Consider the following 144,179-nt stretch of genomic DNA (forward strand, 5'->3'; position numbering starts at 1 on the left):
GGGGTGCCCCCCTTGGGACCCAGGGGAGGGGTCCTAATGGGGCCTAAATTGTACATTTTCATCTTCTTCATGAGAACCCCTTGACCCATTTTCACCAAACTTGGCAGGTAGCATCCCTAGGGGGTTAGGATCTCAATTTGTTAAAATTGGCACCATGCCCCACCCAGGGGGCCCTCAGATCCAGGGGTGCCCCTCTTGGGGGCGGGGGGGGGGGGGGGGGGGGGGGAAGGTCCAAATGGGGGCCTGAATTGTACGTTTTCATCTTCTTCCTGAAAACCTCATGATGGATTTTCGTCAAACTTGGCAGGTAGCATCCCTAGGGGGTCAGGATCTCAATTTATCAAAATGGGCACCATGCCACACCTAGAGGGCCCCAGGGGGCCCCAATCCTCCCAAATTAAGGAATCTTAAAAAATTTGGGCCCTTATTGTACATTTGCATCTTCTACTTGAGAATGCCTGGTCAAATTTTAGTAGAGCTGTGAATAATTTAGATTAGTGATTGCGTGAAAGGTGAACTTGCAATACTCAGGTGAGCGCTAGACCCGCGGGTCTCTTGTTTATGATTACAAATAGATTGCTACATTCCGTGGAAATTTGACAATTGCACATTTTGCAGCTTACAACTCATCCATGATTGCAGAGATGTCACTTTTGGCTCACTTCTTTGAAATTTTACCCCATATGAATTTGGATACCAGGTAATTGAGAATAACTGTCAAATTTTAAAGGAAAAAATGCCCAACATAGATATCAGGGCATATGTAAACATGTTTAGCTGGTAGTTTACAAAGACAGTTATAATGTTCGTTTGTAGGTAAATTCAGCGAGACAACCCTTTGTTTCTTTAACACTTTGGTCAAAATCTCACAAAGTATCTGAACAATTTTAACATCGGTAAATTATTTCATTTAGCATCATATAGGAAGGACTCCATTGCTGCTTTGATAAGGTTTGCCATCTCTGTGTTATTACATGATCTTGGGGGGGGGGAGGGGGTAGTTCTGTCACACTTATGCAAGAACGATTAGAGCAGTCTACTCAAAAAAGTAGATGACAGGAAATGGTAATGTAAAACAGACTATTTGGGCGACTCCAAGCTGCATGTGAAAGTGTCCCATACTACAAAGTGTTTATTTTGAATCTTGTGTATGTTTGATTGTGGACAATTTTAGTTATGCAGTTACAATTTTTTAAGCCAAACACATTATTTTTTATCTTTGCCTTTATGTGCAAAACAAAGCATTCTTGTGCAAACATGAGCCAGTAAAAAGTAAGTCACAAATTCACATTTGCCACATGAATTTGAGTTTTTAATCTATATTTCACCAGAAGGATCCCTGTAACATTTAATAAGATAAAAGGAAGTTAAATGTTTTCATTTCTAAATCACAGTAATCTTCCAGTGGCTGATATAAACTGAGAAATTGTCACCTGATAGTGCAGTACCAAAGCTTTATTTCAACAAAGCATATTTGTAGACACTGTAAATGTCATTGTAAGGAGGCTACATCCATGAGCATGCAAGTGTGCAAGTGCCGTTTCTTATTTTTACATAGTACATTATTTATTGCCAGTTTCTTTTCTTAGTGTTCTTCTGTGTCGGATCTTTGTAGAAGTAGAAATAGTAAACCTTTAATTTGTCCAATGCTCCGTAACAAATGACGTGGAAACTCCAGGGTACACAGTAGTTAAATGACCGACTCAAGAGTTTGCCTATTACCAGATGTTTATTTTTCCTACCAAGCAAAGTACAATTGGCCAGTCTGAGTCATTAGAAACTTAAATTTCTCTGTTCAGCAGACATGCAAATATGACACAGAAATGCTCTTGATGAATTATACAGTCAAGAATAAAGGGCAATTAACCACAATCTATTCAGTCACTGAAGGGAGCTGAAGTTGCTATACTTCAGCGAAAGTGAATAAGATCGGGGAAGAAGGAATCATCATCCTCCAAAGAAAATTTCTGTCTAAGAAAAGAGAGAAGAAAACATTAGCTGTAGAAATTTGTGGTTTGTAACACCTTCACCATGTGTGCATGAGGTGTATTGTTGAAATGTTGCTTTGGATATCTCAAGTTATATGTGAGCTTGGTGTTTTATGCAATGATGTTTTACCATGATGTGTATAGACAGACATATTAAAAGACCTCTCCCAGATATTTGTTGCGAATGAGGGAAATGTATGACTCTGGTAATACATGCATCAGACTACATGTCCTTACATCATTTCTCACAAACCAGAAACAATTACACACACTTTCAGAGCATGATATACCAGACACAGAAGTAAGATACAGAAATGTAGGAATATGGCATTTCAGGCTCATTAGACGGCAAGTTGAAGTTGTGTGGAAAAATCCAGCTACTCTGAGGATGGGGATGGGGAATGCAACATAATACATATACAGTAAACCTCGCATGAGTCGAAGCTCTCGGGACTGACAAAAATGCGTCGACTTAAGTGAACTTCGACTCTCGCGAGAGTCAATTTTTTTTTCGACTCACAGTTATGTACATGTATTATAGTACATTTGCATGCATGTGTGTGTGTGCGTGCGTGTGTGTGTTTGCATTCAAATTTGTCTGTTCTTGAAGATAATGTTCTTATTTTGTTCTTAATTGAACATGGAATTTGTATCAATACTAGTAGTTAAACGTAGTTTTGAGAATGTCTGCGCTAATGTGGCAATGTGCATGTGTTATGTCTATGGTGCAATATAGGTAGCCATCTCTGTCAACCCACCCTTGAGACAAACACTCTCCCAGGCCCATCCCACCTCCATTGAACAAAACTATACAGCCAGCCGGGCAGCCGGGCACGCACAAACAAGCTCCGCCCACTTGGCCTGTCACTAAAATATTAAAGCAGCGATTGGTTGACCAAGGAGTTCTGGCTTGACATGGATAAAGTATGGATGTGCTTTGTGTATGGATAAATGGATCGATGTGCTGTGTGTATACTATACATGTGCATGTATTCGACATGCGTGCGGCGGAGCGGTACGGTGAGTGTGCATGCTTACCTGCAGCAGGTCAGGGACGGGGTTCTGCGACATGCCGATTTTTTTGTTCTCTGAATGTCATGAGAATGCCAGACAAATCTTCTTCGGTTCAAGTGATGTATACTACGTGTATTTTGTACAAAAGGGACTGAATGTTTTACTTCGACACAGCCGAAATTCGACTCTCGTACTTCGGCTTATCCAAATATTTCTTAGGGAAAATACATAGGGGAAAATCGGGACTTTTTATTTTGCTTCGAGTTAAGTGATTTTCGACTCACTCGACGTCGACTTATCCGAGGTTTACTGTATATATGAACATTCCAGAATCTATACAATATGTATTATTATTGCTCAACAATGGAAAGAAAATGATCAAGAATCACAAGTTTCCAAACTACCAGCTGCAAACTTTTAGTAGTGCTCAGTACATTTCTTCTCAATGGGAAAGAATCTAGTCATGACACCACCGCAGTGAATATAATGCAACATAGTTGTATGTTTGATAAGTTTCTGGAAGCATGGTATTTATTGCTTTGTGCAACAGCAGCAGCATGTACCATATGTTGTATTTATTATTCACATAGTGTCACTCTCACAGATACAAGGTACAGTATGAGAATAACATCAATTTGTACAGTGTCTTTGGTCATGTACAACAGTATATACATCATATGTACACCTGTACCTCCTCCATCAAATTTTCCAGTCATACAAGTTACAGGATTCGTTCAGAGGAAATCAATTATGTGTACCACATTCAAAGGAATAAAACTAAACATGGTCAAGTGAAAGAAAATAGACTTACTTCATTCAATGTCCTATTGCTACATGCAGAATGCCGCGCATTCATTACTTTGTACAAACTATCAGCTAGTTTATTTTGTATTCCTCTAGAAATGGCATCTTTTTTTTAATCATTTTTTTTCATTGAAAGAAAAAAAAACCCAACACAAATATTGCAAATAAGAATACATCACTGATGAAAAATACAAATGCAAATTCTATAATGAACTTTCTTTCCTTATATAAATGTTCTCATATATAAAGATTTCTTTCTGTATTCATTTCCAATGATGCATGAATTGTACCAAATCACACTTTTGATAACCTTTGGGATTGAGTTACAATAACTTGTGTCTCATATCATATGTAATCAACATATACCCGTAGATACTGAAGCAAAGACTTGAAAGCAATGAATTTCACTTGCCATAATACAATGTACTTGCTGAGAATGTAAAAGAAGTCCCTCAAAGATTTGAGTTTGTTTTCATAACTGAACACCATAAGGCATACCTGTGATTGCACAAATCTTATCAATATGGCAACATAAGTTCATTTTATATACAAATATTCCTCTGGAATGTCAAATGTGCTGATGGTTGCTCTTCCAGTCAACTGAATGAGCAAATTAACACAAATTGCATATTGTAGTGGAGTATTGATATGGAGTGCAAACATTTTCCTCATATCACATATTCAAAATCTCATATTTTGTATGCAGTGAATGAAAATATATCTGACAGACCCTGCCACTACATGAATATTTAATAAAACTTATTATTATTATCAAATATAACAACTTAAAGAAATTACAGTATATCATATGTACTATGCGTAAGATAATCTCTACATGTCATATGAACAGTATTTACATAAATAACTCCTGAACCCACTTTTACTCATTTTGTTCAGAGACAGTGAGACACAGTCTCAGGGTTGCCGTTTGGAGAATTATAGAGACCTAACACTTAGTTTTAGACAAGTAGGCTACAGATTGCAAGGAGTGAACTCATAGGTCAACAGAAGACCAAGTCAAACACAGTGTACCCTGTGATCACATTGTTCAATGGTGCTCATAACGTATAGTGACATCATGCGACAGACAAACAGAATCACTATAATATATCTCAGCCTAGGTTACTTTCATTTTTATGAAATCGCTTGTGAGGGTATTTGTGTGAGAGCATGAGGTGGGGTGGGGTAGGTTTGTTTGTTTGTTTTTAATTGCAAAGTGTACCACAAAAGGTAAATGAATAGTCTAGTAGGCCCTTATGCATGTTACATGAAATAAGATCATTCATGTCCTTAGGCTCCAACACACCTTGTCCACATTGTGATGCATTTACATCTAGAGGGATCTCAGTTGACAGTGAGCAGAGTGCAAAAGAAACTGATGAGTTTGCTCATTACTTGGGTTAGAGATTTGAAGAGTACCGCTGGGCAAGGACTTTTTGTTTGCTACATGCGGGATATTCGACTCATAAACATACATTACATTGTATCACCATTCTTATCTCAAAACTTCCTACCGACTCCACAGAAAGAAGACATTAATGTAAACTTTGCTGGGTCGATACTCTGTACAATAGATCATTTGATGCAATGGATGTGATACATAAAAGAGATATACACGCGTATTCCTGGATGGCCCTTGCATGCACCCAGTTGCAATGTTTGATAACATTGCTAGTCTATACCTACTGTATACAGTGGACCCAATGATTTGGAAGCAGTATAAGCACTGAATGCATGTGTATCATAACTGCATAGACAAACAGTGGTCATTCATGGACGTTATATACTTAATAAAACCGTAAATGCCATGAATTATTTCTTTGGTTCTTCTTTTCGGAGAAATCATAGCCACGCTATAGATATTATACTGGCACATGCTGACAAAGCAAATATATATATAATTAAGTCTTCATTAGCAAGGTGGTTCCCTTTACACTGTGTTAGCAGGAATCTAGCTTGGACAGCCAACAGAGGACGAAGGAGGCACAAAGACTGTCTCAGGAATAGTCTCCAGCACATCTATAGAATGTATAAACATAGAACAGAAAGACAATGTAGATGTCTGTTGTGAGCATAACACATAAAGATATAGAAAACTCATCACAAATAATCATTATCTTAATTCATAAGGGCAAAGACAGAAGTGAATTGCAAGGAACTGATTACTAAAAATTTGAACTGAATCAGACAAACTGTTTTAAGGTTAATTTGACTGGATTGAAATGCTAGCTATCAAGTAATCCATCAAGTTGGCAGTTAGAAAGAGACAATGACAGCAAAGTTTGTAGTGACTGTCATTTATCTTCCACAATCCACCAAAACATATTTCTTGGATTTCATATTATATGCATAGATGGTCACTTGACCAAAGCAGCCATGTTGAGATGGCAGTAGGGAGCTGTATTGATTGACTGACATTTAAACATCCTAGCCCATCTTATCTATGCTCATATTTTCTGTGATTATCTGATTTATTTTTGTTTTGTTTTGTTTTGTGATTATGTGTTGCATTGCTTTCACACACATACACAAAACTGCCCCATGTAAGAAGAAGATAACTCTCTCTGTTGTTTTAATCCATTTACTGAAAATCAGTTGATTCTCATGAAATGAGGCTGGCACATAAAGTCATTCAGATCACAGAGTATAATTGTATGTAACAAATCTTTGCCTTGTGGGTAGCTCTCCAGCATGGCAGTATCCAAAGGTTCACCTGTCTTGGCAGCTGCCACTGCTATTGGCTGACTGTGTCTGGCAGTAGACTGCTTGTATCCACTGAATGGCAGCATGGTAATGACACACTCTGGGATGGGATTTCTTGGCAGGACTTGTTTGTACTGCAGACGCTTCCTGCTGTGTTCGTGTGTGCTCACCTTGGCATCCTGGTTCTAACATACAAGGAAGTGAACAAGGACATCGTTGACAGCAGGATTTGTATGAGGCCACACACTCACTACATCAAAACAAAGGACATTTTCCTTATATCGTTCTACGTCTGTGACATCACAAATTGTAGTAGTCTTTTCATCCCGTGATAGAGGCACTGAAACTTCAAAAATTCATAACTTTTAAACAAATTGTTCGATTTTCCTCAAACTGTCACTGATGTGTTCTACTAATATTGCTGCATTCTCTCAATCCACATGTATATTAAGGTCATCTTGTCCTTTAATGGCCAAAATTTACTTCATTTCCCACATGGATTGGGAAGATGCACAAGCAAATCAAGCAGTCAGCAGTGTCTTCTGTTGCCCTTAGAAATGATGAGATCTATTCTCTGAACAAGCTTACATATACCCTGGCCCCTTTCTGTTGGGTTAAATACCAGTATCAGTGATGTGGCATCTGTGGCATATGTATGTATGTATGTCCCAATTTATCAGACGAACTTTGACTGAATTCCCTTAACAGCTGTCACGATTTCTGAATACCCATATGACTTGGGATAGGAAAGGGAAGGGAAGGAATAGATGATGCTATCTCAAACATGTGACGTGTCTTTACTTACAATGATTCTTGATTTCTTTTGACGTCGTTTGGATGGTGTCTCTGCGTCAGGGCTGCTCCTCTTGACCTGTGAGGTAGGGGTCATCTCACCTCGCTTGAGGCCAGAGTTATCACCCTTACCTGGGCTTTGTTCTGTCAGTGTGCCAATGTGTGTGGATGCTTCAAGACATAGGGGCTAGAAGGAAAGCACAGTGTTCCTGAAAATCACCATGTCATTTACTCACTGGCATATACATGTATGTCAACATATACATGCAATTACAATGTACATGCCAGTTATGTTACATTATGGTCATGACTGGTCTGAACATGTGACCGATATCAGGAAAAGCAATACTTAATATACAGTCAAACCTGTCTATAGCGGCCACCCAAGGGAAACGGAAAAAGTGGCCGTTATAAACAGGTGACCGCTATAGACGGGTAATCCAGCTTTGTGTGCATTGCTTACATGTAAATGTATCATCGTTGTATCCTTACATGAACATGTATGTGTGTACGTATTCACACACTGTGTGTTTCATGCATTTAACCATACCGGTGTATATGAAATTGTTGCACTGTAGTATGTGCATTGTCGTGAAGAAAGCTTAACTCTAGTGTATTATTATGACTTAATGAGGGATGAATGCAGCGTTGGCGATCACTGAACGTTGTCCGCACGGCTACAAAGCAGAAAAACACGCTGAATTATCGGCTCGGCTACGGCTCCATTGGGTTTTTGGCCGCTACAGACAGGTTAAAATCTACCGCGAGAAACAAAATTTGTGGCCGCTGGCCGCGTTAGACAGGTGGCCGCTATACACAGGGTCTTTAACAGGGCTTTTCTCTTGGGGGGATTTTTCAGTGGCCGTTATAGGCAGGTGGCCGCTAAGGCAGGTTTGACTGTACTTAGGTTGTGTAATGACACTCTTAGAAAGTTGAGTTTCTCAAACAATTCTGTAATACCACATGTCCAACCAACAGGAACATTACTTTAATTCAAGATGTTGCTGTCTTCCACAAAGCATTTGAAGTTAATGGTCAGCTGTACATATGATAAAGAAGTCATTTGACAAAGTAAAAATCTACAATACCTTAAATCCAAAAGTCTTTGTGCACACCTTGGAGAAAGCAAAGGGTAATGCTCAGTGAAGATGCATAGCATGTAGAGTACTACTAGCTCTAAAAACCTGGTAAAGTAATGCTTCCTATGTATCATGGGTATGCAACACTTTTCAGCTGTACTGACTCAGTGATATTTAAAGTCATGCAACACATTCACTCCAGGAAAATGATCAACATGAACAGTTTAGCAATGATGCAATGAAAACAGGAGGAAATATAACCTACCTCAAAATCCAACAACTGTTCAGTTGTTTCACCAATATCAATACCACTTCCCTGAACTGGCACTTGTACTTTGGTACTGTTTTCCTTGTTCTCAAAGCTTGGAGGAATGACAAGATCGCTGTCGGATGGCAAGGACACAGCTGAGATGTCAAACTGGATCAAAACAGTGAATTACAAATATTAGTTAGAATAATATTTCATACTTCTTTAAGACTGTAAAACTGTCTGCATCCAATGAACCTATCAACTGGATATGATGTTGCATTAGAATACCTCACTTGCCAAAAACAGAATTATGCACATCATCTATAGGTCATACAGTAGTTACACTGTACTGTAGAATCTTTGGTTGTAGGCTTGTAATAACAATGTTCAATTGATTATTACAGTTATAGCTCTATTCCCTGGTGACTATTGCTGCACTGCATTTTATGGCACAAAATATTCTCACAGCCGAAATTTTTTGTATTTTAGCTTACAAAACATGGAATTTTTGTCATTTTGTGCTTGTTAAATCTTACAATTCTAATCAAGATACAGTGACGACCTTAAAGATAACGATTTATACCAACAAACTGAGTACTTGAAAAAATACTCTAAATTAGTACGAGCGAGTGAGCCGAAATTTGTATATTTCCGCGTCATCATTACGTTTTGTTCTTATCTTTTTTTATTTTTTATTGCCCCCCCCCCCCCCGTATGTTCGAAACTGTTGGCGTCCTCTTTTGATCCAATTGGCGATCGCTTCAGAACGAATGAAATTGCAGTCACTGCTCCGTGTAACATTTTTCCTGCTAAACATAAAATGACATGTGTGAACACAATAGACATTGTCATTTTGTCCGCGTCATCATCACGTTTTGTTTTTACTTTCTTTTTTTATATAAATTTTGGCGAGCGAGCCGAAAATGTTTGTATTTCAGCTTACAGAACATGGAATTCTTGTGTAAACACAATAAACATTGTCATTTTGTCCGCGTCATCATCATGTTTTGTTTTTATCTTGTTTGATTTGGTTTTCTGCCCTCCCCCCACCATTCTCCCTCCCTTCCCCCCCCCCCCCCCCTTCCGGGCGAGTTTTCTTCTTCTTCTTCGTTTTTTTTCTTCTTTTTTTTCTTCTCCCTCTTTTTTTTTCTTCGTTTTTTTGCGCCCCCAAGGAGTGGCGCCCGGGGCACGTGCCCCCCTTGCCCCCCCCCCCCTAGATACGCCACTGCTTTCACCAAAACCCTTGCTAATTGCCAGTGAGAGAAATACAGGAAAACTTTATCAGAGAGGCTCGAAATGTTAAATTAACACTTCAGTACATAACACTAATTAACTGACTATGAATGGACTCTGCTTCATGGTTGATATTGACAGCAACTCACAGAAAGGTCCATAATATGGCAGCCACGCATTCTTCTAGAATGTCTTGAAGGCTTTTGAGGTGTGCTAGTTGCTCTTGAAGTTTTCTCGTCCTGTCCAAGATGCTTGTCTTCTCGTTGGCTCTGAATAGATTTAAAGGAAACCAAACCTCAAATATAAAAGTGGATTGAGTAAAAGCAGCAATATTAGTAGAGCTCATCAGTGAAAGTTCTAAGAAAACCGGACAATCAATTCAAAAGTTATGAACTTGTAAAGTTTTGGTGCTGTCATTGCAGGATAAGGAGACTACTGATGTCATTCTGGACAATAAGTATAAAGAAAATATGAAGAAAATTCAACATATTTTCACTTTTCTAGCATACTGGAAAATCACTTTAATTACCTCTTTTAGAGAGCAGGGGGAATAATACTACCCTTAACACATGTAACCATTCAATGGAATGTGTAGTTTATATGAAAAATTGATTTTCATTGATTCCTCATGGAATTTACACCTCTGACATCTACTGAACTTTTGCTATAATCCTTACCTTTCTGAGAATACTTGCTGAAGGTGAGAGATGAGGTAAATAGTTGTGAGATGGGATGTCTGTAGCAGGGTTTGTTGGATCAATCACATCTGGTTTTGGTCCCAGTAAGAAGGATACTTGTTTCTTGGCATTCTTGTCACAGCAACACAAACACAAACAGAAATTGCACTTTTACTAAATGCCAAAATCCATGACCAAGACCAAGACCATGTATGTTACTTCATGTCAAAGGAAAATCTCACACAGATAGCCACAGCCTTTTCAGTTATTAATTTTGTTATCTGTTCATGTTACCTAAAAGGGTAATCCTAGTCAGAGACATAGGCCAACAGACCTGCTGTTCAAGGCAGCTCTGCTGTAGATAAATAGTTACAAACACAGTGCAAACTAGGTTTCATTACTTGAAGTAGATATGACAACAAAATGTTGATTGACTTTCTGCAGTCAGTAATCAAAGTTTAAATGTAGGGGACATTGAATGGATTTCATGCATTAATATATTTTGTTTTCAGGACAGTGGCGGATCCAGCAAGGGGCAAACTGGGCACGCGCCCTCTCTTTATTTTTTTTTGTTCAAACAGAAGAAATAAAAAGAAAAAAATGGGGGGGGGGGGTGTGTGCCCCTCCTTAAATTTTTGTAAAGACGCCTCTCCTTAACGGAATTCCTGGATCTGCCCCTGCAGGACATTGTGAAAGAAATTACCGGTAGTATAGCCATACCTTTACAGATAAATTTTTCACACCAGACTGTTGCAACTGTGATTTCCTTGAATTCCTTGGTTGCATCGATGCCTTTTGACCAATTATGCTCAGTGTTTGCTCTGACCCAGAAAGGAAACAGAGTAAAATAAAACACAAAACATGACCGAACATTGGAAATAACACTTTTTTTTTTTCTGCCCACATATAATGCATATGTGCAGTTTGTATTTATACTATCAAATTAAATCACTCTGCTAACAATAGCAAATACAATAATAGTGGCTACGGGAAACAGATAATAATCATGACAAATAATAAAAATCAACTTTTTTTCTACCAAGAATATGATTTCTGCAAAGAAGTTTCATAGGGAATAATTTTTCGATTCATATTTGATTAGCAATTTCAGCTGATGAACACTATTTCAAATGGTATCTTGTATACTTCTATGGAATAAAACTGCTACACAAAAGTTAGTTTGTGTACATGTAGCCTTGAAGTAAAAATGCATAGCAAACTGCGATGCAATACCAGGAAAATTATTCCCCATTTCAGTATGCATGTTGTCTGCAGAAATAAGATAGATAATGGATAAATAGATTGGCAAACATTTACAGCCATAGTATGAGAAATCATATCTGGTGTTGTAGATGTCCATGTAATTGTTGTTGCCATAGAGACAACTGAACTGCATTTTAAAACCAATTGTCTTCATTTGGGGTATTCTTAGTTTAAAGGAAATTTCCGTACCTGGTGCCTTGGAAGCTTTGCTCTCTAAACATGTGTCACTGTCACTGCTACAAAGGCTATAAACAGACCGTGTGGGGATAGTCTGTTCTTTGGACTTGTTCACGGGCTGCTTGCCTTTCCTTGGCTTTTTCACTAGAAGCAATATAAAAGAATGTCAGTTGTTAGGCATGACTTAGGCCCAAGTGTTCATTGAATATGCTCTCTTCTTGCACATGAAAATCAAGCAAATAAAAGTATGCATTGCACTGCTAGAATTATTATTCCTTATATATGCAATAATTGTGGATATTTACACTGCTCTACACTAATGTTAAGAAAGCAAGAAAACAAAAAGCCCGTTTTGCTCTGTCTTGAACATTTACCTATTTGTCATCAGTTGCTTTCAGTGAATTCCTTGAAAGAGAATTATGGTAACATGAGACATGGCACATGTGCTGGTATCTTCAAAAGATGCTTATATAACTCAACAAAACTTAAATGTTTAAGCAATTACCTGATACAAGTCTGGATGAATTTCCAGGTTTTCTCTGGTCATCACTGCACGGCAAGTCATCCAGAAGCATTGAAGAGGAAGATCCACTGACTTGAATTTCAGCACCATTGCCTGATGATACAAGTTGAAGTTCATCAAAGTTCTGACGACTGATTCACATGCTAAGTTAGAATCAGTTACTTAATACTACAACATCAAAGCCCCTGAAACATAGCCTGTGTGTCTATATCAAAGGGAATATAAGCACTACTAAGTTTATGAACATTGCACATGGGACATCATCTAACATATACCGCCATCAGTTTCAAATCTGCAACTTTCCTGCTACAGCATAAAAGCTCAGTTGTTTGAACTCAAATCATTCGTCAAGGTCGGTTGGCACATTGTCAGATTGTATTCTTGATAGAAGACAAAAATCACATAAAAAGGCTTGTCATCATCTATTTACCTGGTATTTCTGAGATTTCATACTGGTCTAAGTCAAGGGCAGATAACTTTCCCTCCAAGAGAGTTGAGTGTGGAGGTTTCCGTGATGTTCTTTTCCCTTTGAAAAGTAAAAAAAGAAAAGAATACATTAAGAAGCAGAAGACGAGATAAAAAGAGAAACTAATGTCGGTGAGGCAGAAAACAAATAGACAAGTGCTTCTACCAGTCATATTCTTGTGATTGAATATGTCATGGTGTGGGTCTGATCTACTCACAGATTCCTGTGTTTACTCTCCCCATATGACCTATAACACTACTGATGACACAATCTGCCATCAAGCATGTGCTTCATCCCAACCTTGCATGTCAGCCTTAGTTTGCTTATCACCTACCTTATCTGTGTACAAAGACTGATTAAAAATTATGGCATATTTTTCTACTGTAGTTTCTGCAAAGCTGACCTTGACTTTGACCTTGATTTATCCACTTCAAAGTTCAGGAGATCTACACAACTTCACAAATCCATCCTGAGACTAAAATGAATTTTAACTGCATTGCGTGAATTTGGAATGAAAAGTTGGGTTAATTCATGCTTCTGAACATATACTGTAGTTTTTTATGTGCCAGTTTTGCAATTTTGTAAGAGATGCTATCTTCTTCTGATATGAAAATGTTATGGCGTGACATAGATTCTGACATTTCATGTTACAAACATCTGAGATAAGAGCCTGCCTTCTGTCATTCCATTCCTCTACTTTTCTTAGTAGGACACTCTTCTGCATTTGCTGTGCATGTTACAAGATGGCAGTCAGAGGGTGCTGAGCTCATGAAATGCTGATAGTATCAGTGCCTTTCTGTTTCTTGACTTCTGAAATTGGGTACATGTCTTGATAACACAACAAATATAACTTGAAAAAATTAACTACTTTCTAGTTACACAGATACCAGGAATCTGTTTGGACAGTAATATGCTGTAATGTCTTCACACTGAATGTCATATATACTGAATCACAGACAACAATCTGTAAATCAATCAGCTTATTATGACACATTTAGACAAAGTGAGAGCTACATTGCTGTTTTGCAATGCTCTTATTAATAGATTTGCTCTCACTTATAAGTTATCACACACAGTGTGTGATAACTCCCTGCTCTCACTTTGAATGTGTTCCTAGCTAGTGTACTGGCATGGATCATCCTCCAATATGAAAAATCTCCAAGCCATTCCGCAGCCAGGCTTAACAATGAAGATGTTCACCTTTTTCTCCCTTGGGTTTTTGAGCAGCTTTTACATTTGAGACCTGCGACAACTTCAAAATCCTGTTTGAAGAGGTTCTGGAATTCCCCTTTTCAACTAGATGAATGAAAGAAAGAAAGAATAATTACACTTAAATATATTTCATCACAGTGGTTAAGTCTGACATTTAATTGACAAATACCTTCACAAACAAAGTTTATGTGAGAATGGTAGTCTACCTGAATAGTCAATTGTGCCAGGTAAAAAGGTATGAAACATAAACTTTACATCAACAACATTTGATGAAAGTAACAGAACTTGTTCATATGAATCAAACCTGTGAATGGATACAAATTAAAGAAAAAAGAGAGCTTTCAAGCAAAAACCATGTGCAAATTCAAATCATCAAACTTTACGTGTACAGTAGTATGAAGAGATTTTTACCAGGAAGGTCTCTTGGAACCTCTATATCCGAATAGTCATCACAGGAGTCATTGCAAGTTTCTGTCTGTGTAATCACTGGATCATCACTGCAAAGAGTTGAGCCCTCTTCAGAGTAGTCTGAAAGACAATATCATCAAAAGCTGAATCCATAAATAAACATGGCAAAAACGGGGGATCATATTTAAGCTTCACAGGGCACTTCTGTGCCACTTAATTCTTTCATCTTTACTCAGTATAGATATCTGCTAAGAAAAACAATTATTGAGTGCAACTATGATTGGACATTGATATATTTCTCGACCTATTCACAGTTCTTATATGATCAAAGTAGACAGCAATATGGGTCTACAAGAGACAGGATTGTTTTGAACAGTGTTTTGTAGACATTATCTTATGTAACAGGAGTTGCAGTTTTTACCTGACATAAGGATGACAGAATCATCTTCCATTTCTGAAGATTGCAATGAAGCGACAATGGGTGAGAACTTGGCTTTCTCTGTCCCTTGGCTTTTCAATGGAAATTGAAATGGAGCCTATAAAAAAAAAAAGAAGCAAAACAGGGTTTCATTATTTCACTCACATTTCAACAAACACTGCAATGATTGCCAAGTAAATAGACAACATGTCTTCACTTTCAGAAGAGCAAAATGAGAACTTAAAACTATCTTGAAAAAAAAAAAAAAGAGGAGAGATGGAACTGGATTCAAAGAAACTGATTTGTCTAAAGCATTATTAGAACAGAGCCGACCGTGCAAGGAAACTGGTTGATATTAGCTGAATTTCTCTGCAGTATCTTGCAAATGAAGGTATACTGTATATTATGCCAAATCTTGTACACATTCAATTCATATACTTCAGAGCACTCACCCAGCTTGGTGCTTTATTCTTCAGGGATTTAGGTCTGGCTACTGCAGGCTTCCTTCTGACTCTGTTGGACCTATTCAAATAAACCATATCAAATATGTGAGCACATAAGGCAGCAGACGTGACACCTTCATCATGGGCACAATTTCGTAGTCGGGTATACAGTGCTTTCCAAATAATCAAATCTGTATAGAACTGTTCAAATAAAGTCTAATATCACTTGAAATACTTGGTTTTACAAGAGTAGACTTCCATACGACTTTGAATACCAGATGACTCAAAATATTTTGGCCATACCTGGAGAATGGTTTTGTAGATGGAACGCCTACATCAGCCCCAGCTGAGCTGTCAGCTTCTGTGATTGTGTCAAGAGCTGGTTTGACAAAACAAAGCATAAAAAGCAGAATAATTGAGTGAAGAAACGCTTGGTACAAAAATAGCTGTTGTTTGTGAAGTAATGCACTGCTTGACCAACCTGCTCATTTGTTGTTCTCTATCCCCTCCCCCCCCCCCCCCCCCACTCTCTCTCTCTCTCTTTGTAAATGAAAATCAGTACCATGGGAAAAACAAGCAAGGCTCAGAAATACATTTTTCTACAACATATCTCTACATGCATCACATACATCGTATGGTATAGATAAGATAAACTCAAGAGATGCCTAAGAGATATTACACATAAATGTTAAATGATATACAATGTACTGTATATCAAGAATGCTGAAATTTTCCCTGTGGTTTTATTCTCACAAATAGGCTCTCAATTGCAAGAATAACTTGTGAAAATATTAACAAAAATATAAAGAAAAATCTGCCTCGCAAATGAGTAACACTGGCCATGGCAAGTCTAACCTGGACTATGGCAAGTCAAGCCTGGCGTTGGCACATACACATATGTGCATGTTGAAGCTGAATGCCACTTGCTGGGCCCCTGCTCAAATCCTTAGAATACTGTTTTCCAGGAGATACATATCATGCAATGTGTTAAAAAAACTGTTCGAGAAGTCACACTTTCTTCTGAACGTTTGTGTTATTCATTTATTTAGTTTTTTGTTGTTGCAATTATCAAGAGGCAAGAAAACTAACAACTTAAGAGAATGCATGATTAACTGCAAGTTTCAAATATAGATGTACGCAAAGATATCAGCGCGTACAGTAGATGATTGAACACATACCATTTGCCTGCCTGGTGTCAATTTGGTGCAGCTCATCAAATATATCATTCTCCCTCATCCTAAACGTAGGTCTTGATTTCGAGTATGTATTGATGACTCGGGGCATTTTTAGTTTGGTTTCCTTCCTTGGAACATCCCTGAGGGAAAGAAAAAAAGAATCTTGAGGAAACTGACACAATCAAAGCTGACCCAGGTCTTGACAGCAACTGAACTGCAACATCAGTACCAGTATTGGTTTCTTAAATATCTGCAGGAAGTTTTCATTACAGCACTGCATGATCCATCCTATGTGAAAAATTCGCATCAGAAACATGACACATTTTAAAGCATAGAATCTTTTGCCATCCAGATGGTTCTACAATACATACTTGCATTCGTACAAACAGACTGACAACTACCTGATGGATAAGCATACTTAAAAAAAAAATGCTTTAAAACAATTGTCAGATTAATAAGGATAATCCAGGCCTACCTACTGGTAATTTCAGAAAAATTTGTGACACCATCATTATACCTCGGTTTGAAAAAATGCTGGAAGTAGGATACATCGCAGAACCAGAAACATTCATGGCACGAAACTTTCACAAATTGCAGCCGACAACCTTTCTCGCAGCATAAAACTTTTGTGAATTGCCACTGGAATTCAACCCATTGTGTAAATGAAACCTTTGGCATCCAACATATGTGAATCTTGGCTCCTTGCAAGAAATCAAGAATAAAAGCACACAAAAATTTCTTGTTTTATAGTAGAAGGTCTAACGTTAGTACTATGATACTCAACTGCTTCTTTGGTTTAGATGCCAGTTTTCAAATTCTGCTTCCTTCAGGAAGGTCTGTACTCACTATCACTTGTGAACGGTAGTATTACTAGTAACCTGCAGAGTTTTATGCTGTGACTAGAAACCATAATATGAATATAATTTAGGACCATATCTAGCGAGATTCGTTAAGTTAGGGTTTATAGATCTAACAGTTAGAAGTTCTACAGTGTACTTTACGTTCAATTTTTTCTACAGTTATAAATGTTAGAACAAATAGAAGTCAAAAGTCAAAATCTATTAACGTTAGATGTCCTGGTCTTGTTAGATACTTAACGTTTGATTCTCTAACGTTAGATGTCTGTATGTGGCCCTGCGATAAATTTATTGTAGGGCACCTACTACTAGATTCTCTAACGTTAGAGCACTGGTCCGAACATCGATGCCCATGGTATCTGTCTCTTCACGGTGGGCTTCATATGACGTTGGGACATTCTAGTATAGTAGTAAGCCCGCGCATGTCCCAATGTCTGATAAGAAGCCCACCGTGTGTTACTGAAGAGAGAGTATTCCATCGGTCTAACATTTTTGTTACTGCCCAGACAAGTTGACAAAACAGCGCTCACTAATGTGGTAAGCTCTAGTAACAAGGTTAATGCCTTACCATATTTTTTTCTGACATATTCATACATAGGTAGGTTGTCTTACCATTCGGCTAACATAACCCAATCAGTCCCAGGTCAGAGCCAGGTAATCAGCTGGACTACAGCTACACTGTCCTTTCTGACCATAGGTCTAACGTTACGTTAGTCTTTTTGCTCTAACGTTTATAGTCAGAAGTCTCAACTACTAGACATAGTAGACACTCGTCTAGAGTATCTAACAGTGTTAGATCTTAGAAGTTTGACTAAATTTAAATTGATGACTGTGATGTTTTACTTGCAAACGTTAAGTTCTAACATGTTAGAGTCTACATGGAAGCACTTACCTTGACTACGTACGTATGAGTATTACTGATGCAGAAAATATACGACGATATCGATGTCGATAAAACGATGAAAATACAAACATTCTAACGTTAGGTTCCAGAAATTACGATCAGCTAGCTGCTAACCTAAGCGCACAGACGATCAGCGTCTCCTCAGTCTCGTTACGGACACACACAGCTAGCCTAGCGCCACTAGCTGCTGCAACAACACGCACCGCGGTGGCGCCCACTTACGCCCAATAGATCACTGCATATTTTCACTGCATTATTTTGCATCCACATGCTGGCTGTGCTCGCGATCCGTGGCGTGCGCGGCGTCAGCCAACGAGCTAAGCCGTGTCATACTAGTAGGTGTTACAAAAAACATTTCCCACTTTTGATGATGCTTAATAGCTCAAAAACTATATATCAAATAAAAATGTCATTGATATGAGTAATAGCTGAATAGTGTAAAATTTAGTTGGAGGTGATTTGAATATGAAAACAATTACCAGTTTCATGAAATCCATGATCAATTTCAGCAGGAACTATAATGATGTGTATGTGAGTGTGTACTTACAATGACCCTGAACAATGGACCTGGATACCACCTGTTCAGAGCTCTGCTCCAAGGCACATGAATGCTTATTGATTATTCATGATGGACTGCCCTGGGCACTGCTAGTATGAATTCCTAATAAAGGGTGAAATGCATGCACATGAAAAAAGTAAGTACATGTTTTCGTGTGCTTGCATACATCACATTTCAGAATGAATAAAGACTAAGCTGTGATAGTGGCCGAATTCCTCATGAATAAATAATGGAGCATTCAAATCCTGGTCATTGTCCAGGACCATTTTCTGGTGTCAACTAACCTTTTTTTCTCATTTCTTTTGCCTCCAGAGATAGCTCAAAATACAACCTACTGAATTAAACAGAATCCGAGACTCGAATTCCATAAACATTAAATCACTCCTTGCCTTGAGCTATTTAGATACCTTACTCTAGTTGTGACGACGGAAATGGCTGGGACAATCTTGTATGCTATAGGAAAACCTCCAGTTACCCTGATGTGCAGGGTTCGTTTCTCCCTCTCTCTTTTTAATTGTTTTAATGTAGTAATTTTGATTTATTCACAAAATGCATGATACACATACATTATAGGTACCTACACACTACATAAAGGGTGTGCATGTGGAAAAGTCATTTCAAATGTCATGTACATTTACGAGAGGATGAATTGTCATGACAAAACTATTTTAAAAACTTATCTTAACATCTCTTACTCTAAGCGAAATACACTCACAAAGTACTAGAATACTGTTGTAGGTATAGGAAAGTTATTTAAGATAATGTATCCATATAGGAATCATTACAGCTTGACTAATCATTCAACCATCTTGCATTATCGAATATCTACGTACAGTGTACTCTCTAAAAAAAATCGAGTGAAAATTTTCACTCTAAAAAGAGTGAATACAAAAAAGAGCGAATTTCGAGTGAAATTGGAGTGAATTTTGAGTGAAAATGTTCATTTTCACTCATTTTGGAGTGACGTCAGGGATCACTCCAAAATCTTCGAGTGATCCCTGACGTCACTCCAAAATGAGTGAAAATGAGCATTTTCACTCAAAATTCACTCCAATTTCACTCGAAATTCACTCTTTTTTGTATTCACTCTTTTTAGAGTGAAAATTTTCACTCGATTTTTTTTAGAGAGTAGTATGGTTGGACCTATACTATTCACGACCACTTTTTGAATAAAAAAAAATAATCATACTTTGCATCTTAGAAAATATCCGTCAGTTTCACCTTAATTTCATTTCACTCAAGGCAGAAAATACCGCAGATTCCTATATAATATTATCCCGGCTCGGGTTGCTGACGCGGAATTCTCGGCGACAAACGCAATTTTTTAGTGCACCGGTGCATGCTCATCATTTTCATCGACCGCCTGTTCTGTATTGATAAAGCACGTAGATCTAGAAAAGCCCTATAGTATAAAGACCTTTTAACATATCTATATACTTTTTTCTATTCCTTTTCCTCCTCAGGTTATTTACCTGTTCCCTCCTCATTTCTCTTAATTTGTATGAGGGTTCGAATATTCTATACCGTACATTACTGCGCCCCGTTCTACTTTTAATTTTACACGCGAGAAAGTCATTGCGCGAAGGTGGTCGATCTATAGGTGGTAGATGAGTAGTAGACTTATATACTCGGAGCAAATATCCTACCTGGTGTATGATCTTTGCTCGTATGATAGCTGATGATGATGATCGTCGCGAGTACTTACGCGATACCAACGCATGGCGTTTCTATCTAGATACAACAGAGCGTATCAAGAGAGAGAGAGAGAGAGAGAGAGAGAGAGAGAGAGAGAGAGAGAGAGAGAGAGGGGTAATTCAACTTTGGAGGGGCTACTATTCTCAATATTGTCACCAATGGAGAGCGCAGTGGTGGTTGTAAAGAAAGGGGAATCCTTCTTCTTTCTATTGGTACCTAATTATGTTGACAAATGTCATGCATGACTGAGCACATGAACTTTAAAGACAACAATGACAAATTGCACTTTTTCCAAGTGTCACGAGTGTCAAGAGTCAATAGTGTCACACTTACAAGGAACAACGAATGTCTCTCTGAAAGGATGAAATCTGTCAATGAAAGTGACCAATGCTTGCACGCACTGTATGTTTAGGGTTTGCGTTTGGGTTTCTTCTAACATTTTATGGTCCATATAACCTTTAACATGTTCATTGTACCTGTCTGATGACGTGGTCACTCCCACAAAGGGCAACCCACAAAGTCCATTTTTATTTGTTGATATTGAACATATAGCTTGCAGCGACAAACCATGTCCAGAATATATTTTATATACTTCCGATCCTAGGAGCGCGCGTAGACAGAATAGTACTGGTACCAATCGCGTATTCTACTAGGAGCGAGAGCGAGAGCTGTCCTATGATCCTACAGAATACCTCGGGATCAAAATGGTTAGGATCGAGTGCATGCAAAGAATAGATCCTTGGTGCATGCTCCAGCGATGCAGCGCGCGCAGCAGTTTGCATAGTGCTAGTCAAAGGTGCTAGTACTCGGGACTGTATGTAGTAAAGATCCTGGTGATCCTCACCTACACTACGTACACATATAACGTGTTATTTATAGGATCTTTGATTCTTCTTCCGATCTTTGACAGCGTTTCAACATGAAGTTGAGTTCGACGCTGGTGTGAATCAAGAGCTCGCTGAAGGTGATTCTGACTCAGTCTGAATGCTGTTCCAGGGCTTGCAGGGCAGGGTAACAAAGCGTGAAAGAATCGTTTTCCCATTCTAAACTGCATTGCTTACTAAATTAAAAAAAAAGTAGATTTCTAACGTTAGAGTCTAACTAACCAAGTTTTAACGTAGAACGCACGGAGGTCTCACGTTAACTTATTGAGCTCTAACGACGGTAACAACTGTCATAGATGGAGAGGGCACAAGAAATAAGATTGAATAACACCTGTAACACCAAAAATCATGCATTTACGCACAACTTAAAGTCCTGTAAAGCACTAAGTCATGCGTAACTCCCACTAAAGTAGAATCTACTACAAGGTTCTAGACCTTTATCCACAGGCCGAGCCTATAATTAGCCTAGTTGAGATGGTTTCGTGATGATCGTGGACCATGTTTTGTGTGTGTGTGTGTGTGTGTGTGTGTGTGTGTTCACCATAACTAACGTTAACCCTGCCACTGCACTGTACACACAGTTAAGTGTTGCCACCGTGCTTCGCACAGCGTCTGCTGGTCGGGTTTACTACTAGCTAGTGTCTTAAGTACAAATACGTACGGTTCATCCAAGTCAAGAAGGTGTATTAACCTTAGGATTTTAAGTTGAATGTGATTGTAGTATAGACTCTATACCTACGTTATTAATTATGGGTCTATTTTTGAAGCGCCATGAGCACTGAGTGTAAAGGTGGACATGTGCGCTATGAAATAGATCTACATAGGCCTACAAGTAGAATCTAGACATAAAAACGTTAGAAACTCTAACTTAAAACAACAAGTCACTATTTATTATTATTACCATTATTATTATTATTACAGTAACGTTAGACCCTACTCACAGTAGTCGTGGACGTAGAGAGCCTACATAGAGTTCACGCTCCCCCATTCATGATATTTGTACAATCTTTAAATTCCACTAGATAGACCATATCTAATATAGATTAGACTCTATCAATGTTAAAATGTAGATCAGTAGCTGGTGGTAGCGCGGAGCCTCTGGCTCTAGACAGCGCCTACCTGGTTTTCGAAGTACGAATAAACTGCAAGAAACTCTCCGGGGGGAGCTCTCTACAGTCTAACACTAAGCCAACGTTTGCCCTCTATTAACACGTACAGATTCAGAACTCCATGTCGGTTCCTATGAACCCTGCCTAAAACCTAGAACTTCTAGATCTAACCGGTTGCGATGTCTACGTTTTAAAACGAATTAACGTTACACCTTGGGTTGACACCACAACAAAGATCATTTTAGTTGGAAATCTACCCAAATAATGTAAAAAGTAGACTTTAAATCATCAGGGTTCACGTTGCCTAGCTGCTAGCTATGCTTCTGCGAGTGTTACTGTCAGATCCAGGTTGCTAGAGGTCACTCGGTGAGCTCTTTTGATTTCATAGATTATTATGTAAAATAGGCCTACTGTGAATTCTGATCTGGTGATCAATCTAAACCCAGGCGTGTTCGACCCCGAGACTTCAAAATCCCTGTAGAGCTCTAAAGATTCCAATAAACTAATAAACATATCATTATTTGGTATTATGTTGAAAGCATGTCCATTTTACAAATTCATACATAGCCCCGACAGTGTTCTATGTGTAATGGTATTCATTTTTGTTTCTTGCTTTATTGGTTTTGGTTTAATATCGCCATTATTTCTCAAAATCCAAAGTATTTCACCCAACTGTGTGGATATCTGACAGTTAACTTGTAGATGTATTTGCCGGAGGTGATTTATTCGAGGACACTTCGAGTTGAGTGATATACTAGTACCTGATTCCCTAACCTGAAAACGTATGACTGCAAAGGACAAACACTGAAAAGCATTATTGATATTATTGCCACGTTCAGTGACGCTTTCAGTTTCTGTACGACAGTTTCCACCTTATTCCATTCCAGCACATTATACAATTGTTGATCAACTAGAACTCATGAACGTTGTTGTTGTTGTTGTTGTTGTCTTGCAGCTTCTAAGATGACGGAAGTGTCACAGTCTCCCTCGCAACTTGTGCCATGTTCCCCTTTCATTATTAAGGATTTTCACGTGAACTCACCCGTCCCATCACTTCCGAATTGCAGTGAAGTTGACAGTCCATATCCAAATGGCTCGGGCAAGTTTGCGCTGAAATAGACCTTTATTGCCGCTGATTTTCATACATTTCACATTAATCATTAATGCTTACTTCTGTCTGTTTGCTGGCGAGTAATTCAAATTCATTAGGTCGAAATATACCGAAGACATGTTAAATGTTAGGTGTACTTTAGGAAAATATGACGAAATGGAAGATCAATAGTATCAACGACTTTGAAAATGCACCCGTATAGTTTATGGAAGCATTTTGACGAATGTTTGTAGAATTTCGCTTGTGTCAATTATCTGTACTAGTAGAAAAAATGCACATCACCTGAAAACTGAATCAAATTATATTAAGAAAAAAAGTATTGAAATGAGTCGGGCGTCTAAAGCGATAAAAAAAAAAAAGAATTCTATTAAATTTATTGCAAGTTTGTTTCGCTCTTTACTCGATCATGGATAACAGTGCACCAAACAAACTTACATTCTGCTGACATTCCTTACAATACTATGTAATCCTGATACTGGGTTTCTGTTGGAAAGGTCGAAAGTATATATATGCTTGTTTTGAGTGTTGTTGTTTCTGTTTTAAAGATTCGCCAGTATTTTCCAACTGTTGCTTCTGTAAGACAGTCCCTTAAGTAGCAGAGCTCAAAATGAACTATGAGCTGCCCAGAAAGCTACATACATGTAATACCTTACAAGGTCAGATATGTGCTACTGTTACGAGTGGCAATACGACACGATAAGCCTGTGACCACGGGGACTGTCCATGTACATGTATGAGGGTTCGTGACCAAGGTTGAAATAGAACTGTGATACCACTGGGCATCTATGAACTCCATATTCGCTCTCATGGAGAATTTACGTATTAATAATCTTAACGTGTGTTAGTTTTCGCGGTATATCTTCGGCTAATATTTAATCCACGTATTATATTTCTGTTGTGTTGTTTCATCGTTTTATTTTTGATTAATTATCTACATACTGGTCCATCTTTAATTCACGTAGTCCGTGGCGTACCCTGCACCCCAGTTACCGGACGAGCCCCAGTAGCTATTAATCCTGAAGCATCGGTTGCACTACCAGGTAATTTCTGCGTTCTTTTCTTCTGATCGTGACCTCAATTCGTGTAAACTTGTATAAAATGTGCTCATTTACGGTAAGAAGAAGAGATGGCGAGTATAAAGCGTTGAAGAAAAGAATAATGAGGTGGCACCCAGAGGTGACATCGGTGATATGTACAGGCAATCGAATTTAAAGTAAAGGTAATTTAATTTGCTCAGTGAAGGAATTTGTTTACACCTTTATCTTTCTCACCTGTATGGTAAGATGTGTTGTACGGGAGCTTGAAATTGACACTTGCTTGTCCCACAGCTGTGCCTCGAACCTATGTTCTTTTCATTCTCTTTGGAAGGATCAGGCGAACAAATTGTTCCTGCATTCAACAAGCCGGTGACAAACTGGAACAAACAAACGATCGCTCAGACACCAACCAGACACTCCTGCCAACAGAGGCGCATCTCTAATTTGAATAGCGGGCCTTCCAAACCCTCGTCTAGAGAAATTGATCTGTTTCACGGCGACGACATATTTGATTAGGTATGGAAGATAACGCAATAATTTGTACTAACTGCATTTGTTAAACACTCTTTTCAAAGTGAGAATTAGGTAAAATCTATATATCGGATACATCATAATGCTTATATTTGACAAGTTTTGCCTATTACTTCATAATTAATGCTTATTTTGCAATAACCAGATTTATTAGAGGCGTAAATAGCCTTGCTCTAAAATGCATACAGATCAAACCATGGTAATCTCGTGTCACATCGTATAATTCTAGGTTCTCCACACCTGTAATTCATGCTGAAACTCGTATATCAATCTGCTCCATGCTTTTAAAACTGATGTTCGGTATGAAATGTATATGTCTAAGGCGTAAACATTGTTTATCAAACATATGTTGTGTGATTGGGTGAGAGAGAGAGAGAGAGATAATCAGTATTTCACTTCGAATTCGGGAGGGACGCCATGTTATGAAGTATGTCTCTGCTTTGGTATAGACTAAGGAAACTCTACGATTTGAGGGAATAATAATTTCCCTTGTCCGGTGTATCGGGACACCAGCATGAAACAGGAAAAAAAAAAAAAAAAAAAAAAAAAAAAAAAAAAGGTGTTTTGTGCCTTACGAATGACAGAACAGAGTTAAGTGAACCATCTAAGAAATAATTATTTCTAAAGCCGAAATTCACGACACACCAATGTGCACGAATCGAAACCAAGACTGTATTTCACTTTTTAGCATGACGGGATTGTGTATGTGTGTGTGTGTTGTTGTTGTTGATGTTGTTGTTTAATCCCTAATTGAAAACATAGGCTACATGATGCACCTCTCTTTGCCGGTCTTGGTATGTGACAAGTGAGTGATCATGTTCTTGATAGTTGGTCTTTGTTAATACCTTTTATTTTTGTCTCTTGACAACTACATGTATGTAGACGTAAAAGTCAAATAGCTATAGTACATATGCAGCCAGTGGTATTATGAGTGATAGAGGTTTAGTCTGCAAGTTCGTCTGACCCGGTGATATCAACCCGAATTTAGTCTGGGGTTCTAGACCATTCTCCTAATCTTTTGTTACGTCTAATTGCTGTAAGCCGGTTACTTAGTAGGTCACCCTTTGTACTTGACTCTCACGGAGAGCACTGTTTCTCGGAGGTGTGAAATTCGTCAATCACGGTTTAATCACGTCTGCTTACATGGTTTCTCTGTAAGAGTACGACACGTGGGTTGCTCCACTTACCATCTCTGCTGATGGTTTATGTGCAGGTGCAAGATCGCGTATGATTGAAAGTTGTTTGTAAGTTCACGGTATATAGTGAAAATATCTTATCCTTAAATTTTTCGAGACATAAACTATAAGATATTTGCCATTCAGAAAATATCACTTGTTGTGATTCTTCTTGTCTAATTAAAACAAAGGTAATCTGTGAAATCGCAAGGCATCACACACTCTTTTGTAAACTTTGTCATAAAGAGCCATACTCTGTGCTTATAATTCTTGCATATCTTTGTGGAACGTCGTGACATATTTCGTCACGGTTGCTTTACTACCGCTCAAAACATGTACATTTTAGTGGATATCATGCTAACGAACCAATCGTTTGTGGACCGCTTTGCCGTAAGATCCTGTCTTAAAGGGAAATTCCAGACGATTTACATAATTTCACATCATGTAGTGCATAAATCGACAACTCCAGGTATAGATTTGTGGAATTTATTGTGGTTCTTGATCAGAGAAACAATACTTTGAAAAACCTTTAACAAATTACACTGAACAAGGATGATGACATAGGAGGTTCACGTATTTCAGAAATGTAGCAGTGTAATTCCATTACAATACCGCTCGCTTGCGAGTTCACCTGTGTATAATCTATGCATGCCTTACTTCTTTTATTCTGTTTCCATGAGCCCCAACTCATGCATTCCTATGGTGACTCTGCTATGTCATCATCCATGTTCACTGCAATTTGTTCTAAATTTTGAAAATATTCTTATTCTTCATCCCACTTATCATAAATTCTGAAACTCTGTCCTCAGTATAACTAATTTATAGTTGTTCAAATGTAAAAATTTGAAAATCATCCGGAGGTCTCCTTTAAGCGAAAGTGGGTAGAATGATAATAAAGCGCTGTTTTCCACATCTTACAGAGTCGTAATACTTAATGATTTTGCAGGCAATATCAGAGCTCATTTAAATGTACCATTTTTCAGAGCAGATTTTGTAGAGATATCACGTACCTTCCATCTTGATAGGAATGTATCATCTTCGAAATTCTAAGAGCCTTTTTTTTTTTTTTTTGAAATGACGCACTCGTCTTCTACCACTGTGACCATACAAAACTACATAATTTGGTTAACTCGTATATCTTTACTTACGACCATGACAACTACACAATCCCGACGCCTTGCTGTGTGTACGAAGGTGCTTGAATTCTTGCGCCGTGGACAGTGATTAGTATGTCGCAGATTCTGACCAAAACCGAATCTGAGACGTACCCATATCCTTTTTGTTGCCAGCTGTGGTCCTGACAAAAGCGTGTTTGTAAGCGTCATTTGAGGGCTTTCCCGAAACCCGAGCGCTTGACAGGAGGTTTCTTCCATCATATTCACTGAGTGTCATGAGCAGTCAATGCGAGTAAATGCGCTATTTACATTCCCATTGTGCTTTCGAGACAGCTTAATTACGTGCATTAGCCGCACCGAATACCACCTAGCGGATACTTTCTTTTTCAGACAACCGCTATACTCGTAATCTATTCAAGGCTAATTATAATCGTCTCGGCTCGCTTTCTGAGACGGGTAGGTTTAAAGAGCCAGCATCTGCCCCTTTCCCCTCACTTTCACAGCAAAGCTCGTCCAAGAAACATCGTCTGATAGCTACACCTGAATATATCACATCATCCTGACACATTGCCCCGTTATCGTATAACTAGAACCTCACCAATATGGAATTATCACAGAAAAGTGTTCCAGTGATCACGTCTGCGATTATAGTACTCATTGGGTTGGCGTCAAGCCTTCCCATCCAGGAGGAATATTACTTGCAAATGGACATTCTTGATAAGATTGGTGTCGTGGATCCCTGGTCTTTCCCGTCTGTGGACAAGGAGACGATATCTGTTCCTGAACATTTGCGCCAGCGATACGAGTCACTACATCGCCAGCACAGGGTTCGACGCGCGTATATCACCAAGGGAATCCATAAGAACGGAGGTAAGAAAATACCAAAAAGTGCTAGATTATTTCAAGAAATTGTGAACGTGCAGCCATTTATCAGGTAGACATTGTTATGTTGTAATGCTAGCAAAATTAAAGGGGAACCCCCTTCCATTGGACGGGGGGGGGGGGATATCAATACGTTAATGGGGAGTCGTGTGACTTCTTAAAACGCAAGAATCAGAAATCGGAAGGTTAGAGAGTTAGAATTTACTGTGCATAATTAAAAAAAAATGCTAGCCATGATTAGCAGAGGAACTAAACAAACATTCCCCTCTTTATTTTTTCGTTCAACAGAGATTCATGGTCAGGTGTCGTACACTGACCGCACCCGCCAGTTATTTACATTCGACGTCTCGCATATTCCTGAGGGCAGTGAGGTCATCATGGCTGAGCTAAAGGTCTACAAGGAGAGACCAAACCACTCCATCTTCAAACCCGGGCCAGATGATCACGACGTCGATGCCGATGTGGAGGAGATTTTAGCGGATGAACACAACCACGAACACAACGCCTTCGTCTCCGTCCAGCAAGTTATGAGCGACGACCCGCGACTGGGCGACAGTGTGAACACCATTGTCGATCAGAGGTGAGCACGCATTTCACACATTTACAAGTCTGTGAGAGATGTCTGTCTCTAATGAATGCAATGGGACACTTCAACTGCTAGGATTATGTGTTACCTCTTTAGACCACTGGTTTTACTTGGATTGTAACTAGCAAACGACCTGAACAGATATTTGGGTCTACAAATCATTTGATCAGAATGTTATCAATAATGAATGCTCGCTTGTATCTGTGAATTTCCGACTGCACAAATCGTACTGAGGGGAATGCAATCTCTTCGTTAGGCTAGGGTAAGAGAAATGATATTCGATGCTTAAAGTGCAGGAAATAATATTCTTCTACACACATAATGTTACAAGTCAGCCAAGAACGTATAGAGACAATGAGTTGATCATGTGGTATAAACCGTTTCCACTTTTATTGTCGTTTGTCTACAGGGAGATTGCTATGAATAGTTCTGGCTGGAAGATCTTCGATGTCACCAACACCATCCAGACCTGGGTAGCTGACCCCGAAGCCAACCACGGCATCGAACTGCACATCGACCCACTGGAGGGCGCACATCATGCGGAACACGTTGCTGACAGCGTAGTCTTTGCCACCCAGTTTCACCCGAGCTCACCCAACAGCAGTCCAGTCCTTGTGATATACACAACAAAGTTTGCACCAAGGTAAGCATCTCTAAAACGTGCTTTTCAGTATAAACTTTTCAGTATAAACATCCTCTCTGAGCAACATAATGGTCATATCTAATAATGCTCTAACTGCAGTTTGTTTTGGGTTACATGCCTAGGGATACAAAGTCATTTATGCGGTGTAGTCAACTACTTCGGTTATAGCCACGGTTGTAAACGTTGCTATCCATTCACAATTTAGAATAAGCTTATTGAAGATATGAAATATATTACATTGTATCAGGCATATCGCAAGGTCAGCATGCATTTTGTTGGTTTTCGCAACTTCTGCAATAACGTTTAATAGCTAAGGTAATAACTGATACATCACATCGCTGACCGCTTCCACGTAATTGAGTATGGACCATATATCCCAAAGTGTTTAGGTTTGACGAAGTATAAAAACTTTTATCCAAGTTTCAAAGTTTACTTTGTTTTGTGATATTCCATGCAGTGTACTTATAATCCCTTTCTTGTCAATCATTTCCATTATAGAGAGGAGCCAAATAACTGTCAATACGAAGGAGAGGAAGCAGAGAGATGCTGTCGCCGTCGAAAGTACGTAGACTTCCGCGACTTGACTTGGACCAGCCGCTGGATCATTGAACCCGCCGGTTTTGAAGCCTTCGAGTGTATGGGACACTGCCCTAATTCGCATCATCGTTTCATTCGAGACATCTTTCGGTTACCTAGCTTCGGCAACTATCCGTCTTCTTCATCGACTGCCGGAACAGCGGGCAGGCCCGGGAGCCGCCATCGCACCTGTGGTGTGTCTAGGTCATCTTCGCTGCCAATGATGTACCTCGCGGAGACCGAGAGTGGTACTGTGGAGCTTAAAGTTGAAGAGATACCAAACATGATCGTTGAGGACTGCCGATGCACATTGTGAATTTCTTTTCTCCACAATCAAGCATGAAATCGTATTATGCTGTTCTCTGATACAATGGTGTATTGAGAACCTGAATAAGACTTCAAATCAAATTGCTTGAATGTAGGTCAGCTTTGCTGAAATAGTCTGTAAGACATAGATATTTGTGCGTATTTATAAGCTTCTGTGTGCAGCTTAACTGTAACCATTTGAATGTAAGATTCAAACGAAACTGCCATCGTAGAGAGTACTGTCATAGATTATCTATATTTTCTATATTAGCAATCAAGACTTATTGCTCATGTATTCATTAATAAATTGCAATATCAATGAGTCCTATGTTTATCCGATTCGACTTGTTTTCGTTGTGTAAATTCAGTCTGCAACACCAGTAGCCTACTATGCATGTCTGTAATTAAGAGTTTGCGCATGGACACTGATTTGATGAGGTGGTAGGTAGGCTGGTCTCTTTTTTTCTTTGAATGATTTTGTTTGTCTGTCTCTGTGTGAGTATGAATGTATGAATTGATTTGTTTGTTGATTTCAAAGAACCGTGTGACATCATCGTTTTGCTTTAATGTGGAAAAGTGAAGTGTACCCATATAACCATGTACCGATAATCATGTGAGTACGGTTGTGTGTGTGGGGGGGGGGGTGGATATACCGCAAAATGGCAACAAAGTGAAGACATTGCTTGACACATAAAGTGTCATTACTGCTAAGGACTGTGATACACTTAGTTTGATTATTTTCCTTAAAAGTAGTAATGTACATATTTTTACTATTGGATGTATCAAACTATCACTGTTTCGAATTAATCATCAAAATAGTCACTTGTTACTTGTTACTTGCAAGCAAGCATGAAATGCTCTGTATCACGACTGCATTAAAAAATTTTGAAATGCATAATTCTTCAGATTAGTAGCAACTTTCCCCCCTTAACTCGCAAGGCGAATTTCTCAACAGCAATGTCAGGCCTGCTGAGTTATCGCCGCAACTTCTATCTATCACCGTAAACCTAGAAACGAGTGGGAGTTCCCATTGTAGGGTAATTAGTGAGGCTAGCCTAGTATTCTTCAGTCTTATCCCGTCCCACACACATAGCACCTGGTTGAGAAAGGGGCTTAGCGATGCGAGCCGCGTCGTCAATTGCGGCTGTCGCGGACAATGACGGAACGGACTTGAAAAGAGGAGACCATTTTTCAAAGATAATAGCCATGCGCCTTTCGCGCCCCAGACATAGCTCCTGATCTCAAGAAAGAATGCGATGGACCGAGGTTAATTAGAATGGCTGCCTGTTGAACAGGAAAACAAGACTCGTACTGTCGTCATAGTAAACAGTAATTAGAAACGTTAGAGATGTATATGTAGTGTATTAATACACATATTTGACAACTTGAAATCTGCAGTAACTGTTTACAAATACGCTACGATAATATTACTGAGTATCAAGATCCATAACTGAGAAAATGATGTTGGTGTCTGATGGGTGGTAGAAGGCGTAATGGTGCACCACGGATTCTTTCTTGGGTATGTATGATGTGTGAGTTTCAGTTATGTTGGTGCACGAATATCATCCATAGCTGTATTTCCTTTCACTAACTTATTGAACCACGGAAAATATACAGTTGAAGTTGCATATATATATATATATATATATATATATATAATTATACATACATACATATACATTCCACTTCTAATGAAGATATAGAATTCATGTCAGATTTCAAAGTAACATGAACAACACAATACAATTGGCGATAATAGTGTTTATTCATAAACATTTAAAACGTATTATGATCATGACCCAGAATGAGTGTAGAAGGGAATAGCAATATGCCAATGACTAGTCCTTTCGATGCTGAACCCCTTGTAAAAAAATAAAATATTATATATTATATTTTTTATAAAATATAATGCTGTTATTAGTTAAAGGAATTACAGTATAATCAATAAGAACAATGTACATTAAAAGTACATCTGCTTACACGGGATAAAACAAAAACGAACAATCTAAGAGAATAATTTGTGTGTGCGTGTGTGTGTGTCATATTTCAAACTGTTTGAAACTTATAAAAAAAAATCAGGGAATCCCCAACTGGCGCGTTCTTTAAATCAAGGCTCAAAACACCTTTATTTTTTTTTTTCATCTAATAATAGATAGCCTAGATATTTGGGACCTCTTCCAGGGCAGAAGAATACATTGGTTCTGGGCTATGCATATCGACTTTTTTATATATTGATATTTATTTATTTATATATTAATACATTTATACATATATATATATATATATATATATATATATATATATATATATATATATGTAATTAAAGATTTACATATTCATATATGAATATATTTATATGTTGTTGTTGTTTTATAGAAAGAAAGAAGAGAGAGAAAAATGGGGCCCTATACAAATAATTTGCCCCAGACAGCACTTAACATAAAACAGACATTATAAATCTTAGAAAAAATATAAACAAGATTATTAAATATATATGTACCAAGTCTCCACGAGGGAGCTCATATTGTCTCCACAAAGGAGCTCATTAAGTCTCCACGGGGGAGCTCATATTGTCCCCACAAAGGAGCTAATTAGGTCTCCACGAGGGAGCTCATATGATATTTATAAAGATCTCAAATTCTTTAGTTAAGCAAACTCAAATTACTAATACACGCGCGCGTGTACCGCACATTAACTCACCCTTGTCACATACACTTACACACATACATCTCAAACCACGCACACACTTACTAATATCAGAGGTCAACCCAAAATAATATACAGTATTTAGATAAAACGCACACACAATAATATGAATTACAGAATAGGGAACATTTTAAATACAATGAAAGATTAGGGAACATATACTATGCCTTTACAGCGAGCTGATTTTCAGAGGGGCAGTGATGCAGCGCGTCTTGCTAAAGAATCAAAGATAATCACTAATTTTCTGAAAATCATTGAAATATTCAAAACTTTCATAACATGTTCGATCTTGGGATTACATTGATAAAAACGATATGTGAATGTATGTATGTGTGTGTGTATTACTGTTATGTGTAACGCCTATGGGCGCACATGAGTCTGTGCTGCTATGGTGCTTGTATGTTAATTATGAATCTGCTGACAAGTATAGAATAAAATGTTTGTTCATCCCGGAGACCAAAGTTTTGACACAAACATTCAATAACGAATAAAAACCAATATGAATTCAGACAATGTGAAAACATCATCTCCCCGCACAATCGTTATCCATAACAGAGAAACCACAATAAGGTATTATAATGGGCAAAGAGAAAGGAGACAGATCCAGTTCAAGAAAATTATAGAGGGCAGTAGACTTGTTATCACATCGAGTGCCATCGACTTTCGGGTCCCTGTCAGTTTACCGTATTCAGAGATCAAATTGAGTGTTTGTGTGTGTGTGTATGTGGGGGGGGGGGGGGTCCCTTTGTTTTGGTATAGAACTTGCAAAAGCAATTCAATGACATATTTTAAGTGATTAAAAAATAACAACACTTAGTCTGCCTGCCGGGAAGTTTGAGTGGATTTATGGAAATATAAACCTTTGATACCTGCAGGATAAATGAAAAGAAGTAGATGTACGCAAATTAAAAGAGGGAGAAACGAACTTCCTCTATTCATGTTTAATTAAGCTGACTTGCATCGACACACAAGTTCTGATTAGGGTCTTAGATAAGTATATTCCTCGTTTAGGCTTATAAGGCCCCGTAACTCCCAAATGTAAATATATATATATATATATATATATATATATATATATATATATATATATATATATATATATATATACATATATACATATGTGTATATATATATCCCTAGTTGGCACCTTAGGGAGACATATTGGGGGGAAGTGTCTTCATTAGGGAGACAACTGGTCATTAAGGAGACAATTTTCGTGTCTCCATTGCGTAAACTGCCATTGAACATGTATATAATAAATTTGCATATAAAACAAATGGAAATGTCTTCCAAATGACCCATCTAGGAGTATATATATATATATATATATATATATACATATATATATATATATATATATATATATAATTATATATACATATATATACACACACACATATATTACTTTCGTGTCCCCGCCCGCATTTTTCGCCGCATCAATTTCTTCTTTTTTTTTTAACGATAAATAGACGAAACTTGATTGATTTTTGCTGTTTTCAGCTGTTGAACCTTGCACATGCAAGACCTACACACGGCTCTGCCGTATTTCTGCTTTTATGAAAATATGGCGGGGCACATAGATCATGGAAGTCTCGTCGTATATCTTTGTTATCTTTAGGGAAAACTTGTTTTGGAGAATACACACACACAAACACACACACACACACACACACACACACACAATGTCCTCATCCTTTTCCTTTTTTCAAACAGTTAGGATGACAAACTAATAATATCTTTTTACTTGGTCTAAGTTTTTACGTGATATACGTCTGTATGCTGAGAGGAGACTACCTCCCTAATGTATTTAATCTTCTGCACATCCTACTTCTGTCAGGAAGGTCATTCGTGATACTAAGCAGGTATAGTAAGCACCTTGTCTGAAGCCCGTCTTCCCTATTGTGCTCGATCACCACAGTATTGTTCACATAGTTGTACCATACAGGAAATAGGTGAAGTATCGGGACAACATATAGGTCCAGGGGCAGATCCAGGAATTCCGTAAAGGGGGCGCAAGCAATATTTCTGGGGCTACTTCCGGGTTTCATCTCATTTTGTTCTTTTCATTTCTTTTGTTTTAACAACTTAATGAAGAGGGGGCGCGCGCCTGGTGCCCCACTCTGGATCCGCTACTGAGGTCTCCGATGGACTCGAATCATGCGGATGAATATATAGCTGTTGATAAATACAAGACTCTGATGTAATTTGTCTTATGTGTATCGAACTACTGACAAAACTCGAAGTCACTTTCAAAGCATTTGCCTGTCATCATGAGTACGCCGATATATGCCTTTACCATAAAGAAGGAATGCTTTTAGCTTTTTTATAAATATATTTTTTTTTTGGGGGGGGGGGGAGGGGGCAACCTGATAAAACTCTTGAACAATATTTTACTGCAAATATTCCCAAAGAATTAATTTTCCGTTATGTGCAGCCTTTGTTCAATACATGAAGGATAGATTATATCGAAGAAAGCGTCATAAGGACCAAAATCTAATCAGTAAAAGGGTAAATCATTTGGTTGTGTTTATTCATTTAAAATCATAAACAGAGAAGCCACACGAACTGGACTACAATTATGTTTTCCCACATAGGCCTATATATACTATTGCATGCAGACAAGACACAGTTTTGCAGGGTGATCAACGATTTGCCCGTCACTTTCATATTGCAGGTCCATCCACTCGAAGAGAGAGGGAAATACATCAACTACTATATAGTATTCAAAATGCATGTTGGACATTGTATTTTTGCTCTCCCTCTCTTGCACTCCCTCGACCCCCTTCTCGAAATAACATGAAAATGATGCTGTTATGATACTAAAATGCTCTAAGTCTAGTGACCATGTATCACGATAGGTCTGATATCATAGTAACTGGGGAATTTTCTCATGGGATTGCATCAAACTTAATCACTGATTGCATCATGCAGTGGTTGTGTGTAGTACATTAATCTTATACGATGAAGGAATTATGATTTTTCATCTGGATTGTAGGACTGGATCACACTCTATACGGGTATATGCACCCGAACTCGCAGTTTTAGTTGTTAATTCGAAAATGGAATGCAGTGTGTTGATAATCATCACTCTTTATAGCCGTTGCACAATTCAATTCAATTCAATTCAATTCAATTCAATTCAATTCAATTCAATTCAATTCAATTCAATTCAATTCAATTCAATTCAATTCAATTCAATTCAATTCAAAATAATGTGTGTAAAAATAATTAATGTACGTTTGAAATGGAATTCGAGAGGTTAGCTTATCACTTTGTGCCCCAGCCAAAAACACTTATTCACAAAGCGAGCTGACCAGGAAAAGAAAATTGCAGAAAATGGATGGGGAAAAACACTCCCCGTACATTACACAGTCGTGTGCGTGTGTGTACTCAGTATACATGACTATAATTGTAATCGTGTGTTTCGACACAATGTATACTGTTAGCTGTCTTATGGAATGCCTCCCCTTCCAGTAGTGAAACTGAACTTGCAGTCGATAAGATACAACTGATGGTACAGGCGTTTTGTGATTGTTGCCTTGAGATTTACATGTCATCCAGAAGTTGTATACGTGCTTTTAATTAATTGCCCCATCAATAGCAGGTGAGCAGGTGCCCTGGTACTCGGGATTAGACCATGGTGGTCAGACATATTACCCAACATAACTGAGAGAATAATAAACTTTCGGTGTATAGTATAATTACAAAGCTCTATAATTATTATGTACTATAATGTCCTCTCACGCAGGCCGGCATGCACACACACACACACACACACACACACACACACACACACACACACACATAGAACGGGATTTTAATTGCACGTATATCATATAATTATATAATATGTAATGTACACTCGGATCCTACATACAACCATGTTGACCAATGAAGCATCTATCCCAATTTCTGCAATATCGGATTTCATTTCATGTTGGTCATCTCATGTTTTTTCCCCTTTGGACTTAATGATAAGTTGGTCATTTGTCCTGATGTGTCACTCCAAAAGTTGCTCATCCTGAACCATTCAGGTCATTATGATCGATTCGCCATTTAAGGGCATTTTCATTCAAACTAAATGCTATGTTGTACTCTTGATGTGAGATAAGGTGGCTATAGCTACAGAAAAGCACACCAACGACAATACATGCGAAAACTTGAGTAACACCTTCATGGCCTCGACAGCGTTCTCTGTAGGTTTCTTCCTTTCGACTTCCACCCCAAAACCACTCTAGCTGCGGTTTAATTTATGCGGGAACACCAGACATGTTTCGCACATATGCCACACTTGGCAAGCTTCAAGCCCGAAGCCACTCCCTCAATGACCTCTTGAAACGTCTGCTCCAGCTCTTTGCGCCGCAAACTCCTAGCCGTCCGTTGAGATATACCCAGTGCGCCTCTGTATGCAGTGAGTGACTGAACACACAAACACACAGACCTCCTCGAAACCCTATCTTGTACGCGCAGCGAGAGAGTGTACCATGGCAGTAGTTCAACAGCAATGTGTGCGCGACTGTGGATCCTCATGCAGAAGCGACACACATGTCTAATCTATCAAGCGTTCACTCCGTGAGCGACTCAAGAGCTCCGGAAAATGATTAGAATTTCCCACTGCACGGCTGGGTACTAGGGTACGACAAAGGTCATTCTTATCCACTCGCGCGAGGGCTCTCAGCTTGTGGGCAGGACTTAACGTGGATCCTTGCTGATTGTAAGGAGTGAGTGACGTAGTTTGGTTAAGGGGGCTGTAAGGGAAGCTGGCTTCGCGTGCTCTCCTAGAGACTTGCTTGTCCTGCGTAAAGGGGAGGTGCGTCTGTGAAGCAGTGCGTATTAATATCACCACGGTTTTCCTGTCACATTGAGCAGTCTGTGAACATTTTGTACCAGTTCCTGTAACAGTGTCTATTGATTTGTGTGTTCTAGCAGGGAATGATGATCCTACTCGAGTAGTTCTGCATGTCAGTGCTGCGTTTGTTTTGAACAGGTACTTATTAGAATTGGTATTCAAAAATAATTTTAGGAGTATACTATTATCATCCTTGTTTCACATCATCAGCTGATGTAACAATGCCCCCATTTTCTGAGTGTCTCGACCCCTTACCCTAGATGGTGGTATCGTTATGCCGTATTGCCGCAAAACAATCAGCCGTTTTCATGTCTATGTATCTTATTTTGCAGAATATCATATGGACTGGTTGTCAAGGGGAGTCCAAGTACAACGAGGAGCTCATTCCACGATTATACCAACTGCAGCTTTCGGCTCATACAACTCAACACGTACGTGACTGCGGTAATCACCTGCACAACAGCAGTGGTGGCCTTCCCCCCTCAACTCCAATGCTGATGAGCACAAGACTCTCGCACCGCTGGATAGATGCATTCGGCTGTAGTTGCCCTTCAGCTGCTTTCCTTATTGTCCGCGCCAGACAATGTGTGTATGCACGAACTGCGTGTGTGTCATCGTGTACATTGGCATGACTCCTCGCTACGAGACGATCAACCTTTGATCGCGTGCCCTGGCTCAAAAGCGCTCCGTGTACACTGACTTCCTTCAGCGTGTCCAAACCAGAAAGTCGTATTAAAGGTTGGCTGTCACAAACCGCGACTCGCATTTAACTTGCGCGCTTATTGCAGGTACCCGCGTAAATGGTTGCTCCATCAAGGACAAATTTTCGCAGAAAGTTTTAATCAAGCTTCTTTTTTTTTTTCTTTCTCGTGAATGTGCCACCAAAGTGGGCAAAGACAACTTTTACCCCATGGACCTGTACAAAGAAGCACCGACAATGATTAAAATGACACAGAGGTACACTCTTAAACCTCAGCCCCGTCAAAAGAGGCTTCCGCGGTATAAATTTGAAGCAAGTGATCGAACTCTCTTGCAAAATCTTGTCAACAAATATATTGGAATCGTGGAACAGAAGGCCGTCAATCAAAATATGTTGGATGAAAAGAATCGAGCTTGGCGGATAATAACACAAAAATTCAATGCTCAGTCGGTTGACAAAAGAATAAGGAATGCAAAACAACTACGAAAATGCTGGGAAAACATGAAATGGCGAGCGCGTCGCGAAGCAAAGGAGGCTGGGTTCGACGTCGACGTTCCCCGACCAGTTACGGTGGGGAATACCCGTCGCTCGTTGCTCGTTGGGAGTGGCGATTTCGTGGATGAGCATGACGAGGGTGATGACATTTATAACGAAGAGGTGGAGGATGACGATGAGGAAGAAGAGGTTGTCGCTCCCATGGGAACGGAGCCAATCGTTATTGATGACGCTGCGAGTTCTTCATCAAGGGCGAGTGGATCTTTCAGGAGACCCCCTCGGGAGCCCCACCCTTCCGACGGCTATCACGTAAACCACCCGCCTGATGATGAGCTCATAGGAAGTTTCGTCGCCGATGCCTGGATGGCGGAAGATCCTCCGGGAGAAAATGGTAAGGCTAGCTTGCGTGCTTTGGTTTTGTGACTTCTGCGTAAAATTGCTTCCTAGTTAGGCATCAAATCAAAACAAGCAAAGTATAGTCTTTTTTTTTTAATTAATTCTGATTTGTACTGCTCCATCACAGAGCAGAGAAGAAGTAAAAAAAAAAAGAAAAAAAGAAGGGGGGGTTGTATATCGTTATGTGAAATGTGATTCCGCACACCCATCCTATTTTTATTCAATGACACCGCATCCGATAGCCGGAGTCTCGGATGAGATCGCAACATAAACATGGAGTTCCGGTATTATATCTCACTTAAAGTTTTAAAGAAGTATCACACAAAAGCGCTGTTACGGTTGGTTGAGAGGATATTTGCTGTTCACCAAAATTTCGATGATATGGTACATAATCAGTCTCTTGACACGAATGCGATGCATCAATGGAGAGATGACTCTCAGCGACTGTGAACGTATACATATGTACGATAAATGCATGCCTTAGATCTGAAGCGATGCTATGAGTTTGATGAGAAGGCAGGTCCAGTGTATATCTTGCCTGCGATATCTTTCAGATTTGATGTTGTTATGTGTCATGATGTGATAATTATATATAAGTATGATAATGTCTAAACATTCGCCCTTAAAGTATTACATGGAGGGAACCTATCGTTTAGGTCTATATTTTGTCCATATGCGAAGACGGGACTTCCCCAACCTATGTCGATATCGCGTGGATAGTGGCAATCGCCCCCAGCGAGCTTGTCTTCCAAGAGCTCTTTCCATACGCGAGCGATGTATTAATATTGAAGCGTGGGTTGTCGTTGCCATAGGAGCCATTGACGTCGGGTGCGTGGCTTATTACAGTAGTACATGTATGTGAATGTCCCGCCTTGTGTTTCACTCGCTTGCCTTCCAATGATTTGAGAGCATTGATGGACTCCTTACGAAATATACTTGTCAACTCTCCTGGCGTTTGGACAAGGCTTCCAGTTTCCAGTTGAGTCGATTGTGTTTGCTGTAATAATCATGAATAAGTCAATATGGCCTATGGAAGACATCTATCTCACCGACGCATAGTAAACGGTACTGCATCCTTCGATCTATAGATGATTCTCTTGTGATATTGGAGTTTCATTGTCTATACATGTATTTCTCTTCAAAACAATTGTGTCATCGACTTAAAAAGGAAATAAAGACACAAATAGAACTCTCGAAGAATCACTTACGATGAAATCCGTATTTTCACTTCATGACTTGGGTGTTTTGTTTTGTTTTGTTTTTTATTTTGAGAAGGGAGTATTTTAGATAACGTGCCAATTAACTGCGAGTTATCTGTGCGCTCGGCAAAGAACAGTATCGTTAATGATTGTTCTTGTTCGTATTTGTACATGTGTTCTTCGATTTGTTCATACGTTCTTTTTTAATTGATTGATTTATAAACTGATATTCTAGTGGGTGATACCGATACATTAAGAAACGTCTTTGTTAAAGATTTTAAACCACGCAGTTTTCATATTCCCGTTTCTTGTGTTCCTTTTCTGTATTTCGTACTACGACCTATACCTTGTGATTTTGATCTCAGTTGTCATCATTCTGTACCCTTTAGAAACGTCCGCTTCGTTTACTGAATCGACGCCTTATATTGGTTGTCTAGTTTTATTGTTAAAGATTCGACACAATGAGCAGTTTGAGTCACACCGCTGCAAGCATGCGTGGAGTTTAAACATCTCGTGAGCAACGTACATATACTGAAGTGAAGAATCCAAATACATTCACCACCTTCTGGCACAAATTGTTTTCACATGGTCCTTTTTTTTTCCCTTGACATTTTTGTACAGGGATGCATCGTCCAGTTCATTTCACACATCTTAGAATGCGGCATTAGGTCGTCGTGTAACATTTAGTTTGTGAACAATAAGCCAGTTCGGACATAGCTCATATGCACATGGGTACAAATTAAGGACCTTTCATTTTTCTCTGTTGGTTATAGCGATATAGGCACTTCACTCGATTCAAAGCGACATAATGCGTCGGCTTGCCCAACATAGCGTTTTATGGAATTCGTATTCAAACAAAGAATGAACCTGCGTTGATCAATAGTGACCAGAATGGTTCGGGAAGCATTCATTTCATTTAGCTGTATTGAATGCATTAACAAACTTTTTTTTTCTCTCTCTCTCTCTTAACTCTGCCAAATACCAGGCTTGCTGTCAGGTGGATGTACTGGCGGGCACTATTGATAAGGATTACATGAATAATCATTGCATCACAGATGCTTATCTCAGTGAATTAAAAAAAAAAAACAACCTGTCTCTCAGTACTAATAACTTTTTTTTTTTCTGCTCATGCGCAAGCTGGAACCCCGAACTGGCTTATTGCATTAGATATGTGAATTTGCGTAGAAGACGGTGTCGCAAGTCAAGTAAATTAATAATAGGACCTGCATGTACCATTGGAACTCAAAGTAAAGAGGAATATTGCACCAGAAAATGTCTTTATTACTAATTTTAGTGTTTGTTGTGTCAGTAGCCAAACGCAATAATAATGACAATGACAGTTAAAAAAAAAAATAGGAATTGGATCCACAGGAACCAAATATCGGGTAATCTGTATATCAGAGCTCTTTGCACGAAAATTCCATAGTTTATATTTGACCATGCTGCATGTATTCATCCATATATACATCATAATTCTTATAATTATGTGAACTCTAAAACTTGAATATGAAGCTTCAGGTGATAATTCTGCCGTTTAGACATATTTATTCTTTATTGATGTCATAGAGAAATGCAGCAAGTTAGTTGAAAACATGAGAGCTTGCCCAAGGAGAAGATTATCAAGAATACATTGTAGAAGCAGTGATATATAAAAAAAGGGACTACTGGTGAAAATTGAGAAATACACTTTCAATGGAAAGAAATATCTAAGGCATTCATGAGTATTTACTTTGTCAAAATGTTGTGGTCAGGTTTTGTGGCAGAGGCCATGAAAGTTGCGAAAAGTGTTCTCTCTTATGATAACTTTTTGGCTCATCAAGGTAGTAATTCCAATTGAAGTGGCGAAGCAGGGTAAAATTGAGCAAAGACTCGAGCAAAATCGGACGTAAAAATGAGAATGTAGAGTCCAACTGAGTGTATGCAGTTGTATACATAGAGTCATTCAAAGTCGCTTCGAAATAGCCCTCTCGGACAGTCAAGATACGCCAACATCGCTTATACAGAGGATACACATTTTAGTTTTACATCCATAATGGATATGACATAAAGGACAGAGCACAAGGGTCATTCTTTTTCCAGCCTCAATTCAGTGCGCGTCAGTAGTTCACAAGCAAGCATAAACCATGTGGGCAATTTGTTGAATATGACATGGTCAATATCGCATTATTTGTCAACCGATCATGTAAATGTACAAGTGCCTGAAAGTGATAACGAAATATGCACATAACAATAGACGAACTCGAAATTAGGGCCTGTCTCCTTTGTCGATCTTCTCAATACTGACGCGAACTAGTGTAATGACAATGTCGGAGATACATGGCACATTTCGCTATAATGTGGTTAATTTTAGCTTCCTTCAGTTTCAGTTTATTTCAAACTGTTTATTTTCGATGTCTCTGATACCGGTGCAGAAATGGAAGCACAAAAAGTTAACCTTTTCAGATCGAATGCAAAACTTCATTTCACATGTGATATAGAAGATAGAATATAATTACTACAAACTTCATGTCGTGTGAAAAACCATAGCAACCAAAACGAATGAAAATATATATGTAAAAGGAATAATCTTGCCACATTTGGGTTGAAGGCGCTGATCTCTTTCTAGTTAAAGGGGAAACGTTTACCTTTTCAGATCAAACGCAAAACTTCATTTCACACGATATATGGTATAGATGATGGAATATATACAAACGTCATATCGTGTGAGAAACCATTTACAACCAAAACGAATGAAAATATTGTATGTGTATAAGGAATAATTTCGTCACATTTGGGTTGAAGACTCTGACCTCTTTCTAGTTAAAGGGGAAAGGTTAACCTTTTGAGATCGAACGCAAAACTTAATTTTATAAGATATATGATGTCGAAGATATAATATAACTTACTACAAACTTCATTTTTCTCGTGTAAAGAACCATAGCAATCAAAACGAATGAAAATATTGTGTGTAAAAGGAATAATTTAGCCATATTTGGGTTGAAGACTCTAATCTCTTTCTAGATAAAGGAGCATTCCAGGCGATTTTCATAATTTCACATCATGCAGTACATAAATCGACAGCTCCAAGTTTAGATTTGTGGAATTACTAGTAATTATGGTCCTTGAGCACAGAAACCAATACTCTGAAAAACTCAAAACAAACGACACTGAACAAGGATGATAACATAGCAGCTTCACCATACGAATGCATGACTGGGGGCTCACCATAAGAATACACGAATCGGAGGCTCACATATATTTCAGAAAGGTAACGACGTCATTCAATTACAATACCGCTTAGCTAACAAGGTCACCTGTGTAGAATTTTGCATGCTTTCCCCTTTCATTCTGGTTCCTTGAGCCCCACTCATCAGATCATGCATTCTTGAGGTAAAGCTGCTAAGTCACCATCCTTGTTCATTGTGAGTTGTTACAAATTTTAAAAACATACTTAGTCCTTTTTTCACTCACTAAATTCTGAAACTCTGAACCCACAGTATAACCAGTTTATAGTTGTTCAGATCAAGGAGGTTTGTAAGAGTTGGAGTTCAAACTGGCTGTAGTTATTCAAACAGTTGTCAGATTTCTATTGATGTACAAAAGAATTCCACAGGTGCACTTGTGCCTTTGATGATCAATGTTCCAAGCCGCCGTCTTGCTGAGCAATCTGAAGATTCATTTTGAACGTTATCATAATGCTGGCCGTATTTTGCTTATCTATTTATTAAATGAAATGAAATTTCACTTAATAATAAAGCATGTAAAACAAAAGCCAATTCCGTGCAGAAATTTGTGCAAAAGTGTAAATCAGAGCTGTATCATGTGAAAATGTTTAAAACTTGCCATCCTGGAAAGCGGGTTTTATCACTTTTCCGCTTAATTCCGACAAATAAAACTAACATGGACTAATCTTCAAGTATAATTCTTTATTGATAGATATATCAGATTAATGCCCGAGTATGCCCAGTCGAGTAATTTTCATTTTCATTTCAGCATTTTTTGCGCAATTTCTGTTCGCACATCCTCGTGTCTGTACCACCTACCTTTTATATGAAGGGATAGCGAAAAGTAATTACCATCACAAAGACATATCTTCCTTAGAAAGTGGCTGGTGATTATGCAACGAGACACGAGTCAATTGTCTTCCTATCTGCGTGGCAGATCCTGTTTGGCACATGCTTCAAATATTTTTTAGCGGCGGCATCGAACATCTAGCAAAGGAAATAAGACAGTTGTGACTCCATTCTCTTGAACCTCCTTGTTCAGATATAAAAGTCTGAAAATCAAAGGAGTTCTTCTTTAATGTGATTTTGTCCATTATATACCCTAGGCAGAGTTTTACCACAAAAAAAAAAAAAAAAAGATGAAGTCAGCAGGGCGCCATGTTAGCTGTCGAAGAAATTTCCCTAATGATATTGAGATTGTTTGTAAGTAATCATTATGTTGTGTGACCATTGAAAACACATTTAACATTCTAGTGTTTGAAAAATTGTGCACATGACTTGGCAACATGTTGATATTTATGTTTGTAGGACCTGTGAATACGAATATCATGTAATATGGGGTTTTTGCAAAGATCAAATATAAAAAAGATATGTACATTATATAATATGATATACGTTATAAAATGCACAATCATGACTATTATCCGATAGACGCTGATAAAGACTTTCAAGCATCCGATTTTAACAACCATATAATGTCTCCACATGATGCAATGAGTTGTCAGTTATACTTAAAATGTTTACGAGATTTCTACTAAAATAGCGATATACTAGTAATGTGAATACTTATTATTCTCTTCATTCTGCATTTCATATATAGACGACCGTGAAGGGCTTCATATGAAGGCAGATATGCTCGAAGCGGTGCGGCCCGTTGAGCAAGACAGTCACATGACCCTGTGGAATGGCGCCTCAATCTCTTCGCCCGCTCGTTCTCCTGGTGGGACGTCATCACTACACACTACTCGCACGCCGCCGCCTGCAAGTGACGTCACTCTAAGTGCCACGCAACGTGCTCCTTCGGTATCATCTTCCGTTGGTGATGCCGCCGAGTCCATATCGTCTCGTCTGTCGGCTTCTTCTGCGTTCCGGAAAAGCAACAAACCCCGCGAGGGAGTCAATCAGAACCGTGCTCGGCAGCGCGCGAGTCCTGTTGCTCCCTTGACTGCTGTAGATGTGGACGCAATATCTATAAGGAGTCAAATTGAGGAAGCGCGGCAGCTGCGAGATGAAGAGGAGCACACCAAACGCATGGAGCTCCTCCAAGCACAACTGGACTACGAGAAGAGCAAAGTCGCAAGGATGCAGCGACTGATGGAAATGAGTGAACTTGAGCACCGCGCTAGGATGCGAATGTTGGCAAGGTACCAGCAGGTCGCCGAGAAACAGAAAGATTATTGGTCACGGCATGCTGATGGAGGCGACATATTCATAAATGGCGCCCCTCCTAATGATCAGGTCTTGTTGTGACCACCTTGGGGCAGGGAAATCTCCATTCAAACAAACATGACAAACGGTTGCATAGCAACTCATACTACGAAGCCTCTTCACAAGATTGCAGGCGTAACAAGAACAAAATGACAGACGCATAGAATTGAGGGACATATTAAATGTTTGACATGGATTTGATGACAAATAAGAATCAAACGGAAATACCTTGTAACCTTGTAACTTTTGTTTTGTCGTATGAGGCCTTGCCATCTGACATGTAAGGAAAGTACAAAGCAGAGTTGAGATAAGGGAGCTGGGATAAAGACTACTTTGCAAAGAATTACGGAATGGTGTGGAAGTCAACAGCACGTTACATGATTACTGACGCAAATGTATATTTAATCTGTAAGATGATACGCATTCATATTGATTCATATCTACAGTAAGTGTACCGTAAATTTGCAGCAGGATATAAGGCAATTCTTTTTCGTTCTGTTTTTAGTTGAGTATTGGTTGTGTTGAGTTTTAACATTTGTTATAACGGTTGAAAATCTCAGCCATGCAGCATACATCCCCGTATTCATTTGCCCAAATTGTTGCTATTGTTTCACAGTTGTCTCCAAAGAGACTGACAAAACGTTTTGTTTTACTTCAAGCCAGATGAAGGATCTGAGGAATCAAAACAAGGAATATAAACAAAGCCAAGCAAGCAAAAAGTCTGCAAACAAGATTTAAGCACAGATTTTGTCTCAAAACTAAAATTTCCAAGAACAAATCTTACATACTTTTTAATTTAAATCAGTGACTATCACACTGGTCCTACAAAACCGTAATAAGATCTATGTTGGATTGTTGGAGAATACAACATTATCTTTGATAGAACTTGTTCATTTGTTGTCTCGTTGCTAGTGGGTTTCAAGAATACGTGGAAAATCTTGCATGATACAAGAGCCATGTGACTGAATTCAACCAAATTCACGTGAAACAAAATGTTCAGGGCTTTGTGATATATTGCATATACAGTGATGTGGCTTTTTCACTGTTCAAATACCCTCCTCGATATCCAATTTTAGACACGATATACCATTTCGGGGGGAAAAAAAAATGTGTTGTGTGTTTTTTCCGTTCTGGGAGGCGAAAAGACGACTTGAACACATGGCATGAAGCATGTCGGCCCAATTTTTATCCCGTGAACTGAAGCGTCCTTATCAGAGCCAAGTATCTAGTTAATTTATGTGAATCGGATGCGTATAATTTACACGGCATATCTTGACGACAAGGAAGGTGTCGATTCCCTTCATTTGCAGAGCTGTAAGCCTATTATGTCTTGTTCGAAAGGTGTTCCGTGTAATAATACATTGTATGATGACAGACCCGACATTAGCTTGACAGCACCCCTCCTTGCCAGACGACGGATGGTTGAGCTATTCTTATCAGGTGAAATTGGGGGAATGACAGTATTAACACTTCTCGAAACTGGAAAGGGTAGTTTTGGAAAAAAAAGTGAAGTATACATTGAGATTAAAGTCAAGGTATGATTATGAAGTTGTCACAAGTGATATCTGGTATTTCGGCAAACGGAAGCATCAGCATACGCGAGCTCCTATAAATGCCATGCACATGATTGCTGAATTGTTAAGAGTTAGTAAGTTTCAGCTCATAATCGTTACGTTCCAGTGTTCTTGTGGTTGTTACACGTTTCAGTTAATTTCAAGTACTGTCTTGCGTTGAAACAATGTATGTAAGGGTAAGAGATCGTGATGCAACTGTCGGATTGTTTTCTTTTTTTCAGTTTGTGATAAGTGGACCATCATAGGTGAAGAGAGATGATATACTGTGTCAGCTCGTAAAAATTGACCAAAGTCGATATTCACCATAAATTTGCATGCAAAGTACACAAATATTACTGCTTGTACGAGTTTGTCTGAAATACTGCTTATTCTGTGTACAAGGCTGTTGGGCTCATGATTGCCGTATATTTTGATATTCTATAGTATGCATGGTGTATGCAGCCATACTCAAGATACTCGTCTCTTTCTTTTCATTTCTTTTTTTTTTTTTTAATGTCTGTGAAAGTTTAATCACATGCTGAACTGAACACTTGTTACTGAAGTACAGGCTGTATAGACTTGCGGTCCGTTTCAAAAATTTGCTCAGTCCTAAGACCAACTCAAAGCCGGGCGGTAGTTGGAATATGGCACAAATACTTTTTCTTTTTCTTTATTCGAGTTTGGAGTTACTTTCTGTGGCAAATGTTAGGTAGAATTCTTTTGGGTGGCAGATATAGTTATAATTTCACTTCAAAAAGTTCGTTTTGATTCAAATTGTGATTAGACTGTAATGATATTGTGAGCAGTACTTTAAAAAGAAATGGTACAATTAGTGATCTAGACATGCACGAATGACAATGATACGGTGTTTTCATATGTGATACATGTATTTACTTTTCTCGTTTCTCAAAGAAAAAAAGAAGAAAATACTATCAGATGTTCCTTCCAACAGCCTTTCATTCTTTCATTCGATTAAAAATAGGACTGTGACACAATTAATTTCTTCAGCGTATTGGTGTGTGTGTTTTATATTCATATGTTCGAAATGCAAAAATTTAAATGACATCAGCTTAATCATGAGGTCAGGTACACACTTAGTCCAGCCTCTCTAATGGTGGACCTGCATGTACAATGTATTAAAATCAGCAAACAAAAAAACAAGTGCACACACACACACACATACACACACACACACACACACAAATTCTCTTCTTCAGTAAACAGTAGTTTGAGTAAGCAAAATAAGTTTTTGACTTTTAGAATGTCCCGGTGGACAAGGATTTAAGAAAGGTGGGTAGTAATTTCAAATATGTTGAAATGTCAAAAACTTAATCTCTTTGACAATGCTTTCTATGGTGAAGCAGAAAGTATAAGGGACTTCGTTCAACATACAATACATTAAAAATGTTTGACACTGCATAGCACATATTCCATCGAGACTTTATTGTCATGTAGACAGTAACAATCACAATGACAGTAACAAACACATTTAGTTCCTTAGAATGGCAACCAGTAACCTGCACCTGATTTTAAAGTGTCATTCTTTCAACACATCTTTCCTTCTTGGAAAATCGCATCATTACTTCTAGTAATGTAAATGATAATGAAGTGTAATTCATTATTGCAAGCACACGTTTACATCTTGTGAGAAGTGGTAAAAATCAATACACATACAGCATGGTAGGAAATACCTTGCTTGAACTTTGTCAACTTCAACTTCAGTGGCATTAAATCAAATCAAAGATTCAAAGTAAAATTAAGCAGCCTTTCACCTGTTGGTTAGCCCTGTCTTACATGGTATTTTTTATCATGTACAAAGTTGAATAAATTCAAGCAGATATGCCTTTTTACAGGGAAGGAAATAGACATAATCCCATTCCTAAAATACACAACCTATGGCACCCTGTAATGTCAAGGCATAAAGAAGCTAAAAACAATACACGCACTTCAAATTACGAACATAAATCAGCATACATGTATGTAATTAGTCCAAAATTACAATGGTAGTGACATTTCTTACCAAACTAGGCTATCTAAATGTCTAACATAATGTATGGGCTTTGCCAAAACCTTGGCTTTAGGGTACATGAAAGGACACAAGCAAAGGGGGTTTGATGATCACAACAAACCATTAAAAATTGACGCTAACTGCATTTGAAAATTTTGCTGCAGACAAAGTAGTACACTGTAATCCCTAAATTCCTAATGCCATTACAGGAAGAGTAAACAATGTACACATAGTACTGTACTGGGCCCTCATCACTGAATTTGGTGTCGGCCAAAAGCAAAAACGATGACAAAAATTTAAAGGTCTTTTACATGTTATGAATTCAGTGTAATCACATTTTGCAATAAATACTTGGATAAAAAGATAAAGACTGTAAATACAATATATGTCTTCATAAGACAAAATTTTTAAATGAAGCATAAATTCAGCATACTATAACTAGCTTAAAGTGCAATGAGATAGGTAGATGATGAATACAGAATGCGTCTCCATAGGGACTTGGAGACTTGCACAAAGTATAGTGCATCAATAACAGCAGGTCATTATACAGGTTAAAATGGGCAAATCGCCCTCCCTCCCCCCCCCCCCCCCTTCCCAGAATGCATTGCAAAGATTGTGAATCTTAGCAGAATCCAAAGATGTGGCACTACACTGAAAGGAACATATACTCTGACATAAGTTTGTAAATGGAAATCCAAAAAAAGGTCTGTGAGGGGAGAGTGCTTGCAGGGAGTGCTCTGAGATATTTCAGCTTGGCCTATTTTCTATACTCCTATTGACCTTTGCTTTCTTTCTCTCTCTTAAAAAAACCAAAAACAAAACGAACAAAACGATATATATACGTATATACATTGTATATGTTTCTCTATGTTGTAATGACCTCGAAGGTGTGCTCTTCTTTTAATACATGTCAATTTTTGCTGGATGCCTGTACCAAGATTAGACTGTAACACTATATGCGGCCATCAGCATGGACAAAAACAAAACATACTGTAATGATTTGACTTTGTGCAAGTCACCAACACAGAATTGAAAAGTACAGTAAACCTCAAAATACCACAAAACTAGATATTATGTCAGACCTTGAACTACAATTTGTTGTTAAACTGACATATGACAACAATAAATGCAATGTAACATTCTTGATTGCCTCCTGGTTTCAATTTGACTTCGCATTGGGCAATGAAATATGTTGAAGAAATCTATATAATATCTACATGTAATTTTAAAAGCTGCTCCTGCAAGCCAGTTCATTCAACAACTTTGATCCTAGCCACTCTCATTAAACTTGAGTGGAAACAAAGGGTACATAAAAGGACAAGTTCACCTTCATAAACATAAGGATTGAGAGAATACAACAATATTAGTAGAATACATCAGTGAAAGTTTGAGGAAAATTGGACAATCGATGCAAAAGTTATGAATTTAAAAAATTTCATATTTTCACTTTTTTCGCATATAAAAGAGCACATGACTTGCCTCTTTCTAAAGGCAATGGGAATAATATTACCCATAACATATGTCAGTAACGAGTCAAGGGAATATGTACTTTTTTCAAAAGATGAAATTTTGTGAAATTCTCTTTATATTTTCTTTATATTGTTGTACGCATGTGACATCATGCACTGCAGTGGTCTTCTCATCCAGCGGTGACTGCACAAAAACTTCAAAAATTCATAACTTTAGAACGGATTGTCCGATTTTCCTCAAACTTTCAATGATGTGTTCTACTAATATTGCTACATTCTCTCAATCCTTATGTTAATGAAGGTGAACTTGTCCTTTAATGTTATGTTACATTACAAGCACACAAATTACTTTTCTTTTTCTTTTTTTTTCTGATCTGACAAACAAATCAAGCTTGTAGTTGATTCCTTGTTCTGATTAGGTACTCTGTAGTATGATTTCACCGAGTCAACTTGATTATAATACAACATACACTTGGGAATTTACTAAATGCATGTAAGCTTATGGCTAAAATTGTTTTTCAGTATGAAAATGACATAACAGATTAAGTTCCAGTGATTACATTACACATTTCTACCATGATTACGCCACTTTCAATGAAATAGTAAAACCACACTTTATATCATAACCTTGAGGAAGTATCTACACACAGAATTTCATCATGTATCACAACAAAAATGTAAACATGGTAAAGTGAAGGCAGCATCACAGTGTCTACACAGTATGCAAATCTTCACTAGATTTCTCTGTTTGATATGAAATTAATGAAGAATAAGATGTATCCTTAGCATCATGCTATTGTGGTCTTGTAATAAAGAAGCAACCATGACTTCTAGGGGAAGAGGTTGTAGTTGTAATTCTTTGTCCAATTTTACTCTTTTTATCTAGGAAAACTTGAACAAAGTGTGACTGAAATGGGAACAACATTGTTTGCATAATTGGTACAATTGGGACTTCATGCATGAAACACACACACTGATGGGCTAAACAAGGTTTTGTTGACATATCTGATGGACTTAAATTTTAATATCTCCTAGAGCTGAAGTTAAAAAAAAAAATGTATCTCAGCAACCTCAGAACAAATTCATAACTAATCACATAACGAGGACAAGCAAGGTGACAAAGAAGAATGAAAGGGCCGCTGGATGGTATGAGAGAGAATCATGAGATCAAGTCAGCAAATAAAAATGAACTCATTTAACAGAGTTTGCGCTGGCGTGTTGATTATTCCTCAATCCAAACCGTACCTTTCAAACCATACAGAATGTGTTAACATCATTACAACAGAAATCAATAACCTCATCAGTTGCCATGTGTAGGTAGGTATGCATGCCTCGTGCTCTTGCTGTTGTGAAAAGTCATAACATTATTTGCCATCTAAATAGTACATGTCCACCTAACACAAACAAATAATTGCTCCAAAATTACCTTGATTCTGGAAGAACTGTATGCAGCAAAAGTCAGTTCAGCAGCATCTGTCAGTTTCAGTATACGGTGGAAAACTCAATACTAAAAGGTTCTCGAGACTGGTAACTTCTGTTCATTATATCAGCTACTTTGTCATATCATCTGCTATGAAAATCAATTAAAATAATGGAAATATGTTTCATCTGGACTGAAGAAGACTTTGTTTTGTCAAAAATTTGTAATCTTTCTTCACAGTGAGTTTTCGCTGTATCAAAAAAAAAAAAAAAAAAAAGGTGGAAACAAAGAGATCACTTGCAGATGTTGCTTCTACAGGTATTTCAGTCATATGTTCCTGATTTACACACCATTCAGCATCATTATGGAACTGGTCAGTACGACAACAGGTGTCATCTTCCTAGATAAGGCAGGAATCCTGTATGATATTGTCACACTGCACTGTGCTGTCTACTGTCTCAAATCTTCGGGGCAGTCAGGCTGGACATGTGGATGGCTGACCTTGAAGGCTTCCAGGGTGCTCAAGGCATCGTTGACTCTTGAAATGGTGGGGAACTCTTTCATGTCGACGTTAAACCTGCTATGCAAAAAGAAGGCAACCACCATGTCAGTGCAGGGCAATATTGTTTGGGTAATAATTGCTTTAATGTTATCTGCATAGGCAGCATCCCAAATATACAAAAACTTATCTCTATACAAGTGTATTAAGAAATAAAAAATTCAATATCACCAACAACCTTAAATCAATTGCAAAAGCATAATAAATACTGATAGTCTTATGACATGGAGAATGAGTGGCTTTTGTATCCCACTAGAGTAATTATGACTTGACAGTAATTACTTTCAGATTTACATAAAAGTGATGGTACAGTCAACCTAGCCTTTGTCAAATCCACAAGAATTGAAGAAAATCCTTCCACTTAAGTGAATTCTACCTTACATAATAGAATAATAATGTTTACATTTCTATCCGGTTTAGAATTCTTCTTTGACTAAGCCAATTTGATGAATTATGCGAGGTGCACTTAGGCAAGGTCGACTGCTATATATTGTTGTAATCACAGTCATAATTATTATCATCATCACCATCATTACTATATCGATCTGAAGCCGACACCCACCTGTTGGCATTGTAGACTTGAGGGACAAGGAAGAGGTCTGCCAGCGTCACCTCATCTCCCACACAGTACTTGCCAGACGTCGTCACCAGGATCTTCTCCAGGGCTTTGAAGCCGTTGGTGATGACTGTGTTGCCCAACTCCATCTTTCTCTCTGGCCCAACAAACTTGAGCATGCTGAGATTCTGCCAGGATGACAAAGAGACAGACTATTTTCGTCTCCTGTAACAGATCTCTCAAAATGCACCCCGCATCTCTAAGAATAGTTACCAGTACTGGCTCTCCCATTAGACATTAAAGGAGAAGTTCACCTTCATTAACATAAGGATTGAGAGAATGTAGCAATATTAGTAGAACACATCATTGAAAGTTTGAGGAAAATCGGACAATCCGTTCAAAAGTTATGAATTTGTGAAATTTTTGTGCAGTTACAGCTGGATGAGAAGACTACTGCAGTGTATGATGTCACATGCATACAACAATAGAAGGAAAATATAAAGGGAATTTCACAAAATTTCATCTTTTGAAAAAAGTACACATTCCCTTGACTCGTTACTGACATATGTTATGGGTAATATCATTCCCATTGCCTTTAGAAAGAGGCAAGTCAAGTGCTCTTTTATTATGCGAAAAAAGTGAAAATATGAAATTTTTTAAATTCATAACTTTTGCATCGAATGTCCAATTTTGAAAATATGTTGAATTTTCTTTACATTTTCTTTATACTGTTGTACTCATATGACATCACGAGCCTTAGTAGTCTCTTCATCCAGCGGTTCCAACACAAAAATTTTAAAAATTCCTAACTTTTGCATCGACTGTCCAATTTTCCTCAAACTTTCACTGATGTGTTCTACTAATATTGCTGCATTCTCTCAATCCTTATGTTTATGAAGGTGAACTTGTCCTTTAATAAGGTCTGTAAGTTTAAATAAGTGATCACTTGTTTGAGATGAGTTAAAATTGTCCAAGGGGGAGATGGTCAGGATGAGGGATGGGTAATGCTTCAAAATTATTTCCTTGAAGGTACTCTTCTGTACCTTCTACTTTGACTAGACTTGAAGTGTTTCCTAAAAGAAAACAGTGGCAGTGTCTTGATGACTATAGGCACACATTATTTTGTACATTGTATGTTAGAAAAATAAATTGTATGTTTGCAGTGTAGTTGTAAAAAATAAAGACATTTCTCTGTTGACAAATTATCATACATAAGGCGTTGTTTTCCTCTTCTGAAAAAAATCCTGAATATCAGTTTCATGCAGGCAACTTTTCCATTTTGACCTATCACAAACTGAGCGACAGATAGACTAGAAATGAGCCATAGCACATAAAAAACAACAACTACAAAACCCATAAAATGAAAGTGAAGAGATATAGTGAATTTGATTACAAATCCTGACAACGTCTTGCCTAGCAAATGGCAAAAGTTTGAGATAGCATGCACTAAACAAGCAAATAGGCAGCTTTTGACATGAAAATGTGCCTAAGTGAAATTCATCACCGATTACTAAATCAAACAAATCATTAATGTTTACTCAACAGTTGATAAGCGTCACAAGTAATGGTAGAAAGGTCTTGAACCCGATATTGTTGGCATGCATATGCATCCATGAATGCTGATCGCACTGTGATTAGCAAAGTGGTGCACCGAAGCTTATTGTGTTCGAATTCGAGAAACCTACACTGCGCACCTGAAGGGGCTGGATTCCGGCATTTATGATTTCAGCCAACCTGCGAGTCTGCAATATGAAACAAATAAGACAAAAATGAAAAAACATGCCCAAACTATCAAATGTCAACATAAACATAATTTGGTTCTTTAAGCAAAGTCCTGCATATCTTTGAATATGACTAAGTATCACACTATAAATTCATCCTAGTGTTCACCTTTTTATGTTCAATTCATCATAAAAAAAAAAAAAAAAATCCTAAATGCTCAGCATTATTGATGAGGTTTTTGTGCATGAACTGCACTTAGTTTACACTGTAAAACACATAAACACACACATTTTAAACCCCTATCAACTTTAAGTGAACAATCTCCCACTTCATCACCTCTAACATCTGGTCACAACCTTAGTTTCACAATGAAAAAAAAGAAGAAGAAGATATTAAATCTCATGTAATGAAGTACTGCGCCGAGTCCATGGTGGACTTATTCCAGAGCATAAGGTGTCGTGTATTTACTATGGGATTATTTTTTTTTCTCTTTGTCTACACTGCAAGCACTCTCAGAAATCAACCATGTTTGTACCAGTTCATTTACTGTTGTATGCTTGTTCATCAGAAGGAATATATATGTTGAAGACAGCACATACACCAAATGCCCACAACAGATCTCATGAAAATGACTCCCATGAATGGAAGAAACATAGAGACAACAAATTGGAGAAATTGGAGAAATTAAGGAAGAAAGTCAACATACCGAATACCTCTGAAGGGGATCTTTTGGTAGTATACTGACGCCATCTCGAGTTTCATCAAGGTATTCAATGATTGGCAGCTGAAAGAGGTATTTCATTCATAAAATAATGGCAATAATAACAGGCATATAATTTTAATTAAACCAGAATCAAAATCATAAGTAATAATGGCTATGGTATTTTAATAATGACTCTAGCATTGGTTCGGTTTCAATTCAAGCAAATCAGATCTGTGGAGATAGTAGTTTTCACAAAAGGGAGAAAATCATGTGGACCAGGCTTGAAAAATGAGTCATGTGTTTTTGACGCAGTTGCTCAAAACAATTGGCCATTTAGAAGAAATACGATGATCACTCACCAAAGAAACAACAACAAACAAACAAAAAGCAAAAAACAAAGTGTTTATACGCTAGCTGGGATAATACCAAAGGAGACCCCAAGCACTACTTTGATGCTCCATTAGTTTCAGATGTAACAAATTATTAATGATGATTTTGGTGTTTGTTTGTTCTTTGTTGTTGTTGTTGTTGGGTTTCCTCTTTTTTTTTTTTTTTGGGGGGGGGGGGGTTGATGCATAAAAAGAAAAAAACCTAACATCCACAATGTCATTTTTTTTTCTGTGGGTAACAGCGTAGTGCCATGACACTGTGACTCAATATGCAATGAATTCTCTGAATTTAAAAAACAAAAACAAAAACAAAAACTGGAAATCTGACTACATCCTAACATACCAACCCTCAAGAAGCGACATACTTACAAAATCACAAAGCTGTCACTTGCGTCACAATTTGAGTCACTATGAACTACAGGAAGTATACAGTGTAAAAAAAATTTGCTTACATGTCACAAGTCATAATATCCCCAACAAAAGAAAGAAAGGAAAAAAAAGAGAGTTGAATATAAAAGGGAATAATGATTTGAGCATAAATCTTGCTATTTTCATTTACAAACTCACTCTAGATTTGATACTCTGCAACTGATGAAAACGTGGGTATTGTAAAAATTTTACTATTTCATTCTTTGCAACTGATTGACAAATTGCCCTACATCGACGTAGATAAGCACTGAATTGATCAGTGTTTTAGTAGTAGCCATGATAAAAAATCATGGGCGTACATACTCGAGCAGGATTCGAACCCACGACCTCCTGATCACCGGACAGGCGTCATCTCCACTAGACCACCGAGCTTTCGCCCGACAGCAAGTGTTGGTTCTAATCCTTATAGCATGCAGCGGGTACTGCTTTGTTATTCAAATTTAAGAAATTCTTCCGTCGAGATGTTTTCATTGCAACTGATTGACAAATTGCCCTACATCGACGTAAATAAGCACTGAATTGATCAGTGTTTTAGTAGTAGCCATGATAAAAAATCATGGGCGTACATACTCGAGCAGGATTCGAACCCACGACCTCCTGATCACCGGACAGGCGTCATCTCCACTAGACCACCGAGCTTTCGCCCGACAGCAAGTGTTGGTTCTAATCCTTATAGCATGCAGCGGGTACTGCTTTGTTATTCAAATTTAAGAAATTCTTCCGTCGAGATGTTTTCATTGCAACTGATTGACAAATTGCCCTACATCGACGTAGATAAGCACTGAATTGATCAGTGTTTTAGTAGTAGCCATGATAAAAAATCATGGGCGTACATACTCGAGCAGGATTCGAACCCACGACCTCCTGATCACCGGACAGGCGTCATCTCCACTAGACAACCGAGCTTTCGCCCGACAGCAAGTGTTGGTTCTAATCCTTATAGCATGCAGCGGGTACTGCTTTGTTATTCAAATTTAAGAAATTCCGACTAGTCATCTAGTCATCTCCACTAGACCACCGGCTCGGTGGTCTAGTGGAGATGACGCCTGTCCGGTGATCAGGAGGTCGTGGGTTCGAATCCTGCTCGAGTATGTACGCCCATGATTTTTTATCATGGCTACTACTAAAACACTGATCAATTCAGTGCTTATCTACGTCGATGTAGGGCAGTTTGTCAATCAGTTGCAATGAAAACATCTCGACGGAAGAATTTCTTAAATTTGAATAACAAAGCAGTACCCGCTGCATGCTATAAGGATTAGAACCAACACTTGCTGTCGGCGAAAGCTCGGTGGTCTAGTGGAGATGACGCCTGTCCGGTGATCAGGAGGTCGTGGGTTCGAATCCTGCTCGAGTATGTACGCCCATGATTTTTTATCATGGCTACTACTAAAACACTGATCAATTCAGTGCTTATCTATGTCGATGTAGGGCAATTTGTCAATCAGTTGCAATGAAAACATCTCGACGGAAGAATTTCTTAAATTTGAATAACAAAGCAGTACCCGCTGCATGCTATAAGGATTAGAACCAACACTTGCTGTCGGGCGAAAGCTCGGTGGTCTAGTGGAGATGACGCCTGTCCGGTGATCAGGAGGTCGTGGGTTCGAATCCTGCTCGAGTATGTACGCCCATGATTTTTTATCATGGCTACTACTAAAACACTGATCAATTCAGTGCTTATCTACGTCGATGTAGGGCAATTTGTCAATCAGTTGCAATGAAAACATCTCGACGGAAGAATTTCTTAAATTTGAATATTTCATTCTTCAAATTCATTAAATTTCATTCTTGTTTTTCTAGAAATTAAACGGAATGGTAGCGTGGCATTATTTGAGTAAATAAGATATACTTACTGATTGGGTCATCAACACGCCATCTATCTGTAGAGATGGAACTTGTCCTTGTGGATTTATGGCTGTGTAAGCATCCGACAGCTATTTGGAATGAAACATAGTAATGAAATATTACTGAAAGGAGAAGATGATATCCCATTACATGTACCTAAAAACAGAAAAATACACCCCCCATAATGAAATTTTGTTACAACAATGTAAACATTCAGGTCCCCAAATTATCTACAGTACATGGTACATATCTTTATGTTGTTGTTTTTTTTTTAATTATACAGCATCAAGATTTTGATATGAGAAAAGAAAACTACTGATCCCTAAGATTTTGTTATACAAGGAGTTACCTGTATATCTTACATAAGCTAATCATCTTATAGTTGTTTTTTTCACTTGAAATTACAGGCAAACAGTCTGGGAATGATATTTCCATATTATGTGGTATAGTCAGCAATAAACAATGGACCAGCCTATAACCATGCAGGTGTAGACTTACCTTAATCATGACTTGCTGCATAATACACCTATGCAGCTCCTATGGTTGTACAACTACAAGCTTGGTAATACAGTGCACTTCCATTATAACAATGTCCTAAGGACTGGCAGTTTTCTTTAAATTGTTAACCCATGAAGGACAAATCCTGAGTATACTCAGGCCGAGTATACTCGGGCAAGTGTCTATGGGAAATGCGTGTTGGAGCAAAATCAGCTCATCTTCAACAGGTTAAAGGAAAGTTTGTTACAACCTAAGAGTAAAGTACACCAATGTATATACATGACAATCTTTAGACCCTAATTTCTACGTCATTGTAACCAGCATTTCATTTTAACCATGATCACTACAATACACAGGAGTGCACTGTAGAGTATGTAGCATTTTCCAATAAAGACGCAGAGTCCTCACAAAGTCTGTGAATGATTTGCATAGCTATGCTTTACAATAAGGGAATGGTTAGAATAATTCCACTGATTGGCCTGCCAGGCAAAATCTAAAGCAAAATGCATGACCCCATTATCGGAGCTAGATTTTAGCTTTCTCTGACATCCTACACGTGACCTTTGGGTCCACTTACAAACCTGATCAGTCTTCAGCAAGTTGACGGCTCGATATTCGTAGTCAATGCCTTTCAAAGCAAGAGCTGGAGATGGGGAAAGAGAGGCATCATTTTGATGAATTACTTGATTAAATCAAATTATGAAGATGCACTATTCTCACTGTTCACTTTGAAATATAGATAAATTAAATTTGCCTCCACAGATAAAATGTAATCATACTATTTTGAGGCTAGATAAAAGTACGCTTAACTTAAGTGTGTGACAGTGTGTGTGTGTGTGTGAGAGACTGTGTGTGTGTGTGTGTGTGTGTGTGAAGGAAAGCGAGAAAGAGAGGCAATAATGGACAGGGCACAGTCTGATGATTACTGTATATTATGCCATTTTTTTTTTAGTGAATTTCACAAGTTGGGTTCTATTAATATATTTTTTTTTAATTCTAATGACACAAACAAACACACACAAAAAAACATAGTCAATACGCGCAACATATTTCCATATAACTCATATACATACAAACATGCAATTGAAGGGCTTATTCAAACTCATTTACCAACACAATGGATACAAGTTTACATGATACATTGTGTCATGAATTCTCTTGTAGACATCCCATCCAACAGCCTACCTCCAAATTCCAGAATTCACAGAGGCTACTCCGAGATGATCCACACACATGTATGCACCCTCTTCTATTTTATCAGAGAAGATTTATACTGGATACTACAAGACTATGGAACAGCCTACCTGATCAGACCATCAAGTGCACCTCTGGCTCTACTCTAATGTGCAACATCTCCAGCTCAGTTAGAGGGCAGGAATGTGTGTTTTTTTTTCCTGCTCATGTTTTAATTAGCACTTTACATTCTTATGCCCTTACAGCTGTTTAAAGTACTGTGATAGGCCACATATTTAGGGAGCCTAATTTTTCGCGAATGGGGACTTCCCCCCAATTTTGTGAGCGGTCAAATTCGCGACTGTGGAGGACAGTACGTACTGAACAGAGAAGCGTATGCATATACATCACATTCACATCAGAATCAGAGTTAATATTTTCATCACATGTCTATTTAAATTTGCAAATAGCATCTGATTCTTGAAAATAAAAACCTCGCATTATTATTCGGCATATACAGTATACTAGCTGTACATGCCTGCACCTCACACCGCTGCACCATTACCAGCTGCTGCACAACCCATGACGGGCTGTACTTTACCAAAAGAAGAGGACACAGACATGACACACTGACAACTTCATCACCCATTGCTTCACCTCACCTGCACGAACTCTCCATGAGCACGAACTCCTGAAGTACGAGTGAAGGATGGGCTGCAGATATTAATGAGTGAAGACAAAGAGTTGAGTCAGACACTCCTGATCCTAGGGATAGGCTATGTCAAGGAAGTAAAACTAAAAGCACATCACTCACTTAGTCAATCACAGTAATCTCGACCTTTTTTTTTTCCTACACAGAATCGTATTGTATATTTTAAAGGCCTAGTATTAACAGAATGTACTGTACTGTAGTTCTAGGACCTACATTTGACTATTAATTGTTTTGTGAAGTGATATGATACAAGACAGTGAGAGGGCAAATACTATGTAAATTTAAACCTCTACCGGTATTCTAATTGTTGTTGGTTCAGCCAACTTCAGTTCAGCCTCAGGTGGGTTACCGAGCCCCGAGCCGAGGCCACATCGAGGGCGGGGGTCCTACTCCTAGTATTCCTATGGTAGTAGGTGGAAATATGGCTAACAATAACAAATAAGAATAACAACCCCTTGGCCTTGGTAAAAATCCAGACAAGAATAGTAGAAACCTGAGGCTAAGGTACATCAGACAAGACATGAACTTTAGAGCTTGTTCGCTCGGCACGATCAGTGAACATGGTGAATGCACATTTGTACAGTCGGTAGAGTCTAAAAAAGTAGGCCTAGGCTACTGGGAGTAATGTACAGTTTTATGTAGACGTCGAGACAGTCGGGGGTCATAGTCATAGACTCATACGTAGAATAGCCCGACCAGACGCTAACTACATGTATGTACAGCGCAGCGGCGACTGGGCTGTGTATAGTTAATTCATACACTACCGAAGAAGAGGTAGCATAGAACGGTATACATTCTTACGTGTGTTTTTAAGGATCGAAGATTTACTAACCTTTGACGAAGCCATGACTGGTGACGTTGATATCCTCTTGATTTTCTGTTACTGTGGGCAGGTAAGAAATATTTGTTTCTAGCGTACAGTAACGGCTGTTGCCCGGCTTTTTGTACAGTTGCTGTGTCGATCGTCGGGCTACTACTGCTGCATGCTCAACAACAAGATTTAGCTGGCCCCTGTGCAATAGTGGTGATGCCTGGGAACGTCCACTTCCACACACGTCTAGTACTTATGCACGTGTGTGATTCATCCAAAGAGATTTTCCCCATTCATCTCTGCACTGTGGTTTTGTGAAAGAGTGCCCTCTTTCGACTGTTTGCTGTAGTCCTCCTTCGACTGCTAACGGGTGTTCTTCCTCGCGTGCGATTAGCAGGTTTCGTTTTTACTATACGCTGTCGATCGGGTCTAGATTTATTCCAGTCTGATCTGTCAAACTATAGGAAAACATTTACACAAATTAGGTCCTATGTGATGATTTACAAACAGTGATCTGATTAAGAACGTATCCGAGGAAATTGTGTTGAACTTGTGTAGGGATGCCCTTACATAAGAAAGTAAGTTTGAATATATCAGCCCTCACCAGAAAATGCAAAAAGAAAGAAGAAGAGGAAGAAGAAGAAGAAGAAGAAGAAGAAGAAGAAAAAGAAAAAGAAAAGTGAGATACATGTTCACAAACTTCCCAGAAATAATGTAAATAATGTGCGTTTACACCTTGACTTGTACCATACATGACTATAATTGATACAGCAGATTATATTTGGCATATCGTTATGCAAAATCAACACAATATTCATGCACCTATTTGGTTCAGAGTCTCAATTTTTATTCTTCAGACCAAAGTCTGTTCATTAGATCAATGATTTTCTTTCATCATTAACTCATTTAAAGTCACATGCCTCCGATAATATTTTCCCTGGGATTATTTGGGACTGGTATACCATTGGTGATTGTTACTCAATATTCTCAAAGATTCGAAAAAAAAAAGTTAATGAAAAATACGAAATATTTTCCTGATTGGAGGCCTATATTTCAATAATGTAATAATATAGGCCTAGCAATTTGATTTATGTTAAAAACTATATGCCTACTCCTAGTTTATAATTATGACTCGGATGTATTGTGAAATATTAGGTAAACTGTTTATGCTATATTAATGGTGACAAGTGCTGTCGTACGCTGCCTTGGTATATTTTTCAGATTTGTGTATTTTCATATTAAACTCCTTATTTTGTCAATGACATTTGCACCATTGACACAAATTAAAGGTACAGTTAACCATTCTTTAGGCATGTTAGGAGCAGTGATTAAAAATGTTTGAGACATAACACTTTTGATGCATTTGTAGGTCAGTTAAATCACAAAACATCCTAGGCATGTTAAAAAATTGCAATAAGGCCTAAAACATAGGGAGATATCACTATCCTTCTCAATAAATCATAACTGTATATGGATTAGTCAAGAAACTATATTACCAATTCAAGATATAATCTGCTTCCAAACAGGAATTTTTATGCAACAGTATTTATTTGGTGCATTACCAGCCCCCTTACAACTATGTTTTCATCTCAACAGCAGTATTCATTCTTATAATACAAGAAACCAACAAAATTTTCATCCTCCCCTCTACCGAACCGAATTAGCCAAGTCAACAATTTTTTACCAAGGTCCCATTTTGTGGAATATTTTACCAAAGGAACTGAAAAACTGCAAATCATTACAGCAGTTCAGAAACAATTTTAGACGCACTTTCTGTATGTAATAGCAACATGGTTTTGTATATTCTGCCAGTATTTTACTCTTTTCTTTTTTTCCTTCTTCATCCTGCTTTGATTGTGAACCATTTGTGTCCATAATATTTTGTACCTATATATTGTAAGTTGAGAAAGTCTTGTATTTACTTTGGGGCCTATTCCCAACAAGCCTGAAAGGCTTTACTTGGTCTCCCACAATGAATATGTTTATACTATGACTTGAAATGTAATGATTGTTGTTTTTAATGTGGAATAAATGAAATGAAATGAAATGAAACATTTCTATTACAGCTATTGTTCACATTTTGTATATTAAACAACACTTAACATTAATTGTACTGATTGAAATTTTTACATTTGTTGTTTCTATCCCTAACTCATACTTTAAAACTATTTTAAAGCACTAAAGCTGGGTTTTTGTTTCTTCTGTAAATGGTAAATTATGCCTTAAGTAAACCTAAACAATCACAACAGATTTTCTGGGTATTCGAGGAATAGCTTTATAGTTCAAAAGATAACTGAAAACTCTTGTTCTCTCATATCAACACTTGAGAAAGAGCGAATCGTTCGAAAATTAGTATGCCGAAATAAACTGTTGGTGAATACAGCATGAACTTGGTTTCAGTTTTATGATGATAATTATCACACTATAAACACGTAGACAACTTTATATTCAAATCCAACTTTTACTCTAAGTCCCATGGAATTGAAGTAATATGTCATAACAAATTGACATGAATCTCTACTGAAAAGGGGTTGTTCGTGCGTTTGTCATTTCTACCAAATGGCGCCTCAAACGAGGGAGAAGCCGCCATCAACCATCAACGAAGTCTTTGGTCGACCTGATGGCTACGGGAGTGAGCACAAACACTGTGTTCCTTCAATTGCGTCCTTTCAGGATGTCAGTGAAAGAAGCTGCAGGGAGTGAACTTGACGTATTGTATGAGACATTGACCGTGCATCACAAAACCCACAAAAAGTCGCAAGCACTGATTTTGTGTTAGGACTGAAAATAAGTCATTGTGTCAGCCCAGCCAATTTTGAGTTTTTCATATTTTCTGAAAAAGCAGGTCTTCTTCTACATTATACTGAAGTTTGGGGTCATAAAACAAACAGGAAATTGTGTTTTTTAGCAGTTTTTCTTGAACACTTCGTGGTTGAATAGTGTGATTAAGTGTGTCTTATAGCGTCCTCTTTTCATTTCTTAAAAACCCTGCCCACACTCTTCACTTTCAACTCTAAAAACTTTAGAAAGAATGTTGCTACTGTTTTGTATATAGTGGGCATTTATCATCTACAGAATGTGTTAATTAAGCACTTTAATTTCAGCTTAATCCCATCATTGTTGTTGCTCCTATGGTTTACATCCTGTCTTTAGTTCCATTCATCGCACAGCTAGCACAGCTTGGTAAAAGCGTTTGAATAGACCCTGTACTTTAAAGCTTCTTTTCTCAGTTTACACTTTCCAGAGTGTGCTTCCAGAGTGTGCTATAATATTAAGATAGGTTAGGAGAGTCCATTTGAATTGAATTATACATCATTAAATTTACAGCTTAAAGTCTGCTCTTTTAGAAACTGCATGTCTGGCAACTTTTTGTTGGTTTTGTGGTCGAAGGACAAGAGAGCTGCGTGATAGATTTAGAAAAAAACACCTTGAAAAGATCATCGAATGGGATTGCTGTCTTGTCCACAAAGCTGGAGAGGTCATGCACCTATACAACAGGCATCTTATTACCTTGGACAATATTCACAACGAAACTGCATACGCTTCTTCGGCCCACCAAAGACAATGGGGAAGAAAACACATCAGAGATTTGTCAAAAGTCGCGAAAGAGAAAGTTGCAGATCTACAGAGATCATAGACAGATCGAGGTTATCGAGTCGGAACGAAGGACAGGAGGAATAAAAGAACAAACGGAGACACATCAGAATACTAATAAGAGAAAGGGGAGATATAGCGAGAGCAAAAAAATAGACAAAAGTCATAATAGTGACGATAGTATCCTATAACAAACAAAGAAAACAATATCGTTGAGAGACGCAAATTGGGAGGGGGGGGGGAAATGAGAATCGCGACCTATGAAAATCTAAGATTGAAAAACAAGCAATAACTTATCGATATCCCTGGAACCATGATAATGTCCTGACTACGTGGACCTCCTATAGATGTTGCGCTCATTTTGTGCCTTAGTCAGATTAAAGACGCTATCACAATGGAACCGTAGTCACAATGATTTACATACACTCTCATGTACAGACGCTCTCATCAAGTTTTTTCTCCTTTCTTTCTTTTTTGCATATCTTACACTATCATCTCTATCCCTTCTCTATCTTTGTATAATAATCAATGTAGATGAACACTAACACTTGCCGCGTTGTAGACCAGTGTTGCGTTGTTCTGTTAATGTCATGCAGATTGTGTTACGTTTGTTCTATCGTGTTGCACGTATACATTAGTATTTATATCGTCGTTGCATTGCATGATTGTTTTGCGTTTGTGTTTGCTATTAACGTTTCTTCAGTACGTCTTCAGTTACAGAGTTTGGGTTACTTTTTTTTGCTAAAATTCCGTTGCATTTGTATTGATTTTTGGTTAATTTGAATTACGTACTACAACAAAGCCAGATGATAAAGACACTTTTTTGTAAGGGAAATATAGAAAACCATCTTTTAATATTCCTTCTTTTTTCCGAGTCTTCACTAAAGCAAAATCAGGTGATCAATATTGTCTAGTTAATTTTAAGTTATTGTTATATGTATATAAATATCTGAGACATACATTCTGCTCTTCACTCTCGGCAAGAGGTGGGAGGCCTTCCTGTGCTAGGGGTAGTGTGAACATTGCGATGGGCTTGAATGAACACCACATGGATTACTGTCTTTTGAAGCGAATGAAGCGGGCCTTAAAAGAACGCTGGTTTATCACACAGGGCACGCTGTATAAGGACGAAGTGATTTACCGCAAGAAAATTACCTTCGAAAATTTTCCATGGCTGTCTGTACTCCTGTATATTTCAGCAACCAATCTGGACCCTGATGCAGTAGTCATGTAAAGTTGCAGTCACATGAAAACTTTTTATAAGGTCAAAGGTTGAACCATGCAAGTGTCACTGATACGTACGTCAGAATTTCGTTTTGCTGCAGCTCATTTCATCATGTATAATGACTACAGCAAAGCATAAATTCTGCTACAGCAGTGCCGTATTCTCTGAAGCAAGCTTCAGCTCAACACTGATACACATCGGCACTGGTATTAGGGAGACGTCGCTGACGAAAAAGAAAAGAAAGAAAATTCTTTTAAAGCAATATCACAACGGAAAAATATAGAAATATAAATCAGTGTGCAATGCATTAAACAAACATTTGTTTCTGTAATCCTTGTCGCAACTGGCAGCCTTTATTTATGTACATCCTCACCGGAAACTCAAAATAGATGTAGGAAAGGGTGAGTTTACAATGATTATAATAGGAAATGCCCCAAAACACATTTCATATACAATGTGGATTTAGCTAAAAAAGTTAGTAAAACAGTTAGTGAATGTCTTAAGTAGAGCAGATGACCAAAAGTTCATTTTTCAAGGCAATCGAAAGAGCACCCGACCTACCCCCCTGTTGGAGGTTTGGAGTGTACTGCATGACGTCATAACCTATCTAACCTACCTATAATCAACAATGTGCGGTCATAAAGTAATGTATTCTTGGACCATGTCCTTGTCCTTGTCTGCGTCTGCGTCTGCGTCTACGTCTCGTACCTGAAAGCCCTATTATACATCCTATATGCATTGCTTCTTTTCTTTTACAGGGGATGAATCATGTGACGCGAAGTTTTTTTTTCTTCCGAATCTATTGGAAGAGAGTGGTGCAGTTTGTACTGAACACAATGAAATATCAAATATAAGGACTGTAGATAGATAATTGAAAAACTGAATATTCAAAATGACAAATCCTCAAACAGCAAAGTAAATGAATAAATGCTGAATAAAGTATTAAATGTATGGATGAATGAGTAAATGAGTAAACATAATCTTAAGTAGCTTTCGTACTTTGGAGGTAATTGGTAATTTTATTGGCAATTTTCTCAAATTCTTCTTGGCATGCAACGTCTTCTGAAAGGGCTTGAAAATAACAGTCTATATTGAATGAAATAAAAAAGGTACACCCACTAAAGAACCTTTGGAATTACTAACTTCGTTCCGTATTAATGAAACTTCGGAATCATGAACCTTTTTTTTTTTTTAATTTTCAGATTAACGAATCTTCTGAGGACCGAACCTTATTTCAGATTCGGATTAACAAACTTTGGTATGAACGAATTGTAACAGTTTTCCCCTGAAAATTCATCAAAAACACCCATATTATATAAATGTACAACCTTCACTGCAATCTACTCAGGGCTATGCTCGTACTCTCTGTTTATAATGCTCTTTATATACCACAAACATGCATTTCAATTTTCGCAGGAGGCATGATTTTGGAGCAATATCTATCTGGTGAACATGTATGGCGACAGACTTTGCCACGCCTGACGCATGAGATTTTCGGACAGATCAAAATATACGGCATATAATTTCCATTTGTCTTTGGCGGCATTGCAGAAGTTTTTGGCTGCGTGAAAACACACAAAGTAGTCATCTCTCGTGATCTTAATACCCATCTTCTTAAAGCACAGACCAACGAAGACATCTTCCCACGGAAAGAGCCGGGTGGTCAAAGCGGTCCTGTAGGTTGCCTCTACGAGGTCTGTAGACATGATATAAGCCTGCCCTGTCAGATATGGTGGGTAGATCGATTCCGGATAGAACTCTTCTGAAATGTAAAATTTGCTGTTCTTGTTTCGAATGGCGGGAGACGTGAAGAGAGCGTTTCCAGCGGTATAGTTGTGTAATGGAGCTTTAGAGAGCATGTCGATAATCCGGGGTACATTCAATATTACATCGTCATCAATTCTAATTGAGAATTTGGCTTGTCGACAATGGTTCGTCACCCACTTCAAACCCATGATCGTCTTTCGTGTTAGGTTCTGGTAGCTATCGATCATGTCCTCCTGCACAATATCCCTGTGCAGCTCATATTCCTGGTCAACTTTTGACTGCACAGCATCGTCAGATGTAATACCCAACATGAACACTGTTCGTACTACAGTCTTGTTAAATGACAACCATTGTTTTTCATGTCCAAAAGTAGTTCGTATGATATATCGGCGATTAAAATTGCCAGGAGCAGATGACACGAAAATGACAATGTCCACCCCTTGATGGTCTTCACGATGATCACTTGTGCTACACAGATTTCTTGGATTGTGTAAGTATGGGAAATCGTGACTGTCGATCGGCTCTAGCATATACTTGGGTAATGGCTTCGAAACGTTCTTATCCGTTTGCTCTCTCGTGGCTGATGAGATATTAGACCAACCTCCAATGGCCACCGTCCACGATTTGAGATGAAGAGGACTGCTTAAGGAGGAAGTATACCTCTGTGTTCGTTTCTGGTCTTTCATTAGAAAGGAAACGGCGCTTATTCCAACAATGATCAAGAAGACCAGACGGCAACATCTCGCCTTGCGTGCATGCATGTTCAAACGAGTATAATATTGGTAGATTTGTTGTCCAGGATTATGGTGTTGGCTGTAGTTGCACAATTGAGTTAATGAGATGAATACCTGAAACTAAATAACGTAACTATAACGCAACGTAATCCTCACCAGTGCGGAAAAGTTGTTTTACACACACATTAACTCACGTCGATACACCGCAACCAATCAAAACCTTCCGTCATCAAACAAAAACATTCTTATATTTTCGGTTATAGAAACGCAAATATTACGTATTTTTCTTTCAGGGACAAACCTATCTGCTCTATTGTAACTGCAGCATTATATTTCCCACCAAATAATGCATTAAAGCATGTGATTTTGTGGTTGGAATGTTTGCTGTTCGTCCTCCTACTTTCTCTCCCGCTGCATTGTATAACAGTAACAAAAAACCCCAAAACAAAACAAAACAAACCAAACAAACAAACACCCCAAAAAAACTTACAGTGCATCAAGGCCGATTAACTGAGTTCCTTCCTCAACTGAGCTGTTCTAAACTAGGGCCTATATCATTCATGCATTTCTGCTGGTCATATCATTGTGGATATTCAATCAATTCTCTCGCATCTCTCGAAATACAAAAGAAGTTTGAGGTGAAGGAGACCTTGGTTTTCTGCTGTACAGCAAGTTTTAACTAGAATGAGATTACCTTCTGGGGTAGCATCGGATGGACAGTCTAACTCTATGTATAGGCTTCGAAATCTTTACCCATATCCTACACATCCTATAGCAGAAAAGATCAGGAGCAAAAATGATTACAAAGTCATCACATGATATAGGACTTTGATAAGAAGGACCAGAAATTTACATGTTTCATTTAGATTATCATGTATTAAATTGAAGAGTTATCTCTCCCGCTTTGTTCTTTGCGTGCTTTTCGTGCTGTCTAACATGCCATCCTTACACCGCTAGTCCATCGTCTCGGTGTAGGCCTAAACAGGGAATTGCAAAAAGAGGAAGAAGTAGGGCCACTTTCATTAGTGTACTGAAGAAGGACGCAGACCTTGATAGTATTAATGAGCTAAGGACAGTCATGTTAGATAGAAAGGTTTGGAGGTGCAACTTTGTTTATGGAACCCATAGTTGGCATGTGCTAATACATGCCCTCGAATTAGTAGTAGTAGTAGTAGTAGCAGTAGTAGGGCCTAATAGTAGTAGGCCTATGTACATTGAGTGTTCAACTCATTGAATTTCGAGATAATCCTACTTACACTGACTTATAGCTCGCAGATCGTCTCTGGCCATCCATGTCCCCACTACCTTATAATTATATGGAACTGCTTCTGCATCCCATCCTGTTCCTCCATGCTTTTTCGTTATAATCATAATAGTGGTGCTCTCCCTGTGCGTGTATATAGCCACATTGGTTTCAATCTTGTCTTTCATTATAGTAGGCCTAGTAAGCTTCATAACTGGTTCAGACAGACAAATAGCAATTCAGTGGACAGTGAAAGATAGAAATCTATACAAGATTGGTTAGGTGTATACTATGGATGTCCAGGATTCTTTATCCGGAAATGTAGCGAAGCATTCAAGCACGTCAGTTGTACTATTCCACTGATTTGAGTTAGTCTTGCGTCGTATTTCATTATTAGTTTAAAAACCCTCCTTTATTTTGTGGAAAATGGGGAAGAGGAAATATGTTATATGACGATCTGATGCAATATTTCGATTTTCTTGAACTCTTTGACGTAGAATAGTCTGACAGAGCACGATGCAAATTTTCTGAAATAGATAAATGAACAAAATGAAAAAAAAATGAATGGATAGATGACTAGATGAACACACCAATGAATAAAAATCATCTGTACGAGAATTTTCATTCCAAGGTAGTTGGTCATTGGTCATGAAGCAAGGTCTGCCCCCCCCCCCCGCTTCCTGCAATACACTTGGCGCCTGCTTTAAGTCCCCTGACCCTTGAGTAGCTGGTTGTACCCGCTAAGACCATCGCCCAGCTCAGCTGCTCAGCTCCTTGTAGCGTTTCCATCGTGACCGCGTCACCTGACTAGGCCCACCTTCCACGCGACCATACTATAGCGCCAGCTTTAGCCCTCGTCGGTAGCTAGCGTGGTTGACCTCCTTCTACAGCTGGCTGATAACCCGACGACCAGTCCAAGCTCCCTGCATGGCAACTCTCTAGTAGCGAGTCCACGCTGACAGCATGATCCGTCCCGCCCTGTTCAATTCTTACTTTTCCTCTATGTATGAGACTTCCCCCAAACTCTACTACAAAGTATTGCTTTGCAATCTAATGAATAATTATGATAATGAACAATTATAACCACTTGGAAACCAAACAAATACCAGTGGCATGCCTTGACCACTGGTCTTAAAGGGTGTGTACAGTTCTGGTTGAAGTGAGGATTTAGCTTTTAAAACGTTTTGCGAGATATTCAGAAGCCATTCTATGAGATGTCAAAGAGCATGCAATTCAAAGGGGTATCAAAAGTTTATTTGATGAAAATTGGTTTGGAAATGGCTGAGATATCTAAAAACAAGGTGAAATAAAGAGATCCTAATAAAATGTGTTGCATGTCGCCTTTTATTATTATCATATTTTTGGATATCTCAGCCATTTGAAAACCAAATTTCATCCAATAAACGTTAAATCCTTCTTAAAATTACATGCTCTTTCATATTTCATAAGAGGTTTTTCCTTATCCCACTTAGGAATGTTATAAACCTGAATCCCCACCTCAACCAGTAGGTGCCTACTGTACAGTCCCTTTAACCACAACTGCCCCTACTGGTCTATCAAAATAACTAAGCTGTCGTGCAGGCACAAGGATTAAACAACTTTGGCTTAATAACCTCTGCAATAATCAGGACTAGAGGGACATTCGTATACTGCGCACATCACATAATATTTTGCGACCCGTGTAAAACGAATTTTGAGAGTGGTTAAATAAAATATTTATTATCCTTTGTTCAAGAGAAAAGTTAGTGGTTTCCTCAGTTGAAGACAATGAATAATTTCACTTCTGCTATATCGTCGGCAACATTTTCGCCAGCGGCCAATCTCGTGAATATAAAGTTAACACGCAGGATTCGCAAAAACAAAAACAATCATCCAATTCATCGGTTACGCCATGTTGTAGCAGCGACCTCTACGTCCATTGCAGAAGAGTTAACTTACACTTACAGTACTGTATGACCTCTCCATCTCATTGCAAGGCAACTCAGAGATTCCACGGGCAGAGACTTCGAGGCACCTTAGCGCCGCTGCTGCCCGAGGGATCGACGTGGAGAGAGGGTGTGGAGAAGGGGGTACTCCCCCCCTCCTATTATATGATAAGGAGCTTTAGCATTTTCAAGCTGCAAAGGGATCTAGTAAAGAAGTAATTGTCTCAAAATGTGACTGTTTTGGTGGTTTGAAATCCGGGATTTTGTTTTGTTTTGTTTGTAAGCACAGATTTCATTTTGTCATTTTTTTCTTTGCCAACTGAACAAGAAATAAAGCTTCGTGGAAGGCTTGCCCTACTCAGCAACAGATTGTACGAAAGTCAAATTGCTCTCATGTTCAACAGGCACGTGATATAAGTATTGATTTTAATAATTTTGCATGTAATCAAGAAAAATATTGATTTGAAGATTGAAAGAAAAGCATGAATCGGCATTCTGTAAATCTTATAACAAATTCAAATCCAGGCCAGGATTCACCTGTTGTCATGAATATTTGACTTTTCATTAGCAGCTCATTTTGTATTCATTTAATCTGTAGATAAGGGAACCTATTTTTAAAACTTTTGATTGGGCGGAGTGGATCTGAAAAATATTTTGTTGTGTGCTGCTTGGAATGATAATGCATACAGTAGTAACACGTGCATGGTGCCAATCCACCCATAGTAAAACTGTAACATTTTATTGTGATGTGGGTCATATTTTGTATGCTCGACTCATTCAAAGAAATTGGACAGACACATTTGTATGAATACCGATACATGTACTTGTATAACTTCAGAGCCGAATCCAATGAGAATGTATCATGAACTGGAATTTTATAAATTCTTTATCGATGGCAAATGATCTTTAATTTAATGATTGCAATGAAAATGACTTGAAAGATAGGCTAGAAAAATCCGGCCTAGATGATGATTCCACTTTACTGTATATTGTGTCAGCAAACTGTCAAGTTGAACAAGCCTATACATTTTCCGGACTCCACTACTGCGGGACTGCGGGACTCTGGGACTCCGGAACTCCGGGACTCCGGGACACCATGATATCTACGTGAGCTCGTTCCTATTCTCCTCGTCAAAAGATACAATACAAAGGACTGTACTGCCATTTAAGCCCGCTTCTAATCATGGAGATCTCTTTACACGGACATTGGATATAACTATAGTGGTTTCAGAATTTGCTTTCAAAATACTGCACCCTGATCATTAAATACATTTTGTACACTGAAATATCTATTTTCATTTTTCATTTTCTTTCAAAGTGCTGATCACGACTGAGCTACGGCGTTTTTTTAAAGTAATCTTACATTTTGTTGGTGAAAAATCTACGTAAGAGTCTGTAGCCATAATCAACACAGATCCCACAGGTTCATTTTCTGTGACGAACAGGGTTATTCCCCCGACCCACCATCACCACCCTTAATGTCTTCACTGGAGTCTAATTATTTGCTTGATCACGTTGATTATAGAATCTACGATGCAATTCGATTTCTAATTTTAATGCCAATATGTTATTTTCGTGTGAAAGCTTATGGTAATATTCTGTGGTAACATTGTACAGCTGACTCACTAGGTAAATAAATTGTTTAATATTTCAAAAGCATATTAGTGCTTAGATAGCCGCTGATACGACATTATGCTTCGTTGACAAGATGCTCCGTCAACTGTCGGCGGAGCAATAGGGTATTGTCGATGGAGCATTTATCGCAATTTTCGGAGTAATAGATTGTCGGCGGAGCATTATTTTGTCGGCGGAGCAGATGTCATGGAACCGCACTATGTAGCCAGGGAAATAAGCATCGTATTAGCCGACAAGTGCTCTGAGATTACATCATCAACGCATTATGTGTCTGCGGTATGAAAGCTGCCGACATTCATCAGTAATGGGCAGTTTGGAGAAATGTACTTTATGAACTCTATTTTCGAGATCGAAATCGGACAAGTGTAAAAGGACCACTTAGATCAAGACCGTTAATCAGATAACATGATTCACAATCATGATATCAAAATTCCTCACTCAATAGTGTAACGCGGTTTCCATGAGCGTACGGGCGAAGCTTGTAATGTATACCCTGGAATAATCCAGCAATGATAATTCGAGACCACAAGCTCAAGTTCAGTGTCACGAGCTGTGGTTGACTCGCCGTCACGTCGGCATGAGCAAGAGATCCTCCCCGCCACATCCGCCGTCTGATGACAGTCTTGGTTAGAGGCGGCAGTCAGCTATCCCTCTGAAGTCTGCAGAGAAGCGTCAGAATATCTTATCCACTCTTACTACCATTGACAGACACTGCTTCTTTTGTGATTCCTTGCGGTCTCTAACACTTCTTTGGTTCACTCTTTACCCTTATGCCCCCTATAATATGTATGTGTGCCTTGTTATTTCATAATTTACGATGAATCAGTACAGCGAAGTGAATAGAACCCTACATCATTTATTTATTTGCACATGAAGTGAAAATTGTATGAATGCTTAGATACTACAGTTGTATCGTAACTTGCATTAATGTCATTGTATTGATCATGGTATGCTATAGGGCCTAGAAACGGTAAACTGTAGTTTTATTTTTATCATTTGTATTCATGACTTTGTGCTGATTTCTAAAACAATGGCAAGTGAATAATGATAGTATCAAGGAGAATAGGCTACAATGAATACCTAAATGTCAAAATCTACCATGACCGATTGCAGTTTGCAAACGTTGGCTGTGGTTAGTTATAGGCCTCCACTTGCCAGGTATCTTGAAAGGTTCCCACTTGATAAAAGTTTACAATATTTGATTCATGGACATCATGGTAAGACTAAATTGAGCACAATAATATGTCTGAAAACTGGTGATATTTTTGAAATATCTGGTTTGTATAACAAAAAAAAATCGAAAGTCATTTCTTTTCTTCTTCTTTTTTTGTGTGTGCTATTTTCAAGCCCTGTGTGTCTGTTTTAATTTGGACAGAGTTTCAAACACCTCATTCGGATCCTAAATACTAGTACTATGTTCCTAAACATAAGGGTTTTTTTTGCAAACTGCTGGTGCGAACAGTCAGAGAAAATTGGCTATCGCGTGCGTACTTCCTCGGTTGCTATGGGAACACTCTCAGAAACTTGAGACACATCCCTGCTTCACGGCGAGCTACAAGTCCCTCTCGGATTCAGAACTGTATCAATTGATCAAAATGTTGCAGTGTTTCCGGTGCAAGGGGTTAAAATAAAAGTCCTTGCACTCGCATTTATCCCTTTTCCTGTCTACTTGTTCCGTGATGCTATCTTTGCTAATGATAAATGTGCAGACCCAAGGGAATCTAGATGTCATAATGTATTATAGCGTTTTCAAGAAAGATGCCGATACGCATTCTGAGAACGTTGTAGTTATTGAGGCCGCACTGTGCAAGCTTATTTGTGCATGCTACTTGCAATAGTGAAAATAAGGGGAAATGAATGGGCGTACTTATACTCTGTGTATCAGCAATCAACGACGAAGAGTTACCCAAACTTCTTAATGTTGTACTACGATGTGATTCTTCCCTTGGGACATTCATAACGTTTACATGGCTTTGATATGAACACCAAATTAATCTTTCTCATGACGTCAAGATCGTCAGTTGGTCGTAGTTGCACATTTGAAGTGCCATTGTGTTTTCGTCATTGCCATTTTTATCATCCCATCCCTGTAGATGAGGGTAACATGAGAAGACCTGCGTTTCGAAATATGAATTAAGAGAAACATATTCAAAAATTGCTAATTTACACGACCCCCCAAAAAAACAACAACAACAACAACAGAACAAAAAAAAAAACAAACAAAAACAAAACAAACCCCAAAACCACCACACAATGCCCTGCGTGTGTTCGTTAATCTGTTTTGTTGTATTGTTGGCATTGTTGGCAAAAATGTTTATCCATATTCTGATAATGCTAACCAGAAATACTCAGTGTGATCATACAGTGTAGATGTATAGATGATCTAGTAAAATGAAAACTCAAAATTTGCAGGGTCATCCGTATGACTTGTAACATTTAAGTAATATAATTATGTCCCCAATGGTGTTCACTGAAATGATTTGCATGGAAAAAAGGAGTTCTCTTGCATTTTATTCACGTGTACAGATGTGAATGATTTATGTGCCGGTATTTTGCTTACCTGCTAACTATTGTATTGATATTAGTATCAATAAACAAATTGCTTTAAAATGAAATATTCCCTATTTATTTGAATCTCAAATTACTTTTGTAAACAAACAATCAAAACAATGAAAGTCAAGACCAAAGGTGAATTTTTGGAGGCAGATTAGTGGCAAAGTTAAGTTGTATAAGCCATTTGTTACCCGTTTCATTTGAAATTGTCCCCCATACTTCGTTTCAAGATTCTCTGAAGAGATTGTTTTTTTTTTTTTTTTTTTTTTTTTTTTTTTTTTTTTAAACCTGCAATCATTTTGACGATGAAGCTTGCAGCACGACTTTGGTGGGCTGCGGAAAGAAACATCTGGCCTTGCCGGTTGTTACGTATTCTCGGACTAACATTGACAATGACATAGAAGATTTTCTCTTCATTGTATAGGAGCCCTTCCACGAGTTAACGAGTAATCTGCAACATTAAACAACATTGTACCAATGATACCCAAAGGGATATGATCTGACTGATACAATAAAACACTCAAAACAAAAGCAATACAATTTGAAAAGTGATATAATGAAAAGTGAGATAAAAAGGTAAAGATCAAAGGAAAACCAGGTTAGATGACAGAAACATTTTGCTATAAAACTGCAATCAGTTTATTACAAATTATCGCATTTGTTGCGTGGAAAATACCACAAACTTTACATGATACATGTAGACTATTCCAAAATATATACTTTAACATGGCGTATTTCAGTAGTTGAAGGAAAATTGCAGCAAGTTGTATGGTACTCATTCGTACACAGTAATGTATAATTCTACGCGAAGTTCGAACTGAAAGAGAAAAGACAAATAGCTATTACGAGGCAACAATGAAAATTGGTCTATACCCCGTAGAAGCTAGACTTGGGGCGGTTTAACGCTTATAACTTAAATGATTCTAATAGGTTCAATTTTGCACATTCACGTGTGACACAATAATTGTAGCACCTTTACGGGTAAAACTTATCACCTTTCAGACCATTCAGGACCTTTAAAGGTGCAACTTTGCACCTTTCTGGTCTAAATAGTGTAACATCGAACCTTTCTGGTTTGAAAGATGCAAAATTGTACCCGTAGAGCTGCTTAATTGTGCTGCACGTGAAGGTGCAAAATTGAACCCTTTTTCTTTGTTCTTAGAGTGTATGATTGACCGAAATCACACAAAAATCAGGATTTTCCGTCGCCTTGGATTTATCCCCGACGATTTCCTAGTCACCAGTTTGACAGTACACGTCATGCTCCCAACTCGCCATTTATAGACGCCGTGGGAATTTGCTTCATGATTAGTCATCTACGTCTCCTAAATCGGGAACAAGACGACTAACTTTATGCTTCCCTGTCACATTTTACCGACTTTCCCACCCATCACCGTGCCAAAAAGAAGGAATAATTCATTAAGGCTCATTTGCGGAATCTGATCATTGCCCTTCCCAGGCAGTGAACTGGTACTTGCCGATTCATTCACTCTACAAAAACAAAACAAAACAAGTCACACAAGCGAGCAATGAACTTGAGGTGCATTAAGTTTGTCAATGCAGATATGTAGGGTCATAGACATGACTAGATATTCAAAGACGCTTTTCACCGTTCACTGGCTAATAGATGTTTTCTAAGTCAGGCAGTGAAGCTAATAGTTTATCTGCGTAGAGACTGCTCTCCACCCAAACTCGCATCATGTGATCTGTGTCTAGGTCCATAAACACTGCGTATCTGATCCACTGGTTGTCGGAGCAACTGGCAGGCCTTGGCCCCAAGAGCGAACACAGGAAGTGTTCATCATGCACTAGTCTGGTTCCCATCTTTTGAAGACACATGCCGACAAACACGTCCTCCCACGGGAAGAGCGGGGTGACGAGCGCCGTGCGGTAGATAGCTTCCGCCAAATCAGTGGACATCATGTATGCGTTGCCCGAGATGTAGGGCGGATAGCTTTCTTCAGGGTAAAAATCCTCAGACAAGTAGTACTTTGCAAACTCGCCGCTCTTCTCTCTCATTACGGGCATGTTTATGTTGACGTTCCCGACCATGAAGTCGGTTGAAGGAGCGTTGACAATAAAATCTAAGATGCGAGCTTTGTTGATCATGGAATCGTCATCAATTTTGATGGTGAAACGAGCATGTCGACAATTTGTGCTCACCCATTTTAAACCCATCACAGTTTTCCGCGTAAGATTTAGGTAAGAATCAACAAAACTCTCTTGAACGATGTCTTTGTACATGCGGGCCTCGTCATCAATCTTTGCTTGTAGCAGTGGGTCCGACGTGGCTCCAAGCATGAACACCGTCCTTGCTATACTACGGTTGCCAAATTCCCACGTCTCGGCATTTCCATATGTCACACGAATGTAATCTCGCCGTTTCAAGTGATCTGGGGCTGATATCACAAAAATCAGTAATTGCACATGGATTGCATTCCCTAACTCATCACTACATACATTTGACGGACTATTCAGATATCTATATTCATGTGGGTCTATCTGTTCTGAAAGATATTTGCCTTTACGCTTTTGAGAACCATTGCCCTTTACTGACTTAACTAATTTTGTGTATTTCAGAAAGAAGTTGTCTGTGCGGTCCTTTCTTTCGTGCACACGACCATTGAACGAATTCCTGTGGAGTTCGCTTTGTGTTCCTTGTGAATCTGAAGACAGTATGAGGTAGCGGCTTACCCGCCGGCTGAGCGGGTCGGATTGGGTCCGCCTTGATTGCGCTACTTCTCGCACTCTCGTCGACCCATAGAATACAACGAAAGTGAAGAGGGAGATAAAGGCGACTTGCGATGTTTTGGGTTTCCATTTTCTCAGCCTTAGTCGTAGTCTCATCGCTACTCAGTTGGTTCCGCCGTTGCACGATGAAAAGAACAAGCTATCATGTTACTCTGTCGGTTTTGAATTTCCAGGGAACAATGAATCATTCAATGACTTTCAAAGCATAGTGATGTGCAATTTGACTGCATATCAAAAGCGCCATGGTGATAACACTCAAGCCGATGCTTGCAGGGGCTCCAAATGTACAAAGATTTTGTAAAGCGTCAACCGCGGCAGAATCCTGACGTCTTACTTTGAGAATTGTCTCGCACTTATTAAGGGTGTTAATTTGCAGTCAATAAAGAAGGAGAGAATATGACGGAAGTCGAGTAAATTTCATTTGTTTTTGTAATCCCTGAATCCTTCAGTTTGGTGATGCCTTTTCTGAGATCTTTAGAGTAGTAATCCGAAACAGTCTGCGCCAACGCTGGCTACCTACTCCGATTGTATGGATGGAACCAATCCTCCATAAAAGATGGCGAGCCGACGATCTGAAATGGAAATTGAAAAGGATTATAACACACAGTCTATCTCCATATCTTAACCCATTTTGCAACAAATACGATTAGTAATTTTGTCGAAGAAACTACTACAAACTTTTCTTCTTTTGGAAGCCTGTGACGACCTGAGCCAAGAGAGTAGACAGGAGTCGTTAGCAGAAATGAATTCATGAACATTGTCGACATATTCCTACAATGAAACATATATTGCGTATCAAAGTGATTCTTTTGTTTTTCCCTCTGTAGCCTCCTATCCATTTGCATAACTGTCCGGTTCATTGTTGCATAGGCACCTCGCCGGGTTAGAATTGGGACGCTCATAATCATCACGTACTGATTGTTCATTTCCGAGGAAAATATCTGGTTGGATAATGTAGGCAGGAGATGAGCTAGGTTGAACATAACATGATGTCATGAGCGTGTTGGTGACTATGAAGAACACTAAGCCAAGGCTTTACAGTCCTTCTATTACATTTATTGGTGACTACGCGTCCACTGCCGAGTGACTAATAAAGCAGGTCGGTTTATGTAGAAAGCTATCTTAACTTGTACGACGGAAGTGATGTTTTCAATGCAACTTTATCAGCAAGATGACGAATGAAAATGTTGCCGTATTAGTCGTAGTAAGAAGGCGCATTTCAAATTTCACATTTTTACCAAGAATGGGTGCTTGGAAGGACGTTTTGTTATGAACACACATTCTCGTGCATGTAATGATAATAATAATGATATAGTAATAATGATAACAATAACGATGATGTATGATGATGATGATGATAATGATAATGATAATAATGCTTATGATACATGTAGTTAGATTCGATTAAAACAATATTCTACGCTCCTCCTTTCAAAATGATAATAAAATATCTTGTCATTAAGCAACTGTTAAGTATGAAATTATCAATATGAAAGGCTGCTTCAAATCAGATGTTATTAGATAACCTCTTCATTCTGAAATTTTGTCGAAGAAAAAATATTATGAAAAAAAAAACATGCACCACGTGGGACTACTAAAATTGAAAAAAAAAAATAATCGCCATTTACACGCATCTCCTTTGTATTATTGTATGCATGCACTACGAATGTGATGAATCCTTTCTCAATGAGATGATTTTCTGGATTGTGTCCAGGGTATGGTTGAGCTACACGTGTGACATAATCAAGGCTGACTTTTCGTGGAAATAGTGCCAGATAAACATCATTGTTTATGCTTGACTTGACATCGACGATTTCTGGCTCAAGTACTGGTGAATTCAATAAATTAGGCTTTAAAATCCGTCGTTTTGACACCAAATATAATTATCTCTCTCTAGGGAGTGATCCAACAAGTTTTTACAAATCCTTTGGTTATGAATCGTGATATAAAAACCGTGACAAATATAAGCATCCGATTATTTAACGCTTGAAAGACGCGAATGAATTGGAAAACATGACAAGGTAAAAGGAAATAACAAAGCCCAGGTGAGACTTATTTGCATCTATGGGTACGTTATTGAAGAGCAGAAATAGACGGCCATGAGAGAAAAATCACGTCTTTATAGTAAAAGTTAATCTTTTTTCAACTGATAAGGAAACTCACAACTGTGTGATAATACTGTATGTTAAATATCAAACACTGGCACACCAAAAATTTGTTCTTCATTTGTTAAATGCCGAGTCGATTCCACGACAAGTGCTTGATTATCTTATTGAAAATCAGGCATTGGAAACAAATATTTAAATGTTGTATTAGAGAAATATCTTGCTTCTCCGATATTACTTTTACAATATTACTTTGTCTGAATTTCTTTTACAATGGGGTAAGCGGCTTTTACGTGTAAAACCCCTAACGCATCACACAACAGCGTACTGTTATGAAGGAGCACTTCTATCAATTATAAATCAAAATCACATTAATTAAGTTCTTTAAGAGTTCTGATATTATCATTTAAGTACACTACACGTTCATAGGAAGTCAAAACCCAATATAGAAGTGCATTGACTGAAAGCAGCAATATTAGTGTAACACATCAGTGGAAGTTTGAAGAAAATCGGACAATCGATAAAAAGTCGCTTGATCATAAGACGACTGCAGTTCATGACATCATATGGACAAACAATCATCAAGAAAATATAAGGAGAATTCCACAAAATTTAGGTTTTTTAAGTACACATTCTATCGACTTATTACTGTATTTAGGGAAGCATTATTCCACCTGCTTTCTGAAAGAGGTAAGTGAAGTGCTCTTTTATTTTGCTAGAAAAGTAAAAAAATATTTTGAGTTTTATCTGTATTTGCTTTATACGGCGACGTCATGAATATCACAGCACCGAAACTTTTGAATAGGTTGTTCGATTTTTCTCAAACTTTCACTTATGTTTTCTATTTTTATTGTTGCTTTCACTCAATCCACATTTATATTTGGGATTTGATTTCGTTTAAGTCCGCATTACGCTCATTAAACAATAACAATGAAAATGAATATTGATACGTAGCTTAAGTTTTCGTGCATATAAACAAATCAGTTTCCATACTAATTAATTTGTATGAATTATTTGCCTATACGATCGAATGGAATATTGTCGCTTACCTTTAGAGGTATACCTGAGTGCCGACGTTTTATATGGTGAGTTCCATAGTCGTGCACATGAAACAGTGCTTTCACTATTTTGTGTGCAGAGCCTCACAATTACATTGCACAGAATAAGAGCAAGTGTCTTGAACGAACGTTGGCAGCAGTGCGCCAGGCGCTGCTACTATATCACCCTCGTAGCATATTGAGTAACATTTGCTGCATGGATTCAGGTGCTGCTGCTGCTAATTCTCAGCTGTCAATAGTTCACAGGGCCCACCGATCTCCTGGCGATGTGAAAAATGTCTTCGTTTTGCGAGCTATACCGCCCTCTATAAAGGCGCGCATGCGAACCCTTGAGCACTCTGTGAACGTCTGCCTGCCCGCACGCTGTGATGGCATGGGAGGATGTCCGTGGTTGATGGTTTAACCTGGTTCCTATAAATAGGAGCAGCCGAGAATCACGAGTATCGGGGTGTGATCCCGAAGACTGTATCAAGACAGAGCCTTCTCCAAGGGCACAACCAGCAAACATGTTACGATGGGTTATTACACGTACGCTATGCATTCGGTTTTTAGCTTGTTTGTTGAACAGGGTCATGACCAAGCGAAGTGTGAATGACTGATAACAGGGTTTCCTTATACTAAATGAGGCACCTCGGAGGACTTCCACAGGATGCTGCCTTCGCGCCTCTCGTATTCGTTTCCGTACGAAAATAACTGCTATGCATCATAAATAGCTCTATATAGTAGTGGCATAGAGAGGCGTGAACCCAATGTCTGCTTACGCAACTAATTATACAGCATGCAGCATGACAGAAGACAGGTGCACGCAAGGAATATGGTGTCGCAGTAGGTATAAAAACTAAATATTAGTCATGGCCAACCTCTTGAAAAATTATTTTCGTAACAGCATAATATGCAATTTCTAGACTAAATGATGAACGCGCGTAACATGGACGGACCAAAATGTGACAAGCTGGTCTGAAAATGGTACACTCTTAAAATAGTTGGGCAAAAAAATGCATAACTTTTAACCAACACTGGGCAACATACTGTCCACACAACTATTGGTTAAAATCTGCCCAACTGATGTTGGGTAATTAGTTTGCTATGTGGTTGGGCAAATTAAATTGCCCATCAGCTGTTGACCAATCAGACTTTACCCAACTTTGCAATTTCCCAACCGTTGGCTATAATTCTTAATTTTGAATTGGATAATCATTTGCCCAACCAATTTTACCCAATTAGATATTGTTGACAAAATTAATCTTGTGCTGAATTATTTGATGTATGGGTGTTTACCAGTGCATGTGAATGTCAAGATATTGTTCATATTTAACCTATCGTAATCCTACAAAGCCTATATCTACAAGTACGTATAGGCTTAGCCTACATCCTAGACCTAGATAGTACCAGGGATATTTCATTCACATATATAGGGCCATTTAGTTTTAATGCTTTAAGACATGGTTACCATGTAGATTACACTTTTATTATAAAAATATGAAAATACCTCATCAAAGGCACAAGTTGGATTGTGAATATCACGGCAATAATACTCACTAAATTTCTAATACATTTCAGAGTTTATTGAAATCATAAAAAATATTAGATTTAACAATATTTTATCTTTTTCACGAAGAGAATTTGAATAGATTATGAATATTCATGAGCAAAAAAAAAAATCAACTGGTATCAAAATTTCAATGTTTTAGTTACTGGGATTTGATCTGGAATGAAGTGGTAAGCAAGTCCAGTAAGGTATATGTGTCATCTAACTATTTGCACACAAACCGACACACACACGCACGTACACACAAACACACAAACACACACACACACACAAGCACACACACACACACACAAAGCACAAACTAGCAATATTGTAGGAGTATCCTGATCCTGTTGTTTGCTCCCACAGACAGATTCTCCCACAATGTTGATTTTTTAACCCCTCCGGTGTTGACGGAATAAAGGGAAACGAAAGAAAATTATGTCAAAATACGTCCACAATGTAGCTCTTGCTTATATATATTAATTATAATATATATATATATTCTATATATATATATATATGTATATATATATACATATATACATATATATATATATATATATATATATATATATATATATATGTAGGTATATATGTATATATATATATATATATACATATATATATATATATATATATATATGTATATATGTATATATAGACAATACCGTGTCTATGTGTGTGTGTGTGTGTGTGTTGTCCCCCCCCCCCCCATTCCTAAAACGGAGAACACCCTATAGTAATTCTTGGTACCCCCTACAAAATCGTGAGGTTCGGCCATCCTTCCATACGTAGGCCTATACCACACACACACACACACACACCGTCACATACATACACACATACACGCGTACACGCACAGACTTTTTTTTTTTTTTTACTATTGTCCATGAAAATTTACCAACTTAGAAAGGGACGTAACAAAATTACCCAAGTAAGAAATAAGAAATACCCACGCTTAATGTGCGAAATAATGTTGGTAAATCATATAAGGCAAATTAGATACCCAAGTATCAGTTGCCAAACAAAAATTAACCAGCACGCAAAGGGAATGCGTCACTTGCACAACAGCGGGGTAAAAAGTACCCAACTCTTCATTACCAATTCTGTTGGTAAATATTCGACCAATATTTAAGTAAGAATAATTGCCCAATGTTGGTTTAATCACCTAAAAGTTCAATTGGGCGATAATTGCACAGAATGATTTTTTTTTTTTTTTTTTTTTTACCAACCAACAATTACCCAACTAAATTTACCTAATATTTCAAGAGTGTATAAAAACACGATGTTCAATAGACTTTACAGCTGTAAATATCATCTCCCATCAAAATTTAGCCATTCAATTGCTAAACAACAATGTTTCAATGAGCATTCATAATTTGACCTTTATTATATTTACTATGTAGGCGCCTAGATTTCTGTCCATCGTTACACGCGTTCACCCAAAATTTTTCATTTTGGCATGAATTTTAATAGATTGTTTGTCTGAAGCAATTTTGGGGCAAAGTTATCTCTCATTAAGTTGTTCTAGATGATCAGATTGTACTGAGAGGGGGTAGTGCACATTGGAAACAGAAAATAAAAAAACGTCCCCGAAAAGTACCCTTACTGTTGAAGTGCTCACATGGAAATTAATCGGGGAGGGGGTGATGATTCACTGTCGTAACAAGTCTCCCATGGACCGGTTATTTCTAATAGATACCAAAGACCTTATTTAATAATTTTTTTTTTTCTCATGTCAGAATAAGCCAAGATGATACTGGGGGACAGAAAAGGAAAAAGATTGTACGTTTGGTTGAATCCCTGGTCAAGAAAGTGTATTTTAACCCTTTTTTTTTGTGCCAATGAGTGAAAAGTGAACGAATCTCACACACAAATCCATGGACAGGTGATGAAAATGTGGGTTAACTAATAATTATTTCTAAACCCTCCAGCGAAAGCGCTGTGATGTGTTCCCGTCATCACCTCCTCTCCAATTTGTCCAGTTTTGTGCGTTTTGTAAAGTGTTGTCTTCTCTCGTAACATTTCTCATGATTTATTATTCATTGTGACATATTTGTCTTTAGATTGATATTTTCATTCCCATTTTGTTTAATTCCCTCCTATTGCTGCCCATATATCCTCATATTCATGGCCGGCGGAACGGGGGGGGGGGGGGGGGGGGGGGCTCGGGCCCCCCTCACTTTTTGTGCACCATACAAAGGAATACATAAGGTGTCATCACTTTATCACTTTGAGCCCCCTCTTTTTTAACCCGGAAGTACGTAAGTGGCATTAAAAAGAAATACTTAGTAGATGGAGATCTTGAAGTGTGAGCGCGGTGTTTTTGCTTGTCAGCTGCAGAAACCAGGAAGTGAAGGGGAGAGATGAGGTGAGGACCATGTTTTCTTTTCTTTTTTTTTTTCTTGTTAGCTCATGAAACCCGGCAGTGGGCCCCCACTTTTAAAAATGCTCCGCCGGCCCTGATATTGACTGTAATGTCAAGTGATTCTTTATGCTGATTTTCGTGTTGGATATTCGGTACCCTTTGATTGATGACAGCTCTACTGTGCATGCGTAATGCATACATACATAAACACAGACACAGACACACACATACATTCATAAAAATAAGTTTCTACCACGACGTAGCTTCTTCTTCCTATCTTTTTTATTCGAGCTTTCGGGCTTACATAAGGCCTTCATCACGATTGATGAAACACAGAACAAGTGCCCTGGTGACAATAATATCGTCTGTACAGTGCACTCCCGTTACAACAAAGCAATAGTTATCCTAAATTACGATCAAAAATCTTCGTACACTTTTACTGTTCGGCTTTCACGAAATTTCGATATACCGAAAGAAACCCGCCAGTCCCGAGAACCTCGATATAAATGGAGTGCACTATAATAATACAGCAAATTAATGTATAAAGGGTATCAGCAATACCTCCATGGCATATTCATGTGATACAGAATATGAAAACATCACGCAGAGCTGTTAGAAACGTGATATAATCAGATGATCGGATACAGTTCACTTTCTCTTTCAGTTTGTTTTTATTTCTCCACTTGCGTGAAAGAAATAAGTATGGCAAAATAAAAGAATTTCTCATGAAAATATAAACAAGAGGGCACTCATAACAAATATATATATTATGATTATATATGTTCTGGTACGTATGTTATGATTATGTAATAGTTATAACTTTGTACGTACATAAGTATTCATGGAAGAGACGGTTTTCAACAAGTAATTCGCTTGAATAATGGATAACGACCTCTGGACATTATGGCTTGTTCTAGTTCTCTCTTATTTCTAAATGGACTGACAATTTAAAATCGCCTAGGCTTTATAATAATACAACAAGTTATGCATACTGTCATGTTGATGATGAGTAAGGTTATGAGTGGTTATTACGCCCTACATGGCGTATCGTATATCTATACGGTGGCGTGTGGTTGGTTTGACCGAGTACTAATAATAAATGTGGTTGGGTGTCGTGTGTGGATAGAGGGCGTGTGTTAATAGAGATTATGCTGATTACATACATACATTACACCCTTTGAATACAGTATACATACATGCGTACATATAGAATAAGAGCGTACAGGTATAAACGCAGTTGTATACGTGTACACGTGAAAATGAATACAATAAATCCGTGATCGAGGGAGGCTTTCTTTTTTCAATTAATAAATTCCGTACTTAGTCATTGATCCCATGACCTTTCCCTTCCGTTCTACATGCCCAGCCAGGAAAAAAAATTACTGCAGGCAGGCGCTTCCATTCCTCATAATTCTTGTGTCTTCATTAAAGGTAGAGGCGAAAATAACGGCAATCCCATGTGATGACATTGAATTGAAAGAGAAACTTATGACTACATCTTTTGTTGCCAATCAGATAATTATTGTATTTGAAGGGGACATAGATGTGTAGAAGCAGACTATTGGTTAATCCGTGTGAAGCAGAACACATATCATTATTAAAGTATTTGAAGATTGGAAATGCAAATTTGATGTCTTTAGAGAAAACACATAGATTGGCTATTACAATAGAGTATGCAACATGTCAAAATTGCTGTAGACCTACATTAACTTGCAATGTCAGAAATGAATATCGCAGTCCGCATCATTTGAAATGTTACCACAACCTGAAATGCTCCCATGTAGTGTTTATCTTACAAACAAGTCTTAATATACTCGAACGAATACATACCAAATCATTCTTCTTTTGCATGACTGTTGGATCAGGATGGTTGGATAATCTTACATTTCCTTGCCGGGATAGGCCTATATCTAAAAATTAAACGAAAGGACGTGACATGAACTTGCTATTTACGTAACAATTTATTAACAGAATGATTGCCAACACTTTTGATACTCCCTTTATATGCTTGATCACTAATTTCAGTAAGTTTGGAGGTTATAATCATCAAGGTAGATGAGAATGGAATGTTACCATAATTGCCAGACATTCGTCTACGCAACACACACGCGAATTTGCATGGCGAACTTTGATTATTTTGACCTACCAGTTCACACAAAAGTGCTTGAGGCAGCGTGGTTATCCATGGAGCTACGTAGCTCCATGGTTATTCGGGACTCATGACTCATCGCGTCCGGGGAAATCCCTAAATTAGGATTCACCCCTGTGCAACTGTATTAAACACAGACCACACGTTTATCATATGTTCTTCAGATAAATCATAGAATACTCCGTAAGATTTCCAGTTTTCTCTTTTATCATTGCACACGTTGTTCTTTCCATGTAGACACACAAAATACGCGTCTCTACTTAGTTTCACCCCAAGCTTCTGTAGGCAAATACCAACGAAGACATCTTCCCAAGGAAAGAGCGGAGTGGTCAAAGCTGTCCTGTAGGTTGCCTCTACCAGGTCTTTAGACATGATGTATGCCTGACCAGTAAGGTAAGGTGGGTAGATTGATTCCGGATAGAACTCTGTTGGAAGGTAAAACTTCCCGAACTCACTCTTTTTGTCCCGAACCACTGGGGAGGCAAAGAGGGCTTGTCCGGCAGTAAAATTCTGCCTAGGCGCTTTCCATAACATGTTGAGAATTCGTTCAACGTTAACAACTACGTCGTCGTCCAACTTCATGGTGAATTTTGCTTGTGGACAGTAATTCGTCACCCACTTCAAACCCATTATCGTTTTCCGCGTAAGGTTCTGGTAATGGTCGATCATATCTTCTTGGACGATATCCTGGTGTAAAACAGATTCGCGATCAATCATGGATTGCACAGAAGCGTTGGCAGTCGATCCCAACATGAAAACTGTTTTCACTTCCGTTTCCTTGGACGCTACTGACCTCCACACATTCACATTTCCGTAAGAATTGCGAATAAGTTCCCGACGCTTTAAGTTATGCGGAGAAGATATGACGAACATAACCATGAAAACGTCACTCTTGTTATCTCGTCGATTGTTGCATGCATCTACTGGGTTGTGAATGTAAGCCAACTCATGGATATCAACGGGCTCCAGAAGATACCCTGGAACGTTTTTGGTTGTTGAAACGTTTCTTCGTATAATCTCATCTTGCATTGGTCGAGGCCTCACTCTCTGGGTCACTGGTTGCTTTAATGTGATTTCCGCTGAACGAAACTTTCCAGTCGCAGAAAAACGACCCTTCCCCATTATTCTCCAAGTGATCAGGCAGTAGACTGCACATAGTCCCAGAATCAAGAAACAGAGAGTCCGCCGAAAGCATACCATGCTATGCATGATTTGACCGGAGCTACTGTATGTCCTGGTCTCGAGAGAGGACCTTCGAGGCGACATTCAACGAGGAAAGAAGATGAGGGCAGTCAACCAGCCGTGTCTGTAGATCCCAGCGTGGAGCTCTCAGATATACACATCTCGTTGAACAACAGCGGTCGAGGAGTGAGTTGAAAAGTACTGTCCTGAGCCAATACAAACATGACTATGAGGCGTCGTTGTCTCTCTCAGTCATCGCCGTTGCTTCCTGGGTATGAAATTGACAGAATGACTCATGCTTATTATATTGCAAACGCAGAGGGAGTTGCTCGCATCTGTCAAGATTCACTTGTGAATAATGTCATGGATAGCTGGATGTTCAAGGTCGTCATTTATTAATCGGAAGATGTTTAGTGATACTGTTCCTGAAATCTCCCGTTCATAGATATCCAACTCAAGCATCCCTTGTCAAGTGAACTGTTGAGGAGACAATCATGAGCAGTTGTAGATACTTGTGTCACCGCAAACCTTTCTCCCTCACTGATGTTAAAGTAATGTAATTACTTGTGCCCACTGTCATCACTGTGGCCTAACACCGCGTAGCATTCGAAATTCAGTTACACACACACACACACACACACACACATTATATATCAGGCTCTACACTAAATTGGGCTACTTAAATATTCAAATTTGAAGTTTTGATGGCCCGAAATAAACAGAAACACTAAAATACATTTTCGGAAATTTGGGGGCCTGACATCAAATTTTAGTGGCTTTGGGCCACAGTTGTACATAGTGTTTGTGTTTGTTTGTTTGTTTGTTTGTTTGTATACCGTATATTATGTCTGTGTATGCTTAAACATAATATCTACATGTATCTGATATAACAATGTCATGTGCGTTGGCGTTCATCCAAGCAATGCTGCAAAACAAATATTTGGCCGTCGTATACTATTTTGTGAGTTCTAAAGCATTTTATTTTGTTTAAAGGTACGGATATACAGTACTTTGCTTGGATAAGAGCCACAGTCACAGGTGTTACCTGTGGTTCAATCTTTGATTTTCTATTGAATTATTGTGATCCACAACTTCATGGAACCTTGTGTTTCTTTCCGAACTAATTTTCTTGACAGTGTAATGACTGACCAAAATAATGGATAATGTTTGGCAGTTATGATGATGATGATGAACAACAGTAGCTGCTACCTGTGTTTCAATCTATCTATTGAATCATTGTGATCCACAACTTCATGGAGCCCAAGGATTCTTTTCGAACTAATTTTGTTGCCAGTGTTATGACTGACCAAAATAATGGATAATGTTATGGCGATGATGATGATGAACAGCAGATACATAGCTTCATTTATCTTAGTGTCAAAACATTAAAAGGCGCCCCTATCCCGTAATATTATGTCACACATTATTCACAGAATTGCTGGATAAGATAGGTTTTTAGATGAAATGCTAAGGCATCAAGGTTGTTACAACTTTGAGGCTAAATTGGTAGATAGCTGAAAAGACTTCGAGCAGCCGAAAATAGGGATACGTATCGTTTCACTTCTGAAATAATCATGCATTAAGTGTTAATTACATCTTAGATTCAATAAGAAGTCGCGATCATATCTAAATTCATTTCATAAGAAACATATCTTTACTGAAATAACTGCCTTCGCTTGTTCATAGTGCTCTCCTTGCAATCCCAACACGTGTCAGTATGAAATTTATATGATATGCATATTGTTGTATAGACACATTTCGTATCATCAGTTTTGACAAGTGGCGAAGGGGACAAAAATATTGCTCATATTTTGCAATAACGTTTTCTTCATTCTGTGTTGTCATTACAATGTATCATTATGGATTATTCGTGACTTTTTCATCAGAAACGATTGGATAATGCAAACTGTTGTGTTCATGGCAAATCAAAATTGGGTAATCATCACAAATTCACACCTTTGCAGAAATATAACTCGATGACATCGAAGATGTCAAGGAGTTGAATCGGAGACGTCACAATGTAACCACTAATTACCCCTTTATATAAGTCTTTTCTAACCTTTTCCCCATCCATAAATCTCCAAAAATTGGCCCTCTCCATAGAAATTTAGTAAATATCTTAATGGAAAAATTACAACCCTAAAAACACAACTAAAGATCATAAGCAAACATTATTGGTTATGTCACCTACATTAAGTTTAGATACAGTCGTAAAGTTTCCCTACACCATAACTGCACACTTTCGTCTCAAACGAGGCATACATGTCTCACACAAAAAAGTGAACTCACATTCAAGAGAAGCACTAGAACGAATTTGAGTTAAAAAGCTGGGCTCTGCACATACCCTCTTCAATTTCCGTGTTAATTGGATTACTTCCGATTCATACTGGACGAGGCTGCAGGAATAATTCCTACTTCTTGTTTTGTTTTGGTTTTGTTGTTGTTGTTTTTAACTCGTGTTGATAATTCCACGCTACATTGCTCAGGCAGTTGACTTCGTTTTCTTCAGTATCTACGATCACGACGGTGACCAACATTGTGCTCTATCTTCTGATGAAATTCGAGATGAAATGAGACATGGCATTGGCGTTTCCCAAGATTTATACTTCAAGCGTAACACATTCAGTTGGCTTTTTGTGTTGAGATTTTTTTTTTTTGCATTCTTCGCAGTCTTGTTTTCATCTAGTCATAAATCTTGAGAGAATAAACAGGATTTTTTTTCCATAAACGTTAAATATTTTGATTATAAAATACACCGTTACCGTATAAAACCTGTTTCTATTAAGACATGCATGGTGTGACAATATAGGTAATCCCAGAGCATGTTTCGCCTTCCTCTGATGTCGAGCGGATAAATAAAAGATAATCCAACTTTGGAGGGCTACTATTTCATATTGTCAGCTATGGAGAGCACAATGTTGGTTGTGAGGAAAGGGAAACTTTCTTTTTCCATTGATACCTCATTACGTTGAAAGATGTCATGCATGACTGAGCAAATGAACTTTAATGACAAGAATGACAAATTGCACTTTTTCCAAGTTTGAGTGTTATCGTGAAGGAACAATGAATGCCTCACTGAGAGGATGAGCTCTGTCAGTGAAAATGGTCGAATTAAGAAACCAGCCTGCACGACTGCAGGTTTGTGTTTAAGTTTTTTTTCCTAACCTTTATGGTCCATAACCTTCAACATGACTAAGTTGTCCATAACTTGGCCACTTCCACAAAGGCTAACCCATCATCCGTTTTCTCTTTTCATATTCAAGACATGGTTTGTCACTGGGAGCTATGTGCTGAATATGAACAGAAAAATTGACTATGTGGGTTGGCCTTTGTGGGAGAGACCAAGTTATTGGACAGGCGACCATTTTAAATATAATAATGATAATCATTTGAATGTAACACTATCAATGTATTCTAAAACATAAATGAGATATTGGATGGCATAAAAGACTTTCAATTTATGGATAATACCAGCGTTCCTAAATAATAACTTGTGTGTGTGTTCCAGGACAAATTCTTATCAATGATTATTTCACGAAATTTGGTAGAATCAACCATGGTTAGTAAGTCCAGTCCCATGCTTCCAGGAGAGGGTAGATTGATGCTGCATTTACTGAAAGACATATTATAATCACACTTGGCAAAATTTAGTGACATTTTGTTTACTTTCACCCATAGAGAACATTATTTTTTTTTGTCAAATCAGAGTTCAAAGTATTCAAAAGTACAGTACAGATCTGGTGTGTCATCAGCAAAAAGAATGAAGGAAAGTAAATTACTCGATCTTGGAAAATCATTTACAAACAGCAAGCACAACTCACAGTGAACCAAGGAGTGACCCTTCAGGTACACCACACATTATAAACTTTAGGTAAGATTTGTGGCCGTTAACAACGATAAAATATCTCCTGTTATGCAAATAATTACTGAACCGATATAATGACTTGCCTCTTATTCCGCATCGAGATAACTTATATACTTAGATATCACGATTGACAGTATCAAAGGTTTTTGAGAAAAAAAAATCTTAAAAAAAAAAATAACCCAACTGTTTGATGAAATTTATCTATGGATTGAGCTATCGTGTTCAGCGACATTAAAATTACATTGGAAGTGGTATGTTTCTTTCGAACACCAAACTGAGATTCACATAATGGTATTATTTTTTTTTTCTTGTAATTAAAAAAAAAATCAACACGAGAATAAACCACTTTTTCCATTTTTTGAGAATATAGGGAGAAGAGAGACTGGTCTGTAATTTGTTAATTCTCCAGGGTGTCTCTTTTGAAATCGGGGTATAACTTGCAATTTTCATCTTGTCAGGAACAATACCAGAGCTTAGTGACAGATTAAATACGAGGGCAAGAGGCTCAGCTGTAGAAAATTTATAACTCCATACACAACCAAAATTTCATTTTTGCACGAGGTGAACCTCACTGCACCGGTATAGATATGTGTGTTGTAGTATAGGGAGATTGTGTCTGTTCTTAGGGGATGGAGATTATGCAAATTTCCCTTTACAGTGGTGACAAAATGACGCCTTTGATGATTTTAAATGATAACAATGAATAATGACAAACACATTTAAACAGCACTTCATACAGTGATTCAAAGCGAAATGAAATGAAAATCATTTGATACAAGTGAAGACACGTTGCGATTCTTATTCAAAGAATAATGTCGGTGCTGTGGACGACAACAAAACGTGAAAAGCTGCAGAGACAAGCTGTATAACATGAGCAGCGATCGACTGCCCGGTTCTGGCAAATTTTCATTCGTAGGTTCTTTTATTAACTGTGCCATCATATATACTCACAGTCGTATCATGATACCGTCTGCATGATTCATTCCGAATTTATTGACCAGGATCTCGTGGCATAAGGTATAACTAATCCGTGTGGACTTGAGTCAAACATATTAAAGTCTAAGTGACTTTTCAATTCAATTCAATTCAATTCAATTCAATTCAATTCAATTCAATTCAATTATTTTCATTCTTCTTTTTCCAGCAAAACATTACACAGAATAAATCATATATCATAAGCATAATACATTCGACTTTGCAAAGGATAAATGATACAGATAAACCTAAGAACGCATGCTGGCAAAAATACGAAGTTATGCTTCAGTTGAGAAAAAAAAAAATGGGAGGTCCACAAAAAAGCGAGCTTGTATGTTGTGATCCACTTTGGCTCCATGCGTCTTAAAAATAGCTACTCGTCTGGTGACATTCATTTTTTTTTTTTCAAAGGAGGAAAATACGTAACGCGTACTCCAGCCTGCGCCTTTGTATTTTCAGCTCATGTTGGTGTATGTTTATCATATATATATATATATATATATATATATATATATATCATATATCTCGTCTATGTTACATACGTCAGTTCTACCTGTGAAATCCTTAGTAGTGAAGATAAAAAAAAGAAAATCAAGTTGATGGTTCAGCTATAGAACAGCAAACATTCAAATTAACTGGATTCATTGCTTTAACCTGCCACCATACGTGAGTAGGTTAACTACCTCGCATATCATTATTCAAAGCTTCTGCCGTTTTGAATGTAACCTCCCTGATTTTTTTTTCTCTCTCCACATATTAGAATAGAGCGAGTTAATACATTTGACAGCCGTCACTTCTTTTTCATCCATTCGAATAAAATTATTTTACACAAATACACACACAAACGCTCTCTCGCGCACGCTGTACTTTTAGTAAGTACGTATTTTTGTGTATTTAAAGATACGCAGCATTTTATTTTACCCTCTTACCATTTATCCCTTACTTGCATAAAAGAACTATTCACCCAGGTTTGTTTGTTGATGCCGTATGGATGGGAAATATCTCTTATTCAACGTGGACAAATCTCTCACCTAAAGTGGGAATAGAGGAATCTATCACTGAATGGAATATTCTTCAACCATTCAGGCCCAGGGAGTTGAAATTATCAGAAAAATGCAATATATACATTTTCGTGTGCAAAATAGATCGATACCATGATCTTTTTTTAATCATATTTTTTCTTTATTGAAGGACGTTCTTTCAAAGATAAATGATAGAAAAGATTGAATCGTGACTCGCTGACTATTGATTTACACTCAGTAATCCTTATGCAACCATATCCTTTCTGATTCGGAGGTTTCCTGAATAAGAGCACTCAAGAGCGGGCAAAGAATTCTTTTCAGGATTGAACACTATACGTAAGTTATTTTGTTCAAAAAGAAAATTTTGCTTGATATTTGATAGCCAATCAGGTTCCTGCATTTCTGACCACTTACACACACACACACACACACACACACACACACACACAAACCAAAAAAGAAAATCCGATTGATTCCTGTTCTATTGTGCTAAGATTCGTGTTGATTCTTTAGACTATGAACTTAGTCCATTGATGAATTAGTTCAGGCAAATAACATAAAGTGGCACTTGTATTGATCAATTCCTCTCTTCCTCAAATCACTAAAAAGAGTTTGTTTCTGAAAACTCTTTTCCAGCAAACAATTTGAAAAATAAAGAGAAAGGAAAGACAACATTCATACTCTTAACAATGTTAACCATAAACGATAGAGGACAGATTCTTAGGTATAAAGATTCTCAGTACGAAGTATTATATCATACAATTCTTATACGCTTGACAGTGCTTGACTACCTGAGCATACGAAAAATCATAGTCAGCGAGTCACGGAAAAATCATTTTTTTAAAAACCTGTATACTGATATATATATATATATATATATATATATATATATATAGACCACTTGCTCAGATATATCGAAAACCTCACGTCAAGGAGCACGATTAAGAAATATCCCACCTAACGAGACAACTGAACTATAAAAAATATTTCATTAATGACAACGATAGCATAGGGTGCAGTATGTCGACCATGGCATGGACTCCGTCTTTTACGTTACCCCCTGAGATCGAATTTGAAGATAATACTGGAAACGGGACACAAAATGATGTTCCTGTAGTCCTTTCCAAAGTTGTTAACATCAATCGACTTTTTTGGCCGATGTTGTTTACAACACTTATCATTGCCGCGAACTGCCTGTCCCTTGCAGCATTTGGCGTGGAGAAACGACTCCGCACCTACAACAACTACTTTATCATCAACCTGTCTATTCTCGATCTCCTCGTTGGTCTAAATCTCATCACCGGCGTTGTCCATACCTACTTTGGCTACTATCCTTTGAACCAAGTATTTTGTAAGATCCTTGGTGGACTCGGTCAGGCGGTCACCAGTTCTTCTAATTTTGTCGTCGTGATCATCTGCGCCGACCGTCATCGTGCGACCTACGACCCAATCAACCACTATATGACTCGCAGTAAACGTAAAGCACTTTTCGTTAACTCCCTGGCGTGGATCGCTGCTCTTGCTTTTTGGATGCCGTTTGTTACAGTCTGGGAGTTCATTGACGACTTCGACAACGGACGCCATTGCGTTCGCCGATTTACTCACAATCCTTGGGCATACGTCGTCAACATTACTGTATTGTTTTACCTGCCATTAGTTTTGGTTGTTGTTCTTTACCTTCGAATCTTCAGGAAGATTCAAAAGACGGTTGGTGGCAAGAATGTCAGGAAAACATCTCAAGGAAACGATCATGCCAGTACAATTATTAATACTTCAGCAATGAATGGTAATATGAGTGAATTCCCGACTTCGTCAATTACATCTCCAGATGACATTCATGTTGAGTCTGTCAAAAAGAAACGCGATGTTTCTATGAGCTTGTCAAAGATGCGCGGACACAGCAAATTTCTGAATGACTTTGGACATGCGGTAAGATATCATACAATATAAAAAGCTTCCTATTTGAACACGTCACCCCCAAAAAACAGTAAGGAATAAAGGAGTAAAAGAGCAAAACCATTCGTTTTATTCTTCTAATGTTTCTTTTTTAGTAAAAAAGAGGCCTGATCTTTCGATCCAAGATAGTTAGAGGCGAAATGGCAAACATGCAGGGAAAGAAATTACATAATAAGGAATGACATATTTGTATGTTTGTGAAGAAGACACGCATCTGCATTTCTGAAATCTCTGAAAAGTCAAGGTGTAAACAAGCGTAGGGTGCCACATGCCAATACGTCAAGACGCAGATAATTAACACATAAGCAACATCATGATAACTTATAATTGTAATCATTGCGTTAGTAGCCTTCGTCAATTAAAATCCATCTTAGTACCTATGTATCAAAATCGTAGCTTCATACAATGCACATGTCATGATTGCACTTTTAAACATACATGCAAGCAATAGCAGTGCTCGTAACTCACTTACCCTGGTTCTAGAGGGCAAGTTGTCGAGGTTCCGGCAAAATTGCACGCACATCCTTCTGCACATATCATTGCCCTATCCACCATTTACATAAAATAATAGTTGAAAAATAGTAATTTACCAATGATCATGGAGTCATTAGAATGAAGGAAAAATAATGATTTCTCTTAATGGCACGTAATCATGTAAAATTAAAACTTTATAACATTTTACTTCTACCAATAGCCGCTTCTTCAGGAAGAACAAGAAGGTCAAGCTGATAGCGCCAGATTATTACCGTTCTTGCTCTATCTCTTCCATATTACATATAGGTGAAGCGTGAGTCGGCAGCCGAGACGAGAAAGGCACAACGTACGCTTCTCTTCATTGTCCTGTCTTTTGTGATTTCGTGGATGCCAAACAGCATCATCCGACTCATCTACGCCGTCGAACCGGTCCTCATCGTCCCCGGCCTACCCCGTTCAGTAAGGCTATTCTTCAGTTGGATGACGTTCTGCAACAGTCTCCTGAACCCCATCTCCTACGCGATCACCCAGCCACTGCTACGGGCTACACTCAGAAATATGATGACCTGCCGTGGCAGATAAGTTTCAGTGATTAAAATTCTCTCCGTGGTGTAACAACCCTCCTCACCCCCACCCCCCCCCCAAAAAAAAAAAAAATCTTTAACCCATTATCACTCTTGCACACTATTAACATGATGTTGTGCACTAAATAAAAGATGAAAAGTAACATAAAATAGTGTTTTTAAGTTTTAAATCAAAACGGATAGCTCGATCCAACCCTTGTCCTTATAATTGCACGTTTTCTACTCTGGAATTTGTAGTATTCCACGCGTTCCGACCCGCTAGGCCTCCTGTAAAGTCCGTTGGTGCAAGATATGGAACGGCTAGAACGACTATGTACAGCACATTGAACGCACATCCACGGCATAGCCACATGACAATTACCTGGGTCTATCCAGCAAAGTGTGACAGGGGCTTAAGATATTTCATTTTCTCCGACGGCCTAATCGCGGACGCAGCTTCCTGAATCAAATGTCCAACGAGGTGATTCAGCAGCATCTGAGAGTAAGGTGTAGACGACATTGTTCCTGTTGCCTAAAGTCAACAACAATATAAAATGAAGTGCTTTGAAACACACAGAGAGTTTTTCAAAATCGTAGAAACGTTTTCTCCAGTATGCAGAAGAGTAATCTAGTGCCTTTCACCTTACTTACATTTTGTATTGAAAATAACCTCGCCTTAAAACGTCATTTTGTAAGACTATGGTTAAAAAAAAACTGCGCTTGATGTGTAAGACACACTTCTAATAAAAGAATCTTCACATCTCTCACTCGTGAGTTATAAGTTCTATTTCGATGTTGAGGGAAATGTGCAAAGAGTGTTGTTGTTACATTAAAAAAAATCCTGATGACGATCCACAAAAAGGTAAACTCAGAACACATAGTTGTCTGACATTATGGAAAGTTGTTTATCATATGATTCTTTAAGTGATAATCGGGTCAGGTAGAGCTAACGTTTTATTCCCATGATCAAATATTTCCGTCATTTCAATAATCATAAAATATTCATGCTTTATCCTTCTATCAAATTTATGAGGAGCCATGTATGTGTGATGCGAGCAAATCGAGAAAGGCAGAAATACAGAAGGAATCTATGTAAATACATCAAAAACCAGTCTATCGCAAATCGCAAATTAATGTATTGTAGTAATGTAACGTAAGTGAGGGACTGCAATCTGCAAGTTCGCTTTGTAGCAGCCCCTCAATTTTCATTTCCATGAAGTTCTTTTAAGAACCAATATGTATTATTATGTTCCAATTTATTATGCAATCATGTCAAAGTGTATTACCTGTGTTTGATTGGAAGTGAAAAAAAAAAAACATGCATGTTCACATGCATGTGTGAAATGAAAATGAATGAATGTATATACATAATGGAACCGAACTAAGGAGAAACATAGTTTACTGGTTTAAGGGGTTTAGGCAGTTGTTTTAAAGTGAGTTAAGGTTGTCCTAACTCTACTGTCCGAATTCACGAAGGTGGTACAAATGAAACCATGGTTTTAAACCATGGACAATTTGTATGGAGCTCCGAGTGTCGCATGACCTATTTCATTACGAAATCAGTCATTTCGTCGACGAAATGTTGTCATTGTGGCTATTGTTATTATTATTATTATTATTATTATTACTATTATTATTATTATTATTATTATTACTATTATTATTATTATTATCATCATAAAGGGAATATAGCTTTTACTATTTCTTTTTCATTTTTTTTTCTCGTACATAATTATCATGATGTAGAAACATTACTACTTTCAATTGAAGTCGATTCTTTTTAGTTAAGTTTAAGACAAAATAAAGACATATAGAACAATAGATGAATATTGTAGAAGAACTCCTATTTGAAATGTCGGGCGAAATCATCATTTCGTTTTATCAAAATTCATCATTTGTTCAACATTTCCCCCTGACGCGGGAAATAGCAAAAGCTATGCGGTATTAATGTTGAACGTTTATTTCAAGCCCCTGGTTAAACATATTTCACAATCAAACACTTACACACATACATACATGCAATCAATTTTATGTGTAACCTCATTAGAAAAGGTGACAAAAAATTCCATCGAAAAAATAAAAATGAAACAACATGCAGTTAATGTAACTGGACTCAATGCATTGACCTTCCACCGCTCATGACCAGATAAGCTATCGCAAATATATTAAATTGCTAAATGTGGTGCGGTATTTAATGTGATTTTCTAATGTTTGATTTCTTTTTCTCCACATATCAAAACGAATTCTGCCCATTTTCAACAGCCCTCTCGATCAGCAATGTCTTTTCGGCATAAAAAATACCTATAATGCCAGATTTAATTGTGAATGTCATTTGGACGTGAGACGCGCGAGTCTCTGATTTGAGGTAAAAGTGGAATATTGTATACGATTAGTGGAATTCTGTACTCATTCAGTCATTCAGGCCCGCAGTTTTGAAATTGTCAAGGAGAATGTAAGATATCCTTTTTCGTTTGTAAAGTGGATCGAAGTTCATCATTTCTCCTTTCTCCTTTCTTTTCTACTACCGATGTTCGTTAAAGCAGCACTGACGAAAGATCGAGTCACGTCACGAAAGAGCTAGCCAAGTTATCGATTAGTTCTTTCAGCGAACCTTGCTTGCATCTGCACCATTTCTGATTCTAAGCTCTCTTGAATGGGAGCATCCAAGAGTGAGCAATGAGCAATATTCGAGATTTGTAATGAAATATATTCTTATGTTAAGACAGAAATTTTGTTTGATATTTGACAGCCAATCAGGTTCCTGCACTGCTGCCTATACTTGAAAAAAGGAAAGATCCAATCAATTCTTGTTCTATTGTCCAAAGAATCTTAAATGTATTTGACTTTTACTCTTGGTTCACCCATTAAATGTCAAACAAATAACACAGAGTGGCATATGAAGTGATTTATTGCTCCCTCCCGAGGACTCAGGGAAGTTTGTTTCTTGAAACTTAGTCAGTTCATAAAGTAATTGAAGAAAAAAGAAAGAACGCAAAGACGAAATCAACCGTAAGATGCTTTCAGTCATCTTATATGGACACGTGATATGCTGAGGCATACATTATCAATACACATCCATGAATACAAAATTCTTACAGTTTGAACTTGAAAACATACACGACACATCATACTTCTGCATTGCATATAAATATTAATATAATCACACACATACAAATACATACGTCACTTGCTCAGACTAATCAGATATTACCACAAGAAGTCGAGGAGGACTAGAACTTTTCAATAAAGCAAGACACCAGGAACCATTAAAAATATTACACTGCAGTATGTCGACCATGGCATGGACTCCGTCTCTGACATTAGCCCCTGAGATCGAGTTTGAAAATGATACAGAAAACGAGATCCAAAGAGAGGTTCCTGTAGTCCAGTCAAAGTTTGTTAACATCCATCGACTTTTCTGGCCGATGTTGTTCACAACACTAATCATTGCCGCTAACTGCCTGTCTCTTGCAGCATTTGGCGTGGAGAAACGCCTCCGCACCTACAACAACTACTTTATCATCAATCTGTCTATTCTCGATCTCCTCGTTGGTCTAAATCTCATCACCAGCGTTGTCCATACCTACTTTGGCTACTATCCTTTGAACCAAGTGTTTTGTAAGGTCCTTGGTGGACTCGGTCAGGCCGTCACCAGTTCTTCTAATTTTGTTGTCGTGATCATCTGCGCCGACCGTCATCGTGCTACCTACGACCCAATCAGCCACTACATGACTCGCAGTAAACGTAAAGCCATTTTCGTTAACTCCCTGGCATGGATCGCTGCTCTTGCTTTTTGGATGCCGTTTGTTACAGTATGGGAGTTCATTGACGACTTCGACAACGGACATCACTGTTTACGTCGATACACCAACATTCCCGGGGCTTATATTGTCAACATTGTTGTCCTGTTTTATTTGCCTTTAGTTATAATTGTTGTTCTTTACCTTCGAATCTTCAGGAAGATACGAAAGACGATTGGAGGCAAGAATGTCAAGAACATGATGTTATCTCAAGGAAACAAAGATGCCGGCATAATTGGAAATAATCCAGTAACGGGTAGTATGAGAGAATTATCGTCAATTACAGCTCCGATTGACACCCACGTTGGATCTGTCAAGGACGACCGTGTTACAATGAACTTGTCTAAGAGTCATGGACACAACAAATCCCTGAAAGACTTTGAATATACGGTAAGATATCCTACAATTATATTCGTTTTATTCGGTTTTTACATTCGAAGCAATTCCCACAAAAAACCTGTAAAAGTTTTTTTTTTATTTTTTTTTTAGGATTTCAAACGTAAAGTCATGAATCTATCTTTTTTTTTCGGTTAAAAAACGCATAAATGTTTAACCATCTATCAAAAATATCTCTGTAGAATCAAGATTTAGACTTCTGTAAGGTGTGTCATGGTAGGCCGATATGTGAAAATAATAATAAATTTGAAGCAAAAAAACTTGACAGTACCTGGTATTTACTTTCTGGTGAAATGAATTGCTCCAAACTGGCCTACCTTCAGAGCATTTTTTTTTTTGGGGGGGGGGGTTTAGAAATCTTCATACTTCCACAATTTACAAAAACGCCCTTTTTACATGTTTCATTGTCATTTTCATGAAATAATGATAAAAAACAATTACAAAAAACCCAAATATTCTACACGTAGCTATAGAGACTCCTTTGGAAAGAGACAAAAGACCTCTGTGAAAGCGCCAGATAAATCCCATGCTCTTCTTTTCCAAACATGTAGGAGAAGCGTGAGTCGGCAGCCGAGACGAGAAAGGCGCAACGCACGCTTTTCTTCATTGTCCTGTCTTTCGTGATTTCGTGGTTGCCTTACAGCATCATCCAACTCATCTACGCCGTCGAACCAGTCCGCATTGTGTCCGGCCTACCCCGTTCAGCATATCTTTTCTTCAGCTGGTTGGCGTTCGGCAACAGCCTTATGAACCCCATTTCCTACGCGATCACCCAGCCACTTCTGAGGGCTACACTCAGAAATATGTTGAGTTGCCGTGGCAGATAGGTCATAGCAATTAAAATTCTCTCTCTGCTGTAACCAAAAAAAATAGAAAAAAAAATATGTAAGCCACAACCCATTTTAAATTGTACAATATCTCGATCCTGTTGTGCACGAATGCACCAATGTTACAACAATATGAGAAGTTTAATTTCTGTTCATCCTCTATTTGTTGCTTTGATGTAATTTGTATGTATGATTAATTGATTGATTGATTAATTGATTAAGATCATTTTTTTTTAACTGTCCCTTTTCCCTATTTGAAATGTGTAGACATGTACGAACATAAGAGACTTTTATAATCACTAGTGTCTGCGAGTGTTGCCTAGATGCTGCACAGTAATTCTATAATTCTATAATTTCGTTTAGTAAAGGAATGATATGAGTTATATGAAAAGTTAAGCAAACGAAAATAAAATTATGGTAAAGTGATAATATGACGACAAAAAATAGGATACGCATTCAAGACTGAAGTAAAATTTAGCTACATCTTGTATAAAGTAATAAATAGCACCGGTGATTAGAAAAGCAAAAAAAAAAAAAAAAAAAAAAAAAAAAAAGAGAAACAATCAAACCAAAAAACCCAACAGTCATTAGATTTTGTTTTTTGGAGTGTACACGCTGACGTTGATATCACGGCCGGCGCTATATACGTTTTAAGATATGAGGGGGCTCAGTTTTATGACAACAGGGACGTCGATTTTGAGAATGGAAGGGGGATATTTTGGATGACAGTTAATTGTGTCCAAAAGGCGGCTGACAAGCTCCCCCTTCCAAAAAAAAAACAAACCTAACAAACAAACGGTGAGCTTAACATTTTCTGGTGCCACTTCCAGGAATTTATCGACTGACAAGGAATTAAAAAAGTTATCACACAAAACCATATTAATTATGCGAAAAAAGAGTTGGGGCGCCCCCTCCCCTCGTTCCGTCGGCCCTACATATAGCAATAGCAACATTGCTACAAGTAATACAAAATTACTGAAGCTTGCTGCTAAGACAACAAATTTTGGGCTAAGTTTGTGATTGTTATCTAGATAAGATAACCAGTAATGTCAAATCATAAAAGTATTTTGTAAAACTGATATTATAGAAATACTATTGAATAAGAAATGTTGTTGTCCCTCCCCCCCCCAAAAAAAAAAAAATAAATGTGTATTTTTGGTGCGCTTGAAATAATTGGACATTCTAGAGGTAATGTAGTTTTTGCTTTTTTGATTATTTTTTTTTGTCTCGAGATATGGAGACATTAGTAGTTTGAATTAAAGTCGGATTTCGATCTACTTAAGTTTAAGAACAAATAAGAGAAAAAAAAATAAATTCGATTTGATTTGATTTTATTGTTCCACATCTCAAAACACCAGTAACATGATACAATCGATTGAACATAAGACTGGACATAGCGTCGTAATTACAAAGAATACAAGAGAAGACAATGTTACAATCATGAAATGTGGGGGACCTACTAAAAAGCAAAGCTTGTAATGTATAGGTCCCTGTATAGATGAAAATGTTGGTCTTCTTAAAGGCCCCCTCACACCTGAGCGAATTGCCTGAAATATGACTTGCTATGGCTGGCGAAAGGCATTTTTTTTTTGAAAAATCGTTTTCAATGGTAATTGATAGTAAATCATATTTACCCTTTGTGTTTGGGTTCGTACACTTTCTGAACTAACAGTTGCGATTATTCAAATCCGCAATGGATTTTTGAACATGTTTAAAATTTCCCGACGAATTGAAAAATCGTCTGTCATTCGCTTGAATTTGCATCTCTTATTTAGTCTGCGGTATCGTTCCTTTATCATTCGTGTGCTACTGTCACGCATAGTCCCTCATCGCGCTTTTGCCAAGGTGGACCGATCTCGAAAGAACCCTAAACGAAGCAACACGATGGCTAAATATGACTTGCGCATAGAAACGAAGATACTATGACAAACGTATTTTCACTTGCCATCTTCTATGCGAAGGGAAACCAAGATTTACTTTTACTAAATTTGAATAGCAATGCATACACGAAGGCAAGTCTAAGAGATACTATGACAAACTATGGATTGCGAAGTGATACGAATACGAGCGAATGACCTGATGAAAAAATTGGCGAATGGTAAGCTGCTCTCTGTGACCAGCCACTCACCACGCTACTCATATATAAACATTCCACCCGAAAGTTTTAAAGTTTATTTAGAAAATGGAAGATGCAGCCCGCCTCAGAGTCCAGTATTTACTGGCAATGGGTCAGAATGAAGTTATACATTAGCAGCTGAACCTACACCAGTTCATCAGAGGCCGCTTCAGATGGAGACGAGGCTTCAGACGACGTCTTATCTGGAGAAGAACGTGGCTGAACCCTGCCAGAAGGGCTTTTGGAATCTACGACCAGCTGTTGGTTCAGCTCCGAAGAGAAGACCCTGAAGAGAAGACCCTTCGACTTTCAAGAAATTTCTCTGCATACCCCCTGAACTCTACGATGAAATCCTGGAGAGGGTCACAGGAAGAATCAGGAGGCAGTACACCTGGTACAGGGAGCCGCTGGAAGAAGGTCTCAAGTTGGCAGCTACTCTCCGTCATCTTGTTTCTTGCACAAAGTACTCCGACATGCAGTCAGTCAGACCGCAACGCTGCTGTTAATGAGCTCAAATCAAAACTTTATCGTACGCGCAGGTTTTTGCGCATGTCCTTCTCAGCACCCGAGATTTTGCGAGATAATTCAGAGACAAAGTGCATGGTCTACGAGATTCACTTATTGACGACATGAAGATCTACTATCCTTTACTAATTGACATGGTTTGTGAATATTTGAAATAAATCACACCTTTTGATGCTTACATTATACAAACTGAGCTTATGATACCATTATTCATATCTCTGCATTATATCGATATTTTCCAAACGACCCTGAGACAAATTAGAACAAGACTTTCTATTTATTGCCAACCCGACCCGTTCATAGGTTGAATCAACACATGAATGATGGTCAACGTTTTAGATATACTTGTTGTAATAGCACAGTAAGAACTGAATTGGTCCCTCGCTTAGAAACCAACGAAAATTGAAAGTCTCGTCGAGTAAAAATCATGGTGTGGCAATTTGAGATACATGAATGATCATGCGCTCCTATGGCATCATTAGATAAATTACTCAGCGATGTATACAGTGGATTAATAAGGAATAATTATTCTAATACCAAATAGAGAACCCCAAAGAACTCATATGCGCAAACTTAGTGCTAGATCTTTTATTATTGATTTGTATCGCTACTCTATCTAGTTGTTCAAGCTCAAGTTCCAGCCAAAGTTGAGCTGTCGATCAGAGTGTCCCGAGTGTTGTTCTTGTTGTTTACGTTGAGATCTTGTCTCTACTATCTTTGGCCTGAACCTGAGCGCGTATACATACATTGTGCGCGCGCACACACACACACACCATAGGGTCCTACACTGTCATCTACACACAGTGTATTACTGTTATGTAGAGTACACGTTTACTGTCATTCCGCGAGATTCGTTCAACTCGCCACTCAGAGGGAATTAACCAATCACAAACGCGTATTCGCGGCAAACTGAAATCTCGTCAAAAATTAACTCTACAACGCAATGATTTATTCGCCAACCTGACCCGTTCATAGGATCAGTCCACATAAAGTCATTATGTTTTCATAGAATGATATTTCCTCTTTCATTTTATACCTCTTCCATTTTGGTCCACCTTAATTTCGTTGGTCTAGTGTACCCCTTAAGAAAAATGAAAAATATGCAAATTTTGTGTTTTACAATTTCCTTGTTCAGTATGTTATATATATCATAACCTTTTTAAGTGGTCGAATTTCATCAAAGTACAACTCTTCAGCTTGTCATCGATGTATAAATCATGAAGATTGATAGTGTCGTTTAGATTTACATAGACTCTAAAAATGTGGTCTCCCAGCTCATTACGTATTCATGTCCGCGAGGTCCATGCATACGCGTACGATAAATGCGAAGGCTTTTCAGGACGTTGCGGTCTGACTGCAGTATGGTCGGGGAAGTGTGTCAGGCCATATGTGACGAGTATGCACTGATGAAGTCATGACAGCCCCTTCATTCAACCCCTGATGGATGGAGATTGCTGGTGGATTCTACAAGCGGTGGAATTTTCCCCACTGTGTGGCAGCTATTGATGGCAAGCATGTGGCCATCAGAAAGCCTCCTCTGTCTGGCTCGCTATACTACAATTACAAGGGATTTTTTTAGTATAATCCTGTTGGCTATAGTGGACAGTGACTACAAATTGTCTGGTGCGATGTTGGTGGTAGGTATGATACAATAGGGGAAAGGGGGTATGTCGAGTCAATTTAGGGGTACGTCAGATTTGTTAACCTCACCTCTATTGTTACTGTTTCAATATTTATTTTTTGGTAAAATGATAGCAATTGGGGCAATTCATCTCAGTTTTTGCTTGATACCCTTTTTCTTCTTCAAGAACGTGCTTTAAGAATAATTAATAATGTTGGACATCTATTTCACACAAATTATCTTTTGTGGGGAAGCAAAAATCTGAAATTGATTGATTTGTTTCATTATAATGTTGGTATTTTTATGTATAAACTTTCAATAGAGCGGTTTACTAATGATATGCATAATGACGTCAACCCCACGCGACCCTAGTGATTGTAACTAAGTCGGGCAAGCGAAATAAGCGCGGACGCGCGCGCCACACTGTTTTTGCATTCACGCGTGTATTGTCTACGATCATTACTCGCTGCGGATAATCGACAACTTTTGTTTGCTATAATCTTGCTTTGAGATGGCGTCAGCTTCAAGTTCTAGCCAAAGTTCGAGTAAGCCATGGAAGAATTGGACAGTTAAGGAATTAACTGAGTATTTTAGGGATATAGGTGTGAGCACAAGCGGCTACAACAAGGAGAAACTCATCAAACTAGTGCAACTGCCGTAGCCGATTTGGATTTGCCCGTCGATCTCGACCTCTCCCGGGCGGACACCGGCCGGTCACTGCAGAAGCTCGCTAAGCCTCTGGTAGGCTGCTCGTTCTCCGACCCTAACAAGCTCGCTGGGTTTACATCCAACTTCGAGAGTATTCCAGATTTTGGACTCTTTGACGTGTTCAACTACCTGATCATCAATTGGACTGACTATGACTGGAAACGCTAAAGGGATACAAGTCATTTGAGGACTACCGTCTTTTCGCGGATGGGAGTGTTTCAAGCCTGAAGTTCAATGAGGTTTCGGACACAAGCCCTTTTCCTGTTATCCTTAGTGAGGTTAGGAAGACCGGGCATACCTCAGCAAACCGATGTACCAGACCTGGGTCGTGATGAATAAGTCAACGGGGGAAATCAATGTTGCCTACTGCGAATGTCAGGGAGGTTAGGTCTATCATTGTTTTTGTTTTTAATTCTAGATCTAGGCCTACGTCTAGATCTACTCTAGATCTAGTCTAGATCTATATTTGCTAGGGCTAGGCCCCCTAACGTTAACTGTTATCGTTAATAGCAAAATAGGTCAAAATCGTCATTTTATTTCATGAGGTCTAATCAGTCTGAGTCTAACTTTAAAAATAAAACAATCCTTGGAAACATATCGATTATGACATTCGTTGTCTAGTTTAGATTTCACAATCAATCATAATGCTTAAAATCATTGAAGTTTGAAGTGATGCGGTCATACTGTTGTATGTTCCGTAGCAGTAGTGTTTTCCACCCATTTTCAGAACTACTGAAGACAAAATCGAAGCCAAAATTCAATAAAATCGAAACTATAGTCCAAACTGCGTTTGATCACAGCAGAACTTTCCCTCATCTAAGGTTGGGAATTGATTTAGAGCCACACGAAATGCCAGGAGGTAAAATCGAAGTTGATGCATCGCACACATGTACACAACATACACGTAAGTCTACATGTGGGGACGTGTCGGGGACGGCTGCAGTAGCCGACGTTGCAGGCTCGCATCCTTTGTTTGCCCGAGGTTGCGGCCGTGTGCAAAATTAAAGATCTGTGCATACATTAGTAAACCGGCCTATTGATGAGCTTCCTGGCATTTTTGCACATATGTTCATAAGAAATAACTCTCTTCATATCTACCCAACTCGTCATCGCACTGAAATCTGGTCGCTTTTATACTCCCCGAGGAGCGCACACACACTTACGAGAACGTCTGATGTATTCTTTCGTCTTCGTTTCCAATCGCACGCCATATCAAACCATTGCTCATTGTTCGTTCGTCTTATCGGGTCATATCAACCCTTTGCTCGCCTTCGGCCGCAATTTACTCAAAGAAGTGAACCGAAAAACCGTTATCCTTCGCATGTCATATTTATCCTTCGCTTACCGTTCGTTAATCAAATTTAACTTTAGTTTATAATCGGATGATTTGAAGGCAATTTTATTTGAAATCGTTGAATTCGCGCGCATTTCGTGCGTTTTTCCCATTCGTCCCCCTTCGTCCCCCTTACATTCGCTCAGGTGTGAGGGGACTTTAAACAACCTAGTAACGAAAACTATGAAAGGAAGGAAAGGGACGTAAAAGAAAAGAGAGCAAAAAGAGCAAGAGAAACAAATAAAATACACGAGAGCATAGCGAAATACTAAGTAGCCACCTGTATTGCGCTTACAGGATTCCTTGTCACCCAAGCAACATAGTTACGTAACTGTAAGAATGCGCAAAAATGCACATGATACATAATGATTCATTAATTCAGGAATAGCCTTGACATAAATGACTCAGTAAAAAGAACGAAAAGCAAACCTGGAGTACCTAATAAACGACGAATCTGATAAACAAGAGGGAGTTCGAATAAAATTGCACATTGTATGATTAGACATAAGCCTGCACGAGGCATTTTTTTAGTTTGCGTTTAAAACAATTCAGTGACAACGATTCAGTGATGTTAAAGTCAAGGCTATTCCAGAATGTCGGACCTGTATGTACTATTGTTTTAAGAGCAAATGCAGTTCTTACGGGAGAAAAGTGAAATGAATTTTCCTGTCTTGTAGGGTAGGAATGTATAACTTTATTTTTTTACAAACATGGGGGTAAATGCATAAGGTAATTCGTCTTTAGTTAACTGGAACATAAATATCCCAAGGGGAGTAAGAATACATATCAAAGATCTTTAGGAGGTTATTTCTTTTGAAAAGTGGGCTTTTCGGTGCTAAATAATTTGTACAATTGATAATCCTTATAGCTCGCTTTTGTATTCTGAAGACTCCAGGCGTATTTTGGAACAAAGTCGAATATAAAGTATATATACATATATGGGGAAAACATGCTTAAGCTTATGTATAACACCCAAATTTCTTGATAGTAATTTACATATATGATTTGTTTGTTCCTGCCAAGATAATTTACGATCAATTAAAAGGCAAAGAAATTCATCTGAATTTGTCTGTTGTATGTCTACCCCTTTGATTGAAATTGAGCCAAGTAAACGAGTAATATTTATTGTATTACTCGTATATTGTATTGTATTGTATTGTATAAATTGTTGTAGAAGAACTCATTCTTTCTATTGAAATTCCCCAAGCATTTTATTCAACACTTCTTCCTGACGAGGGAAGAAGCAAAGGCTAAATGTGGTATTAGTGTTGAATGTCTATTTCCAGCCTCAGGTTGAATATATTTCATATTCATATATATATATATATACGATGAGTTTATGTGTAAACTCATTAGATAAGCTGGTAAAAAAGCGGAAATGAAAAACGAAACAGCGTGCAGTGAATGTAACTGGATTGACCCTGTCCACGGTCGATCAGCAGATAGACTATCACATATTATATATCACTAAATTGGTAAATGTGACGCCATATTGAATGTGATTTTTCTAATTTTTGATTTATTCTTATCCACATATCAAAACGAATTCTGCCCATTTTCAACAACCCTCTCTATCACCAATGCCTTTTAGTTATAAGAATACCTAACATACCGGATTTGATTATGAATGTCAAATAGACGTGAAACGCGCGAGTCTCTGATTTGAGGTAAAAGTGGAAGAGTATTCTCCTAATAGATTTCTATAGTCATTCAGTCATTCAGGCTCGCAGTTTTGAAATTGTCAAGGAGAATTTAAGATGTTATCTTTTGTTTGCAAACTGGATCGAAGTCCATCATTTCTCCTTTTCTTTTCCTTTCTAATACCGACGTTCGCTCAAACAGCACTGACGGAAGATCGAGTCATGCCACGAAAGAGCTAAGTATCGATTAGTTCGTTCAGTAAATTTAACTTGCATCCGCACCATTTCTGATTCTAAGCTCTCTTGAATAGGAGCATCAAGGAGTGAGCAATGAACGCTATTTGAGATTTGTAATGAAATAAATTCTTCTGTTACGACAGATTTTTTTTTTTTTTTATATTTGACGGCCAATCAGGGTCCTGCACAGCTGTTTATACTCGAAAAAAGAAAAGATCTAATCGATGCATGTTCTATTGTGGAAAGAATCCTTAATGCTTTTAACTTTTACTCTTGGTTCGCCCATTAAATGTCAAACAAGTAACACAAAGTGGCACATGCAGTGATCAATTGCTCCCTCCCAAGGACTCAGGGAAGTTTGTTTCTTGAAACTTAGTTCATGAAGTAATTGAAGAAAAAAGAAAGAATGCATAGACGAAATCAACCGTAAGATGATTTCAGTCATTTTATATGGACACATGATATGCTGAGGTTTATAGATTATCAATACAGGTTGAACGTGAAAACATACACGACATAAATTTCTGAACTGCATATAAATACTAATATAATTACACACATACAAACACATGCGTCACTTGCTCAGACTAGTCAGATATTACCACCAGAAATCGAGGAGGACTAGAACTTTTCCATGAAGCAAGACACGGGGAACCATTAAAAATATTACACTGCAGTATGTCGACCATGGCATGGACTCCGTCTCTGACGTTACCCCCTGAGATCGAGTTTGAAAATGATACAGAAAACGAGATCCAAAGAGAGGTTCCTGTAGTCCAGTCAAAGTCCGCTAACATCAATCGACTATTTTGGCCGGTGTTATTCACAACACTTATCATTGCCGCTAACTGCCTGTCCCTTGCAGCATTTGGCGTGGAGAAACGCCTCCGCACCTACAACAACTACTTTATCATCAACCTGTCTATTCTCGATCTCCTCGTTGGTCTAAATCTCATCACTGGCGTTGTCCATACCTATTTTGGCTACTATCCTTTGAACCAAGTGTTTTGTAAGATCCTTGGTGGACTCGGTCAAGCGGTCACCAGTTCCTCTAATTTTGTGGTCGTGATCATCTGCGCCGACCGTCATCGTGCGACATACGACCCAATCAACCACTATATGACTCGCAGCAAACGTAAAGCCATTTTCGTCAACTCCCTGGCTTGGATCGCTGCTCTTGCTTTTTGGATGCCGTTTGTTACAGCCTGGGAGTTCATTGACGACTTTGATAACGGACATCATTGTTTACGTCGACACACCAACATTCCTGGGACTTATATTGTCAACATTGTTGTCCTGTTTTACTTGCCTTTGGTTTTGATTGTTGTTCTTTACCTTCGAATCTTCAGGAAGATACGAAAGACGATTAGAGGCAAGAATGTCAAGAACATGATGTCATCTCAAGAAAACAAAGATGTCGGTATAATTGGAAATAATCCAGTAACGGGTAGTACGAGAGAATTCTCGTCGATTACAGCTCCGATTGACACCCACGCTGGGTCTGTCAAGCACGACCGTGTTGCAATAAACTTGTCTAAGATGCATGGACAAAACAAACCTCTGAAAGACTTTGAATATACGGTAAGATATCCTACAATTATCAGGGGCGGATCCAGGGAGGACCGCAACCGGCGCACGCCCCCCTTTATTTTTTGTTGAAACAAAAGAAATAAAAAGAAAAAAATGGGGGGAGGGGTGCGTGCGCCCCCCCCTTTAATTTTGTAAACACGCCCCCTCTTTACGGAATTCCTGGATCCGCCCCTGCAATTATATTCGTTTCATTGGAAGCTATTCCCACAAATAGCCCCTAAAAAGTGTTTCTAGGATTTGAAACGTACAGTCATTTATTTATTGTTTATTTATCTATCTATCTTCTTTTTTTTTTGGTGAAGAAAGGACTCGTCTGCATAGCTTTGAACCCATTTTATTAAGCATATCTCTGTGCAATCAAGGTTTAAACTACTGTAAGGTGTGTCAAAATAGGTCGATATGTCAAGACGAATTCACAATACCCTCGCACATAATTTGACAATGCATAATATTTTCTCTGTACTGAATTGAATTGCTCGTAACTGGCCTACCTTCAGATTATCCTTTTTTTTTTTTTTTGGGGGGGGGGGCGGTTAGAAGTCTTCATACTTCGACAAATTGCAAATATGCCCTTCTTACATATTTCATAATCATTTTCATGAAATAATATAAAAAAAACAATTGTATGTAATCACGTAGAATTAAAATTTTCCTACTACAGTATGTCCCCAAAAATGTTACAATCGGATTTTCGCATTGATAACTTACAATATGATTAAACTGTCTAAATGCTACTTCAGGATCTTAAAATATAACATCTTAGCTATAGTTGGCAGAAAACCCCCATTCGATTTCCTAAGTGGTCACAGAGAAATATGGATCATCTCATGGTTCCGATTCTTCCAAGTTTAGCACTTGGATGCTCTTGGAACTGCATAATGTGTGAACACAGTGGACAGAACTTGGAGGGAAGGGATTCCTGACATGCTCCAAAAAACTCCTCATTTCTCTTTGACCACTGAGTCAAATCGGATGGGTTTTCTGTAAGATGTAGCTAATAAGTTATAGTTTTATACCTTGAAATTACATTTGGATTGATTCACTATTTTCAAAGTTATCATTGTGGAAGGTCCTGTTGTATTTTTTTTTTTTTTTTTTTTTTTTGCGGGGGATCATACTGTATTCTACCCCTAGCTATATCCACTTCATTGGGAAGAAACAAGATTCCCCCGTGATAGCGCCAGAGTAATCCCATCCTCTTCTTTTCCAAACATGTAGGAGAAGCGTGAGTCGGCAGCCGAGACGAGAAAGGCACAACGTACGCTTCTCTTCATTGTCCTGTCTTTTCTGATTTCGTGGTTACCTTACAGCATCATTCAACTCATCTACGCCGTCGAACCAGTCCGCATTGTGTCCGGCCTACCCCGTTCAGTATATATTTTCGTCAGCTGGTTGGCGTTCGGCAACAGCCTTCTGAACCCCATCTCCTACGCGATCACCCAACCACTTCTGAGGGATACAATCAGAAATATGATGAGCTGCCGTGGGAGATAGGTCATAGTAATTGAAATTCTCTCTCTGTTGTAACAAAAAATAGAGGAAAATATGTAAGCCATAACCCATTATCACTTGTACAATATCTTGATCCTGTAATGCACAAATGCAACAATGTTAAACCAATATGAGAAGTTTCAATTCTGTTCATCTTCTATTTATTGCTTTGATCTTAATTTCTATGTATGATTAATTAATTGATTGCTGAATTGATTTAGGTCATATTTTTAACTATCCTTTTGCCCTATTTGAAATGTGTAGACATGTACGAGCATGTCACAGACTTTTATAATCACTAGTGTCTGCGACTTTTGCCTAGATACCGCACAGTAATTTTATATATACTTCCGTTTAGCAAAGGAATGATATGAGTTATATGAAAAGTTAAGCGAACGAAAATAAAATTATGCTAAAGTGAAAATATGACGACAAAAATAGGATACGCATTCAAGACTGAAGTAAAATGTAGCTATAAAATAACAAATAACACCAGTGATTAGAAAAGAAAAAAAAAACAGTCATTAGATTTTTTTTTTTTAAAGTGTACACGTTGACGTACATATCAGGGCCGGTGCTATATACGTAAAAAAAAAAAAAATGAGGGGGCCCAGTTTTTATGAGAACAGGACGTCGATTTTGGGAATAGAAGGGGGATATTTTGGATGATAGTTAATTGTGTCCAAAAGTCGGCAGACAATTAAGTTTGTGATTGTTAACTAGATAAGATTATCAGTAATGTCCAGGCATAAAAGTATTTTATAAAACTGCTATTATGGAAATACTGTTGAATAAGAAATGTTTCCCCACCCCCCCCCCAAAAAAAAAAAAAATAAATGTGTATTTTTGGTGCGCTTGAAATAATTGGACATTCTAGAGGAAATGTAGTTTTTGCTATTTTAGTTTTTTTGTCTCGAAATATGGAGACATTAGTACCTTGAATTAAAGTCGAATTTCGATCTACTTAAGTTTAAGAACAAATAAAAAGTAAAGACAATAGATAAATGTTGTAGAAGAACTCATTCTTTCTATTGAAATTCTCCAAGCACTTTATTCAACACTTCTTCCTGACGCGGGAAGAAGCAAAGGCTAAATGCGGCATTTGGGTGTTGAATATTTATTTCCAGCCTCACGTTGAATACATTTCATATTCATACATATAAAAATATACAATGAGTTTAGGTCTAAACTCATTAGAAAAGCTGATGAAAAAGCGAAAATGAAAAACGAAACAGCATACAGTAAACTAATGTAACTGGATTCATTGTGTATTGACCTTCCACTGTCCATGAGGAGATAAACAATCACATATATATCACTAGATTGGTAATTGTGGTGCCATATTGAATGTGATTTTTGTTGATTTGTTTTTCTCCACATATCAAAACGAATTCTGCCCATTTTCAACAACTCTCTCTATCACCAATGCCTTTTAGGTATAAGAATACCAATCATACCAGAATTGATTGTGAATGTCAAATAGACGTGAAACGCGCGAGTCTCTGATTTGAGGTAAAAGTGGAAGAGTATTCTCCTAATAGATTTCTATAGTCATTCAGTCATTCAGGCTCGCAGTTTTGAAATTGACTGGACATAGCGTCGTAATTACAAAGAATAAAAGAGAAGACAATTTTACAATCATGAAATGTGGGGGACCTACTAAAGAGCAAAGCTTGTAATGTATAGGTCCCTGTATAGATGAAAACGTTGATCTTCTTAAACAACCTAGTAACGAAAACTATGGAAGGAAGGAAAGGGACGTAAAAAAAAAAGAGAGCAAAAAGAGCAAGAGAAACAAATAAAATACACGAGAGCAAAGCGAAACACTAAGTAGCCACCTGTATTGCGCTTACAAGATTCCTTGTCACCCAAGCAACATAGTTACGTAACTGTAAGAATGCGCAAAAAATGAACATGATACATGATTCATTAATTCAGGAATAGCCTTGACATAAATGACTCAGTAAAAAGAACGAAAAGCAAACCTGGAGTACCTAATAAACGACGAATCTGATAAACAAGAGGGAGTTCGAATAAAATTGCATATTGTATGATTAGACATAAGCCTGCACGAGGCACTTTTTTAGTTTGCACAATTCAGTGACAACGATTCAGTGATGTTAAAGTCAAGGCTATTCTAGAATGTCGGACCTGTATGCACTATTGTTTTAAAAGCAAATGCAGTTCTTACGGGAGAAAAGTGAAATGAATTTTCCTGTCTTGTAGGGTAGGAATGTATAACTTTATTTTTTACAAACATGAGGGTAAAAGCATAAGGTAATTCGTCTTTAGTTAACTGGAACATAAATATCCCAAGGGGAGTAAGAATATATATCAAAGATCGTTAGGTTATTCCTTTTGAAAAGTGGGCTTGTCGGTGCTAAATAATTTGTACAATTGATAATCCTTATAGCTCGCTTTTGTATTCTGAAGATAGACTCCAGGCGTATTTTGGAATAAAGTCGAACATAAAGTACTTAATATATATATATATATATATATATATGGGGAAAACATGCTTAAGCTTATGTATAACACCCAAATTTCTTGATAGTAATTTACATATATGATTTGTTTGTTCCTGCCAAGATAATTTACGATCAATTAAAAGGCCAAGAAATTTATCTGAATTTGTCTGTTGTAAGTTTACCCCTTTGACTGAAATTGAGCAAAGTAAACGAGTAATATTTATTGTATTTCTCGTATATTGTATTGTATTGTATTGTATACATTGTTGTAGAAGAACTCATTAATTCTATTGAAATTTCCCCAAACATTTTATTCAACACTTCTTCCTGACGAGGGAAGAAGCAAAGGGTAAACACTGTGGTATTAGTGTTGAATATCTATTTCCAGCCTAAGGTTGAATATATTTCATATTCATATATATATATATATATATATACGATGAGTTTATGTGTAAACTCATTGGAAAAGCTGGTAAAAAAGCGGAAATGAAAAACGAAACAGCGTGCAGTAAATGTAACTGGAATCATTATGTATTGACCCTGTCCACGGTCGATCAGCAGATAGACTATCACATATTATATAACACTAAATTGGTAAATGTGGCGCCATATTGAATGTGATTTTTCTAATGTTTGATTTATTCTTATCCACATATCAAAACGAATTCTGCCCATTTTCAACAACTCTCTCTATCACCAATGTCTTTTAGTTATAAGAATACCTAACATACCAGATTTGATTATGAATGTCAAATAGACGTGAAACGCGCGAGTCTCTGATTTGAGGTAAAAGTGGAAGAGTATTCTCCTAATAGATTTCTATAGTCATTCAGTCATTCAGTCTCGCAGTTTTGAAATTGTCAAGGAGAATGTTTAAGATGTTGTCTTTTTGCTTGCAAAGTGGATCGAAGTCCATCATTTCTCCTCTTCTTTTCCTTTCTAATACCGACGTTTATTCAAACAGCACTGATGGAAGATCGAGTCATGCCACGAAAGAGCTAAGTATCGATTAGTTCGTTCAGAAAATTTTGCTTGCATCCGCACTATTTCTGATTCTAAGCTTTCTTGAAAAGGAGCATCCAAGAGTGAGCAATGAGCACAATTCGAGATTTGTAATGAAATAAATTCTTCTGTTAAGACAGAAAATATTGTTTGATATTTGACGGCCAGTCAGGTTCCTGCACTGCTGTTTATACACGAAAAAAAAAAAGAAGAAAAGATCTAATCGATGCATGTTCTATTGTGGAAAGAATCCTAAATGCTTTTGACTTTTACTCTCGGTTCTCCCATTAAATGTCAAACAAATAACACAAAGTGGCATATGTAGCGATCAATTGCTCCCTCCCAAGTACTCAGGGAAGTTTGTTTCTTGAAACTTAGTTCATGAAGTAATTGAAGAAAAAAGAAAGAATGCAAAGACGAACTTAACCGTAAGATGATTTCATTCATTTTATATGGACACGTGTGCTGAGGTTTATAGATTCTTAATACATATTCATGAATACAAAATTCTTACAGGTTGAACGTGAAAACATACACAACAAATCATATTTCTGAACTGCATATAAATATTGATATAACTATACATACACATACGTCACTTGCTGAGACTAATCAGATATTACCACAAGAAGTCGAGGAGGACTAGAACTTTTCCAAGACACCGCGGACCGTTGAAAATATTACACTGCAGTATGTCGACCATGGCATGGACTCCGTCTCTCACGTTAGCCCCTGAGATTGAGTTTGAAAATGATACGGAAAACGAGATCCAAAGAGAGGTTCCTGTAGTCCTATCAAAGTTCGTTAACATCAGTCGACTATTTTGGCCGATGTTGTTTACAACACTTATCATTGCCGCAAACTGCCTGTCCCTTGCAGCATTTGGCGTGGAGAAACGACTCCGCACCTACAACAACTACTTTATCATCAACCTGTCGATTCTCGATCTCCTCGTTGGTCTAAATCTCATCACCAGCGTTGTCCATACCTACTTTGGCTACTATCCTTTGAACCAAGTGTTTTGTAAGATCCTAGGTGGACTCGGTCAGGTGGTCTGCAGTGCCTCTAATTTTGTTGTCGTGATCATCTGCGCCGACCGTCATCGTGCGACCTACGACCCAATCAACCACTATATGACTCGCAGCAAACGTAAAGCCATTTTCGTCAACTCCCTGGCGTGGATTGCTGCTCTTGCTTTTTGGATGCCGTTTGTTACAGTCTGGGAGTTCATTGACGATTTCGATAATGGACAACATTGTTTACGTCGATTTACCAACATTCCTGGGGCTTATATTGTCAACATTGTTGTCCTGTTTTACTTGCCTTTAGTTTTGATTGTTGTTCTTTACCTTCGAATCTTCAGGAAGATACGAAAGACGATTAGAGGCAAGAATGTCAAGAACATGATGTCATCTCAAGAAAACAAAGATGTCGGCATGATTGGAAATAATCCAGTAACGGGTAGTATGAGAGAATTATCGTCAATTACAGCTCCGATTGATATCCACGTTGGATCTGTCAAGGACGACCGTGTTGCAATGAGCTTGTCTAAGAGTCATGGACCCAACAAACATCTGAAAGACTTTGCAAATACGGTAAGATACCCTACACTTATTTCCGTTTTCTTGGAATCAATCTCTACAAAAAATACTCCCCGAAAAGTGTTTGTATAATTTGAAACTTAAGGTCATTAAAGTTTATAAGTTCATTAATATTGTTCCTTTTCTTTGTAGTGAAGAAAGGACTAGTCTGCTTTTGTGTTTACTAGTTTATCAAAGGTATATCTCTGCATAATCAAGGTTTAAAATACCGTAAGGTGTGTCACAATAGGATGTCAAAACGAAATCGCAATACCCTCACAGATAGTGTGAAAAAATCTTGACAATCCCTTGTATTTACTTTCTAGTGATCCAATGAATTGCTAGTAACTGGCACACGTTCATTCCAGAGCGACCTTCTTTTTTTCGGGGGGGGGGGGGGGTTAGAAGTCTTCATACCTCGACAAACGGCAAAGACGCCCCTCTTACACATTTCATTATCATTTTCATGAAAAAGAAATCAAAGGCATGTAATCACGTGAAATGAAGATTTCATAGTATTCTACACCTAGTTATAGACACTCCTTTGGAAAGAGACAAAGTTCATCGGGGATAAATCCCATGCTCTTTTTTTTTTTTTTTTCAAAACATGCAGGAGAAGCGTGAGTCGGCAGCCGAGACGAGAAAGGCACAACGTACGCTTCTCTTCATTGTCCTGTCTTTTGTGATCTCGTGGTTGCCTCACAGCATCATCCAACTCATCTACGCCATCGAACCTGGCCTAATCGTGTCCGGCCTACCCCGTTCAGCATATCTGTTTCTCAGCTGGTTGGCGTTCGGCAACAGCCTTCTGAACCCCATTTCCTACGCGATCACCCAACCACTTCTGAGGGCTACAGTCAGAAATATAATAAGCTGCCGTGGAAAAAATAGATTCCAGTGAACAGTTTCTCCTTAATGAAACTTTCTTTCCCCCATTACGTAAGAAATGAATGTCACTCAATGGAAAGATATTGACTGGTTCAATCACGGTTCAAATTTGATAGAGACGACAACCCTCTTTTTTCACACTGATCAAATTAGCAAGATTAATCCTCAAGCGTTTCTTCTTTTTTATTCAGTGTCTGCAAGAACAGCATTATCGCATCACGCACACACACACACAGTACACTTCTATGAAGAGATGCAAAATGTATTGCGAATACTGGGAGCTAATTGTCCGTACTTTTCATGTTGCATGTATAGTGTTTGCGAATCGGGGGTCGATTACAGTTGAAATTGATGCATTTTCGGTCAGCAAACATTGGTTTCTTATATCTTTCATCAACTAGTTGTCAAAGTGTGAAGCAAACATAGTCCGCCTTTTCCACTGTTTTCCTAAGGCAATGAAACACGCTTTGAAAGATAAACATGCAAGATCGAACAAGTAAAATTAGTGCAATCAGATAATTTCTTCAGAATCTTCAGAACGTTGACCGGACTTTGCTGTCATCAGCATCACGTCCATGATTTACTGATAATGATGATAAGTTGTATAGGAAACTTTCAGGGTACTATGACAAATTGTATTTATGGGGAGTATACCTCAACTAATTGGTTGAAAAGGACTTTTCAAGTTGTCTGATATATCCTTTTCATCATTTGCCAGAGCCACGCACATAAACTGATCTATCATTTTCCTTTTTGAATATTTGAATAATCTACCCAGAAGCGTGCTATGCTGTAAGTGAATTTTTCTTCGTTAGCTCATGAATATTGTCATCGCAATGTAGAGAGGTAAAATCGAATTCTTTCCAATATACATTATCACTTTTTGTCAAAATTACCTTTTCTATTGTATCATTGGTTTTCAACTTAAATGCATAATTCCGAGTAGGCCCAGTCATAAATTTTGCAATTACATCTTGTGAGTTTACCATAATGTACACGCAGTTTTTGATCGTTGTGTAATTAATAAGAAGGATTTTAGAAATATTTAGCCATTAAAAGATATCTTACTTCAGAATGTGTGCCGTTTGTAAAATGTCCACGGCATAGCATGATAACTGGGCTTCACGTGCGTTTTTCTCATGAATATGACTTTAAAAAATCAAAGGAATCACAACTTTGATATTGTCGATATTTGGCGATGACCTTTTGAGATACTGTCGTAATGTTAATATCATGCCCCACTTATTATAGTAGTAAAACCTGTCTTCATTAAGAAGGGATGCGGTCATTGAAATAGTAGTCCATCAAACACAGTAACAAATTATTTCTTCTGCAGTTATTTCCTTATTTTTTTATTACTTTCTTTGTAATTCGTCAACAAATAATAATGCTCCTTCTTTGAGGAATTCCATCGACAATTGATTTGGTGCCACTCAATAACAATAGAACAAAGTTATGTACGAAACGCTTCGCTAGACGAGGGTTTGAACAACTGTAAATCAGTGAGCTTGCTGGCTACGGCTGTTTTGCCGCTATCAGCTCTTAGATAGCGGAATCGGGTGACCTGAATCTATTTAGAAACTCGGCGTTGTTCCCGTTTTCTTCAAATACGTTGCGTTGTTGTTTCTTTGGGCAGAAGGTCCGCAGTATTTGTTCGTTTGATTTGGAATAATAGGGAATGATGCACATTCTGCTTTCATGGATTCCGTTTCATGGATTGTTCGTGCTCTTCATTCATCTTCGATTTGTTAGTAAATGTCAAGGGAAGTAGCATTGTGATGTACATTTCAAATATTTTACTTTCACATTGAATGAAGACATCCTAAAGCCGCTTTCTCTATTGTATGTGGAATACGTAAAGTAAAATCTTTAAGAAAAACATAAAATTGAAGAATTGCTGAAACGTGATTGTGACGATTGTCATTGAAAAGTTTTTGCCTCTCAGTAGTCGTAAAGATTAGGCAATTACAAAGTCACGATTCTCTTCTTTAGCGTATATAAAGAAGCTGACGAGAGGGTCTACAAAAATTCGATAAGTAGAACTTTTCTCGAATGTAAGTTTCTCCAATGTGAGCGCTCGTTAATATTGTATGCACATTTGGTTCGTGAAGACCTAATCATCACCAGATATGGTACTCACATCGTATTCCAGTACCACTTTTTCGGTGGATGTGAATCTCGTGAATGTTACTGGGGTACAAGGGGCCCCTTCAACCAACACCAAAATTCATACACTTATCTTGCCCTCCGTGTTCACAGGTTCGATAATTGCCGCAAACATTTTAACCCTAGTAGCATTTTCTGTCGAAAAACGACTTCGAACCTACAACAACTACTTCATCATCAACCTATCCATTCTCGATTTCCTTGTTGGCTTGCGTCTAATCGGTGGCGTTGTTCATACCTACATTGGTTACTATCCTCTCAACCAATCGTTTTGTAAGATACTGAGCGGAATCGGGCAAGCGGTAACCAATGCCTCCAATTTCGTGGTCGTAATCATCTGTGTAGACCGACATCGTGCAACCTACGATCCGATCAACCACTTCATGACTCGCAGCAAACGTAAGGCTATCTTTCTCAATTCTCTAGCCTGGTTGGTCGCATTCAGTTTCCGGATGACATATGTGACGGCATGGGAGTTCATTGTCGATTTCGACAACGGAGAGCATTGCCTTCGTCAGTACATAAGCTTACCAGGAGCATCGATCGTCAACACGATTTTCATGTTTTACATGCCCTTTGTTGTCATTTCCGTGCTCTATCTTCGGATCCTTAGAAAAATAAGACAAACTCGAAACAGGAAGAACGTCGCAAGGAAATTTGTTTCTTACGCTGATGGGAGCAAGAAACACACTGAAACAATGACAAATGTTATGAAAGAAAACACATTATCGACTCCGAGTTCCTCTGACACCAATGTTTCGACTCGGTTTGTCGCGGGCAAGAGTATTCAGAGAAGTTCGGTCAAGAAGGTGAGTATCGTGGAGAAGGAAAAAATAAGTTGTAAGACATCAAAATTTCTCTGACAACAAAACTAGAAGAAATGTAGATATGGGGATGCAGTTTTATGCAAAGAAAAAAAAAAAGACCCCACAGTATTATGTAAGGACTTTCCTGCTGTCTGATTTAAGTTTGAAAGTGGTTAGGTATCTATTGAACTTCTTTTTTTTTACGTGCTTCACATTAGAAAACTCGAACTATGTATACAGAAATGTGCATCGTCATACTTGTAGATATTCATATATCACAAAAGCAGGGAAGCGCCTTTATTAGTTGCTCTATTAAAGTGTGAATTCAGTGTTCATGAACTGTCATTTTTACATTGAACTGAGATTCCGTTTACTGTAATGGTCAATTTTTACTTTACTACTTTGTGTTTTGATGTTTCGCTGTGATGTGTTATCGTGTTACTGATGTAGTTTTGTTTATCTCTCCACGTGAACAAGGTGAATCACGAGGCAGCATCCGAGACGAGGAAGGCAACACGCACTCTACTCTTCATTGTCCTGTCTTTCGTGATTTCGTGGTTACCATACAACATCATCCAACTACGCCATCGAACCAGGCCTAATCTGGCCCGGCCTACCCCGTTCAGCAAGGCTATTCTTTAGTTGGTTGCCGTTCGGCAACAGCCTTCTGAACCCCATCTCCTACGCGATCACCCAACCACTTCTAAGGGCAACACTCAGAAACATGCTGTGCTGCTGTTGCAAGAGAGACCCCTCTCTCACCGTAACAGTCTGATGTTAATTGCATAATTAACCAAAAATCCAGTAGTTCTAATTTGCCCCAATGACTGTCCTCTTACCACCTTCCCTCTTCTTACTCAGGCCTGTAACTAAAGTTACACAGGGAAAGTGTTTAAAATTTCTACGGGAGCGAAGCGGCCGAACGGAGTAAGGTCTTGCACGAATTTGTTCTATCTGGGGTAGACGTGTGAGCGGGAGTGCGTAGCGCTCGAACGGAACTGAAAAAAAAAAGAAAAAAAAACCCGAACTGTACTGAACAGGGGGAGGAGTGAATCTGTGAAAAAAAATCTTTGATTAAAAAAGTTAGACGACACTTTGGTTATTTCTTTACATTGCAAGATAAAACTAAGAAACAAGCTTTTATTTTCTGATAAAATTATTTGAAATACGTAATATCCAATCGCTGCTACCGAGTAGGGGGAAGATGAGGAATCTGCATTTTTTAAATTGAAATTCAACAATCTGGTGCACAGTTTCGGTGAAACACCTAGAAAATTTTCAATCCAAAAAGAATGACAATACTTTGGTTATTGTTTAAATTTGCGAAAAACTAACTTAAAAAACACGAATTTTTCAATTAGCATATTCAGATCCCTACTAATCAAGTTGTTTTAAAGTGTAATATCTGAGCGCTGCCTCCGAGCAGGGGAGGGGGGAGGGTGTGGTATCCCTCCTCCGCCCCTTCGATATGCACTGACTATGCACGCGGGGCTTCTTCATTTTTACCATTTCAATTCGACGATATGCTGCGCACACTAGGTACAATATTTTGAAATTTTAAGGCAAAATGTAAGATGATATACATCAATCATTCATTTAAATTGCAAAAAAGACAAACGAAGCAAGAATATTCTTTCATTGCTGCCTGATGTGAAAAAAAAAAGAAAATCTATTTTCTTTATTCATCAGAGAAGAAAATGACAAACAACAAACAAACACATACCAGATAAAGAATACAATTGCTGCGAACAATAATAGACAGCAATTATAGAAAACGTTCAGAGTATTATGACAAGTTGTATTTATAGGGAGTATACATGAACTTATTGGCCGAAAAGGACTTTTCGAGTTATATGATATGTTATTTTCATTATTTGCCAGAGCCACGTACTGATCCAGATCATTTCCTTTTTGAGTATTTGAATAATCTACCCAAAGGCATGCTACGCTGTAAGTGAATTTTTCTTCCTTAGCTCATGAATGTTGTCATTGAAATGTATAGAGGCAAAATCAAATATCAGCGAACTCTTTGCGATACGCATTTACAGCTTCTTGTCAAAAGTGCCTTTTCTTTTGTAACATTTGTTTTCAAATGCCTTCTTGCAATCATAAATTTGCTTGCAAGTAGGCCCAGACAAATTTTGCAAAGACATCTTGCGACTTTACCATAATATGCACGCAGTCTTTGATTGTTGTGTAATTAGAATGAAGGGTTTTAGAGATATCAAGCCATCAAAATGATATCTTTACCACATTTTGCTTACCTCGAAATGTGTGCCGTTTGTAAAATGTCCACAGCACAGCATGGTAATGTCGCTTGGGCTTCAAGCACGTTTGGCTTATATATCCAATAAAGAACATCTGTTTTTCTCATGAATACGACTTTAAAAACATCAAAGTAATCACACGTCGATATTAATGAAATACTGTTTTAATATTAGTATCAAGTCCCATATAATATAGTTATACTAAATGGTGTCTTCTTATGAAGGGATGAGGTTACTGAAATATTAGTCCTTCAAACACAGTACCAAATTATTTCTTCGGCAGTTATTATTATTATTTTTTTTTTTTTTTTACTTCATCTGTAATTCGTCAGCCAGTATTCCCCTTCTTCGTGGAATACCATGGACAACTGATTTGGCGTCACTTAATAAGAATAGACCAAAGTTATGTACAAAACGCTTCGCTAGACGAGGGCTTGAACAACTGTAAATCAGTGAGCTTGGTGGCTACTGTTGTTTTGCCGCTAGCACTTAGATAGCGGAACCAGTTGACCTGAATCTATTTAGAGACTCGGCGCTGTTCCCGCTTTCTTCAAAATACATTGCGTTGATGTTTCTTTGGGCAGAGGGTTCGCAGTATTCGTTCTTTAGATTTGGAATAAATGCACATTCTGCTTTCATGGATTCTGTTTCATGGATTGTTCGTGCACTTCATTCACTCCCTCGACTTGTTAATAAATGTCACGGGAAGTAGCATTGTGTCGTACTTCAGAAGATGTATAAATGTGTTACTTTCGCACTGAATGCAAAGATCCTTCAGTCGCTATCTTTATTGTATGTGGAATACGCAAGGGAAATTTTTAAGAAACACATACAGATATAAGATTGCTAAAACGTGATCGTGATCATCATCAATGAAAAGTTTGTTTGTTTTTGCTTTTTTTTTGCCTCACAGCAGTAGTAAAGATTAGGCAATAACAAAGTCACTATCCTCTTCTGCAGCGTATATAAGGAAGCTGAGGAGAGGGTCTACTAAAATTCGAGATGTAGAACTTTTCTGCAATGTAGGATTTCTCCCGTGTTAGTGCTTGTTGATATTGTATGTTGTTCGTGAAAACCGCCGTTAACTAATAATCAGCAGATATGATGGCACTCACAGAGAATTCCAGTACCACATTTTTTGCTGATATCGACGTGAATGACATGAATTTCACCGGTGAGCAAGCAGTCTCCTCCACTACCACCATCATTCATAGACTTATTTGGCCCTCTCTGTTCACTGGTTCGATAATCGCAGCAAACGTTTTTACATTAGCAGCATTTTCCGTCGAAAAACGACTTCGAACTTACAACAACTATTTCATCATTAACCTGTCCATTCTCGATTTCCTTGTTGGCTTGCATCTTATCGGCGGCGTTGTTCACACCTACATTGGTTACTATCCTCTCAACCAGTTGTTTTGTAAGATACTGAGCGGAATCGGGCAAGCGGTAACCAATGCCTCCAATTTCGTGGTCGTGATAATCTGTGTAGACCGACATCGTGCAACCTACGATCCGATCAACCACTTCATGACTCGCAGCAAACGTAATGCTATCTCTCTCAATTCTCTCGCCTGGTTCGTCGCATTCACTTTTTGGATGTTATACGTAACGGCATGGGAGTTCATTGACGATTTCGACAACGGACGGCATTGCATTCGTCGATACACAAGCTTACCAGGGGCATCGATCATCAACACGATTGTCATGTTTTACATGCCCTTTGCAGTCATTTCCGTGCTATACCTTCGTATTCATAGAAAAATAAGACAAACTCGAAACAGAAAGAACGTCGAGATGAAATTTGTTTCTGAGGCAGGTGGGAGCGAGAAACAGACTGAAGAAATGACAAATGTTATGCAAGAAAACGCATCTTCGACGTTGAGTTCCTCTGATGTGGCGTTCAAGCGTATGCAGAGAAGTTCGCTCAAGAAGGTGAGAAGCGTGGATTAAAAAAAACAAAAAAACTGGGTACATAATACCATGCTAGATATCAAATGTAATTCTCTGACAACAAAACTGTACGAAATGTAGGTATGGGGATTAAATAATGCTAATATATATATATATATGTATATATATATTACCCGCCGTTTTTCTTCTGTCTGATTAAAATTTGACAGTGGTTTGGCATTCAGGAGCATTGTTTTCTGTTATTAAGCCTGACATCAGCACAGAACTCTGTATAATTAAACGACTGTGTACAGAAATGTACCTCTACACACTTGTTCTTATATCATGACATTGAAGTGCCTGTAAAAATATGTTAATCGAAGTTAGTGTATGAACTGATATATTTACGTTGAACTGAGAGGACATTTATTCTTATGGTAGATATTCTGCCTCCACTCTCTTATGGTGTATGTTTCTCAATGCTGCGTGGCTAAGTACCATCCCGGAGTTATATTCCTACTTTCTTGAATAATGATGAGAAATCTGATTTCTGGTGTTACTGTGTTGTAAATGCATTTGTGTTAATCTCTCCACCTGAAGAACACTATGAATAAGGTGAATCACGAGGCAGCATCCGAGACGAGGAAGGCAACACGCACTCTACTCTTCATTGTCCTGTCTTTCGTGATTTCATGGTTACCTCACAGCATCATTCAACTAATCTACACCATCGAACCAGGCCTAATCATCCCGGGTCTACCCCGGTCAGCAAGGCTTTTCTTCAGTTGGTTGGTTTTCGGCAACAGCCTTCTGAATCCCATCTCCTACGCCATCACCCAGCCACTTCTAAGGGCTACACTCAGAAGCATGCTGTTCTGCTGCTCTAAGAGAGACTCCTCTCTCACCGTAACAGTCTGATGTTAATAGCATGATTAACCAAAATCCAGTAGTTAATTTGCCCCAATGACTGTCCTCTTGCCCCCCCCCTTCCCTCACCCCCTCAGATCTGTAACTGCAGTTACACAGGGAAGGTGTTTAAAATAGGAAATAGTGGACTTTGACCAAAGGGAGTAGGGTCTTGCAGGAATTTGTTCAATCTGGGGTAGACGTGTGAGCGTGAGAGCGTAGCGATCGAACGGAACTAAGAAACTGAACTGTGGGTGTTACTGAACAGGGGAGGAGTAAATTCGGAAAGTCTTTGGTCAAAAAGTAAGACGACACTTTGGTTTTTTCTTTGCATTGCAAAGCAAAACCAAGAAAACAAAGTATTTCTCTTTAATTGCAGCATGATGCTTTCATTTAGTGATAAATTATTTGTAAATGTAATTTCTAATCGCGGCGACCGAGAAGGGGAGGGTGAAGTATCTGTTTTTCAATGAAATACCTAGAAAATTTTCAGTCAAAAAATATGACGATACATTAGTTACTATTCAAATTTGGGAAAACAAAACAGAAAACAAAGAAACTAATATGTCCATTGTTGTGTGGTTATCTTATTCATGCCCCTAGTTATCAAGTTGTTTTGAAATGTATTATCTGAGCACTGCTTCCAAGCAGGGGAGGGTGTGGTATCCCTCGACCCACGGCCCTCTCCCCACACACATACACACGCGGGGCTTTTTCATTTTTACAATTTCGATTCGACGATATACTGCACACACTGGATGGAATATTTAGGAAATTTTTCAGGCAAAATGAAAGACGATATGTTATTCATCAAAATTGTAAAAGAGACAAGCTAAGCAAGAATATTTCTTTCATCGTTGCCTGCTGTGAAGAAAAGGAATCGATTTTCTTCAATCACCTCCCGCTCACTAGCGACATTTCGGACACTTTTAGGACATCAAATCATCACATAGAAATAATGTGCTAACGCCACATTCGTCTCTCTAAAGCAAGATATGTGTTTATAAATACCCTTGCAGTAGTAATTGCGAAGATCACAAAATACATACGATTTTTCCTTTGTTTATATACTGTCCGGCATGATGTAGGAAACAGAATCGATGTACGTGGAATATCATTCACAGTTTTGCCCTTACCATGCTTACCTAGATTTCACAACCTGAATGATCCCTGACACAGTCAATTGTTTCTTCATCATAACTCGAGTCAAATTCAAGGTCAGATAACTAATTGTTGTGTACAACTGTTGGCGCTGTATTTTCCACTGCAGCTTAAAGGGACTGTACAGTACTGGTTAAGGTGTGGATTCATGTTTTGAACATTCCTAAGTGAGATAATGAGAAACATCAAATGAAATATGAAAGAGCATGTAATTTAAGAAGGATTCAACCTTTATTTGATGAAAATTGGTTTTCAAATGACTGAGATATCCGAAAAAGTGATACTAATAAAAAGCGACAAGCCACGCCTTTTATTAGGATCTCTTTGTTTCACCTTGTTTTTGGAGTTCTCAGCCATTTCAAAACCGATTTTCATCAAATAAACTTATGATACCCCTTAGAATTGCATGCTCTTTGACATCTCATAGAGTGATTTCTGAATATCTCGCAAAACCTTAAAAGCTAACTCCTCACCTCGACCAGAACTGTACAAACCCTTTAATGTTGTTGTTGTTGTTTTTAGAACTATGACGCCAGACAGTGTGCCTGTATTTAATAGAGAAAGAGGTAGAAAGCATTAAAAAAAAAACCCGCATGTAGGAAAAGATGACTACTTCGATGATATGGGAGTATTTTCGACGAAGGTGACTGATTATTTCGATGTAGGATTACTTGTTTCTCTGTGATACATAATGATATGATATTCCTCTGTTACATAAGAGATATCAGCTTATGTGGCAACATAAACACCATAATGATGATGATAAATCATTGTACGTGTAAACATTAAAATATACCATTGGTCGAAAAACGACCCATGATGAGGTGCAATGTAATTGCAACAATTACATTATGCGAAAAGCTTCATACTATCCCATCAAATTGTAGGAAGTTTGCCTAAGAATATTTTGCTGTAAGAGCATGCTTATATACTTCTTAGACACTATCTTTTACCACTTGTATTATAGTGTCATTTTGCAGCACCGTCACAGCAGAATTCCTATGTGTGGTTATGTACATTGTTTTTTTTTTCTCTATAGCAGCCAGCATTAATATGTTGGACATCACTCTGTGTAGAGATACATTGTTATAAAAAAAAAAATGCAGTGAGGTTTATATAACAAGGGAATGGTAAACCTGAATCGTAAACTCAAAGCTTATATATATATATATATATATATATATATATATATATATATATATATATATATAATATATATATATATATATATATATATATATATATATATATATATATATATATATATATATAATATTATACAGATAGATAGATATATACAATATTATATATATATATATATTTATATAAAATATACATATATATATATATATATATATATTTATACATACATACATACATATACGTATGGTTTTCTCATTATGTTTAACATGGACGTGTTTATATCATGCTGAGTGCCCCAAATCCTTTTTTTTATGTTTTCAATAAACTATTATTCACTACAGACTTTACAATATTAACCAACATTCCTAATTTAATATGACTTCATCCCATCCATTTTTCCTTCCATCAAGTTCCGAAAACTCATGACACCACTCACTTGGGTGGACAACAGACAAAATGAACAGATATGTGTGTTCAAAATATACAGTATGTTCCCCCTTCCAAAAAAAATATATATACAACCGGATTTTTATATTGATACCTTCAAATATTATTAAACTGTTGATGATTATGCTACTTCAAGGTCTCACAATACAATATCATAGCTATATTGTGCAGAAAACCCCATTCAATTTTACCAAGTGATGACAGAAAAATGTGGATCGTTGTAAAGCATGTCATGGATCTGATTCTACCAAGTTTATCACTTGGATGCTCTTGGAACTGCATAATATGTGACCACAATGGACTGAACTTGGAAGGAATTAAGGGACTCCTGTCATGCTCTACAAAACTCCTTATTTCTCTTTGACCACTGAAGCAAATCGGATGGGGTTTTCTGCAAGATGTGGGTAATAAGTTATAATTTCATACCCTGAAATTATATTTGGATTGATTCACTATGTGTAAAGTTAAAACTGCGGAAGGTCTCGTTGTACTTTTTTTTTTGGGGGGGGGGGGACATTAGTGTACAACACCTCATGGCAGGAGAGCTCTATGGACAAAGTTACCCATGTTCTGTCAGAGATGAAAATGATGACTTTACTCATTAATATTGGCTTTGCTCTTTGGAGACAACTCTCCAAAGTGGTCTCCTGCATTCAATTTATTATCTCCGTCATTTACTGAAAAATACTGTACATTTTATTTCATGTTTTTGTGTATGTATACTGCTCAATGCAATCACTTGTGTGTATCTATTTGTGTACTGTTATCGATTTATTTCACTGCACTTGCTATTCTTTGTCTTTGTACTTTTGAAATGTTTATTCAATTTGTATCTGATTGAATGCAGAAATAAATCAAATCAAATCAAATCAAATCAAATCAAAACTCTCGCATATGACCTTAGATATGCAACCTCTTGCACACATGTATGTATGTGTGTATAATATGTACATAATATATATATATATATATATATATATATATATATATATAAATATATATATATATGTACATAATTATACCTCTGTGTGTGTGAGTGTGTGTCGTGTATGATTGTGTGTACGTGTCCCAATGTGCTTGTCCATTTAATAATGCAAATTGAATAATAATATTGAATCCAACCATGTACTAGTATCTTTTACCCTTACCGATCCAGATGGAAGTTGATGATGAATTCGCTTCAAGAGGAGAAAAACTTAAGCCATTACTTTATAGGTATCTCCTCACAATCTACAAGTGAAAAAAAAAAACGCGTACAAGCTGAATATCCGTCATTCCTTTGCTGAAAATAAGAATATAGTCTTCTCACTTTTCAAAACCTCGTTGCATATTTATAGTTAATGTTCCTTCCACAGGAATTGCCACGGGAAGGAAACTGTTTCATTTGATTACAGCTTTTTATTTGATTGATTTGATTGAACTTCAGTCATAAATTATGCATATCAAGGATGACCTGCAATGACAAGGACACTTTGAATGCAAGGCAGGCACCTGGCTCTTGGTTAACAAACAGGTAATTCGATAGTTTGATCTTAGGAGATGAGCAATGGCTGCTGCTAGAAAGAAATGTTCCCTTTCAGCGAAAACTACTTCATTAAAAGAAAGTTATGCAACAGCTCCAAAGTATGCTGAGGCTGTCGTTATATTTTTCATTGTTAAACTTTCTGTAAAGTTCTTCATTTAAACGCGGAACCAGTTTTTTAAAAAGTGATAAGACCCGTCGACTTTGGTTTGCATTGGAATTATCAATTATGATTCATAAACGCATTTACGTATACTAAATCATGATACCTATATGACGTCGTTAGAAACAAAAATTAGCGCGGGAATGAGTACCCACGCCCAATCCTTTACATAAAAAGCACATTTAGCATTTCTCTTCATTCATTTGACATTTGATATAAAAGGACGTAAAAAAAGCTTCTCTCACTATACCCGTAAGTGCGATCAATACTTGGCTCAGAATATAGATTGCTTCTGCTGGCTTGAATCGTCAGTAAAGATCATCTTTTGTACAGCGCGCATCACCGGCATCTTCTTCCCTAATAATGACGCCTTTTTCATCACGCGGCAATCGAACGAAAGAAAAATATTCACATTTGACACATTTGAAAGAGAGGTTCGCTTTGCTGCTTTCCCCTTTTCATTTTGTGCTTGCTGTCTACAAAGGGGATGGAGTTACTCGTGAATTTCATTCTCTGTCGATGCATCATAATATTTGAGAATTCAGATACATAGTAGGATTCTATTGATAGGAACTTTCGTTATCAAAAACATAAAAGAGGAGCCGTTTCCTGAGAAACGCCATAAATATTTATATTCAGGTAGTGAGATCTTATCAAGGACTTTGTCCCATACAATGGAGTATTTTTTTTTTTCATTCTCGAGCCCTAGCCTAAAGCTCACATGAAGATAACAGCACGCTGTTCTATATTTGAACTTTTCCTGTCTTTATGACAATTTGTTGAAAAAATAACTTTATCTATCTATCTTATCTATATATATATATATATATATATATATATATATATATATATATATATATATATATAAAGTATTATATATGTGTATATATATATATATATGTACATATACGTATATGCGTGTGTGTGTGTGTGTGTGTGTGTGTGTGTGCTTGTATGCTACCATTAACTAGTTCCACGTCTTCTAAACCTGCTCCACAATCCAGTGGTATATCATATATTTGTAGCTGAAAAGACGTTTACAAGTATATCATGCAACAGTTTTACATGAAGATGTTACAGCACAAATTGTCGCCCCCAGCTCGGGGCGACAATTTGTGCCGGAGTTGGCGGTACAAATTGTCGCCCCTGCATAAATTGTCGCCTGGCGACAATTTGTGCTGCTTGTGCAGTTCCCAATTTTTGACCTCGATGGCGACAATTTGTGCTGGCAAAATGAAACGTAGCTACACAAATTGTCGTCGGCCAAGCACTATGAATTGTGTAGTTGGGGTGATTGCTGCGGTGTTATGCTTGGATGGGGTGGGTATGATATGACTGGTAAGTTATGCGTATGTGTGTGTGTGGGGGGGGGGGGGCTGCATGGGTATGTGCTGTGTATGATTTGTAGGTGCGTATTATGCGACTTCATGTATATGTGTTGCGCATAGCTGTCTGTGTGTGTGTGTGTGTGTGTGTGTGTGCGTGCGTGTGTGTGTGTGTGTGCGCGCGCGTGTGTTTGGAGTATAATAATACAATATGTGGAAACTGTGCATGTGTGGTGGTTGTATAGTGATAGTGGTTTGTTTGTCTGTGTGTATACGTGTGCCTGTGTGCGTACGCATGTCTGTTTGTGTTTGTGTTTTAATGTTTGTGCGAACGAACTTTTTGGACGGCAGCAGGCACTGCTGTGGCAATGAAAATGCCTTCAACGTGTATGAGCGCGTGTTTATAGAGTTCACAGCGGCGTTGATTTCAAAATAGAATGGGTGTGTCAATTTCAGCGGTGAGGCGGGCTAGGAGAGAGAGACCGAGAGAAAAGGCATGCGAGGGAGGTACTAGTACCCTCCCTAGATGTTATCTGTCTTTGTTCATTTTTTTTTCACTGCATTCATATTCTTCCATCAGTCTTAACTTCAACTTCCATATCACTATTCTTTGTCCCAGAATAAGTTTGGCATGCTTTATGCATGAGCGAATAATTTCGACACGCCGTAAATAATTTTTCAATCGTTAGTTGATTTTAACACAAACGAGCTGCCATATGCACACCGCAAATACATACGTATCTATAAACAAACACCAACAAACACTCAAACAAATCCTCATAATGCATATAAACCACCTCAACACACATTCTTCCATAATATGCAATAACACACACACACACACACACACACACACACACGCACGAACGGACAGTCAATTGTCATCGCGCACACACACACTTCCTTGAAACCTCACAGTGACTTTTTACATGGCTTGTTTGCATGGATGTAGCCATGTAAGTTATGTGTTGATAGTTTAATGACTATGTCAAAAATGATATTACCCCCAAAATGTGCTTCGAGGGCGGGTGACAAATTGTGTCGTCAGCCCTCAGCACAAATTGTCGCCAGACGACAATTTGTGCTGGGGCGACAATTTATGCCGTCAGCTCCATGCACAAATTGTCGCCTGTTTCATGGGGCGACAATTAACATGTGACGGGGCGACAATTTGTGTCGCAACAGACGTCTATCAAGCAATCCAGTTTAAGGTCAAATATTTGATTTACACTATTTACACTCTAACAACTTGAACTATTCAATGATGTTGGTCATTTCTGACTCGAAAGCATTACCTGCAGCATTCCATGGAAGTGCTTTTTATGTTGTGTGCCAATTAATGATAATACATAACCGCACAAGTAAACACAGACATGCAAACTCACACATATACGCAAAGGTGTAATACATTATCGTTACCCCCTTTTTCTGAATGATAATGAAATAAATGATACAGAAATATCAATTGATAGAGATTTGTTTGACTCCATAGACTCTAGTGACCTATTCTGAGACGCAGAGGAATATGATTGGAAGGAAGCACGTATGTCAGGCAAGGACTTTCAAGCACTGAAGCTCCTTGTTTAGAGCAAGAGGGATATACTTTTACTATTATATACATATGCATACATGATATACACCCAGCAAAAAAAAAAGAGAGAAAGTAAACACTTTTTAGAGTTCATGTTTCGTAGATTTTCATAAAAATCTGTGTATCTTATACCATATTAAAGGTAACTTAATTGGTTATCAAACTAGCAGGTCATTATAAAGGGAAACTCTACTCATGAGTAAACACATTTGTTTTTGTCCTCCAAGGCACAAAAGTAAAATTTGCAAAAATTGACATGTTGTCTTTCATTTGGAAATGCCCTTAAAGATATCAATGATAACAAAAGACCAGTTTAACACAGTGAGAGATATGAATGGAATACCAAAAATAAGTTTCCGTTATCTTTATCTCTTTATAACCTCGAACAAAATCAAAGTTGGAAACTAAAGGGGGGAAATAAGAATTTTCTATCAACTCAAAGTTAAAAAGACATAGAGAGTAAAAGCACAAAGATGATTAAATGAACAAATATCTTTATTTTATTGTTTTAATTTAGTAATTGAAGAATTCATTAGACAAATTTAAGAATCAAATATTACTTAAATTTGCCTAATCTGAGAAATCAAAATCTGCACTGCACATCGATATTGTGAAGGGATCACGAAGTTTGATTGCAAACATTTATAAAAATCAGCAAACAAAATGAAGAGCCTACGATATGAGTATTTATTATCTGTTCATTCAATGAACACAAATTTGTTTTTCACTGGGGACATATAAACAATACCTCATACAAATCACACACACACACACATACACACTCACACACACAAATATATATATATATATATATATATATATATATATATATATATATTGGTTTTGCTGCCAAGATATTAACTGTTCTTGCACCGCCCTCCCATGTTCTGGTTAAGTCCTTTGCTGTCACTATATATATAAATATATACATATATATATATATATATATATATATATATATATATATACATATATATATATATATATATATATACATATACATATACATATAAATATAAATACATACGTCGTGTGTGTGTATGTGTGTGTGTGAACCCTTGATTACGTCTACACGAATTAGATTGATTTTTTTTTTTCAAACTGCAGAAGTATATACGTAAGTTGATGGGTGGATATCATTGAATGTCGACTACTATAGATGTGAGCAAATATATACAAAATGCAAAGGTTATGTACAAAAACACAAACACACATCATTCTGTATATTCATATTCTGTAATTCTAAAAACTTTGGTTGTCAAAATCATTAACGTCAAAGTGTGTATGCCAGTGCGTTCTTGTAAACAGTTGTGAATACTACTAAGAAGAGAATCTGTCTCCAATAGTTATTTGCTTTTATTTTCATCAAAGTCTACAATTGTAAGTTATCGAGCGCCATGTGGGCTTCCATAGAGGCATATGATCATAAAAGACAAGTTCAACAAGTCATGAAATTATTTTGAACGGAATGTTCAATTCATCATCACATTTTCACTTAAGAAGTTTACTAATTATTATGCATTTAGCAATATGTCTATATACAATGTATTTTAGGAAAAACATAAATCCCACTATCACATCACAGGATTGAAGAATATTGGATAATTCGGGGCCTAATCATCAGGTTTTAACCGGAACTTGTTTATTAGTCCGATCTTGTCCGAGATTTGGTAGTAATATGTTTTCCCTAATAAAGAAACGCCATAAACACAAAATGGTGAAAAGGAGTGATGAATCCTTGATGAATACTGCTACGAGCCGTTAATAACTGTTTGCATGCAGTCATTGGGTGATGAGGGCAGTAAAACAGACGAAATGTGGAATAAAGACCACAGATAATGTCAACATGAGAGATATAGTAAAAGATGCTGCTTCATCAAGAAACATGCATACGGCTGTTGGTGAAATGAAGAGTACTTTTTTTTTTCTTTTGCAGAATGTCGAGTGTCCACTTCTACAGTGGAAGCGAAGATTCTATACATATCTTACAGCGTGTCAGCTTTAGAAGTGTAAGTGAAACGAAATATAACCAAAACACAATCGTAAAATACAACCCTTTACAGCAGGCTTCAGAAACAGCACTAACTCAAAAAAGAGAGAAAGAAATAGAAATTGAATTTAGCTGTAACTTTCTTCCCATCTACTACACAGAGCAAGATCGATGTGCTAGTTACTGTTTGCTACAGCCGTGAATGTTACCACATTGAACATTTCACCTGTCTGATTATGTAAGTGATGGGGGAAAAGGCATGATGAAGGAAGAAAATCTTCTCATTAAGATCTTCATTTGAGTTCCAACTATGTTCCGTACATGGTCACACCACTTTATGAATTTTACAACATAAAACTGTTTTCAAAGTACTGTACGAGTACACGGAGTTAGAAAAAAAAAACAACGATATTATCACTTCAGAACAGAACGTAAACGACATAAAGTAAATGTATCCGCATTAATTGTCGATTATAAAATACTGTCGCACCTGACAACTTTTAACTATCCCACGTAAAGAGACATCATTGAAATAGATAATTTGATCATGAACGGCACAGATTCCACAAGATAAAACTCCATTGTCTGTTATGGACAGAGTATACGAGTTTCCACACATGGAATGGTTCCAATATGCACTGACTATGAAAATCAAATCTCCCAAAACATCCATTCATCCAAAAAGTAAGTAAACCGTGTATGATACAAAATGCGGGGCTATGTATGAAAAAAAAAGAGAGTTTAGTCTTTGGTAATGGGGGGGGGTTGATACATACACAATTTTCTTCCAATTTGTGTTATCTCATAATGCATCATTTCCAATGTCAACACAAAACAAAAGAAAGCTAATCTTAGCTGGTCATAAAACTTATGAAATATGCATAGTAGAGTTTAATGAGGGCAAATATTATTTGTTGTAGATTTCATATACAACGATTAAGGATCTTAATAGATTGAATACTTACAACATACAAAATCAAAACTCGGGTGAGCGGAGAAACATACCAACACAGAAAGAGTGTAAAAGCACCACATGAACATATTGGGGGCTTCCAAACTGTGATACGTTAAACATGACGTTTGTTTTAAAGATGCTAGTATTCTTTCACAGTCAGTCGTACAGGATTGAAACATATTTTTACATGTCGGTATTAATTACAAAGAGAGTGCCTGTAACTTTACTCGTCAGATCACTCGAATATTGCCAAGATACGTGCAAACAGTTACCAAGAGTTAAACCGAATTTACGAACGCATTATGTGATCTTCATTCATGACATTCCAAATTTTGATTACATTCATAAGCCTTTAAATGTTTAAAAGTCATACATTATGCCTTTGTCTTACATTATTTAATGTATGCAATTTACAGTGAACTGATATGCGTATGGTCAGTTTCATGAAGAATCTACTCAGCTCTTTCTTTTTAATCTTAAAAAGTTCTTAACAATTTTTAGGAAATTCTCAAGGTTCAAATGTTTACGCTTTTCTGTGGAGATCTTTCCTTGCAATGAATGTATACCATGTTCTTCAGCGTTGACCTGAGAAGCGGCTGGCTTACTGCGTAGGAGATCGGGTTCAGAAGGCTGTTACAGGATGCCAACCAGGTGAAAAAGAGCCTTCCGGGTCGCGGTAGGCCCTGGAAGACCAGTAGGGGTTTGATGGAGTAGATCAACCCGATGATGCTCTGAGGTAACCAGGCAACAACGAAAGACATTACGATGAACAAGAGGGTTCGTGTTGCTTTCCGCATTTCGGCAGCCGACTCGCGCTTCCGCTGGAGATAGGGAACAAGAAAAAGCATTTTGGAATTCATACCGTCACATACCTTGGTCTCTTATCATTATCAAAGACCTTAACAACAAAATTTCCTTTAATAATATGCTATCTAAAAGAGTTTGCTCCTATTACTAATTATAAGAAATTATAACAAAAAATGATATTTGTGGGATATGCGTTTGTACGTTGTGTTCTATGATAAACTTCCAGATACAGTGAGTTACCTTCTTTTTCTTTTCCATTTCTCATATCATCCATGTCTAAGTCAAAATATTTGACAGACTGAGGTATTTTGTTTGGAGGCATTATGTACTTTCAGCTCGTTTTTCCGAAGGTTCGTTCATCCGAAAATGAAGAAAAGAGTTTTGTTTTGTATTGGTTTGATATCTCTGAGGGTTTTTCTTTTTCTATCGGAAAATGAAATAAGGTCCCTAGTTTCGAAGATTCGTTAATACTCAGTTGTTCTTTTTTTTTCCATTTTTGGATTAAGGAACTCGATGCCATTTTAGGATTAACGAACCTTTGTAATATTAAACCTTCGAAATAGCTCCGCAGAACGTTAGGATTAACGAAACCTATTTCATTTTCGAACATGTGGTATACGGAAAATGTGTGTTACAAAATAACGAACCCTCAGAATGACGAACAACACCTATGTATAGATGTACATAAAATGTATTTGATTGCTGCATTTTTTGTCAAGATTTGTCAATATTCGGATATATGTTTTTATTAACCATTACCCATTTACTTATGTAAAGAAGTGTCCACTTATATTGTTGTATTGCTAACTTTGTCTCATTATAGTAAAAACATTTGAAGGAGAACTCTGGCTGATTTTCATACTGTGCATTTGAACAACAGAAATTGGTTATAGTGGGTACAGACTTTCAGAATGTATAGTGATTGGGATAAGAAATAAGAATGTTTTCAAAATTTATAAACAAATCGAAATGAACAAGGATGATGACATAACAGCTTCACCATATGAATGCATGCGTGGGGGCTCAAGGAACCAGAACAAAAGAAGAAAGCACGCATAAATTCGACACAGGTGACCTTGTCCTTGCAATCTCTATTGTAATGGAATCACATTACTACATTTCTGAAACATGTGAACCTCCTGGTGATGCACTCTTATGCTGAGCCCCACTGTTTTCGTCTTTTCAGAGTATTGGTTTCTCTTCTCAAGGACCGCAATTAATTCCATAAATCTAGACATGGAGCTTTCGAACACGTACTACATGAAGTGAAGTTCTGAAAATTGCCTGGATTTCCCCTTTAAAGACAGGAGATTAAACTATCTTATAAAACATATAACATTCTGCAACGTACAACAAGCACAAAAGGTTCATTTCATCTTCTTATATCTAAAAGCCAGTCATTTATTAATTGTCAATTTCACAACTCATCTTCAGATCTTCATAAAGGATTCTGAAATAACTTATTTTATGTGGGCTTGCTACAGTAGGGAGTAATAACGAAATCAAATATTCTTAAACACACACATTTTAGAGCGGTAATAGACTTATCGTCGTGTTCGTTAACATGACGATTTCACCGTTGAGAAAGGGTGAAAAGCTGATCTCTTACGATTGGTTTCGTGTTGATATTTGAACCTGCTTTTCCGGTACTCCTCCTTGGCATATCTTGTCCATATTCCTTTTCTCTGACCGACTCAACGTCGGTATCGATAACTGGATCATTCAGAGACGAGGTTGTGGTGTCCTTGGTAAGATCTTCAACAGCTGTACTGATATTGTCCTTCACATCAAATTTCTTTTCGACAAGTTTCCCACCCCTTGTCTTTCTGATCTTTAGAAATATACGAAGGTAGAGAACGGAGATTATAACGAGCGGCAGGTAAAAGATAACAATGCCATTGACTATGGACACGCCTGGCATGTTAGTATATCGACGAACGCAGTGACGTCCGTTGTCAAAGTTGTCCACGAACTCCCATGTTGTGATGAACAACATCCAAAAAGCAAAAGCACCAAGCCACGCCAGGGAGTTAAGAAACAAAGCCTTACGTTTGCTACGATTCATGAAATGGTTGATGGGGTCGTAAGTTGCACGATGTCGGTCAGCGCAGATGATCACGACGACGAAATTAGAACCACCGATAATAGCCTGACTTATCCCGGTCAGGATCTTGCAAAGGTTCTGGTTCAAAGGATAGTAGCCGACGTGGGTATGGACAACAGTAATGATAAGATACACTCCAGAGAGAAGATCAAGAATGGATAGGTTGATGATGAAATAGTTGTTGTAAGTGCGAAGTTTTTTATTCACGCAAAAAGCTAGAAGTGTCAGACAGTTTGCGACAATGATGCAAGCCGTAAACAGGGAGGGCCAGAGGAGACCGAAAATGCTGGAAGAGTTCGAGCCTTCAGATTTAGTGTATACTTCACTCCCGGTTGAATTGTCAAGAGTAGTTTCAACCCAAAATGTAGCGTTTGTCTGTACTGTTACTGTGGTCATATTTACCTAGATTATTTTGTCGAGAGAGATTAGAAATCTACGGTCTAGAAAGATTTACTTCACCGATCCCAGTAAACTACAAAGTCAAATTATATGGAAAGAAGATGAACAAACAAGGGCAAAAATACATCAACTAACTTCAATGGTAATTATTTCACTTGACTTCGCAAATTGTCATGCTCTTCTCAAAGTAGCTCATTGATGCTACAGAGAACTGCGAGCAGTTTAATTTCTGACGCTGAATTCAAATTGCTATACTATGGAAGGTTCCTCAAAGACGTGTTACAAGGCTGAGATGACAAGTTCGTATAGAATCTTGATTAAAGTGGTAGATCTCCTGTAATGACTCCTTGTGGCCAGGACGGTGTAAGCTATTAAATAGGGATAGGGTGATTTCGAAAAGCAATAACGAGGGTGTCTTAAAAACAAATATCCTTAAAAGCTCGCACTCTATTGGCTTGTGGATTGGCAAGATCACGTGACGGCATACCATCGTGACGTGTTTCAAGGCCGCCTACGTTGTCGTCTGCTCAGTCCTCTTATACCTGGTAAAATTAAATCTTCTTGATTATGCCAAGAACATTATGTCGAAGAGAAGTTCGGAAATATAACCTAGTGCCATAAGGAGCTCCAAAGTTACTCGTTTTGTTTAGTTTGTTTTCGTTTAGATGACAAATGATGCACGTTAAAAGACCCACTGAATACTAGTTAATTGATTGAAATGCTTGTATGAAATTGCAGCTGTTACAGTAGGACTGTGCTCGACATTACACATTGGATAATCTGTATATTTGCATAATGATATGCCATAATAAGACAGATTCATTCATTGAACTAGTTGGTTTGAAAGAGCCACAACGATCATGATTATACTATAATGCATTCTCTCTCTTTCCTTTTGAAGCACAAGCTATCTCCCCCCCCCCCCCCCCCCGATATGAAGTGTACATAACTTTTTATTTTGTCTTATTTGGCATGGGAGTGTGTTAAGCCTGATATGAATGACTCTTCGGCTCTACTGTATTCGTGTAAAGGTTCAATATCGGAAATAATAATAAATACACGACAAATGGAACCGCCTCTGTTGCACAGGTATACAATGGAATGGAGATCACAATAGGTTCAATGAAGCCCGAACTCTTTCACACACTATATTCTGCAGTTTCTTTTTTTAATGACCATAGGGAGACTGAAGAAAAACATTCATTCTTTGGAATTGCCACGTCTGCAATAAAATTCCCAGTATGAATTACCGGAGGCGAGTTTTGTGATTGAAGAATAGCACAATGCATATCAAGAAAGACCGAGCAAGCACTGTTGCTATGCTGTATTTAAATGTTGACATTGTTTCTTTTTTATCGACGATTTCTGGCTATGACATTTCCTTCTCAAGGTTAACATAATAGCAATAGAGAGTCTATTTTACGCCCCTTTTTCTT

The 144,179-nt window shown here is 38.0% G+C and overlaps 14 protein-coding genes across 20 annotated transcripts; 9 read left to right on the forward strand and 5 right to left on the reverse strand.

Annotated features, from left to right (window-relative positions):
• Positions 1–3,363: 3,363 nt before the first annotated feature.
• LOC140236496 (uncharacterized) lies at positions 3,364–18,491 on the reverse strand. 4 transcript variants are annotated; one of them, XM_072316441.1, is made up of 18 exons: positions 18,375–18,491; positions 16,629–16,765; positions 16,306–16,404; positions 15,754–15,829; positions 15,460–15,529; positions 15,011–15,125; positions 14,593–14,709; positions 14,170–14,265; positions 12,934–13,029; positions 12,486–12,596; positions 11,993–12,124; positions 11,261–11,361; positions 10,541–10,672; positions 10,013–10,132; positions 8,646–8,798; positions 7,315–7,488; positions 6,478–6,694; positions 3,364–5,825 (listed from the first exon to the last, which is right to left on the reverse strand). In XM_072316441.1, the coding sequence occupies exons 6-18, from the start codon at positions 15,039–15,041 to the stop codon at positions 5,758–5,760; spliced, it is 1,548 nt and encodes a 515-aa protein (XP_072172542.1). In that variant the 5' UTR covers positions 15,042–15,125; positions 15,460–15,529; positions 15,754–15,829; positions 16,306–16,404; positions 16,629–16,765; positions 18,375–18,491; the 3' UTR covers positions 3,364–5,757. The 4 variants fall into 4 exon arrangements, with proteins under 4 accessions (XP_072172542.1, XP_072172534.1, XP_072172527.1 ...); XM_072316433.1 differs by lacking the exon at positions 16,306–16,404; XM_072316426.1 differs by lacking the exons at positions 16,306–16,404; positions 18,375–18,491 and adding an exon at positions 18,095–18,191 and having other exon boundaries at positions 6,520–6,694.
• A 3,053-nt stretch (positions 18,492–21,544) lies between these two features.
• LOC140236549 (uncharacterized) lies at positions 21,545–26,682 on the forward strand. Of its 3 annotated transcripts, none has more exons than XM_072316484.1 (4): positions 21,545–21,604; positions 23,589–23,732; positions 24,707–24,784; positions 25,113–26,682. In XM_072316484.1, exons 2-4 carry the CDS (start codon positions 23,597–23,599, stop codon positions 25,295–25,297), a joined length of 399 nt encoding a protein of 132 aa, XP_072172585.1. In that variant the 5' UTR covers positions 21,545–21,604; positions 23,589–23,596; the 3' UTR covers positions 25,298–26,682. The 3 variants fall into 3 exon arrangements, with proteins under 3 accessions (XP_072172585.1, XP_072172578.1, XP_072172593.1); XM_072316477.1 differs by having other exon boundaries at positions 21,548–21,651; XM_072316492.1 differs by lacking the exon at positions 21,545–21,604 and adding an exon at positions 22,907–22,999.
• Positions 26,683–28,204: 1,522 nt separating this feature from the next.
• LOC140236541 (left-right determination factor 2-like) lies at positions 28,205–30,785 on the forward strand. The gene is made up of 4 exons (XM_072316469.1): positions 28,205–28,472; positions 28,773–29,064; positions 29,480–29,713; positions 30,212–30,785. Exons 1-4 carry the CDS (start codon positions 28,205–28,207, stop codon positions 30,603–30,605), a joined length of 1,188 nt encoding a protein of 395 aa, XP_072172570.1. The 3' UTR covers positions 30,606–30,785.
• Positions 30,786–37,914: 7,129 nt separating this feature from the next.
• On the forward strand, positions 37,915–48,903 carry LOC140236524 (uncharacterized). Of its 2 annotated transcripts, none has more exons than XM_072316451.1 (3): positions 37,915–38,022; positions 38,483–39,736; positions 45,744–48,903. In XM_072316451.1, the coding sequence occupies exons 2-3, from the start codon at positions 39,061–39,063 to the stop codon at positions 46,391–46,393; spliced, it is 1,326 nt and encodes a 441-aa protein (XP_072172552.1). In that variant the 5' UTR covers positions 37,915–38,022; positions 38,483–39,060; the 3' UTR covers positions 46,394–48,903. The 2 variants fall into 2 exon arrangements, with proteins under 2 accessions (XP_072172552.1, XP_072172559.1); XM_072316458.1 differs by lacking the exon at positions 37,915–38,022 and adding an exon at positions 38,172–38,288.
• A 4,204-nt stretch (positions 48,904–53,107) lies between these two features.
• LOC140231540 (maleylacetoacetate isomerase-like) lies at positions 53,108–62,411 on the reverse strand. The gene is made up of 8 exons (XM_072311678.1): positions 62,223–62,411; positions 61,341–61,392; positions 60,087–60,148; positions 59,016–59,096; positions 56,345–56,422; positions 55,611–55,658; positions 53,923–54,104; positions 53,108–53,378 (listed from the first exon to the last, which is right to left on the reverse strand). The coding sequence occupies exons 1-8, from the start codon at positions 62,235–62,237 to the stop codon at positions 53,252–53,254; spliced, it is 645 nt and encodes a 214-aa protein (XP_072167779.1). The 5' UTR covers positions 62,238–62,411; the 3' UTR covers positions 53,108–53,251.
• Positions 62,412–78,497: 16,086 nt separating this feature from the next.
• On the reverse strand, positions 78,498–79,724 carry LOC140240509 (beta-1,3-galactosyltransferase 1-like). Its single transcript, XM_072320307.1, has one exon. It carries the CDS (start codon positions 79,722–79,724, stop codon positions 78,498–78,500), a length of 1,227 nt encoding a protein of 408 aa, XP_072176408.1.
• Positions 79,725–88,947: 9,223 nt separating this feature from the next.
• Positions 88,948–89,961, reverse strand: LOC140240609 (beta-1,3-galactosyltransferase 1-like). The gene has a single exon (XM_072320396.1). It carries the CDS (start codon positions 89,959–89,961, stop codon positions 88,948–88,950), a length of 1,014 nt encoding a protein of 337 aa, XP_072176497.1.
• A 6,951-nt stretch (positions 89,962–96,912) lies between these two features.
• On the forward strand, positions 96,913–98,895 carry LOC140240709 (muscarinic acetylcholine receptor M2-like). Its single transcript, XM_072320506.1, has 2 exons — positions 96,913–97,812; positions 98,620–98,895. The coding sequence occupies exons 1-2, from the start codon at positions 96,913–96,915 to the stop codon at positions 98,893–98,895; spliced, it is 1,176 nt and encodes a 391-aa protein (XP_072176607.1).
• A 3,277-nt stretch (positions 98,896–102,172) lies between these two features.
• Positions 102,173–103,899, forward strand: LOC140240808 (muscarinic acetylcholine receptor M2-like). Its single transcript, XM_072320616.1, has 2 exons — positions 102,173–103,066; positions 103,624–103,899. The coding sequence occupies exons 1-2, from the start codon at positions 102,173–102,175 to the stop codon at positions 103,897–103,899; spliced, it is 1,170 nt and encodes a 389-aa protein (XP_072176717.1).
• An 8,867-nt stretch (positions 103,900–112,766) lies between these two features.
• On the forward strand, positions 112,767–115,163 carry LOC140240910 (5-hydroxytryptamine receptor 1A-like). The gene is made up of 2 exons (XM_072320718.1): positions 112,767–113,660; positions 114,888–115,163. The coding sequence occupies exons 1-2, from the start codon at positions 112,767–112,769 to the stop codon at positions 115,161–115,163; spliced, it is 1,170 nt and encodes a 389-aa protein (XP_072176819.1).
• Positions 115,164–119,331: 4,168 nt separating this feature from the next.
• LOC140241018 (muscarinic acetylcholine receptor M2-like) lies at positions 119,332–121,111 on the forward strand. Its single transcript, XM_072320823.1, has 2 exons — positions 119,332–120,225; positions 120,824–121,111. Exons 1-2 carry the CDS (start codon positions 119,332–119,334, stop codon positions 121,109–121,111), a joined length of 1,182 nt encoding a protein of 393 aa, XP_072176924.1.
• A 2,116-nt stretch (positions 121,112–123,227) lies between these two features.
• On the forward strand, positions 123,228–124,712 carry LOC140241122 (muscarinic acetylcholine receptor M4-like). The gene is made up of 2 exons (XM_072320918.1): positions 123,228–124,073; positions 124,548–124,712. Exons 1-2 carry the CDS (start codon positions 123,228–123,230, stop codon positions 124,710–124,712), a joined length of 1,011 nt encoding a protein of 336 aa, XP_072177019.1.
• Positions 124,713–127,441: 2,729 nt separating this feature from the next.
• Positions 127,442–129,148, forward strand: LOC140241219 (muscarinic acetylcholine receptor M4-like). Its single transcript, XM_072321003.1, has 2 exons — positions 127,442–128,272; positions 128,831–129,148. The coding sequence occupies exons 1-2, from the start codon at positions 127,442–127,444 to the stop codon at positions 129,146–129,148; spliced, it is 1,149 nt and encodes a 382-aa protein (XP_072177104.1).
• Positions 129,149–139,948: 10,800 nt separating this feature from the next.
• LOC140241333 (muscarinic acetylcholine receptor M4-like) lies at positions 139,949–142,740 on the reverse strand. Its single transcript, XM_072321097.1, has 2 exons — positions 141,850–142,740; positions 139,949–140,254 (listed from the first exon to the last, which is right to left on the reverse strand). The coding sequence occupies exons 1-2, from the start codon at positions 142,738–142,740 to the stop codon at positions 139,949–139,951; spliced, it is 1,197 nt and encodes a 398-aa protein (XP_072177198.1).
• Between the last annotated feature and the right edge of the window lie 1,439 nt (positions 142,741–144,179).

Source organism: Diadema setosum, chromosome 1 (genome assembly GCF_964275005.1).
Source record: "Diadema setosum chromosome 1, eeDiaSeto1, whole genome shotgun sequence".
Classification (NCBI taxonomy): domain Eukaryota; kingdom Metazoa; phylum Echinodermata; class Echinoidea; order Diadematoida; family Diadematidae; genus Diadema; species Diadema setosum.

What these genes read in the sequence shown, in the direction of transcription:
- LOC140240910 (XM_072320718.1), top strand. Translation starts at nt 112,767, where the DNA reads ATGGCATGGACTCCGTCTCTGACGTTACCCCCTGAGATCGAGTTTGAA. An exon ending in TGAAAGACTTTGAATATACG is followed by an intron (nt 113,661 to 114,887) that starts GTAAGATATCCT and finishes CCAAACATGTAG; the next exon opens with GAGAAGCGTGAGTCGGCAGC.
- LOC140240609 (XM_072320396.1), bottom strand. Translation starts at nt 89,961, where the DNA reads ATGGGGAAGGGTCGTTTTTCTGCGACTGGAAAGTTTCGTTCAGCGGAA.
- LOC140240709 (XM_072320506.1), top strand. Translation starts at nt 96,913, where the DNA reads ATGGCATGGACTCCGTCTTTTACGTTACCCCCTGAGATCGAATTTGAA. An exon ending in TGAATGACTTTGGACATGCG is followed by an intron (nt 97,813 to 98,619) that starts GTAAGATATCAT and finishes TATTACATATAG; the next exon opens with GTGAAGCGTGAGTCGGCAGC.
- LOC140236524 (XM_072316451.1), top strand. Translation starts at nt 39,061, where the DNA reads ATGGACCTGTACAAAGAAGCACCGACAATGATTAAAATGACACAGAGG. An exon ending in AGATCCTCCGGGAGAAAATG is followed by an intron (nt 39,737 to 45,743) that starts GTAAGGCTAGCT and finishes TTTCATATATAG; the next exon opens with ACGACCGTGAAGGGCTTCAT.
- LOC140236496 (XM_072316421.1), bottom strand. An exon ending in TGACACCAGGCAGGCAAATG is followed by an intron (nt 15,830 to 16,628) that starts GTATGTGTTCAA and finishes TTGTCAAACCAG; the next exon opens with CTCTTGACACAATCACAGAA. An exon ending in CAAAGCTTCCAAGGCACCAG is followed by an intron (nt 11,362 to 11,992) that starts GTACGGAAATTT and finishes TTTCTGGGTCAG; the next exon opens with AGCAAACACTGAGCATAATT.
- LOC140240808 (XM_072320616.1), top strand. Translation starts at nt 102,173, where the DNA reads ATGGCATGGACTCCGTCTCTGACATTAGCCCCTGAGATCGAGTTTGAA. An exon ending in TGAAAGACTTTGAATATACG is followed by an intron (nt 103,067 to 103,623) that starts GTAAGATATCCT and finishes CCAAACATGTAG; the next exon opens with GAGAAGCGTGAGTCGGCAGC.
- LOC140236541 (XM_072316469.1), top strand. Translation starts at nt 28,205, where the DNA reads ATGGAATTATCACAGAAAAGTGTTCCAGTGATCACGTCTGCGATTATA. An exon ending in AACACCATTGTCGATCAGAG is followed by an intron (nt 29,065 to 29,479) that starts GTGAGCACGCAT and finishes GTTTGTCTACAG; the next exon opens with GGAGATTGCTATGAATAGTT. An exon ending in ACAACAAAGTTTGCACCAAG is followed by an intron (nt 29,714 to 30,211) that starts GTAAGCATCTCT and finishes TTTCCATTATAG; the next exon opens with AGAGGAGCCAAATAACTGTC.
- LOC140231540 (XM_072311678.1), bottom strand. An exon ending in ACTTGCTGAAGACTGATCAG is followed by an intron (nt 59,097 to 60,086) that starts GTTTGTAAGTGG and finishes CATTCCAAATAG; the next exon opens with CTGTCGGATGCTTACACAGC. An exon ending in CAAGTCTACAATGCCAACAG is followed by an intron (nt 53,379 to 53,922) that starts GTGGGTGTCGGC and finishes TTTGCATAGCAG; the next exon opens with GTTTAACGTCGACATGAAAG.
- LOC140241219 (XM_072321003.1), top strand. Translation starts at nt 127,442, where the DNA reads ATGGCACTCACAGAGAATTCCAGTACCACATTTTTTGCTGATATCGAC. An exon ending in AGAGAAGTTCGCTCAAGAAG is followed by an intron (nt 128,273 to 128,830) that starts GTGAGAAGCGTG and finishes CTCCACCTGAAG; the next exon opens with AACACTATGAATAAGGTGAA.
- LOC140241018 (XM_072320823.1), top strand. Translation starts at nt 119,332, where the DNA reads ATGGCATGGACTCCGTCTCTCACGTTAGCCCCTGAGATTGAGTTTGAA. An exon ending in TGAAAGACTTTGCAAATACG is followed by an intron (nt 120,226 to 120,823) that starts GTAAGATACCCT and finishes CAAAACATGCAG; the next exon opens with GAGAAGCGTGAGTCGGCAGC.
- LOC140236549 (XM_072316484.1), top strand. Translation starts at nt 23,597, where the DNA reads ATGACGGAAGTGTCACAGTCTCCCTCGCAACTTGTGCCATGTTCCCCT. An exon ending in TCCATATCCAAATGGCTCGG is followed by an intron (nt 23,733 to 24,706) that starts GCAAGTTTGCGC and finishes TAATTCACGTAG; the next exon opens with TCCGTGGCGTACCCTGCACC. An exon ending in AGCATCGGTTGCACTACCAG is followed by an intron (nt 24,785 to 25,112) that starts GTAATTTCTGCG and finishes TCTCTTTGGAAG; the next exon opens with GATCAGGCGAACAAATTGTT.
- LOC140240509 (XM_072320307.1), bottom strand. Translation starts at nt 79,724, where the DNA reads ATGAGACTACGACTAAGGCTGAGAAAATGGAAACCCAAAACATCGCAA.
- LOC140241122 (XM_072320918.1), top strand. Translation starts at nt 123,228, where the DNA reads ATGGTACTCACATCGTATTCCAGTACCACTTTTTCGGTGGATGTGAAT. An exon ending in AGAGAAGTTCGGTCAAGAAG is followed by an intron (nt 124,074 to 124,547) that starts GTGAGTATCGTG and finishes CACGTGAACAAG; the next exon opens with GTGAATCACGAGGCAGCATC.
- LOC140241333 (XM_072321097.1), bottom strand. Translation starts at nt 142,740, where the DNA reads ATGACCACAGTAACAGTACAGACAAACGCTACATTTTGGGTTGAAACT. An exon ending in ATATCAACACGAAACCAATC is followed by an intron (nt 140,255 to 141,849) that starts GTAAGAGATCAG and finishes CCCTATCTCCAG; the next exon opens with CGGAAGCGCGAGTCGGCTGC.